This window comes from Punica granatum, chromosome 5 (genome assembly GCF_007655135.1).
Source record: "Punica granatum isolate Tunisia-2019 chromosome 5, ASM765513v2, whole genome shotgun sequence".
Lineage (NCBI taxonomy): Eukaryota > Viridiplantae > Streptophyta > Magnoliopsida > Myrtales > Lythraceae > Punica > Punica granatum.
The window spans coordinates 29,209,378-29,353,556 of NC_045131.1; the positions used below are offsets into that span (position 1 = coordinate 29,209,378).

General features: G+C 36.4%; 10 protein-coding genes and 2 long non-coding RNA genes across 27 annotated transcripts; 4 read left to right on the forward strand and 8 right to left on the reverse strand.

The window, feature by feature from the left end:
• Nucleotides 1-10,632: 10,632 nt before the first annotated feature.
• LOC116208694 (UDP-glycosyltransferase 72E1-like) lies at nucleotides 10,633-12,352 on the reverse strand. Its single transcript, XM_031542238.1, has one exon. The coding sequence runs from the start codon at nucleotides 12,269-12,271 to the stop codon at nucleotides 10,796-10,798; it is 1,476 nt and encodes a 491-aa protein (XP_031398098.1). The 5' UTR covers nucleotides 12,272-12,352; the 3' UTR covers nucleotides 10,633-10,795.
• A 12,199-nt stretch (nucleotides 12,353-24,551) lies between these two features.
• LOC116209713 lies at nucleotides 24,552-30,147 on the reverse strand. 10 transcript variants are annotated; one of them, XR_004157312.1, is made up of 7 exons: nucleotides 29,724-30,147; nucleotides 28,004-29,404; nucleotides 27,747-27,910; nucleotides 26,293-26,367; nucleotides 26,055-26,138; nucleotides 24,860-25,410; nucleotides 24,552-24,660 (listed from the first exon to the last, which is right to left on the reverse strand). It is a non-coding gene; the product is annotated as an uncharacterized LOC116209713 (long non-coding RNA). The 10 variants fall into 10 exon arrangements; XR_004157310.1 differs by having other exon boundaries at nucleotides 24,860-25,256; nucleotides 25,334-25,410; nucleotides 26,055-26,367; XR_004157311.1 differs by having other exon boundaries at nucleotides 24,860-25,256; nucleotides 25,334-25,419; nucleotides 26,055-26,367.
• Nucleotides 30,148-37,341: 7,194 nt separating this feature from the next.
• On the forward strand, nucleotides 37,342-40,905 carry LOC116208160 (pyruvate, phosphate dikinase regulatory protein 2-like). 3 transcript variants are annotated; one of them, XM_031541427.1, is made up of 4 exons: nucleotides 37,342-37,881; nucleotides 38,453-39,092; nucleotides 39,264-39,413; nucleotides 40,352-40,905. In XM_031541427.1, exons 1-3 carry the CDS (start codon nucleotides 37,405-37,407, stop codon nucleotides 39,365-39,367), a joined length of 1,221 nt encoding a protein of 406 aa, XP_031397287.1. In that variant the 5' UTR covers nucleotides 37,342-37,404; the 3' UTR covers nucleotides 39,368-39,413; nucleotides 40,352-40,905. The 3 variants fall into 3 exon arrangements, with proteins under 3 accessions (XP_031397287.1, XP_031397288.1, XP_031397286.1); XM_031541428.1 differs by lacking the exon at nucleotides 40,352-40,905 and adding an exon at nucleotides 39,817-40,217; XM_031541426.1 differs by lacking the exon at nucleotides 40,352-40,905 and having other exon boundaries at nucleotides 37,343-37,881; nucleotides 39,264-39,802.
• Nucleotides 39,917-43,172, reverse strand: LOC116208162. Of its 2 annotated transcripts, XM_031541430.1 has the most exons (6): nucleotides 42,904-43,172; nucleotides 42,641-42,781; nucleotides 41,780-41,950; nucleotides 41,453-41,573; nucleotides 40,531-40,735; nucleotides 39,917-40,433 (listed from the first exon to the last, which is right to left on the reverse strand). In XM_031541430.1, exons 3-6 carry the CDS (start codon nucleotides 41,912-41,914, stop codon nucleotides 40,340-40,342), a joined length of 555 nt encoding a protein of 184 aa, XP_031397290.1. In that variant the 5' UTR covers nucleotides 41,915-41,950; nucleotides 42,641-42,781; nucleotides 42,904-43,172; the 3' UTR covers nucleotides 39,917-40,339. The 2 variants fall into 2 exon arrangements, with proteins under 2 accessions (XP_031397290.1, XP_031397289.1); XM_031541429.1 differs by lacking the exons at nucleotides 42,641-42,781; nucleotides 42,904-43,172 and adding an exon at nucleotides 42,069-42,568.
• Nucleotides 43,173-63,061: 19,889 nt separating this feature from the next.
• On the reverse strand, nucleotides 63,062-65,029 carry LOC116207013 (probable UDP-3-O-acylglucosamine N-acyltransferase 2, mitochondrial). Its single transcript, XM_031539860.1, has 5 exons — nucleotides 64,992-65,029; nucleotides 64,732-64,871; nucleotides 64,203-64,408; nucleotides 64,021-64,098; nucleotides 63,062-63,787 (listed from the first exon to the last, which is right to left on the reverse strand). The coding sequence occupies exons 2-5, from the start codon at nucleotides 64,840-64,842 to the stop codon at nucleotides 63,721-63,723; spliced, it is 462 nt and encodes a 153-aa protein (XP_031395720.1). The 5' UTR covers nucleotides 64,843-64,871; nucleotides 64,992-65,029; the 3' UTR covers nucleotides 63,062-63,720.
• A 468-nt stretch (nucleotides 65,030-65,497) lies between these two features.
• Nucleotides 65,498-69,849, forward strand: LOC116209146. The gene is made up of 8 exons (XM_031542702.1): nucleotides 65,498-65,521; nucleotides 66,004-66,992; nucleotides 67,125-67,279; nucleotides 67,451-67,828; nucleotides 67,937-68,223; nucleotides 68,338-68,594; nucleotides 68,905-69,233; nucleotides 69,395-69,849. Exons 1-8 carry the CDS (start codon nucleotides 65,498-65,500, stop codon nucleotides 69,847-69,849), a joined length of 2,874 nt encoding a protein of 957 aa, XP_031398562.1.
• A 3,046-nt stretch (nucleotides 69,850-72,895) lies between these two features.
• Nucleotides 72,896-75,564, reverse strand: LOC116209579 (putative receptor-like protein kinase At4g00960). The gene is made up of 7 exons (XM_031543255.1): nucleotides 74,819-75,564; nucleotides 74,602-74,739; nucleotides 74,368-74,489; nucleotides 74,076-74,286; nucleotides 73,743-73,980; nucleotides 73,494-73,644; nucleotides 72,896-73,374 (listed from the first exon to the last, which is right to left on the reverse strand). Exons 1-7 carry the CDS (start codon nucleotides 75,540-75,542, stop codon nucleotides 73,066-73,068), a joined length of 1,893 nt encoding a protein of 630 aa, XP_031399115.1. The 5' UTR covers nucleotides 75,543-75,564; the 3' UTR covers nucleotides 72,896-73,065.
• A 7,155-nt stretch (nucleotides 75,565-82,719) lies between these two features.
• LOC116209580 (cysteine-rich receptor-like protein kinase 10) lies at nucleotides 82,720-85,652 on the reverse strand. 4 transcript variants are annotated; one of them, XM_031543258.1, is made up of 9 exons: nucleotides 85,440-85,646; nucleotides 85,248-85,315; nucleotides 84,994-85,164; nucleotides 84,501-84,641; nucleotides 84,295-84,416; nucleotides 83,992-84,202; nucleotides 83,660-83,897; nucleotides 83,410-83,560; nucleotides 82,720-83,290 (listed from the first exon to the last, which is right to left on the reverse strand). In XM_031543258.1, exons 3-9 carry the CDS (start codon nucleotides 85,046-85,048, stop codon nucleotides 82,949-82,951), a joined length of 1,260 nt encoding a protein of 419 aa, XP_031399118.1. In that variant the 5' UTR covers nucleotides 85,049-85,164; nucleotides 85,248-85,315; nucleotides 85,440-85,646; the 3' UTR covers nucleotides 82,720-82,948. The 4 variants fall into 4 exon arrangements, with proteins under 4 accessions (XP_031399118.1, XP_031399117.1, XP_031399119.1 ...); XM_031543257.1 differs by having other exon boundaries at nucleotides 85,248-85,345; XM_031543259.1 differs by having other exon boundaries at nucleotides 84,501-84,599; nucleotides 84,994-85,345; nucleotides 85,440-85,652.
• Nucleotides 85,653-89,931: 4,279 nt separating this feature from the next.
• Nucleotides 89,932-90,666, reverse strand: LOC116209147 (cysteine-rich repeat secretory protein 1-like). The gene has a single exon (XM_031542703.1). It carries the CDS (start codon nucleotides 90,664-90,666, stop codon nucleotides 90,043-90,045), a length of 624 nt encoding a protein of 207 aa, XP_031398563.1. The 3' UTR covers nucleotides 89,932-90,042.
• A 2,834-nt stretch (nucleotides 90,667-93,500) lies between these two features.
• Nucleotides 93,501-94,389, reverse strand: LOC116207003 (protein NDR1-like). The gene has a single exon (XM_031539852.1). The coding sequence runs from the start codon at nucleotides 94,318-94,320 to the stop codon at nucleotides 93,640-93,642; it is 681 nt and encodes a 226-aa protein (XP_031395712.1). The 5' UTR covers nucleotides 94,321-94,389; the 3' UTR covers nucleotides 93,501-93,639.
• Nucleotides 94,390-102,182: 7,793 nt separating this feature from the next.
• LOC116206621 lies at nucleotides 102,183-104,241 on the forward strand. Its single transcript, XR_004156750.1, has 2 exons — nucleotides 102,183-103,719; nucleotides 103,952-104,241. It is a non-coding gene; the product is annotated as an uncharacterized LOC116206621 (long non-coding RNA).
• A 23,873-nt stretch (nucleotides 104,242-128,114) lies between these two features.
• On the forward strand, nucleotides 128,115-131,372 carry LOC116209365 (tryptophan synthase beta chain 1-like). Its single transcript, XM_031542982.1, has 5 exons — nucleotides 128,115-128,591; nucleotides 129,536-129,892; nucleotides 130,118-130,551; nucleotides 130,660-130,754; nucleotides 130,883-131,372. The coding sequence occupies exons 1-5, from the start codon at nucleotides 128,241-128,243 to the stop codon at nucleotides 131,062-131,064; spliced, it is 1,419 nt and encodes a 472-aa protein (XP_031398842.1). The 5' UTR covers nucleotides 128,115-128,240; the 3' UTR covers nucleotides 131,065-131,372.
• Nucleotides 131,373-144,179: the final 12,807 nt, after the last annotated feature.

Sequence of the window (144,179 nt, forward strand, 5' to 3'; positions counted from 1 at the left end):
CTGATGCGACTTGTCAGTTTTCATAAAGGTATGAGGTCCATTGATTATTGTCCCTCTGAATTGTCTGAACCATCTTTATAGTGTTATTTTCAATTGGTGGACACTCTAGAATTTTTGTTTAACAGATTTCATTAATCTATTTCTCTTTGTATTAATTCATAACTCTGCCGTGATTGTGAGAATCCCAATGGTGTCGCTCTATCCTGTAGTGCATTTTCATTAGTCGAAAAACTTAATATGCGTAACCATTTTTAGTCAATCATTGAAGAATAACAATTTTGAAAGTCAATTTTCAATTTAGGATAAGGAATTATTAGTCGATTGCCTACTGCCACTCTTCTTCTGACTGGCCAACCAAATGGAGCTCTTCTATTAGTCTCACCAGTCCCTCCCAAGCCAGGTCTCGGTCACTGCACCAAAAGGTAATTAAAATTATATTACCCCCAGATTGCTTGTTTGAAATGTCAAGAAACTAGTCTTGTCCTTTCTTTTGTTGTGCTTGCTCCCTTCCACTCTCTCACTCAGCAATTCTAATCTAATTCGCAATTGGACAGAAAACAAACTCTGTATGGTGAGTCTTCAAATTTCCATGATGATGTACCCTAATCGGACGTGTGAATATGGCTCAAAGATGTTAATGTTAACGCCTATAATTAATGATACTTCGAATTGGGTTGAGTAATTAAGTTTGATTTCGAGCGAGTTTTGCTTTCTTGATTGGAGAAAAATGAGAAACTAACATGGGTGTGGTATTTCACATGTAGTGATGGTATCCTAACAGATGACTAAAATGTCATCGTATCTAGGGAAAGCCAAACACGAATTTCGGCAAGTTCAGATTGGTCATGAAGGTACTCGTCGTGAACTTCTGAAGGAACTCTTTTCAGTATAAAGACAATATCATAAAGTGAATTTTTTAAGTTGAGAGAGGGACCGTTGTTAAGCAGGTTCATGGTATACATCAGAATATTAAAGTGATTCTTGACCATATATATGATCATCTTGTGTAGTATGATGAAAAAAAATCTTTTTCTTTTATTATTATTTTTCCATCCGAAATGGTAATTCCGTGGTTGATAGTCAAATCTCTCATACCTATTGGTGGAGGACTTCGCCAGCTGATCCTATCCATATTGATTTCAACCCCTTCTTTTGTCCAAATCCATTCGATCCTCTTAAATCTGCGTGGATAAGTTTAAAGATTAGTATTATCACATTCATTCTCGAGAGAACAAAGAGACTTTTGCATTTCTAACTTTATTTCTTACGTAAAAAACTACGTATTGAAGAATAATTTTGATGTAATAGGAAATAGGCAATAATTAATGACATTTTTTTGGGTACATAAATATGTAGATTAGACGTAATTGAGAAATGCCTCAAATACACACGAAAATTGATAGTCAAGCCTTTTCTAGAACTTTATCTTTCCTCTAAGAGCTGGTATATGGAGCAACTACGGTAATTTAACTTTTTTTTTTTTTTGCTAATCCCGGGCGTCGAAGCTTCGCTTGACTAATTCTAGGACTTTGTGAACCCCCGGCGGCGCACAAAGCGGATAATCACGTCAAAGGCACTCCGCCAAGAGAATTTGAATCCGGGATCGGGTGCAAACTTAGGTGCACCTTAACCACTAGACCAAATCCCTTGAAATTACTACAGTAATTTAACTTTTTTTTTTTACTATATGTCTGTAAAAGAGTTCGTGATTATGGACAAGTTTCTTCAACAAGTGATGAATTGCTTCTATGTTTCAATTGAAGGTACAAAAGTAGCATTAGAAAGCCAATTTTCTTTATGTTCATTGTATTGTCATCTTTAAGCATTGTGATTCATCCACCCTATGAAATATTTGGTTCAATTCATGCCAAAAATGTATAATATGGTATAGTTGTTACACTTTATGAGGCAGAGTTTAAGTTTGTAGCATATTCAAAACTATTCAAGCTATGCTCTTTCATGATATAACACATACACACACACTCACATACACATATCTAATTTGCGGATTACAGTATATGCTATATTGTTTTCTCAAGAATATTGCATTTATATAGAGAATGCACTCAGTATTTCATATAATGAGTAATTACATGCTTTAAAATGGTTGATACTGCGCCTCTTACTACAATTTGTAAGGAAGATGATCGCCATTGCATTTTATAAGAAATTTAGTAGATGGAGTCGATTGAAGTAGGATAGAATATACATGAGACTTCACTTAAAGATAATAATAATTAATGCATACTTCAAAAAAGAATTTAAATTAGTACTGATATTATAGAAAGATATATAGTGGTACGCGTGCAACACACCGATATACCAACTAGTACTTATAAAAGATATAATAATAGTAAATTAATAGAATTATAATTACTATAAATAATAACAAAGGCTTACTCAAAAACTTGTTAGGATAAATATAATTGATTCATGCAAGTGTACGTACCGAACAAGTAATAAAGAGTGAGTAGAATATCGTTTCCACGAGAATTGATCTAAACTTTCACTAAGTACTATGATTAGAACAATAAGCTTTTAGTAAGACGATCAATTTTTCAATGGTTCAACTAACTAAATTAAAGCAAAAATAAAAATAATAATCCAATAGTGATAAGATACCTAGAGCAACAACTTTCCCTATAGCTATTCCTAATCCGATCACTTACTTCTCTTGCTATTAATTATTGATTCTATTGTTAATCTATGATTTTATATATTCTCGCGTGTCTTCCGATAGCTACGAGAACATATCCCAATATATCAAATCGACTACACTATTCCGAGGCAACCGACTAGTGAGGACACATTAATGTCAAACCCTAATTGGCTATCTAAGGCGATTAATTATTCCTAATCCTCTCACAAATTAATCATGTTTCCAACTCGAATTTATCTTAGGCTATCCTATCTCGCGTCTAAGCTTAGAATCCATTTCATAAGTTCATCTTAGTTGCTAGAACAATCTAACTGATGATCATGCAATCAGAAGCATTAAGAACAAAATATGATAAACATGATCAATCAATTAAAAGAAAAGCAAGTAAAATTACGAATTAAGAATAAACCCTAAGTTCCATTGAAGCCCTAGGAAACAAAATTAACTCATAGTCATTGAGTACAACAACTAAGAAATTAAAGAAAACACAATCAAACAACAAAAGAGTAAGAGAAGAATCGATATAAACTTGCTGGTCTCGGCTCAAATCATCTTCGTCTTCTCCTTCGTCTCCCATTGCTCTCCCAAGTTATCCAATTCTTCCTTAATGTTGACTCACCTCTTACGTTCAACTAAATTCTAAATAAATAGGAGAGAACTCTTAAAAATTCTCTAGAAGTCTAAGATTCTAATTACCTAAAAATAAGAGTTCAACTTCCCAATTTGAATCAAAAGAAATTGCAACATAATATCTTCTTCGAATGTATATTCTCAATCTCTTCCTATCCTATCTTCCGTTCCAATAAAGTCTCCAGCATGTGTAGTTGCTCGAAATAAGCCAAAGTAGCTCGAAATTCATTGAGAAGCTCATATGCAAAGTATGCTACAATACAGTTAGAGTGTGCCTACGCACAATTTTACAGAATTAAATTGGTCGAATAAGATCTTTTGTGCAGAGGCATACTTGAAAGTGCGCCTAGGCATCATTTAGCTTAGGCTCAATCTTGACTTCCTTGATGATTCCAAAGCCTCCATCATGATCCTTGGACTTCTCCATGCTTCCAAAATTGTCCCTAAAACGATATACTCAAGATTAATAACAGGAAGTCCATGGGAAGCTCGAAAAATAAACTAGAAAAGATTCAAAAGTGAATAAACCTATAAAAGCCGAACTCAAACTAAAATTAAACAAAAACTAACCTAAAACAATAAAACCTCTATTCCTAGCAACCAATTCTTGCCCAAAATGTGATCTTTAAACTTGAGTTTCACGAAGTTATCAACTAACTTTGAATAAATTATAAATGTATATAAAGAATTAATGAATGAATTTTACTTCTAAATGATAAAAATTTCACAAAATGAATTATAAATGTACTTTTTTTTTCCTATCTTGTGAATTCTCATTACATTGCTCATGGATATTTTTCCTTAATTTGAAAATTTTATCATGTATATCAGATATTCGTTATTTTACTCTCATTTATTGCAATTTCGTTTAAGTATATTAGCACGGAAATTACATTTTTTAGAGCAATGCTCGAAGAAGTAGTTTTTAAGGAGGGAATATTTAATTAAATAAACTTCCATCGCAAAAATCCGATGAGAATCACGGTTTAGAAATTAATTAAAATTTCCAGTTATGTATTGGAGCTTATAGGCTTAGTAAAGTAAAATTGAAAGCGAAATAAAAATGTACGAAAATCTCACTGGTGAGAATCGAACTCGAAACTCTTAATTTAGAATCAGGTACTTACGCCACTGCACCAAATTCCCTACTTAAACTCAATAAAATTTAGGTAGGAGCAATCACACATTAAAATATTTGTTTATTCATTCCTATCCATTTAAGGTTTGGTGTGGGGAGACACGAGCGAGGCTGCTACGAATTTTGGCATTTAATTCAGCAAAAGGTCATCCTTCTGCTCATATGAAGGGCCAAGCATAACCTTTTCATGCTCAAAATTTACGTGGATGTGCCTATCGTTTTATTTAAATTGATTGATAATTGATTGCTGGGATTAATCGTGTGAAAGGGTTCAACATTTGAATTCATTTCAAACTAATTCCAGCATTTGAATTGTAATTGAAGAAAAGTTTATATAGTTTCAAATCTTTGCTAATATGGAACCGTTGGTGAATTCTTATCTTCATATGCTTTTTTTTTTGGATATGTATCTTCATATGCTTTTATTAATATAAATCTTTCAAGATCGGGAATTTAAAAGTCATAGCGGCTCGAAGTTGATCGCCCACCGACTTTTTGTAAAGTCGCTGTTCACTTCTATAGTCTCTGGCGATTTTATCATAGATCTTGTTAGACAATAGTGAGCCAACGGGCAGCTCTTTTTATTCGTTACGATAGTCGCCGCAGGCGTTTTATTTGCAATAATCCAAACATTGGGATGGATTTGAAATTGACTGCAAAATATTGCGTCCTTTATGCTATTACCCCACTGTTGGTGTGTGTGACCCAAAAATAGAAATATAACTGATGGGTAAGCCGGCTGCAGCCCACCTTGCGAGACCAGGCCCAGTAATACTATTCGGTACTTATGAATATCATGGATTTGGGCCCATTAGGGCCACCTCCCCCAAATTTCTCCACAGCTTAGAACACTGAATAACAGCCACAGAGCACTCATAAAGAAAATAACAACCCGTTAACGCCCCTGCGCTATCCATATCGTAAATCTATGTGCATTGTACATAAGAACTTGTCTCTTAATGAGAATATATATAAAAAATAATTAAAATAATAGTACAGTTGCATAGTAAATAGAATTGCAATGTTGTAATACATCGACAAAGAAGGGGCGAACCTACATTTTAATTAAATTGTGAAAACAAAGTTACCATGTTATCCAAATTTAAAAATATATATAATTTCACTTTAGTCCAATTGTTGCCTAAAAAATTACAAATAAAATTGTGTTGTGACTATAAAAGATAAGTTAAAAATTGGGAGCAATGTGAAGAAGAATCCCATAAATCTCTATCTCTGATATGACTATTGTAAATTATTTCATTATGTTCAGGTTTTTGTGATTGAGATTTTAACTTATTATTTACGATAACTAGTATAATTGTAAAATTATAGATTATCGAGATGATATTTCATAAGACAAAAATAGATCGTAACTTGCACTCATTAGCTCTATGGTCATAAATCCGCTATCGACAGAAACCAAATATGTAATATCAAAAGTGATTTATATAAGTTTGAGTACAAAAAAAATTTCTAACAAATTCTAAAGCAATTTAAAAGAATGTACGTTTACAAAAAAAAATCAATAAATACATAATGAAAATAAGTTTGGAAGTGCACAATTTGACCTCTTATAAGAGATTAAGTATGTTGACTAATCATTAAAGAGAAAAAAAGCACCAAATTCTAATTTAAAAATAATTGTAAAATTTTGAAAGAAATGTTGGTACATGTTTCGCTTATGACATAAAAGTAAGTATTTTTTTTTTATGTAAGTCATCAATATTTCATTAATAGAGTATATCTTACAAAAAGAAGATCACAAAAGATTCACAAGAAAGATCAAAACAACCATAAACATAAGGGGATGGTTAAAAAAATGACAGAAAACAACTACTACAGCCAAGCAATGAAATCAGTTATATCAACGCCCGATTTGGATAAACAGTCCACAAAACTATTGGATTCTCTGAAAGAGTGCTGATACCGAATCAAAGCAAAGTGCATAGCAGGCAACTAAATGCCCAAGAGTATGTTTCGATATTTCCATGGTGAGCTAGTAGTTTTGGTCATCCAGGACAATGCAATTGTGGAATCTGACTCAATGATGAGATAAGAACCAAGGAAGGTGGAGTTCGAAGCAGATATTTGCGTGGCACGTCTAATCGCAAGCAACTCAGCAAGATTTGAATCTATAATGCTAGAAAAAGATGAGAAGAGACAGATAATAAATCCTTTTTCGGATCCCTGGGAGCACATTCTATATATACCAGTGGGACTATGTATATATAATAATACTTTAAAAGAAAAAAATAAATTTAAAACGTGAATAATCTGTTCTTCATATTTTTCATTAAAATGCAAATATATCATTTTTGCAGACATTCTAGAGAATTTTGGTAATCTGACGATAAATACTCTCATTACGATAAAAAATTAACTTACAAGTTAGACATGACTGAAAAATTATTCAACTCAATCCAAAAAATGATTGCTTTATTGGAAGTGTTACAGCTGTTGGCACCCAAAACAACCACTGCGATTATTTTATTCTTGGCCGTTAGATCCTGTTACTTAAAATGCTGACTGTACACGTGCTTTAAATTTTTTTGTTTTTACATTCATCTCTCATAGTTTGATTAGCCATATTTTCAGCTACGCATCTTCTTGTCGACTCTCGGTTTTGCTCGTGAACGAGAGTCGGATTCGTTTCGAATTGCACCAGTCAACCAAATAAAAATAAAAATTAATTCCTTTAGAAAAAAAGCCAGGCTATACTGTACAATGTCAATTTGTCTTCCTCTTTCTCCATCGAACAAGAGACAATTGAACCCAACATACAAGCAGTCAAATACATGGATCCTGTTAGATTGGATTAGCGTTTACTTTCTATTCGTTAACCATGAAAATTGCTAGATATAGTTGCCTAGCGATTCTGCCATACTTTGATGGATTAAGGAATCAAATTGATTGTCAATTGATTCTATTGTTGACGATTGATTTCATTGATCGATATGACCAAAGTTTATTTGTTCTTGTCCACTCGGTCGAGGACGCTGGGTGAAGGAATCAATCTTGTTTTAATTAAATATATTTAAAGCCATATTTATATCAATTTCATCAAGATCAAGATTTTAGGGCATTCCTTCTTGACCAATTGGATTTATCTTGAGTTTCAATTGCTTCTTTACAGTGATTTGCTTGACCAATTTGGGGGCTTGCGATTTTCAATCTTGGAGATTGATTTTGGGTTTAACTCTAATTGAGGAAATCAAATAAAATGGCCGAATGTGGTATCCTTGATCACCGATTGATGTTGGGACTAATTTCCAGTTTAATTTCGAATCTAGTTCGACTTGTTTCGGTTGCGAGCATTTTCGGAAAGATCTGTGGTTGAAGGTATAACAAAGAAAAATATGGGTAAGGAATCTTTGAGCTACATAAATATGAATATGTGTACAGTTCATATATTACCTAATAAAATCTAATGGCTAAAAAAAAAAAAAACGTGATGGTTGTTTTTCCTACCAACCATGATAGCATCAACTTGTTTTACTTGCTTATTTTTGTTATCTCTTTTAGTTAAAACTTACGTTGAGATAGGATGAACATAAATAATGCATATTCAGTACATTTTACGTCGAATTGGAATTTATGGAAATTGATATGCATATCAATTAATGTAATGTACACATCCGACTAAAAATTGAAAACTTGGAGAAAAGGGTTGTAGTGCAGTGGCTAACACCCTCACCTGGTAACCTAGAGGTTTCAGGTTCGATTCTCATCAGTGAGATTACCCGTACCCCTTTATTTAGATTTCATTTCCATTTCCTTGTATTATGCCGTGAGCCACATATTGTAACCGAAAAAAAAAATTGAAAACTTGAAAAATGATAAATATTTTCTTTTACGACTCATCTGAAATTTTAATTAAGAAAATATGTAGAGAATAATAAATAGATCAAGGATCTCACAGGTTACACACAACAACAAAAGTTAACAGGAAGCAATTACGATGAAAAAAAATTAGCACTACATCCAAGCAACAAAATCCGAAACTCTATTGACTCCTGATTTAGCTAATCAATCCACGAAGGTGTTCGATTCCCTGGGAAAATGTTGGTATCGAAATTGAGCAAAGTGAAGGGAGAACAGGCGAATGTCTATGAAGAAGCTCTGATATCTCCACGAGAAACCCGATGACTTATTAATCCAAGAAACCACGTTCTTAGAGTCAGATTCGGTGATGAGAGAAGAGCTGAAGAGTGAAGGATTCGATGGAGAAACTTGAAGAACTTTCCTTATTGTCATAAGCTCTACTTGATTTGAATCAATTATGCTCTAAGAGGAAGAGAATATGCACATAATGCAACCATCAGACTTCCTAAGAACACCTCCGATACTGAAGGGATTGGATTTGTCAAGAGAATATACAAAATTGAGGATTTACGTTTTCAGCTTACGTGGCAAATTCTGATTATTGTTTCGACTCTTATAAATAATAAACAGATTTTTGACGAAATTTTTCTCGGAAAATGATTATTATTATTATTCAAAATCATCTAAGGATATTTTTGATAGACCCTAAAAACAATTTCTATGTTCTAAATTTTCCGAAGGAATTTCGTCCGAAATCTGTCAGCTGGTGGGGAAATTTCTAAAATCGCCAAAATCCCTGTAGAGTTAGACATCTATCGTAACGTGAAAGATGACATATAACAAACGGAGGACGAAATTGGACATCCCATTAAAGGTGAAGGACTGAATGTTACTTATCCCTTACTAATCAATTCAATTATTACATATAAAGATATTTCTGTAATTTCGAAATTTTATATTCTTATGACACTTTAGATTTAGTGAAAATTTTCAAATGAGAAAGGGGTCTCAGTCAAATACAAGACGTCGATTCGAAATCAAAAAGTTTTAAATTCGATCATTACTAGTAGAATTTATGTGCCCTATATTCACTTTGTTTTCTATTCTTGTATTAGAATTATGTGCTTATCTTATCTTTAAAAAAAAAAGTAAGTAAAAGTTTTCAAGCTGCTTTGACATCTTCGCAATATCTCCTTAGTTTAAGATAACCAAGAGGAGGCTAAGTATAAAACCACGGGAAGATAACATAACTTTGGGCCAGAATGCCTCGTCATCCCTTTTATTAGTTGCAAGTTGCATGAGGTCATTTCATCAATTGGGTATAAGAATCTATTAATCGTCTCAAAATGGCTAATATGATTTGTCTTTACTTTCTTAAGTTTGTCTCCATCTGTGGCTAAAAATTCTTATACACCTGGATGAGAATTATGCATGTACTGATCATTCATAGCGAAATAATAATAAAAATAAACTAAAATTGTTGTTAAAGAAGGTGTAGCTTCGTGATGCACCCTTCGCTTGGTAATCAAGTGATTCGGGATTGATATTCCTTATGGAATTATTTGTACCCCTTTATTAGCTATAGTATGATTTATATTTCATTATACTAAGCTCATGGTCCTCTCTTGCAATTGAGGGGGAAAAAAACTAAAATTGTTGTGAAAAGTTGAAAAAAAAGGACAATATTATGGGGCATATCATCAAAGAGATATATATGTCTATGAATAATTTGAAACTAAGATAAGCTCTGGATTAAAATTATCATTCAGTAACCATAGTCGTAAAACTGGTACATCGCATGGAAAGGAAACTATATTCATAACATGTATTTGGAGTGAAATAATTCTTAATTGATAGATTAGTTCTATAATATATTTTACCTACAAAAGTCAGACCTTCACTGTTACCCCAAATTTTTATGCGTTTCAGCAGTTGTAGAAAACCGAAGGACAATTTAAGGTGTTTGTGGGCGGCGAAAAAAACTTATATATATATATATCATGATGTTTCGCCAATGGTTATGTTGGGCAAATGTCCACTGGAATAACCATGGCTTAAAATTTCCTCGGGCAGACAATAAGAAATTATTCTTACAACTCTGTGAGTTCCTCTGGATTGGATGCAGATGGCCTGTGTTGAGAATTTGATGTATCATGTCCGGATAAACTGAAAGAAAAACCAGGGCTGTTAAAAGGATTCGGGTTATCAACTCGATCATATTTTTTATGTTGGGTTAGAAATAGGTTGTAACTGCTCATATGTCTAGTGAAAATTTGATATGGCATCAAAATAAAATTTATGCGTCTGTGTGGGGTCACATCATGAAAGTCAATGTTAAGGATGGCATTCAAGGTTGCATGTTTGACTCGTAAAAGTCCAGGAGTTAGTGTAAATAGTACATGTAACTTTTTAGAGTAATTTAAGCTCATGCGTTTAATTGACACGTGAGGGCGAGTAATAGAAATTGTACATGAATTTGTGAAAGAAATACAGGAGATGACTGCTAAGACAATATACTACACAACCAAAAAAAAAAAAACCATTAGTTAAGCTCCTCGAGCTCTTTGCTTTAGTCCCACCAAGCCGATTTTGCATTCTTGGGCCACTTGTGAAAGCGCCGCGTAGGACGAGCCGCCCTCGGCAACGGCCAACAATGCAGTGCGCTTTAGGTCCTGAGATCGTGCCCTAATGGTTTCGCCTTTTGCATCCTCCTTGTTCATCACAGTCCTCACCATCTTCTCTATCTCATGCCTCCCGAGGACCCCATTTGGCATCAACTCTCTCGATCTAGCAGCTATGCCTAGTTGATCGGTCAACATGGTTGCATTCATGGTTTGCTCGGCGTACAAGGGCCAGGCTATCAGCGGCACGCCGTTGATGAGGCTCTCTAGGGTTGAGTTCCATCCACAGTGCGATAAGAACCCTCCGATCGACGGATGCGCGAGGATCTCCCTCTGTGGGGCCCACATGGGTACTACTAATCCCAACTTTTGGGTCCTCGTCACAAACCCGTCTGGCAAGTACTCTGGGGTACCATCGGCTCTCTTGGCTTGCTCGAAATATGCCCCGCACGCACTATTTTCTTGTGGAGGCCTAACCACCCAAATGAATCTGTGCTGACTTTGCTCCAAGCCCCAAGCTAGTTCGGTCAGTTGATCGGCTGATAGCGTTCCGCCACTCCCAAACGAGACATAAAGAACTGATTCAGTGGGTTGATCGTCCAGCCATTGCAGTATGTCGTCTTTCGGTTGGGACGAACCAAATGACTGGAATCCAGAGACCAATGGACCAATTGGAAGGATACGTACCTGAGAGAAACGGCCAAAGGCCTTGGGATCCCTCAATGCTTGTAATGTCTTTGGCTCCAATGACTCCCACGTGTTAATCAATATACCATCTGCCTCAGCCAACCGGCGTCCGATCCTCACATAATCATCATGCAACAATTTGTCGTTACGGTCTGTGTACACATCAACTGTATCTTCGTACAATATTGATGCACAACCAGGAATGTGCAGTGGCATGTGACGGAGAATGTGGTCGTCTTCATGTTCTCTATCAACATGTGGAGCGTATAAGGTGAGTGCGAGAAACCATGCATTAGTTGTGAAGAACTCGTACTTCAGCATGTGAAACTCATCAGCAATGGCAAAGGCTTCGGTACCAAATAGGTCAACGATGAGAGCGGTTGGTCGACTCTTCATAGAGGCAATTGCGGACCTAAGATCTGGCAGGGACTGCCGCACGATAAGCACGAGTTGCGATAGGATGGCCAATGGTTTATTCGTGAGGCTGGTGAGGTCAACTGGAGGCAGCAGGACTACATTGAGGAGGTTTTTGTACGAGGACTGCTGTTTCAGCTGGGACTCGGCAGTTGCCGCATCGGTCACCACCACGAAGACAGTGACAACAAAGTTGTGGCGAGACACAAACCGCTCGCCCAGCTGTAGGACAGGGATCAGGTGCCCGATGCCTGGACTAGCAAATAGGGCCACATGAGGTTTGGTGCTAACTTGTGCCATGGATTATAAAATGCTACTTAGCTAACTTGGAAGGTTGACGAGAATTTCTATGGGGGAAAGGTTATGGTATTGATGAATAAGGGGTAAAAGGATATGTGCCTACCCATTGTGAGGGCTTCTCCAATTTATAACCACATATATAAATATTTTATCTATACAAAGCAAGTGGGTTAATATGTAGGAAGGCCATGAGCTTGCGTAAAGAAACGCATGACTCCTATCTATACATGTATACATATATAGACACACTGGGGTTGAAATCGGTGCTATGCTGGTGAAGATAATAATTTTTATTTTTCGGTTATAAGGGAGGTGCCTGGACGTAGTACAATGAAACATAAATTATAATAGTTAATAAAGATGTACAGATAGTTTCATCGAGTATCCAACCTGAATTTTCTTGGTGACTAGGTGAGAGCTTGCGTCGACATTACGCTAAACTCTTTTTTGATAATATTAACTTTTTTTTAAATGTGCAAATAATTATCATGTCTAGTTAGATTATATATAGTTCATAGCTTAGTAAGATTACTGACATATATAAATATACCATGGCTTCTCTGGTGAATATATTTATTTTCACATTTTGCATTGCTCGATGCACACAGATTAACTGTAAATTGTGAAGATCAAAGATAGTGGCTCACAAAAAAAAATAAAAAAATCTTGGTACAGTGGTATAAGGCGTTACTCAAATCAAGAAGTAGAGGGTTCGATCCTTAATATGAAATTAATGTACCTCTTCATTTAGATTTATTTCATATCTTAGTACTAAATAGTGACCCGCCCCTAACTTAACTAAAGAAATTCTAAATTTAGTTCTTGTAACCCATTATAACCCGTTCTTTTTATTTTTCAATCCTTATTATCCGGCAAGTCCAATGACCCTGATCAAGTTCTAGTTGGGTTAGCTGTGAAAGGGCAAAACTCAATCTGGATTTTTCTTTATTCACAAGATTCGAATTCAAAATCTCAGGTTCGAATCTTGTGAATAGAGAAAATTCATATTATGAGAGTTTTATCTCTTATTAGGCTGACCTAATTCGACTAGATTAGTCGGAGGTCCATTGGGCTTCCGGATATCAGGATCTATACAGAATCAGAGATCTTATTTAATAGGAAAAAAAATACCCAATTGTATGAACCAACCATGTTGGTTTGTTCTCCGTTTAGTTATCACTATGTGTATATATATATACATCCATTATAACGACGGAAGAATAAAGTATCAAATGCAGTTATTAATTATACTAGGAAAAATGCCAGCGGCAATGCCGTGGGTTGGAAGAAGGCCATTGGATGAATTATACGGTTATGAAAATGCCTATGGCAATGCCGCGAGTTGGGAAAAAATCATTTTTTATGAGTAGAAAAAACATCGTTTTGGGAATAGTAAGAAATGTCAATTTTAATCATTATTTTCACAAATATATTGGACTCTAAAACAATGTGATATGTTAGTGGATTTAAAAGATTATTCAACAACAAATATATTTTGATTTAAAACATGATCTTCAGTGATGAGGTCCTACACATATGATTTGCATCTATTCAAATAATTTATCTTAAAATTTCTGATATATATTGAATTTATTCTCTTAATCATATCATAGTCGTATTTAAAACAAAAAATGCAAGAAAAAAGAAAACACATACTTGTATCTTTTTATGCTGCTCTTATACTACTTACTCGTCCTTTCCATTTCCATCTTCCTCATTTTCCATTCCTTCATTAAAGTCTTTTTGGTGTTAATCCTAATTTGATTTTTAAAAGAAGAAATACCCATGAAAATGTTTATTTGATTTGAGATTTTGAAACTGTATTTTAGGTCATATCATTAGATAATATTTATATTTTATTTGAGACACGCACTTAATTTATGTTTAGTTTAAAAGTCAGATGTTATATTATTCTTATTTGATTGGTATTAATCATATATCGATCAGATGTAGATTAAAATCCAAAAAATTATACTCAACATATATATATATATATATCATAAATTCACTAAACTAGGGTTGATGTGAAATAAAATCCCTTCTATTGCCATCATAGGGAATTAGAATTTGTAGAGAATAACTCATTTATATACAATGTTTTATTAAGAAGAACATATGCATGATTTTACTATTATAAATATTACTTTGAAAGTAATATATAATATAAAGATTCACATTTTCTCAAGCTATATTGTTTGGGTTTTCGTTGATTAGTTTATCAAATTATATCAGACCCAATTACTAAATTTCATCAATGCTCTTCATATTTTCAAGCATTGTTTATAAGTTTATTCCTATAAATTTTAGAATTTTTTTCTTTAAAATTAAAAAAGTTTAAAAAAAATATGAAGAAAAATAAAAGTAGAGATTTGGGGCAATAGAGGCTCGATCCTGAGCATACTGGGCAAAGCAAACAGCACAATATCACCTGACCAAGAGAAAATATTAGGTAAGTAATACACAATCACTTGATTGCGTAAAACTTCATTCTTGAATAACACGTATACATTAAATAAGAGAGAGTTATATAGTGAGACACTTGTCATTCAATAATAGAATTTTACATAAGTGATTATGGATTACTCACCCAATATTTTTAGCCTCACCGGACTCTTTTTCCATGTCTCCCATGCTTCAAATAACTTCAATAATCTATATTTTAAAACAAAAGCTGGAAAATAATGGAAGAGGGTGGCCCCATGGGCGCAGCAAACGGCGATAGGACCAGCGCAACCAAATTGCTCCGGTTATTTTGCCTCTTCACGCTTATATATAAGAAAACATATTTCTGGGACACGTGGCAGATTATTATGCACTCGGATCCCTTTATATAGCTTACTATAATCCTTGCCAAATAATTAGATGTAAAGTTATTTTATACACACATACAACTAACTTGTATTTTTCGTTTTTGGGTGTAAGTAACTAATTTGTATTATAGAAAATTAACTCTTTGGTCCCTCAAATTTGAGCGAGCCATCACTTGAGTACCTCAATTTTTTGCCCCAACAATTAGGTCCAAAATCACTAGTTTTGTTATACAATTTGGTCCACCCGTCGATACGCGAGATGGAAATCTGACCTGGTGGCTGAGTTGGCAATAATGACGTTAACATCACACCACGAAGCAAGGCAAGCGATGTTGTCTCCACACTAAGGATCAAAACTACATCGTTTTTGTAAATTTGGACATTCAAAAATAAAAAATAAAAAATAAATAAGAAATTAAATAAGAAGTCTCACTCGGGAAACTTTTACACATAACCTTTAGGCTAGAGGCATATACCACTTCCTTTTACCTCATTTTTCCAAAGGACTACTATTTTGGTGATAATGCACAACCCTTCCTCTAAGTAATGGACTCTGCACCAACGTGGATTGGTTTTAGTCAGCTCAACAACGTTTTTACTTAAATAAAGTCTCGAGTTTGACTTTTGTAATTGGAGTAAAATTTATGATTGAGAGAGCTAAACCCTATATTGTCGGTTGTCGTACATGAATTTGGATTTGTCATATGACTCATTAGACTTACAGAGACGAGGTGGTACATGGCAAAAAATAGTATGCTTTGCAACTCGAGTGATAATGCAAGTTACCAAAATAACAAACAATGATATTTTTTTTTCGGTTACATAAGGAGACCAATGAAGCTAACTACAATGAAAGAAATATCCTAATAGCTAATAAGGTACACGTGTCTTCCCCAAAGGGTATTGAATCTGGAACTCTTAGTCACCAAGTGAAAGTGTGCGTCTCTTAATGACAAATATTGATACTTTAAATATGTAATCACAATGTCATGTATTCAGGTAATTTAAATGGTTCCATGTGTTGTCTTACCGAACATGACTTGAAAAAAGAAGAAAAATGACATAAGATTTGTGATTTTTGTGAGGATGGTGTATAATATAATAGATGAATGTTTATTACGATCGAGATGTTTGTTTATGATTGCATATATGAGAGAAAAGAAGAGAGTTCATTTCTAAGGTTAAAGAGAAAACTCGATCAAGGGGACCACCCATGTGATAATACTTCATTTAAAAATGACAGGAAATAATCAATCACCTAACTAATAAATAAATATACTTCTATTCATATTATGAAAGGGTTCACAATTATATTTGCCAAAAAAGATTTCAAATAAATGGGGTCACGCTACAGGAATAGTGACTTATAGCGTCATGTGGTCTCACAAGTACGTCTCCGATGGGTAGGCAATATGGTGACACCCATTTCATTTGAAACTATGACGGTCCCATTTGATAAAAATAAAATAAAATAAAATCGAATGAAATGAGTATTCCATCATTTCACTCCAATTTTTTTTTAATTGCATTACTTTTGCCAGTGAAAAAGAGTATTCTATTTAGAGAACATTTTCCCTTCAACGTTTTTTTTGCCACTTCCCTTCAACTAATAGAATGACTATTTCTTCAAAAAAGTTAAATAATGCTCATCCCACCATTTCTGTTAAGTTTTTTTTTATAAGTATCATTTCTACTAAATTTATATGTCATATAATTTCTTATATCTGATATACAATGATATTTTGATAAGTAAGTCCGTTTGTTTAAATATACTCATATCTATATATATTATCAAATTGAACATAAAAATCAATATTTGTCTCTCATGCAATAATATTTCTTTTTTTTGTATATAAAATTGTGGAAGATGTTACTCTTGCAATTCCGAAAGATTTAGACTTAAAGGTTATTCTCCCTCTCAATAAGTGTGCTTTTCCGGGCTTGAATTTGCCTCCTCTTCCTTACGGGGGTTGAAGTCGCTCATCACTCAACCAACATTGTTGGTTACTCAAACAATAATTTTTCAGTATATGAAATTGGTCTGTTTCATTCCTTTCCATGTCATTCCCTTCCCATCTACCAAATTATTCTCATCAACAAAAATTTTTGTAGCCATTTATTTTCTTCATTTTCTCCTTCTTAAACCCATGGGCCTTCATCTGCAGTTGAAGCAAATAAATTCACATAATTAATTTTCTTCTTTTCATTAAGGAATTGTATGGTTTTTATGATTAGTTTGGATGAATAAAAATTGACTCCTATCTATATTAATCTGCGTATTTTGGATATGATATTTATGTAGATAGAAAAGAAGCTAAGAATATGCTAAATAGACAAGAAGGCATATTCAAACTCGATAACAGATCTTGACGAATTATGATGGATTAGGCAAAAAATGTCATAGAAATCCGTCACATGTCCATCACTAATCTTGTAAAAAATTCGCCAAAAAATTTCTTTCTGGTCCATTAGTAATCTGACAAAAACTGTCACAATTTGTGAATTAGAAAATTTGTTCTTATCAATAGATTTTATGAAGGATTTGTTATAAAAATCTGTGACTGACTCATTCGTCACTAAAGAGCATCATCGAGCATTAGCCATGAGGTTTTCAATGATGGATGTTTTGACAGAATTTCCATCAATGATACTCTTCCGTGACGAATGTTCAGGCTTCTGTACGGATTGTTCCGTCACTGATGACAATGATTCTAGTGGTAGAGATGCAATTAAATTTTCTTCATCATATTATTGTGAGGTGCAACTGATCAAAATTTTCTTCATCCAAACAAGTCCTCTCATTTTTCCCCTGGCCCCTTCATATTCCTCATCATAGGTTTCGTTCTGGGACCTCCCTTCCTCTCGAGATATCCCTCCATTGATTTAATATTACAATCAATCAAGAGTGGCCATAAGTTGTCTGCTCTTTCCAATGACGACTGAATTGATGAATATAGAATAATTACTTGTAGTCAATATATCGATATTTGGATGTATGTATTGGGTTAACCGGCCTACTTAATTACAACGTTAAATTAACCTATACGTAAGGCTATTAACAAACCTATATGCTTGTTGAGATGCAGAATGCTTATGTTAGAATAGAAGATATTACTAAACTATGCCATCTTTTGGTTATTCTCATGCAGCGCAACTATTTAATTAGCGGAAGGGCACAACATGCTAAACCATTGACATGTGAAAATTAGAAAAAGAAAAAATTAACGGCTCTCTGTCATACTGAAATTCGTGTCCTTAATTGACCAATCAGGGACAAGTAGCTAGCCAAGGGAGCGTTGATAGGGTGTTTAAGTAATGGCTATTATTTTTCGGTGTAAATCCCGGTATCCGGAAGTTCAATTGGATTCTGACTAATCCAGTCAAGCCAGGTCGATCCACTAAAGGGTAAAACTCTCATAGCGTAGATTTTTCTGCATTCACAAGAATTCGAACTCAAATCCTAAATAATGTTATTACAATATGCATTAAGTCAATAATATATATATATATATATCTTTTTATATAAATCTATATATATAACAACAGTATTATATATATAATTATATTTACAAAAATCTACGTATATATATATATATATATATATATATATCTGGCAATATATATATATATACACACAAATATATATTTTCTTTTGGAAACGGTCAAAGAAGTCCAAAGGTCCTCTTGTTATTTTTCTTTTACCTTTTTTTATTTTAATTTTAACTTTTCATTTTCATAATTTGATACCTACAGTTTTTATATTATTTGATTATTTCATATCCCCTAACATTGCATTTTGAATCTATTTTGGATGGATTTTCTTCCTTAACGAATCATAAATGGCTAGTCAAGTGTGTACAATAAACTCCGTATCGATCAATTCTTCTCTTTTTTATTTTCAAATGTACTAAACATAAAAGGAAAATAAACCCAAGGGAAAGTAGATTTACACAGCTAGTACAATAAATAACTTTCACAAAAAAAAAGGTACCTTTCATGAATGACAATGATATGCTTTTAATAAATTACTTATACAAGCATTTTATGTTTATATGTTTTCTTCAAATTTTTTTATTGCAATATTGCTTTTTTTTAAGTCATTTCCAAATTATTGTTGCTTTTAGATATATATATATATTTTATCAGCTCACCATCATTTTATCCAAAATAAGCGGCATAATATAGTTCACAAATTTGATTATTTGAATTATCATATAGCTGAATTCTGACATATAAAACTAGGGGTGACAATTTGTGTCGTGTCGTGTTTATATGTGTCGTGTCTAAACGGATTCGTATCATCGAAGTCATAATCCTTACACGACACGATTATTAAACGGGTCAGGTTTTGGAAACCAATACACGACACGTTTATATCCGTGTCAATCCGTTTAGACACGTTTAAACCCGTTTATCGAAACGTGTCATAATAGGTACACATATATACGACACGATTACAAACGTTATCCGGACACGTTAACACAACTTGTTTATCTGATCAACTCAGTTACCCGAATACATTAACAGGACATGTTTATCCTATTAACTCGTTTACCCGAACACGTTAACACGAAGATTGAGATGGAGGGAAGGGGGATGTGGACGGGGAAGAGGCGGGAGCCGCATCCGAGGGAGGCAGCGACGGCAAGGATGAGATCGAGCCATGAGGCGCATTGGCTGGAGCCGGAGCCAGCGAAGCGGTGGGCTTCGAAGGGGAGATGGTGGGAGTGAAGTCGGTGGCGAGCTTGGGAGCAGGGGAGGACGAGATCTGAGGCGGATCTGCGAACAATGCGAGGTGCACGGAGAGAAGAGCAATGAGAGCGAAGAAGCAGAACTTTGCCATTGATGGATGAAAATAAGGAAATCAAATCGTAGATGAGATCTGAAGGAGGGTAGTAGAGAAGTAGAAGTAGAAGTGGAAATGCGTTTGTGCTGTGTTGGATTGGGTGAAAGAAAGAAAAAGAAATTAGGTTAGGGACTTAGGAAGTTAGGATTACATAAGGATATCTTGGTCAATCCAAATACATAAACGAGTTACATGATTATAGTAATACGATTAAACATGTCTAAATAAACAGGTTTAATTGTGTATAATAGGATTATACAGGTTCAATCCGGTAAGACACGCTTATTAACCGTGTTTAAACGGGTTGGACCCGTTTAGACCGATTATCAAAAATGTCCAACCCAAACCCATTTAACTTCGTATCATATTATCGTATCGTGTGAAATATTGTCAGCCCTATATAAAACTGATTTGAAAAGTTTTCAGTATATATGTTTTGTATGTCCTATTATCTACATACATAGACACATATAGAGGTGATGACCGATATGACACAGGGACTTTCCTCCTCCATATTGAGTAACATTTTTGTGCCCCACTGATTTATATAAATAGCAATTGTCCGAGGATCCGGAGCTGCAACATCAGTCATCATATAGGGTTCCAAACAGCTTTTGATAGTCGAGAGGTTTTTAAGAGGATTCATAGATATTGTTTATACCTTAATCAAAACTAAGTTATGTTTATGAATCATATATAAAAATATACTATTAAGTGTTATCTAAGTAATTTAGACTGTAATAGGTTAATCTATAAGTTATTAAAATATATATCAGATTGAAGAAACAAAGTTTTATCAGTCAATCTCTTTCGGAAGGATACGAAATGAAATAATTTTGGGATTTTAGTTAATAAACATGATTACAATTTAATTTCAGAGAATAATAGTAGAAGATGAACAAGACAATCATTTAGATAGTAATTAGACATTTTGTTTCTCATATCATACTCTCTAGCTATTTGTTCATAAAGCTATTTGGAGGGCGACGGCGTAGATGACTGTGACTTAATTAAAAAGTTAGTGGAAAGTAATGTTTATGTTATATAAATCCAACATACTGAGGGCTGCTCTCATTTAATTTTCCCAGTTCTTTTTACTCCTTTGCACATATAAAACATCAAGTTTTATGCTTTATGCCTCCATAATAAAAAATTCATTTTATATAAACTAGGAGAAATAAAAGATGTAACTCTACGGAGAAACGGAGTGTAGTGCAGTGGCACAAGATAGTTTCAGGTTCAACTTTCGCCAATGAAACTAAATATTTATTTATTTTTATTTTTATTTTCTTGTATTAAATTCATCTGTGTGCTTTTTAAAAAGAGAAAAAGAAAAAGAAATATTTTAGTTCGATTGTCGTCAAATAGAAGCCTCTGCCTATTTTATCTTCATTTCTTTTATCTAAACCGTTCCGATAGGCCTTTTTTATAACAATACAGAGAAAACAGATGTCTTTACGAGGAGTTACGCACTTTACTTCAGTTAAACTCTCAATTTCACCCTTCTCCAATTGTATACCTACAAAATTATTTTATTTATTATCATAATGAAGAAATTCAATTAATTAATAATGTTCCGCCCTCTTCATTGTAGTCATAGTCATACACGTATATCTCTTTTCATGTGTGCAAATTGATATGATCAGTAATAGTGATAATATAATTAAAAGTAGAGGTTGTAATTGCATTTCGATTGAATTGAATATAATATAGCAAATACTAAATGCAAAATTACTGCATAGAAAACGGCTTAGCTAGTAAATAAGTCTGTCAGTTGACTTTTTATTAGTTAATTATCTAATTTATTCTGTACTTTATTTTTCCCGTTAAAAAAGTTATTATTTGGAGCTCAACACGGAACATTTTGAGATTCCAGAAGGTCTATTAGAATTGATGATCTTGAAGGGGGAAGACCAATAGGCACGGTAAGATAGCTTTTGTGATATAAGTAATGAATTTGCATGTGGAAGCCGATTAATTGTACTAATTTCGAGGTCAACTTGTACGAAAATATTATTCTTATCATCATCGTCGTCATCGTCATCGTCATCGTCATCATCGCCGTCTATCGTTGGAGATGGTTCAATTGATTGGCAACATGTGTCCACGTTGTCAGTTTACTTTCTAGAGTTCCCAGTTTTAAAGCAGATTATGATTATGATATGCTAGGATAGATCATGAGGAAGCGGCCATCTTACTTAGTGAAAATGAGAGGTACTGACTCACGCAAGTTACCCACCAAAAAAAAATAAAAGAAAACCCACTTAATAAAAAGAAAAACTCACTAAAATTATAATCAGCCAATTAGTTCCTCCTAGTATCTATATATGGACCATTTGTGTTAATATTGCTTAAGTGATATCGAAGAAAAGGATTCATTGGAGTGAATTATAACCTCCGTAATTTGAAAGAAACATCTTTTACTTTCTAAATTTGACTATCATTATTGAATACGAAAATGCCTCACTTATTTTCTATTCTCTATCCCTACAAGAATCATGCTCAGTGACTATAGCATCTGTGATTTGGAAGAAACATTTTTCGCTTTCTGAATTTGATTCGCATTATTGAATACCTTCGTGCCCCACTTATTTTCTGTTCTCTATCCCTACAAGAATCATGCGCTTTCCTTATATAAAATTATTTATGTCATGTCGGCCTTTTAATTACACGTATTATACTGATAAAAGAAAATTTACACGATCATGCATGCATTATTGTGAAGCGATATTAAATGGAGGTCAACTGTATTATTTAACTTACAATAATAAAACTAATTTTCGTAATATACGATAGGTCGTGCCTATAAAACACTATGTGTCCAACCGGACTGGAAGCAGATGTAATCTATATATATATATATATACATATATATATATATAGATAAAAAAATGTGTCAGAAATATCTATGTACATAAAATGAAATATATAAGAATTTAACTTTTCAAGGAGATGCTCCCATGGGCCAGGCTCAAGTTTAATGTTGATTTGGGCTTAAGTTATTTTGAATGAAACTAGGCATAGCGTTCAGGGAGAGGAGTTGCAAAGAGGACTGCGAGGGGGAGCAACCACCTAACCTGGAGGTCGGTGGCAGCCGCAAAGGCCGCTAGCAACCTCGCTGGGGTGGGTGGTGGCCGGCCGAGAGGTGGTGCATGCAAAGGGTTACACAGCATACATGTCACGTATGACTTTTCTGTCGATCCCGATTGAAAGTGTATCAATAACAATAGATAAGGGAGGATCTCTTCGCATCATAGTTGAGCAGATGATATGTGTTTGAAAAAATAATTTATGCTGTCAAATATGTCTGAAAAGTGTTACTCGTCCATAGTTTAGAGTGGAAAATATATTTTGTCCAGATGTCTTGATTCTTTTTCAGTCCCACAGAATAAATACTACATTGAGGAAATTTGAGATTCAACTAAATGTCTTTTTGAGAATTTTATATGAATCATATATATATATATACACGTATCTGTATATGTATATATGATATATGTTTAAGATGGAGGAATGAATTTCATTACCCATTTCATATTTAGATAAGGTAAAATAAAAATTATATAAAATGAAGGGATCGATGATAAGATAATTTGTGCACAGGGTAGGGCCGACTATTCTATTTTTATATTAGACTTGGCAATATTTTGTTCATCCTAAATTGGAATTCATCGTAACCAACATAAGTTGATTCTAACAGTTCAGTCCTTATTTCTCTTGAATAAGATCTCGACTTTAACCTTGCGAAAGAATTCATGATTGGGAGAGTTGTTTTACTTCTTAGTCAGCTGACTGGTTCCAACTAGAGAGTCAGAACCTATTGTGTTTACTTTCTCATTATAATCGTCTCCATCTTCACTTATATATGTAAAACTAGGTTTTCTTGCCAATATATTTCTATTTACATAATTTAAACTTAATTTTTATTTATATTTTAAAAATTTCATGAAAAAATATTTCTTTTTTTTGTAGTATAAATATCTAATAAGTATATCCAATTATCTTTGGAAATTATGATTAAGTCATATATATTACTACTATATTAGAGAAGCAGAAGGAAAGTAGTGGTGTAACTTTTTCAAAATTATCATATTTCTAATTTGATCGGAAATTAGTAACTATAAGTTTTTAGAATAATTTTGTAATTATCACATTTATGCATAAATTTTGAAGTGTAAATATATTTATATATAATTAACATGTTTATGTATAAATTTTGAGGATAAATTAAAATTAAAATTAAAATATCTCATGTCAAATATATATATATATATATTCAAATTATTAGCAGTTTTATATATAAATTCTTAATTTATATGCAATTACTAATTTTATATTTATATGTTGATCAAGTTATACATAAGTTTCGATGATATATTAAAATTAAAATATTCCGTGTTCAAATATATTTATACATATATTAAAATTACTGAGCAATTTTATTTATAAATTACTAATACTAGTCTAATGCCACGCACGTTACACGTGGTTTGCATCTCCATGAATTGTCAATGTTTATGATTTTCTTTAAAAATAATAATTTTATATAAATTTATTCACACTAAAAGTAACCACCAAAGATTAAAACACACAAAACGCTTTGAGTATCTAAGGTCTTGTTTGGTCTTTCGATTTAGTAGGAAGGCATCTTGAGGGTGCATGACACTGACCTTTTACACCAAAGAACTCTCACAATCTTCACACGAACATGTAACAAAACATCCAACTTTGTCCTTCAAGGGGCAAAAGAAAAAATAAGGACCTCCTGGATTCATGTTAAGCTCATTGCAAAATTATAGCTAATATTTGCCTAAAGATTGAGTTTTGAATTGCAATTAAATGAAAGTAGCTGAGATGATATCTGAAGCAAATTACGAGGGGAAAAAGAAACGCACATGAGCAGAATGAGCCTTTTTAAGAACAAAAAATCACCTATGATTTTGGTTGTGGCATTGGTTCTTACGACACTTGCATCCATTTTCTAGCTTGGCCGAAGATGGAATTTTCCAGTTCTAGCACTCTAAATAGTAACTGAAGCTATCATAAACAATACGGCAAGAAAGATCTTCTCATAGATAAATTTGAATGACTGCAGGTGCATAATAGAACCTGGATTATAAGAGGGTTCACTTGGAACCTGGATTATTAACCAATCATAAGATCTGCAAAAGATATATATTGAAAAATTATATCGGCATAGAGAAAGAAGACGAGATCATGGGCATCGATATTTTCTCTCTAAGAATTTATCAAATTGTATGAACTTTGCATAGAGACACGTCCAAAATTAGTTCTCTCGAAGAATTATCTCAAAATCCAAGAGATACACCTGATGTGAAAAAGAATACGAATTAAAAGTTATAAATGAGAATACATATTTCATATATCTGATCATAATTCTCTTACTCTTCTAAGCAATTTAGACTTCCGGCACAAGCAGGATTGGAAGTAGTCGTTCTAACTTTGCATCCAGTATCTTCCTCCTGATTAGGCTTACAAAGAATTCAATCAGATTAGATAACTAAGACTGGATATGAACCTTCTTATACAAATATACTACTATAGATAAATGTGCAGCACCTCTACTATGGTCAAAGACCTCAATTACTTCCCTTAACATTTAAAGGTTCAGTTGTTTAGCCTATGTCACCGTAACATATCTTAAATGAAAAGAATTTCACAAAGTACATCTATCACTGTCCCTTATAAAAGAACACTCCCTTATAGCATAGGCAGAATAAACTGATCATTCAACCAGAAAGAATTTATTCTCGTTAGTTCAGGCTCATGCAAAGTTAAAAGTAAAAAAGGGTATAATAACCGCCCAATTCTCTAATTTTGCTTGATTATGTATTTCTACTCATTAAGACCTATGAATTGGTGCCATTGAACTGTCCTGGCGTTGAGAGGAAACTGGTTGATATCTAGGAATGACAGAGTGACACATGCATCCAACATTGATATACAAAGGAACACTTACATGACTTATCGACATTAACAGTCCTTATACAGTTAGCCTTCACAACAAACTGGTTATGATCTTTACCTTCATAAAGGGATGATACAACATGATCGATATAGGCTAATGAGCTGATCAATGTAGACCAAAGAGGCAGATTGAGATTACCCTTTCAATGACTTGATGCAAAAATGGTACTCTTGCGGTCTCCAAAGAAAAAAGTTCATTGGCGTTCAATTATAAAGCAGAATCCTACAATTATTACAAAAGAAAAGGGTTCCTGTAATCATACAGAAACTAATCGAAATCGGCTTTATCATCCCTTTATCATACAAGGATGATTCGACCTGATCAATGCAGGCCAATGAGCTGATCAATGTAGACCAATGAGGGAGATCGAGATTACCCTTTCAATGGCTTGGTGTGCTCTTGCAGACTCCAAAGGAAAGAGTTCATTGGCGTTCAATTGTAAAGCATAATCCTACAATTATTACAAAAGAAAAGGGTTCCTATAGTCATATAGAAAATAATCGAAATTGGCTTTGCTTAATTACTTAAATTTGGCAGATGGACATCACTAATATATATGTACAAGTATGAAACATAGAAAAGAAAGAAACAAAATCACCTAGTATCTCTGCTTTTAGTGGGTTATAGAAGATACTTAGTTACAAAAGGATTTGGGAGAATTTGCAATTATTACAAAAAATATTTAACCAACAAGCAAATCTTTTCTCCTCTAGTATATATCACAAGTCAAAATTATAATGTTGTGATCAAGCATGTAATTAAATATTGATTTCTTTCATCAACCAAATTCTAACTAAAATTCCACCAAAATTCATTTTCCTCACTCCAAAATACTGAAATTGATGCTTGTTGCCATAATTTATTTGTAGATTCCCTTAGATTTGCATTCCCCTTCCATTGAGTACACAACTAAAGTTGCACGTAGTTTGCATCTCCATGTGTTGTCCAACTTTGCAATTTCCTTTAAAAATAGGCTTAAAATAATTATTTCTACTTCGGTATTTTTTAGCTTTTGAAAAATATAGTTCACTTGAATAGTACATTTGGTAAGTAAGCATGGGCCAAATTAACTCATACGCAGCACTGCAGTTTGAAGAGCATGAAATAAAAGTTGTGCAAACAAAAACTATTGCAGGTACAAATATATAGGGCGGATGCAAGTCTATTAGTTGGGCAAGTCTGGCTGCGGAAAGAGATTTGTTGTTATAGAACAAACGTGTTGGTGATTAATGAGCTATGTTGTACATTGTGCATTTACATAATGTTAGCACAACACAGACACGTTTTGTACTACATTTGGTTGCATTAATGAAATCGACTTAAATGTTAATTCTATTCACACTCATTCCTATTGCAACATGTACTCATATAATTTACGAAATAAAGAGAACCTTCTCTGTAAATTGAAGAAATACTTGGAATAGATTTGTAAGCAAACCAATATCTGGTTTCACTTCTATGAATTCATACTATTACAAATAGCCACCTATAGGAACTGTCTTCCAAACATGTTGACGTAATTTAGATAGCAAAAAAGTCCGTTGTATCTTTTCAAGTAGAGAGTTTTCTTTTTTTTTTGATACGCAAGGTTGATTTTATTATGAGATAGAATTATTATTACAAAGAGAGGGTGGGAGGGATAAAAATGCAATGAAAAAATCTCCTATATCATCCCAACAATAACTCAAAGCTATTGTAAAGGAAAGCACATCAACCCGCAAAAAACTACCCCAGCCACAAGTAAATAAACGCAGGGATAAAAAGTTCAGACATACTTTTGTAACAAATGTCATCAACGAGCAAAATGATTGAAGAGGAGAGAAACCTGACATCTCAATCTAGAGAACCGATCCATGCGATGAACTCAGTTTTCCTGCTCGTTCCTTGCTTAGCGAGTGCGTCCACGATGTTGTTCACCTCACAAAAATTATGAACAATTCCAACTCAGCAAACAGACCTTTCTGGTGCGATATGGTGTTGAAATCTGAAGTCATCTGCCAAACAAGTGTTTAAATTGAGTAGTTAGGTTGTCATTGTAATATTGAAAGTAAGATAAAACATATGTCCAATCTCTAAATTAGAATTACCTTTCTTTATTATAGATGATACCTTGCCTTAGTAATTACAAGAAAAACGATTAAATAAGATCTATCTCTCGCATTCCTGCACACAAGACAATCCCCTTCAAAGTGCAAATAAAGGTGCCAGAAGGTGGTTTATATCTTAAATTATTATACTTGAAAGAAAAGGAAAATAACACGAAGAAGATGAGGGATGCACTAAAATTATTTCCACTGTAAATAATGGAGAAGCAAACCAATAAGCTTAAACTAACTTTTAAAAGTGGCATCACCGTAGAATGTGGAAGAATTAACAAAGCAATACACTTTAAATTAATCAATAAGTAAACTAATGCTAAACAATATGTAGAAGCTATTGAAAAATAAGAACATTTAAGGATAAGAATAAACATGCAGATGGAGATCATTTACTATCCATAGTGCTATGATCTTTCTCCTAAAGCAAAAAGTATCCATTCTATCCAACTTTGAACAAAGCAAAATTGTAACATAATACGCAATCATGAGTAAAAATACCATTTTAAACTGTGAATTTATTTTATTGATAAATGTCCTTATGGAGCATTTCCATTATTGCTCATAACCATTCTCTTTTAAACTAGACCTGGAAACCAGAAACCAAATATACCAATATATGGATTCTAAGATTTAACCTAAATTTAAATGGTAAAACTTGACTTCTAAAATCATTAAAAAAAGATTGAATAAATCAGAGATAAGAAAACAATTTCAAAAAGGTCAAATTGACAAATTTAAGTAAAAAGTATAAGAATTAGAGTAAAAGAGCAGGCAGTCATTGTACAGCAAAGCATGAGAAGTCCTAAGAAATTGCATAGTTATGAACATTACATGTAAAGTTTTAAGCAATATATTTATAAGCAAGGAGACTTAGAGCTCTCACCATAAGCAGTTGAAAAGGAGAAATGTGAATACTGCTGGAGTCATAAGGATATGATATGAGGGCAAAAAGAGAGCGAGAAAAAATGGTGGGGGGGGGGGCACTGATGCATATTTTGCTCCACAATTTTTTTTCTCCTCTTAATTAGATTCTACTCGTCCAGCTCAAACAAATAAACATCATGAACTGCTCATAATTTGCAAAATCAATCCTCCCCTTAAATTGATTCCAGCCATCGTTAACTTTTAGTTCTGATATAGACCACCGAACAAATAAACAGCATAATCTGATCACATTGTGCACAACCATTTCTCCTCTTGATTAGATTCATGCAATGTATTAATTTTCTTTCCAACACACACCATTAGTATAATGTTTAAAAACCCGTATTTTTTAAAGAGGTCATATTATAGCAGTTTGATTAACCACTAACCAAGTTAAGTTAAAACTCCATGGTACTCAATTGGACATGCTTGTCATCATAGCATATTTTATGCATAGATTCAAACCTGAAAATGCAAAGGCGACGTTGTCATGGGCACTGTACAATACATTGAAACTGAATGGTAATAAAGACAAACAAGTAACAACAAAGTAATATAAGCGGGGATAATATGGACAACATTCTGAAGGCGAAAAGAGATCAGAAGGTAGAAATTCTAAACAGGCAGTCAATGCAAGCAATCTGTCGAACATGTAATGTGCACATACCAGGATTCAGCGGACAGAACAACAATTTATGCATTGATCGCAGGACAACTGACAAGGGAAATTAGATTGGGCATTTCTGTGCAGACGGGGGACCAGAGGGTAGCGCCAATAATTTACCTGTAAATATATGCGGTTGGGAGTATCAGTTTCCAGGAAAACAGGGTGCTGATGCGGGGCGTGCAACCTTAAATTGGAGCACTAGTGCATAGCCGGCTGTCCGTTGCAGCAAGTAGACCAGGGGCGACAGTCCTTGTGAGAAGTTGGCACAAGAGAGGGTCAGAACGAGCGCGCTGTTGTTAAAAGCAGAATGAGATGGTGGAATCGGTGAGTGAAAGATGAGAGAAGGAGGAGCGGTGGTAGTGAATCGGTGATGGGAGACAGTGGGAAAGGGGAGAGCGTTTGAGGCGAGCATCGTTGGCGGGAAGCAGAAAAGATGATAGGCGATAACGGACTGAAGGATCCCCAAGCGAAAGAGCATAATCGGTGGCCTTGTGTGCGAAAACATGTAAAGCAGTGTCTCTTCGTGTGAAAACACTTCACATTTTTTATTAGAGGTATAATAGATGTATGCATTTACTAATTTAGTACCATTTAATTATAATTTTATAATATTATCAATTATGCCATTATTTATTTCACTATATATATATATATATATTATATATTTTTTATATTTATTATTTTAACCATATGGTATTTTAATATTTACCTTTCTAACCCAATCTAATGTGTGGGGTACAACTTTATATATATTGAGTATCTTTCTTTATAAATTCTTAATTTATATGCATTTACTAATTTAGTCCCGTTATTTATAAATTCTAATTGTATAATATTTACAATTATACCATTATTTATTGCACTATATATATAATTTATATGTTTATCGTTTTAATCCTATAGTACGTTGACATTCACCTTTCTAACCCTAGCCTTCTTTCAGCCCTGAGTTGCACGAGTAATTTTTTTTACAGAGATTTGTTTAGCGTTTTGCTTTAGATGTGATTATGTTTATTTTTTCCGGTGAAGATTTTTTTATGTTTTTCAAATTTAATTATAAAGCCTATAATTTTTTTATAGAGATTTGTTGAACGTTTTGCTTTAGATGTGATAATACATATCTTTTTCAAGTGGAGATTTTTTATGCTTTTCAAATTTAAATATAAACCCTATCGTATTTGACATTCACCTTTCTAACCCTAGGCTTCTTTTAGCTGTGCGCTGCACGGTTCATTTTTCTACAGAGATTTGTTGAACGTTTTGTTTAGATGTGATTATGTTTAATTTTTTTGGGCGGAGATTTTTTTTATGTTTTTGAAATTTAGTTATAGTTTCATTTTGAATAAAATAGTTTCTATAAATTATGCAAGATTCAATGTACGTATAATTATTTTGTAGTTTAATTTGCATAAAATAATTAATTTATTATATATAATATAAATTTTATTGATATAATAAATTTTTCAACATAAATTTAAAATTGTAGCATATTTGTATTGCAATATTCTAATAATATATTGAACTTTGTACTTATAGATTTTAGTTCGTTTATAGACTGTACAGTTAGCCTTTCAATTGAAAATTGATTTTTTACAAATAAAATTTTTTGGAATGAGTGCAAAAATACCTACACAAATTAATTCAAGTAAAGTTTATGTTCTAATTTTGTTATTTTAAAATAAAATAACAAAATTAGATGAAGAAGTAAATATTATTTGTTCGACTACAATGGATGCACATGGACCTAGCACAATGAAATGGAAATATTAAATATCTAATAAAGGGGCATGGGAAATTCCACACGAGTATTGAACATGAGACCTCTTACTCGCCAAAAGAGGGCGTGCCACATTGCGTTGCACCATCTTTGATAGCAAATATTATTTAGATATATAAATAATTGTTATTTAGATATTGACCTTTCTAACCCTACTTCAATAAACATTTACTTTTTTAATCCTATTTATTGCATAAACATTGACATTTCTAATTCTATATCAATAAACATTTACCTCTCTAACCCTATTTATTACATGGGATACAACTTTTTATGTATATAGATAGATTGTTATCCATAATTTATATTTGTATATATAAGTAAAATTAACTCTCAAAAGCAATCAATAGGGTTATATTTGTTAGGGTTAGAATCGTCAATTTGCTTTATGAATAAATAATTTTTGTAGAACTTTCTAATGTCATTATAAAATTTGAGAAAAATTCAGAAAAGTTCATATTTCATTATTTTAGCCACTATATTTGAAATAATAAACGTTCGAGATATAATATATAATTTTAAATAACTTATATTATTACAAATTTATATATTAATTATAGTGTACATATGTCCACATTCCGTATATAGTAAAATATACTATTTAATGTATATAAGAGCAAGCTCTTTCAAACTAATATAATTTTAAAAATTATTAATAGATGATAATAAATATGGAAATCTATTCTAGGTAGAATATTATATCTAGATATATATAATTAGCTAAAAATCGATTTATATAAATGACAATATAATTTCATAAATATAACAAATTTCAATTAATGTTGTTCAAATTATCAACAAAAAATTAACTTAATGACTTTAAAGCAAGTTTGCTTTTCAAAGATTTAAATAAATTATATGACTTTGTGATAATGATAGGGTACATTGCAATAGATAGCACGCTAAAAGAAATAAAAATTGATTATATATGTAATTTTAAAAGAAAAATAATTTATTGCAAGCCACTAATTTAAAGATATTAAGGTCATTTAAAGATAGAATAAATCATAAATTTTTATGAATTTATGATTCATAAAATTAAAGGAATATAACTAATATGTGAAAATGAAAGCCCACATAACAATGTTTTTAGAGCAAAAATAGAATTGCAAATTAGTAAATGCTTGAACGGATTATCCACAATAAATCATTGTGATATATTAATGATTTAATAGATGTATAACTCATATATATTCAATAAGACAATTAGTTTCAACATTATTATTGGTTTATATATGCTTAGTCTAATGTTATTGAAAATTATTATTTTGAATTCCAATTAATCATTATTTTTATTAATAAGAAATAATTTATTAAAACTGTGAGTAATTTCCATAAAAAATGGTAATAGATATGCGATAATGAACCCGTGCAACGCACGGGATAAAAGACTAGTACATAATGTAAAAGTGAATTTGTACATCTATGGTGTATTATTGATGATGATAAAAAACTAATTGATCAGCCCAAAAAGTTTTAGCTCATTAGTTCGTAAAGCCTACCCAAAGAATTTAAATAGGCGGCCAATTGTGAAATTCACTTCCAGCCCAAATAAATGGAAAGCCCAGCTCTTTTATTCTGGTGATTAATTTCATTAAAAATCAACATTAATTAGTAGCAATTAAAGTCTTTTTTGGTTTCCACCATTAACAGCGATGACCTAAATGAGACTGAACGGCAGTCGCCCCTTCCCCATCCTCTTCCCTATTTATTGATCATATTCACTGATCAGTAGCCGCTCTTCACCTTTAATTCTTAGGAAAAAGACAAAAATCTCATTATCGTTTGGAATCGAGACAAATTGTACCATATTTTTTTGTTTGGGACAATTAGCCCCCCTGTGGTTTGCTCCGTTAGACATAGGGGGTTACCACATTAATTTTTTTCTATTTCCAGTCCTCAATCTTTAACCTTTTAATCATTTTGGTTCTTAATCTTTTTCTTTTATCATTCATATCCTCAACTTTTCATTTTGTTTTATTTTAGTCTTATAAAGAAAAATCGAAGGGGGAGAGGGTCGGGGCTGCCAATCGGCGACCCCGACCCCTCCACCGAAGGCGCCGACATCCATAGAGGACGCTGGCGCCCTCGGTGGAGGATTCGGGGTCGCCGATTGGTAGCCCCGACCCCCTCCCTTTTTTATTTTTCTTTATAGGATTAAAATAAAATAAAATGAAAAGTTGATGATAAGAATGATAAAAGAAAAAATTTAGGACTACAATGATTAAAAGGTTAAAGATTAAGGACTGAAAATGGAAGAAAATTAACACCGTAACCCCTTATGTCTGACGAAGCAAACCACAGGGGACTAATTGTCTCAAATAAAAGAACATGGTGCGATTTGTCCCGACTCCAAATCACAATGAGAGTTTTTGTTTTTTTCTCTAAATAAAACCTCAAGAAAACAGCAATAAGAAAGGATATTTCGTTGTACAAATTTCAAGAATAACAGCACAACTATATTAATAGGGATTTTAATACCACATATCCCATGATTTTAAGCATTTCTCTCTATTCTATAGGTTGAAAATTACCTAAAAAGGCCCAACTTTTATACCTTATTTCAAATCTATCACGTTGTTTATACCTCGATCTAAATCTATCCAGCAGTTATTATTTTTGTCAAAAATCGACAGAAAAACTGACGATACCGATTACGGAGTAACGGTGCTATTTAAAAATACCTAAAAATTCTCATATTTTAAAGTTGATCTTAAATCTCTCTCCCTCTCTCCTATTTCCTCCTCCCTCTTTGCTTCTTCTTCTTCCGGGCGCAGGGTGAACAACTCTGGAGGGCACAACAACAATGGCATCGCTGGAGGATGGCGGTGGGTGTTGAGTATTGAAGGTGGAGAACGCAGAGTCGGCGTACATCAACCTAACACAAGGTGGTGGTGTCGTCGAGTCCAGGTAGCAGGGCGTGCCGAAGGAGGGTCGTGGTAGTGGTTCTGCTCCCGTACTGACACTTATTTGTGTGTGTGGAGTGCGACCGAGTTGCCCCCGTCCCCATCATGTTCGTGCCCGTGAAGAAGAAGAGGGAGGAGGAAGAAGGAGAGAGGGAGAGAGATTTGGGTTCAAATTTAAAATATGAAAAATTTTGAGATATTTTTGAATAGCGAGTAGGCCCAGGGATATATGTGTCATCATTTTATTGGCTAGTTCACAAATGATATGGCACTGTTACCCCTTAACCGACCACGTCAGCTTTTCCATCAATTTTTGATGAAAATAGTAACACTGGGATAAATTTGAAGCAATGTATAAATGGCGAGATAATTTTGGAACATAATAAAAACACTGAACTTTTTACGTAAATCTCAAACAATATGATAGATTTGAGAAAAAAGTAAAATCGTAAAATATATGGTGTTGAAATCCCATATTAATATAAATCTCAAAAGAGTTTTATAACATTAAATTTCACCAATAGCATAAAGAATAAGATGTTCCTTATTTAAAGAAAAAGAAGCGGTAGATACTCTGATATTTAGTTTCTGCCAATAAAAAAATGATCATTAGCACAAATGTTGACGGTTTAGGTGTGATGGAAGGAGCCACTTTATCGTTTACAACAAGAATTTAAGTAGGCTCAAAATAATTTAAAATCAAAACTATACTACTTCTTGAAAAAAAAAATCTACTAGTACAAATGGGAGAAAGCCCATTTTGGTCTAATATTCACTTTTCAAAATTCTTCCTTCGATTTCAGGAAAATATAATAATCCTTAGATTTAAGGATAATTTTATAAATTTGTCTATCCAATTCCCTATTTCCCCTCAAAACTCTCTCCCACTATTCTTCTTGTCCTAAATCTAGTTTTATTCTCAATATTTTTCCTTTTTTTCCATTTTAGTTCGAACGTCTACTTTTTCACTAATAAAAGCTGAGTTGATGTGATTTTTTTTTGGTGAAAAGTTGATCTGAATTTTAAGGCCAATAAGATCATGTCATATATATATATATTGTTTTTTGAAATATTCGTCTTCCAATAAATAAGTATTCTCAAAATAATTAAATTGCAAAAAAGAAAAACAAGCAAGCTCAAAATAGAACCATATGGATAGAAAGAAAGGGGCAGTGAGGGATTCGCGAGCAACCACCACGGCCTGAGGAAAGTCGCTGACGAGTAATGAAGCCGTCAGCTACCTCGTAGTGGGGGGTGGTTACCTCTAGTCAGGTAAAGTAAGGTCACCGACAACCTTAATGGTCATTGTTAGCCTTCTACTAGGGGTGGTGACCACTAGTAAGGCCCTACTTCAGGAAATCGAGATTCGTCATTGAGATGACAATGCGGTGATTGGTTCTCGATTTCTTGAGGAGTGAGGATCACTAACAGCCTAAGTGGTCATCATCAACCTTGTTTGGGCAATGGTCGCCACCGATGAGGCTACCATTGGTCTTCTTCCTCCCTCAATTCTATTTTTGGAATTTTTCTTTCCTTTCTTTTTATTTTTTTTAGTTTTGAAAAAAATTTATTTGTTAAAAAGTGAATTTTTTGAAAAATAATGACAAATGTTGTGCTCTTATTGGCTTCATAATCCACATCACTCTTAAGTGGCATTTGGTACGAGGGAATCTACGAGAATTTTCAAAGAAAGTTGTTTTAAATTTCTTGGGTGCATAGGATTCCCATGTTTGGTTACTAGTCGGGAAGTGGCAATCCATAATTCCACTCTCAATTTCTCACTCAAATGGTAACGTAGATTACTATGAAGGGGGTGGAAATGTGGATTCCCACCTTGATGAGAATGTGTATTACTAGTGATTTAATTGCTGAGAACTCATCAAACGCGTGAAAATGTTTACATAGGACAAAACGTTGGCTTAAAAGTGTAAGATTAAGGATAGAATGATAAAAAATAAAAGTTAAAGGTTGGGAATTAAAATTGTTTTTTTTCCTCAAATTAGAACAACGTTCAATTTTACCCATGTTTATAATTTAAACTAAGGCGATGGTCCGTGCTACGCACCATTATTAATGATGTTATTGTGAAATTTTTTTAATCGTGCCATTTAAGCTAATATATGATTGTTAATGGGGAAATATTATGTGAGATTAATCATTTTTAAAGTAATAGGATAATTAATGTTCTGTAGTCCGTGAAAATTAAATTGAAACAATTAATGAATTTAGTAATTATTTTCCTTGAATAACGTCAGAGTCACTACGTGCTTGGTAAGCAGTAAAAAACAAATACATTTTGTAATTTATTAAAAATAATTTGAAATTTATACGTTACTTAATTTTCAACTAACTAAATGTGATAAAATCAATTAAAGTTTATTTTTTTCAGTAAAATATATAAAAAAAAATGTAAGTGTGGATAGTAGGAATTCGTATGTACCCATACTACCTTAAATCCTAAAAGACTATGTCATAATAGATCCAAATATTTTTTCTAGAAGGGTATAATGGGGTTCGTTGTACACGAGAAAATCACTCGCTTGATCAAGTATGCTATCAATCATTTTCACAATCAATTTCATGAAAACTAATTTATTGTAAAACTTATAGAAAAATAAACATGCATATTAATATTATTTATTCATTAAGTAAACATATATATATTAATATATTATTTTATAATATTATTATTTACTTTAGTATTAAATTACATATTTATTAATATATTACTTTATAATTTTCTTATTTATTTTATTTGTAATAATTTATTTACTTAATAAGACGAAATAGTAATGTGAATGCACTTATTATTTTTGTTCGTTTATTCTTCGAAATCGAATATAATATATTATAATAAAAATAAAAGAAAATGAATCACAGTTGCGAGACTACGGAATTCGAATTGCACTATCCCAGCGTACTCCAAAAACAATCAAGTTTGTATATATATATATATATATAGATGAAAATTCCATTTTTTTTTTGTAATTTCTGAAAAATTCTGAAATTTATATTACACACTTATAAAATCCCATTATAATAAAAATAAAAGACTAAAAATTAAAAGATTCTTGTAAGGACCTCATTCCCAGATTCAGGAAAGAGAGAAAATCAAATGGCTTTCCCCGCCGCCGCCATGAGCCTCCCGAACCTCCGCCAAGCACCGACAGCCGCCGGTGCCCCCGAACCTAAGCCCGCCTCGCCGAACCAGGTCTCTCTCCCATCCGACTCCGAGCAGCCCCAGCAAACTTCTCGCAAGTCCAGGGGCAGCCCCCAGCTGAACCGCTGGTCCATGGCCCGAGCGATCCGGTCCGGCCGCAAGCTGGACCGTGGCGTCCAGAAGGCCCAATCGACGGAGCTCGAGCCGGAGCCCGCACCGGTCGGGTCGCCGGACAGTAACGCCAACAACCACGCGTGGCTCGGCAATAGCGGCAACGACTACTTCATGGAGGTAACGACGGGGAAGCAGATATACATGGTGTCGGACGGCACCGGGTGGACGGCGGAGCACTCCGTGAACGCCGCGCTGGGGCAGTTCGAGCACTGCCTCGTGGATCGAGGGTGTCCCGTAAATACCCATCTGTTTTCAGGGGTAATAATGTCCTTTCGATCTTAAAAATATCCTTTGCTTTAGGGGTAATTGGTTTTCTTGTTAATTACACTTGCTACAATTATTCAACAATATAAATAATGTTCGCTTTATTCCCATTTTTAGCATTCAATTATTGGGAAATGAGTTCTCTTCCACTAGGATGATTGATAATTCATCTTGTTAGAATAATTAATCATTTGATATATACATATATATTATTTTGCTATTCCACTAGTCGTGCCATATGATCGGTTCGAGGTTTAGAGTCTTTCTGGGAGTGTGGTAGGAGGTTTGATATGTACCTTATTCAATATCTAAGCAGAAGCAGCATATGATAAATTTTTGTAAAGAATTTGGACTATATATGTGGTTGACAGATTATTTATAGAATTATAAATCGAAGTTTATTTTAATCTCAACATATTTTACCTTAATATTGAAATCAGCAACTATTTTTTAATAATTTTGTTTCGGTACCTATAAAAAAAAAATCGTCCGACTATATGTCATAAATTATTTTGTTTTGGCATAATAAACTGGACTGATTTTTGTACAATGGAATTGCATTTAGATTGATGATGTTGAGAGATTATTGGAGATCATAAAGCAAGCGGCCAAAGAAGGTGCTATGCTTGTCTACACCCTGGCTGACCCTTCGATGGCCGAGTCAGCTCGACAAGCCTGCAGCCTATGGGGAGTCCCATCCACGGATGTCCTCGGCCCTATTACTGAGGCAGTCGCTTCTCACCTTGGAGTCTCCCCTTCTGGCCTTCCCCGGGGTGCCCCGGGGAGGAACTTCGCACTCACGGATGAATACTTCCGGCGGATTGAGTCTGTGGAGTTCACCATCAAGCAGGATGATGGGGCCCTCCCTCAGAACCTCCACAAGGCTGACATTATCCTTGCTGGTGTTTCCCGAACTGGGAAGACGCCACTGTCGATCTATCTCGCCCAGAAGGGTTATAAAGTCGCTAATGTCCCAATCGTTATGGGCGTTCAGTTGCCCAAGACTCTATTTCAGGTGGATCCTGAGAAGGTGTTCGGGTTGACAATCAATCCTGTCGTGTTGCAGACTATAAGGAGGGTGAGGGCAAAGAGTCTCGGGTTCGGCACTGAGGCGAGAAGTAATTATTCAGAGATGGACTACGTGAGGGAGGAGCTGGAGTTTGCAGGGAAGATTTTCGCACAGAACCCGGGTTGGCCCGTGATTGGTGAGTATATGTGCGAGCATATAGCTGTGAATTGTCAATTTCTGCAACAACCGCGACCAACTGTTCTGAAAGTTTAAGCTTGATCAATGAATTCACGGTATATGGTTTAATTATTCTGTTGATTCTTTAAACACATTTAACCGAAATTTCATGTGTTGTGGTCGTATGCAGAGGTGACAGGGAAGGCGATTGAGGAAACCGCAGCAGTTGTGCTGAGGCTTTACCACGACCGGAAGCAAAGATGCTCCATGCCAAGAATCTCAAAGCGATACTAGAAAGTTCCGGGGATATGTCTGAACTTCACATTGCAGATAATACCAAGTACGTTACGTCAGTCTTACGAAACAGACTCTCAATTCCCCTATGATCATCCGAGCAGTATACGATTCTCATTTCTCATACTCGTGATATGCCACCCTTGCATTCTGAATTCTGTTTTCCTTAAGCTTACTGACGAAAATACAGCCCGCAGTTCAGTGGTGTGATCAGAGAATGTAATGATATGCTGATCGTATCTTCCTTTTTTCTTTTTTTTGGGGGTTTCTCTTTCGTGTCAAAGGTGAAAAACCTATAGTATAGTGGTTGGAGTCGATGTATGATAGGGCGGTGGGTCGGTGTTGATGGCACTACGAGAACTTGCAGATGTCTTTTGTTTTCGGAAAATGAATTCAAGTGGGACGATATGCTGTCTCAGCAATCATCTTTCTTCCTTTCCGTGCCCCAGCCGGTGTACCGTCCCGCCCACCATGGCAGAATGTTTCGATAACACGCATGCTTGCAAGCACATGAGTCACACAGAGAAAGGAGGAGAAGAGAAGTTGGCGAAAAGGGAAAACCTTTTTCGTATCATTCATTGCATTAGGCTTAGCTGTGCTTTACAGACACCAAACATCGCGAAAGAAGATGAAAATCCCACCAGAAAAACACAATCATGTGTTGTCAGATCTCTCTCTCTCTCTCTCCATCCCCACATCCCCCCACTACAACATATAAAATTGAAGATTCCTCTCCTTTGTCATATTGTACTCTGTCCTTGTCTCTATCTAAACACACTTTCTCGGAAAACAGTTCCCTTTTTGAGCAGCATGGAACCATTTCAATGGAAGGCTGTCATCAGCTTCTTTAGGTCTTCTTTCTCTTATGTCCTACCCCACCTCTCTCTGTAATTCTTAACTCGGGCATGGATTGAAGTCTCATAATTCCTCTGGTTCCAAATGCGACTGACCCTCACAATTAGCTCGTTCCCATCATTGCTGCAGGTCGAGATCGACCCCGTTCGCATTGTTTGGCTTCCCAATCGAGAGCGTGAAGTATATCAACATGATCGTCCCGATGCTCGACCTGTCCCCAGAAAACAGAGAAACCCGTCATACAAAATAACCTATGGCGTTGTCTGACTGATGGCAGAATCAGATGGTACAGTACTAAGGCTACTTACAGTGTGGCGAAAATAAAGAGAATCTTCTTTGGGTCGAGAATCCACCAAGGAGACATTGAGGCCCGTCGAAAGCTGTTTCTACGGACACATCTGCTCTCACCTGGAGTGCCGATGTTTGCAGCAGTGATCGTGATCTGATGGTGGATTTGTGGGCTGCTGCTGTGGTCTATCGGGCCAGCAGCGAGTCTCTCAGGCCCACTAGCAGCTGCATCAGATATATATGACATCAGGCTATACATATTTGATGGAATAGATTGACTTTTGCCGTGTAAATTAATTTGGCTTAACAAAAACAGCTAATACGTTCACCTGTCCCACTTGTCTTCCTTACCGGAAAAGAAGAAAAGCAACCAAGAACAGAGAAGTATTACCGAATTTCTTATCTAATCTGCTTAATAATTGAAATAACAGTTAGTTCTAATCCCCCTTTCCAACGCCTCACTTTACTAATTTTCGCACATTGTTTTGATGGCCAAGGCACACGACTCCGATATTTCCATTCTCGAATCCCCAACTAAGCCTTGAGGCCCTTAACCAATGAACCCCAAGAAAAAAATCCGATCTTGACCCAGGAAAGACTAAACCAGAGTACATGCCCCCGTTGCTGCCAACGCTGTCAAATAATCGGATACCGGATACAAACCAGGCAAAGAGACATGAAGCAATAAATTGGGACAGGCTGGTTATGGAATATTTACAATATCTTTTGGACTCTTTCACCATATTATGTTGTTTGCTAGCATTGCTCGACGTCCTCGATTCAATGTTTCGCTTTCAGAATGGGACCGGATGGGATACTCCACTTGCAAAAAACAGATGTTTCCGATTACATGCCTTGCGCTATCTCACAAATTCCCAGTTGGCCACCACATCAAGAAAGCAGCAATGACTGAAACTCTTATGGAAGGAAAAACAGGATTACCTCTCGGCGAAGGAGAAGGGAGAGCAGAATCCTTCTCGTTCCTTTCGATGTTATTCGCGTGGCTGTTGGGAATTGTCTTCTCTTCACTGCCCCGGTGAGACCATTTCCGGGAAAGGTTTCTCTAGATGTAAAGGAATTCACAATTACTGACAGATCAACACATGATCAAGAAGAACAAAAATAGCTTCAAATTTCAATCAACGGAGACAATTTCAATCGAGTATTTGCACAATGTCCCTTCACTTACCACGGACATTTCAAGAACGGACCGAGAAAATTCAAAAAACAAGCAAAGATTGGACTGATGAAGTGAGTGTTAGAACTCACACTGATCCTGGGATTTGAAGGAACATCTCTTCCGGTGAAGCTGTCCATGTCGATGACGAATTTATCGGATTTATTGCCACCGGCGTACTGCAACCCGTTGACGTGATCGGAAACCGAGATTTTCTGAGTACCCATCTGGCCGCTGGCAACCTTCTCCTCTAATCCGTGAACCTGAACAAGAGTTTCAAGAATCGCCGGAATTTCAATAGAACAGTCGCCGGAGACAGAAAGGAGGGATTTTTCCGAACAAGTTTCAAGATTTAAAAGGACCCATAATGGCGATGCTCACCAACTTTGGATTTTCCGCCGCTTCCATCATTTTCTCGAGAAAACTAAGGAAAGAAAGAAGGAAGCAAGAAACCTCCCAAGAGAGAGAAAGAGAGAGAAATCATACAGAATTGACGCACCGAATGGGGCAATATATATATATATGAATAGACTAGCCTCCACCTGATTTGATTGGAAGACATGGATGACGGAAGAGAAAAAAAGAAAATAACCCAAGAAAAAAAAACAGACAGAGAAGATGAAGAAACAAGACAAACACACCACCTCTAGCCCACCCCAGTTGTTTTTTTACACATGAACCGATTTCTTTTCTTTCCCTTTTCTTTTTCTTTTTTAATTTTTAAATTCCAAGAAACAACGACACCTCTACCATGAATAAACTAATAGATGTGGGAACAAATCTCGTGAAACGTGAGCAGGGGTGTAAATTATTTTTTCCTTTTTGCTCCTTTTCAAGATGAAGCAAAGACTCCACCTTTGATTTTTTCTTTTTTTCCCGAGTGTGCTGATTGGTGGAAGATAAGAGGCAGAAATGGAATGGAAGAAATTGACTTCCTTCTCAATTCATCTCACCTTAAAATGCACGAAATTGGGGCAGACACCGAGCGTGAGAGAGAGAGAGAGAGAGAGAGAGAGAGAGAGAGAGGAGTGGTTGTGTTCTCTCTGTTTCTTTCTTGTCCTCCTCCTCCTCCTTTCTTCTTCTTCCTGCAGTATCTGTAACAAACAGCACGAGAGCAAACAGTCCTCATTGACCCAACAGGACAGAGTTTATTTTAAATATAAATAAATATATGTATTTGAATGTTCAATCACGTGTGGTGTGCAAACGAACATACGGACTCAATTCGTCGTCTGTTGTGCTGTATTCTGAGGGTTTTCTGACAGGTTTTTGTTTCTGTGTTCTGCTGAAAAGCACAGCAGGAAAGGGGACAGGACAAGTAAGATTTCCCCAGTGGAAAGCTCTGAGGGATGGATCGATCGGTGTTTGTGTCGTTGAGTTGAGTTTTGGGGCAGACACAGAGAGAGTTGAGTTTTGGGGCAGACACAGAGAGAGAGAGAGAGAGAGAGAGAGAGAGAGAGCGGGATCAGACTGTCACTGCGGCTGAATGTGTTGTCTAAGTGTGTGTGCATGTGTGGATTAGCTCATTTTAAGGTAGTCTTTAGAGAGATTGTCAGAAAAAGTAAAAAAAATTTACGAATTTATAAAAAAATTGAATATCATAATTTATTAACTTGACCATTTAAATTGGAGATGAGTCTAATTATTTATAAATTTAGTGAAATTTTACATAGTACTAGAGTATATTAGGCTTCTATGTATTCTTGTGGGGACTCACACTATAGTGTAGAACTCGTGACTAGTAAAGTCCTAGTATGAAAATGGAAGCCCGACTCGTAGTTGCTTTAACCCCCTACTTGAGTGTGGAAGAGCGTGGAAGAGGAAGCCCATGTCGAGGTAGTTAAAACCCCAAGTCTGGAAAAGATGAGACTCGGCTTGGAGTAAGTTATTGAGTGCGGATGTTAAAGTATTCACGTGGTATGTGAAGGTAAAGAGTGAGAAAGATCACACGGTACCACGTGCAGGTGTTTAGAGAGATTGTCTTACACAGAAAAATTTAAGAGAAATCACCAATTAATAAGGAATCGGATATCACAACTTACTGACTCGAGTTTTTGGGTTGAAAATGGATTTAATTGCTTCTAAGTCCATTGAAATTTTACAGTCTTGCACACACACGTGTGTGTAGACACTAGGGAACTGAATTGGAGTTGAAGATAAAGACTATACTCGAGGGTCATCGATCTTGCTTGCGTGGATGATACTAATCTTGTCCGGTTGAGTTAACCCGGAGTGAATTAGTCGGTTGTAATAGTTGAATGCCCTTAGCGTTTTACAAAGAGTGGTACCGTGAATTAAGAGCTATGATACACCCATACTAGTTAGGTAATCTAGATGGAAAAAATTACGAACTGTAAAAATCTAGTTTTATGCATGGGACCCATCACCTTACTAGATGCGTTTTGCAAACGGCACTTTTTTACACCATTTCTAATAGAAAGATATCTGATAATTTATTTCATAGCGCGTGAAAAATATGTTTATACATATACATATATATATATATATATATATATATTGGTCAACCACGTTTTGATTTACATATTTTGGAATATGGTAAGGATTTGATGTAAAAGATATATCTAGATCCATATGACAAGGCATCCGAATTAATTATGCAGCCTACTGGAATAATTTGAAAGCATCAGTTTCTGCTATCAGTATGCGAAAGGATAACAATGAGAGCTGAACTTCATTATCCCAATAAATAAATGAATAAATAAAATAAAGTGTGAGCTGAACTTTTTAAGCAATTACATAAATTTGGTTAAACATATCATGAACATTTTTTCTAACCTTGGCAATATGTGTCTAAAGAGTATCCCCAATTAATTAATTAATTAATTTTGATAGATCCCTTTCACTTGAAACTTAAATTTTGGACATCAAAACATGACGTGTTCTTATAAAAAATGGGGGGAGAAGCAAATGAGAGAAATATTGCTGAGAAGTTGGTAAAGTACAAATGCAATGATAATACAAAAATAATTAAGGGAATGAAATTAATAGGCAAAATGAAAACCTAACATGACGATTATAATAATTGAAAGGATGAAAGAACTAGAAAACTGAATTATTAATAATTAAAAGTGATACATAAAGACTAATCCATAGATGTTCCGTGTGTTATACATAAAGTCTTTCCTTCTCGAATGTTGCTTAATCGACAAGAACGACATTTATCCACCTAATAAATATAGCATTATCCATTTTCACCCAAAAAAGCGGTATCCATTTATTTTTGGTAATACTAGTCCATTATATTACCAAATTGATCAGATTTTCTTGGTTTTTTTTTCCTTATTTTGCAGAATATTTATGAGAAATTTTGATGAAACAGATATTTTGAGCAAGAAATAGGTTGGATTTTTCAATCAGCGCTTCTCACACACACACACACACACACATATATATATATATATATCATTTTGCAAAAGATTTACTCAGAAAAAAGAATTTCACAGAAGATTTATAACGTTAGATTTTCCATATATATCTTTTTTTTAACCGTTCTACTCTTGTTTAGTAAACATCATGTTACTGAAAGAAGGTGCACCACAATGGTGCATACATTGACCTAATAACCTAGAGGTCTCATGTCCGATACTCGTTATGGCACTACCCGTGCACGGTTGTGCCCCTTATTTTTGGTGTGTATTCTGATACTCGGAAGCCGAATGTGCCCCGACTAATCCAGTTTGAGTCAGGTCGGTCAACTAAAGGGGTTAAACTTTTCCGGCATGAATTTTTTTCATTCATAAGATTCGAATATGAGATCTTACTTAAAGAACCAACTCATGCTTTGTCTGTGCCTTTTTATTAGTTGCTAGGATTTTTATTTCATTGTATTAGACTCATGGAGCTCCTTTTATGAAACAAAGCAAACCCTCGATCATCGAGGCTCATCCATTATTTATGCATGTCATATTTGTCGCCTCCTATCCTTTTTTTATTATCGTAGTAGAGCCTTTTCCCACTAGTATCACGAGAACAACAGTATAATCATCTGTGGGTTGGCACTGCAGGACAACACTCTCGCTACCTCTTAAGAACTCACTTTCTCCACATTGTGCACCCATAGAATGTTATCTATAGGCATCCCTAGGTATAACTTAATCTCCGTTCGTCTAAGCCTTTTATTTTATCATTTTTCCCATTAAAAAATTTATACTCATCTTGACAGTAAATTGATTTGATGATTTTAGTATACCATCGAGCCATGTGGTATTAGATTAGAGACAGAGAGGCTACGTACCATGAACACACATCAGAATACAATCTGCAGATATTTCATGCTACTTGGACTTTCAACCCCTCAAATTATTTATATAGATGGCAAAACATTTAAATCAATCAATGCAAGAAGTCAAATGCTAAAAACAAAGTATATATAGAGAGTAAATATATATATATATATATATAATATTAAAGAAAGAATGTTAGAACATGAGAAAGCACATGGCGAAGGAATTTCGGTGTATAAATTATATGTAGGGGCAATAATTTACTAATTATTTGAATTAATTGATCTTCTTCTCTTCATCTACCGTAAAGCGCACGGGGTCCGTGGCCCATTATTTTCTCCAATTCTTATATTATTATAAGCATTAAATCGTAAAGTTGTGTAATAATATCTTTTGTCTTGCTTAATAAACAACTATATATATTTTTATTTTGGTTACAAACGACGTTCCTAAACCTGTAAAATTAAACCAAGGAGCCCAAGAAAATAAGTAAACTAGCTTAGAACTTCTAGATTTTTAACTGAAAATGTGTATATTACTGCATCATAATTTTTTTTTGCCCCACTAATCTAGCTTGAGCCAACTCTGTCCAATCAAAGGATAAAACTCTATTAGTCATGAATTTTCTCCATTCACAAAATTTGATTAATGAAACTTATACAACTTCGGAAATAGGGTAACCTTCAAGCAACATATAAAAATAATCCTTTCAAAATCTATATGAAAACAAATTGTCCTAGATATCATGCACTTTTTTTTTGGTTCAATGAAAATACTTCATTAGACTGTTATCGGAATAAAATAATTTTCAGAGTCTCGCTACATGGCATAATCAGGTCATTAAACGCGTCAGGACATTTCTTTAAATTACAAAAGTCGGGGGCTATCGGCGTAATATTGGTGGAACCCAGAAGAACGGCGTCACTTTTGACACAATAAGTAGATTTAGATTCTTAGCCTTTGAATAGATACAATCTAGACGTAACTATGCATAGTATTGCATGACTCAGATTCTGGGACTAACTGGCTTCTAGAATCTGAACGATGATGACATTGTATTCGAATCATAATTGCCTTAGAATCTGAGCAGTCGCGAATATTGTCTCAGAGTTACGATTACAGGGCAGTTACAGATTGAGAAGATAAAACTTATCTCAGGTGGATTGGTTCAAAGTTTTGGATAATTATCACATAGGGATGAGATTACGTTTAAAATCAGTTGGATAATGAGAGCCCACATTCTCGAAGGATTAGAGAGAAGATTTGTAGACGCCAAGATGGGAGGAAAATCTATATATACCAGAAGATCCCGTAGGATTAAGGGACCAACAACTTATTCAATAGACAAAATCTCTACAGTTTCTTAGCTCAGATGATCTTTTATTCTTAGGAGTAGGAGTAGGAGTACTTTAGATATCCAGTTCGACAGGGTGATCCCCTCTACAATTCAAGTTCACAAATCTGTAGCGGCATGATCATATCCTCAACAACGTAGTCATGATTCCATCAGCTTGTCGACAGAAGGTCTCGCCCTCATCCCACGGCCATTGCTTAGAGCGTCTCAACGTGGTTGCATTCCTTCTACTTCATTTACATGCGACCTCACACTTGAGTCCAAAGCCTAAACTCCCTGTCTCAATGGAATGTAGAGTAGGCCATACTCTATAATTTTGGTTTAGGTTGTTTATATGTCTTTCTTTTCATTATAGTTCCATTAGTGTATCTTTCATCTTCAATTAATGAAGTACTTTTTCTCATTGATAGTCTGCTTTCATTAAGTGAATCTCTTTAATACACATAGTCATTCTACGAAAGGCATTATCAAAAGAATCTACTTAGGATTTGAAAGGAAAAGAGGTTTTCTAGTTTTATCTCCTTATAGAGAGATTAGAAACCACCTTTCTCCCTTCGCCAAAATTCGACAACAATTTATGGGCGACCATAGTGGGAAGTAACTCTTTAAATTATTAAAGAGATGCCACCTAGAAAGCATTCTCGCAATCCTAATCAAGGTGAAGGTTTCATAGATTCCCTATACTTGATACTCCCCACGACAATATGTAATAGAATTAGAGAGGTGATCCTCCCATGGACTTAGTCATCCAACAACAAACTGAGGTTGTAGGCGACCAACCTCAGACCCGTGAGGCAATTGAGACCTTGATTGTTGGTGAACTCTCTTCTCAGAAAGATGCTAGCAAGTCTCTAGTTGAAAAGCTAGAGATTTTGAGGAATTGATTAGTCGAATGAAAACTAATGGAGACACTCAGACTGAACTTGTTAATGTTTTGTAAAGATATAGGAAAGTTTTTAATAGTTCTGTGCTAAACAATGTTGCTTCTAGCCATAATATGCAGGAAGAAATTCAAAACATGTTTAGACAACTTGATGAGAATATAAGAACTAATTGAAAGGATTGTGTATGATCTAAATCAAACCTTATCTGAACACATGGAAGAATTAACTAGGCAAGTGGCCAATTGGGCCACTGCAAATGCCGCAAATAGAAACATAAGACTATCTTCCTCAAAAGGAAAGGAACTTATGGTTGATCCTGACCCTATCCGCTTGCTAGGTTAGTTGGAAGAATTACTCAAAGTCCTATTAGGATTGAATCCCACATGGTTCATGTATTTGAATCACCTAGATATGCCCATACTATGTCATATCTTGCAGGATATGACTGGAGTATTAGAGGACGTACATATGAGGACCCTCCTCGTAGAACCTCTAGACAAAGAGGAAGCTTTGACAGGGATCATTACCCCGAAGGGCCTTATTCTGGTAGAAATAATCCAGCTTACGAGCCAAGAATTCCCAATCAGAGGGAAGAGCCTAGGCAACATATAAATATGCAAAACTATATGGGTACATATGTCATTTCTATTGAGAATGAACACCTTAGAGTACAACTCCCTCGTCCTCCTTACCCTGAGTGGGTAGATGATGAGCCATTTCCTGTATGTTTCCAAATTCCAGACTTCACTAGATTCTCTAATGCGAATGACATGTCTACAGTAGAGCATTTGACAAGGTTTTCCTGTCAATGCAAGGAAGCCTCTAATAATGGACCTTTAAAACTAAAGTTGTTTCTACTGTCCTTGACAGGGGCTGCTTCTACTTGGTCTACCTTTCTCCTAGTTGGTTATATCCATACTTGGGATGACATGCAAATTAAGTTTGCTTCTCATCTCTCCAAAAACTGACCCTAGAGTGTCTATTGGAGGCCTGTATGCTATTAAACAAAAGTCAGACGAATCTATTGAAAATTACATCAATAGGTTTAGAAAGGCAAAAATGAGATGCAAAGTTTCTGTAAAAGAAGAGCACTTTGTATCTATGGCACACCAAGGCTTACATATGGAGTTACGAAAGAATTTCAAGGAATGAAATTCTGTGACATATTTGAATTAGCATTTAGAGCTTCTGAATATGAGAAATTATTGAAAGAAGAAAAGCGTTCATCTCATAATGTTTATTATCAAGAATGTGTTACTGATGATTCTGACTATGAATATGATGATAAGTATGATGTGGATGTTTCTAAATGGGAGGCCCTATTGTATGTGATGTTCTGGCTCATAAAGATATAAAAGCTCAAAAGTCTTTCTGGTACAATATTGAAAAAAAAAATACTCTTTTGATATTAATAAAGCAAATCAGATTTTTTTACTGGCTTAGGTCTCACGGTAAGATTAAAATTAAAGGTAAAAATAAAGTTATGATTAACTAGGAAATCAAAGGTAGGGAGTATTGTAAATGACATGATACTTTTGCTCATTCTATGTAAGTGTCTGCAGTTTAGGAGTCTAATTCAAGACAAAATTGAATCTCAAGAGTTAAGGTTCCCTAAAAGAAAGTCAGATATGGGTGTAGATAAAGACCCTTTTCCTTCGCCAATGAACGAAGAGGTGAATGTAGTTACTGTTATTGGTTCGAATTCTTTCACTAATGTTGATATTGATGCTTGGTAGGAAGATGACAACAAGACCATGCTTGCTACTGAGCTATTGGATGCTATTGTGTCTGCAAGAATGCTCCAGGTCCCTATAGTTACAGGCATTGAAGCAGAAGATCGGGCAAAGTTCTGCAGGTGGCACCATAATGACAGTCACACTTCTGACAAGTGCATCGTATTCAAGAATGTGGTGAAAAACAAACTGAAGACTCGCGCTTTCACTATCACTCTAGAATAGACAGTTGCTCTCGACCTGTTGAATGTGTTGGTTGAAGCATTGTCCACGCCAGTTGAGAACTTATGGCAGAATCTGATGAAACAGGATTCCCTTTGTCCAGTTTCCAGTGGACCACATAAAGGTTGCCATGACTCACATGGCAAATGTCTGGAGATGCACACTTGTAGTTGGATATTAGAGTGACCTCTTCTCCGTACGAAAAGCAGTTGACTAAAGTTGCTAAATCGTCCATTGTGATTTATAGAAATCCACTAGAAAGCATAACAGAGTTTGAGGTCACATCCCAAAAGCTCATTAATGTTGTCATTAAGGAGTTATCGAAATAAAATCTACAAGAGACTACATTAATTAGCTCGTAAATCTCGAAGGTATGTCATTTCTTTGTTATTCCTGGCCTAGCCAATAAAGAACGCAACACCTCTTCAAAATCAGGGTCAGGACTAAGCCAAACATGTATTGGGAATCTGTTGGTACCACTCCACCTATGAAACCCTTGAATTCTTGCTAGGTCAAGGAAGATTGGTTTGTTCGAGTTTCTTGGAAACCTCGATATTAGCTCTCTGACGTAATCTAACTGTTGGTTTATCAAATCAGTAGGCATCTTAGCAGGAGATAGGACGCAAGCTCCTATCTTTTCACATTGTAGCCCTCTTCATCACTAGAAACAAGGGTTTCAAACTAGGAAGCAAGTCTACTAGGTGATTGTGATCGTTGGTGAATTGCTGGTCCTTTGACATCGCTCTAGAACTTTTATGAACCTTCACCTACTGACGACGAGACATTGCTGCTGCTTATCTGGGGATTATCATTTTTGAGAAAGTGAAGTGCAGTGCGAAGGTTGTGGAATCGTAAGCGTAATGGTTTAGGAGTGGAGAAAGGAATGATGGCAAAATGTCCTGAATCTTTGTGTGAAAATGCTATCAATTTTCTCGCTTGCCGGGTGCATCTGTTACCAGAATAAAATAATTTTCAGAGCCTCGCCATTTGGCCCAATCAGGTCATTAAACGTATTGCGGATATTTCTATAAATTTAAAAAGTCTGGGCATATCAACGGAATATTGGTGGAAACCCAGAAAAACGGTGTCGCTTTTGACACAATAAGTAGATTTAGATTTTGAGCTTGTGAATAGACAGAATTTGGACATAACTGCGCATGGCGCTGCATGACTTAGATTCTGGGATTGATTGACGTCTAGTATCTAAATGATAACGAGTAAGGCCTTGATTTTTTTTAAAAAAAAATTGTAAAGCTTTGATTGTTAATTAATTTTTGGATTCTTTTTATAATTAGTAAATATAATAATTAATAATATTATCACAAACCTAAAAATTAGGGGCATAATATTTGTGGGACCTAAGGCCATTGCCTTCCTTGCCAAATAGAACTATTTAATTAGGACCTATATATCTTGATATGTGTGAATATACCTTAATAACCCAGTCAATTTCAGGCTCTTTGTTATGGTAACAATCACATAAGATCATAATAATCATTAGATATTGTTCCTTGACAATGTAAAAACTAAAGAAGTTTGTATATAAAAGAGGGTATACAGTATATTGTCGTGGCATTTACAATAGTATTGCATGCATCCATCCAAAATGTAAAGTGAAGTACGATAAGAAACGGAGATCCACTACTTGTCTCTATGGACCATAACCTCGAATGCAAATCTGTAACCTTATTTTGTAGTGTGAGGCCTCCTATTGCAGTATTGCCCTTTTTTTTTAGTTATTATGCTACATATTTCTTGATTTTATCATTTTCTCAAATCTATCACATGTTTTAAAAATTACCTAAAAAAGTCTATGATTTATATCTTGTTCCAAATCAATCACGTCGTCAATTTGTTCGTTAATGAAACCTAAGTGGTTCTCCAAACCTATCTCACGGTTTTAATTTTTTCTCAAATTTATCCCATAATTTTAATTTTTTTTCAAATATATCCCGAATATAGAGTCTCAGTAGCAAGAATGGGCACACTCACATTTCACGTCAGCAACACCATTAATTGTTGATGGAGAAATTGACACTAGGATAGATTTGAAACTAGGTGTAAACCATGTGCTTTTCTGAGTAACTTTTAAACCAAGGAATGAATTTGAGAAACGAGTAATACAATGAGATATTTGGCGTACTAACTATTTTTTTTTTTGGACAGATCCACATGTTTGTTGTACGTGCAAATGCTCATATATAATCCTCAAATAGGGCAAAAGATTCAGAAGGTCAATATCGCAGACCCCATCGCAAGTGGACCAGCATTGGCACATTGCAATGGGAAGTTGTCGCGTCGAATTTATTTGTTTTGTTTTATACAAAAACACAAATTCCAAGAAAATATTTTCTTTTCAAATATTTTTTTTCCTTCGTTTGATAGTTCTTGGAAACACAAAAGTTTTCGCTTGTTTGATTTCGAAATAGGATTTTAAAATTTTATTTTAATTTAATTCTACTTATAATAAAACAAAATAATTAATACAAAATCAAAAAATGAACCCCATTTATATTACTATTTTAAAATCAAAATCTAATTTTAAAATCTTACTTGGAAACCAAACGGAACATAAAATCCTTCTCAAAACTCAGCTTAAAATTCCTTTTAACACTCATATTTGTCAAAATATTGTTAATGTTGTAAAATTACAATTCTTAGGAGAATTAAGAATTTAGTAAAATAATACGTATGACTTTGATTGATATTCGGAGGTTATTTTTTCCGATGTGGCATCGGCTCCTCAGTCGTCCAGCTGTCATTCGGAGAACCGGTGTGTGACCGTCTGCCTTTGTAGAACTTGATGTTCCATGAGGTAACGGAGTTGGTTCGGTCTGTACAAGGCCGCCGATGGCCATTGATAGAACCGTTTGGAGGCTTGCTAAGTCTATGCTGCAATAGTAAGGTAGGTCTAGGACGTCTCGACGACCGTGAGAGGTGGCAGCTGATCGAGACAGTCAGGATTGAAACAATTTTCATATGGCAGGCCGAAGAAAGGGCGCCTCAAATGTCATTGTCAATGCATTGATGACCATTTAGAGAGGCTATTAATGTTTCCTTGCATTGCTAATTCATAGGAATATGGCTGCGCCAAAAACAGTATATATATTGCACGAGTGAAGGGGAATCGGAATATATGTATTTGCAGCACGCGCGCAGCCCTATAAAGAGCCACCATATATAAATATACGTACCACTTGTTACCTCCTCGACCACTCTAGGACGTTCCTATCCGAAGTGGACTGTGTCAAAGTTTTGGATAATTATCATGTTGAGATAATATTATAATTAAAAACAGTTGGATAACAAGGAGCCCATATTCTCAATGGATCAGAGATGAGATTTGTAACCGTCAAGGTGGGAGAAAAATCTATAAATATGAGAAGATCCCACTGAATTGAGGGACTAACAACTTATCCAACATAAAAAATATCTGCAGATTTCTCAGCTTATACGAGTTTTTTGCCTTAGGAACAGGAGTAATTTAGATACCCCGAACTTGTAGCGGCATGGTGATCCCCTCAACGATTCAAGTTGACAAGTCTGTGGCGGTAGGATCATATCCTCAACAACACAATCACGATTTCACCAGCTTGTCGACAGAAGGTCTTGTCCCTATCCCATGGCTATTCGCTCAGAGCATCTCAGCATAATTGCATTCCTTCTACTTTGTCTAAATGCAACCTCACACCTGAGTTCATACCCTAAACTACCTCTCTCGATGGAAAGCAGAGTAGGCCATCCTCTATAATTTTGGTTTGGGTTGTTTAATTTAACAGTAAAACCACTCCTTTTACAAGAGTAAAATTTGAGTGTTAAAACATTTATTGGAAATGGGTAGCTTGAGATAATTAAGGATATGAACTTTTTAGGGAAGGAGATTAAATTTGCAAACGCAGTTGGAGATATTAAAGGAGAGAAAAAAAAGGAAGAGCTAATAAAAGCAATTAAGTAAATAATTAAATATGGAGGTTATGGTTTATCAATTAATTAGTAAGAGAGAAAGTTTGGAAGTACTTGAGGAGTAATTTAGATAATGTTGACTAATTTAATATGAGTAAGGCCTTGATATTTTTTTTAAAAAAATTTGTAAAGCTTTGATTGTTAATTAATTTTTGGATTCTTTTTATAATTAGTAAATATAATAATTAATAGTATTATCACAAACCTAAAAATTAGGGGCCTAATATTTGTGGGACCTAAGGCCATTGCCTTCCTTGCCAAATAGTACTATTTAATTAGGACCTATATATCTTGATATGTGTGAATATACCTTATAATAACCTGTCAGTTTCATGCTCTTTGTTATGGTAACAATCGCATAAGATCATAATAATCATTAGATATTGTTCCTTGACAATGTAAAAACTAGAGAAGTTTGTATATAAAAGAGGGTATACAATATATTGTCGTGGCATTTACAATAGTATTGCATGCATCCATCCAAAATGTAAAATGAAGTACGATAAGAAACGGAGATCCACTACTTGTCTCTATGGACCATAACCTCGAATGCAAATCTGTAACCTTATTTTGTAGTGTGAGGCCTCCTATTGGAGTATGGCCCTTATTTGTTTTAGTTATTATGCTATTTATCCCATAATTTTATTATTTTCTCAAATCTATCACATGTTTTAAAAATTATCCAAAAAAAGCTACGGTTTATATCTTGTTCCAAATCTATCACGTCGTCAATTTTTCCGTTAATGAAACATAATTTGTGCTCCAAACCTATCTCATGGTTTTAATTTTTTCTCAAATTTATCCCATGATTTTAATTTTTTTTCAAATATATCCCGAATATAAAGCTTCAGTGGCAAGAATGAACTCACTCACATTCCACGTTAGCAACACCATTAATTTTTTATGGAGAAATTAACACCATGATAGATTTTAGGGTAACTTTTAAACCATGATGTAAACCATGTGCCTTTTTGGGTAACTTTTAAGTCATAGAATGAATTTGAGAAACGAATAATATCATGAGATATTTGGCGTAATAAATTTTTTTTTTGACAAATCCACTTGTTTGTTGGACGACAACAAATGCTCATATATAATCCTCAAATAGGGCAAAAGATTCAGAAGGTCAATATCGCAGACCCCATCGCAAATGGACCAGCATTGGCACATTGCAATGGGAAGTTGTCGCGTCGAATTTATTTGTTTTGTTTTATACAAAAACTTCAATTCCAAGAAAACATTTTTTTTTCCTTCGTTTGATCGTTGGAAACCCAAAAGTCTAAAATCCTTCTCAAAACTCTGCTTAAAATTCCTTTTAACACTCATATCTTTCAAAATATTGTTAATGTTGTAAAATTACATTTCTTAGGAGAATTAAGAATTTAGTAAAATAATACATATGACTTTGATTGATATTCGTAGGTTCTTTTTTCCGATGTGGCATCGGCTCCTCAGTCGTCCAGCTATCATTCGGAGAACCGGTGTGTGACCTTCTGCCTTTGTAGAACTTGACGTTCCATGAGGTAACGGAGTTGGTTCGGTCTCTACAAGGCCGCCGATGGCCATTGATAGAACCGTTTGGAGGCACGCTAAGTCTATGCTGCAATAGTAAGATAGGTCTAGGACGTCTCAACGACCGTGAGAGGTGGCAGCTGATCGAGACAGTCAGGATTGAAACAATTTTCATATGGCAGGCCGAACAAAGGGCGCCTCAAATGTCATTGTTAGTGCATTGATGACCATTTAGAGAGGCTATTAATGTTTCCTTGCATTGCTAATTCATAGGAATGTGGCTGCGCCAAAAACAGTATATATATTGCACGAGTGAAGGGGAATCGGAATATATGTATTTGCAGCACGCGCGCAGCCCTACAAAGAGCCACCATATATAAATATACGTACCACTTGTTAGCTCCTCGACCACTCTAGCTGTTCCTATTCTATTAAGCCACTTTTTAGGAAGAGGGATGTATATGATTCCATGAAATTGAACACGAAGGAATCGACATCATCAATAGAGAGGGCATAGATTAATTAATTAGAATCTATCTAGGCTCATGTCGATACGGCATATTAATCTTTTGAATATATCTTGTTTCCCGCAGTAATCAAGGCCAAGCCACGCCAAAAGCGGTCTTTTGAATCTAATCGAGACGTCATTCTTTAGAATTTATGTCGATTGTTGCATATTAATTGGTGCATTCCGCTACAACTGTGTATCCGAAAAGATATATATGTATCGAGCTATCGGGAACAAAAATACTTAGATTTTATGTGAAAAAATTCGAGATATTGGAGAGGATGGTGCGTGTGGCTGGGCTTACTCTGAGTTTCTAATGTCCTTCTGATAAGGGTCCATAAGTTTTTCATCACCTACCGTTGATTTATTCAGGTGATTAGGTATCTCTTTTTTCCTAAGTAAGATCTCAATTCGAGTATTGTAAATGGATAAAATATACAAGTGGAATGGTTTTATATCTCAGTGGATGAACTTGGATTATTGATGTCATCCGATTTTTGTATATTAGATTATGTACAATTGTACACCCTAGAAGAGGTTGAGTCGCCCAGATTATCTCGGGTGTGCAGCAATCGATTATTCAATGGGAAGGAAAGGGCTGATGGCGCGTATTGGAAGAATCTGTATGTTCCAGAGTCATTTAATGGGAACAACGAGAACATCTTTGAATACTCAAAGCTTGTGTGTGCACCGTTTCCTTACAGTTGATTATCTTGAATCACACATAGATTATTTTCGCCTATGTTAAAATACGATCACATCGAAAACACGTTGGTTGATTATCCTCCAAGAAAAGAGGGAGACAATTAAAGGAAATGGAAGTATTTTATTAATGCATAGATAGATATGTTATAAATAATAGAAATGAATAACAGATCGATGTTGAAACATATATTATAAAAAAGTGAAAACTTCACAAATATGGGAATAGATTTTAACGATCGGTTTGATTTCGCAATCTGATTTTAAAATTTTAACTTTAATTTTAACTCTACTCACTATATAACAAAAGTTAACAACACAATTATTACTTTTAATTTTTAATTTTAATTTTTTAACCATTCAATTTAATTTTTAATAATAAATTATTTGAATTATTCATTACTTTTTTCACAATTCAACAATACAATCATTACTTTTTTTCAACTATTTATTACTTTTCAATTATTTTTTTCATAATTTAACATCACAATTATTACAAATCAATTAAAATCAAAACTCAATTCAACTCTAAAACCAAATACATTATTCAGAAAGTGACACAAATAGAAACTATTCTGTTCGTTGTTGTGCGGGTTGTGCCCATCAACAAATGCATGATTGCGGAATTGATTACGAAATTCCACTATATTTTATGTATCACCAGACATTTGTATGCAATCACAACACAACAGATCATCATCATCTGGAATGATCCACCTAATCTTATGCGTCCTGAATTATATATAACGTCGTCATCCTCTCATCATGACATGGTGGATGGTTTCGAGTACAGATTAGATGATGATGATAATCATACGGAATTAATCTCGAACCGCTCTGTCTTCTCAAATAAAAAGGAGATCCATACTTGGATTGAATGATATGAAAAATCTTCTCAATGACTCGACAAAGAATGAACTGATAAATGTTCAAGCACGTTATTATTAACTAAAATGATAACCTAATAATCATGTATCTGGTAAGTGGATTTAAGTATTTCTTACGTTACGTGGTGAATTAAGTAAGAATTTGTTCCCTAATATGCGATACATCTATAATACTTTCTCCATGGAAAGGCACGTGTTCTTTTGGGTCAAATCCCCAAGATCATATCAAATTCCTGAATATTGTGATATCATCGAGTCTCTTCAATACAGTCTATCTCAAAGTATTGCCGAAGGAAGAGTTATATGAACCATTGATAACGTCATATCTCATAATGAGGACTCACAATTATAGAAAGTCAACTTCCGAATATAAGAGAGGCATGTGGAGCTATTAAAGAATGGAATAAGGCCAAGAATTCAAAAGGATACGGAAGTTGTCCACCGAAAAAAAAAAGACACGAGTTTACTAATAAAAGTAGAATCTAAAACCTATTAGTTTCGAATTCAAAGTGAGCATATCATCGTATTACTTTTTTTTAATCAGTTGTGAATTGAGTAGATTAGAAATTCTTCATTTTGCAAAGTGGGTGTATATATGATAATATTTTTATATTTCATGTCGAGTGCTGATTGGCCCAAAACTCTTCCCCACCAAAATGGGGTAGATGATGAACACATGATGATAATTCATTGATTGCTAGCGGAGTAAACACACTAACTTAAAACTAATATTTATCTCTGATATCGAAAATCAGAGAAAATCTTAATATACAACAATTTTTGTCCCCACGTGGTCAAATTCAAATGGGTTGACTTTTTCTTTTGGCGATCGATGCATCAACTAAAATAGATCTACTTTCATCGTTGGTTAATCCACATATTCTTGAGATGATGTGAGGGGTTCCACTACATCGTGCATGTGGTACTTGGTCCAGCTGCATTTTTACTCCATCCTATATCAGAATCACAATATTGCTTGTCATCCTATTTTGACTTTCGGAGTTTTTAAACCAACATCCATTCAGCTTTTATTTTTATTTTTATTTTTATTTTTATCTTCTATGTTGAGCAGCACCTGTTCATTTCTTCATCGCAATCTTCTTAATGCTTATGGTATGTGCCAATATAGGATTACCATTTTTTTTTACTCGTGAACCTTGAGGATTCATTCATAACATGTAACAATTACATGACAAGAGTACAAGGTGAAAATGCTCAAGAACAAAGATTACAAGATCAAATTTAATCAAATCATCCTAGACATACTATACCGAAGAAACTGAGGTGAAAAGTAAGGGTAATAGTTATCCAAAATTCCAATAAAAAACCCTATGCCATCACACATGGACCCCGGTAAACCAAGGACGGGTCCTCGAGCCATATATCCATATATAATTCAGCCATTTGTTACTAAGGTTTCGTAGAGACCTCAATATCAAAGCAAAACAAGGAAGGCCTTAAGCTGTACTCGTGTGCCAGGAACCCTTCACAGAACATTATCGACATGTAGAATCATATCCAAGGCTGGAGAGGGCTGTCAACCAATCCGGCAAGTTGGGGAAGACACCAGGCTGGTGACCAATCCGGCGGGCCGGAGAAGGCAGTCGACCAAGTCTGTAGGGTCAAACCAAAACCTGTTAAGAGATCTCGATCAGTTCAAGGCTGTAACCATGTCAGTAGACAAACCGAGAATAGCTTGGTAGTCTCGGGCGATGTAGACTAGTGATCGTGCCAAGGAAGACGCCAAGTTGCTAGTCAAACCTGTCTCTGCCACTCCACTCTGTAAACAAGATAGACAAAACAACCGAGGTAGGCTTAAGGAACCCCGAGCTAACACCCTAGTAAACAAAAGCAGTACGATTAGTCGAGCAAAAAAATGTAGCAACGGTCAAAATCTAATTGAGGGAACAATTCCTTAACGCAAATGGGGGGAGAGGCATTGGTGGTGCAATGGTAAGCCGGAGACGAAGAAGTCACCCCATTTTTATTAATGTCAGAAGTACTAATAGCTAAAGTTGGCATTCGAGCAGGGAAGAGAGGAAAGGGCAGTCGGACAGAGAGGACCTGCAAGGGGTAGGCCGAGGTGGTCAAGTCTAGTCGGGTCAGTTGGGGCCAATGCAGCAGGTCAGGGGATAGTGAAGCCACAGCTGTTGTGGTCGCCAATGATCGAGGATGATAAGGCCGTCTTTGCTCTTCAGTATGGGGCTGCTCGGAGAGGGAGAGGGTGCGACCCTGGGAGAGAACATGAGACTTCTTCATTTGGGGGACACTTCTACGCACCATCGTAAACATGGTTGTCAGAATCGTGATTCGAATTGTAGAATCGTACGATTCTACGATTCATTGGGGGTCACCGATTCCGATTGTAGGGGGTGAGTCGGAATTTGTGGAATCGGGCCTGAATTGCGAGCTGAACCGTAGAATCGCGAAATCAGGCCGATTCTGCGATTCTACGGTTAGGCCCGAGTCAGCCCAAGCCCGGGCTTAGAAGGGGCCGAAGCCCAGGCCCAAAGCCTTTTCTTCCTCCCGCCCTCCTCTCTCTCCCCTCCCACCCGCCCTTTCTGTCCTTCTTTCCAAGAACGAACCCTAATTTCTCTTCTTTCCAGTTGAAATCTTCCATCCACCTGCTTCTCCGAGGTTCGATTAACGGTGCAGTTGGTTCTTCTTCCGACAAGCTAGCTTGTCCGAGCTCCATCCATCTTCTCCAGGTTACAGAGCGGCGGATACGTTCTCGGGTCGCGTTGCTACTCCAAGCTTCGACCGGGGGCAGGGCAGGTACAATCTTCGATTCTGACCTCTCATTCTCCCTTCCTCAAACTCATGCCTGCTCGATTGAGTCGATTATGTATAGATTGAATCGATTGAGTCAATTATGACAGTCAGTTTTTCGCAACTTGGTCTATTTGGTTATGAAGCGGATGATGTGTTGTATGGAGATCACGGGGTTGTCTGTGAACTCGTTGAGAATCAATCTGTTACTTTCGTATTGAATCTCGGAACCTGCGAAAAACATGTCCAGAGGTTGGTTTCCGGGCGTTTGCTTCCACAATTAAACATAACCTGCACTCTGAACTTCCATCAGGTTTGTCTTTTTACAAATACGTCTATGAGTATGTTAATTGCAGAATTTTATCAGCTCGGTTTTATTGTAGGGGCTTCAGCGGATATGTGCTAACTACTCATTTTGAGTTCCATTGGGGTTCTTTAGCTGTAATGGCCCTGTTAATCTGCTTAAGTGTCAAATTATTCTTTTTCTATGTCGAGTATAGGCGGATGAAGGATGTGCACTCAGATGCTTCTTTTGTAGTCTGCCACTCATAGAACCAGTTATTCTTATATTGTGCGGGGTCATACATAGCTTTTCAGGAAAATTAGAATACAGGATACCACATTTGGGTCTGTTTTTCTTACATATTCATCTCTCATGTTTGTACCTGATTTTGGAGGCAATGCTATTTGTCTGTGCAGACTTCACCAGCATTACTAGCTGACAAAGATATTGTCATTGCAGCGATTCTAAGGAAGTGGGTAAACTTCAAATTTTCACAGAACAGATAGTTTATTTTTTTAGCCTTCAAACGGTTGACAAATTTGGTTGTGGTGATGGTTTTAGGTTTGAAACTAAGCAAGGGCAGTACATATTTGACATAACGATTGTGGCAAATAGCATTGGCATCACAGCTGCAGAATCGAGCCATTTGTTGAGACCAACACGAGGATGAGTCCCAGAGAAGCATTCTTTGCGAGGAAAAGGAAAGTGAGCATCGCGGAGTGCATAGGGAGAATATCCGCGGAGCTTATATGTCCGTATCCTCCAAGGATCCCGGTAACTATCCCCGGGGAGATCATCACTGAGAGAGGATTGAATTATTTGCTCAACGCTAAGAGGAATGGTGCAGCCTTCAGTGGAGCTTCTGATTCCGAACTCTCTACCATATTTAAATTTAATTATTGTAGTCCTAGTAAAAATTGTACTTAACATATCATAATTTACATATTTTTTTATGACTGATTTGTTGGTTTGTGGTCTTTATTTGAATGTACAATGATTGATTTTTTTTGCTTAAGAAAGTATGCTATATATATATATATTTTATTTTTTTAATTACGGGTAGAATCTTACGATTCATGATTCGAATCGCGATTTACGATTCTACGACCCCTGACCGATTCTAGGTAGAATCGCGATTCTGACAATCTTGATCGTAAACGAGGAGGAGGAGGAGGAGGGCCGCTGCAACCCTGGGACACCATCAGCCACCATCTCCACCTCAAGTCTGCAAGTGGGGTTGACGAAGACAGTCTTTGGCTCCCTTGGTCGCCAGCAGTGAGCTGCTTGCGAGGCTTAGCCCTGTCTAGACCGAGTCTGATGTCAGCCACATACCGCAAGATAGATGCACTGTTCAGTCACGCCATGACCGAGGCAGCTGAGCCTACCCGATGTAGAGGTCCTTTGCGGGAATAGAGACTACTGGTAGGTAGAGCAGGACCCGAGCTTTCCGATCCAGGTGGCCTATGCTAACCTCGATCATTCATGTATTTTTAAGATTGCCTAATTAAAGCCTTTAACTACGAACATTTGAATACTACACGTTATTTTCGAATTCAATAAATTGAACCATATATTTTCCTATGCTCATGAATTATGACCAATATCTTGTGTTCGAGGTATCAAAAGTCAAAAGAATCTTTTAAGCCTAATGTTAGTCCAGCGGTCTCATCGAAGATTGCAATAGGTTATGCAATGGATGGTAGAAATCTGTCTCACTCAGAAGTCAAGGATAACTCTTTAACTGCAACGAGATTTTGATAGCCATTTTCCACAACGGCTTCTTGTTGTTTAGTTTGAGGATAGATCAAAGAAACGCATCCCCTGAATTCCACGAGCATGCCCATGAGACAAAGATTACCCACACGCCCCCCACCCCCCCCCCCCCCCCCCCAAAAGAAAAGAAAAAGAAAGGACTAATCTCTTTTAGGGTGTGCAATTGTACATAATCTAATACAGGAAAACCCGATGACCTCAATAATCCAAGTTCATCCATTGAGATATAAAACTATTTTAGTTGTAAATTTTATCCATTCACAGGACTTGAATTGAGATCTTACTTAGGAAAAAAGAGATACTTAATCAATTGAATAAATCAACGTTAGTTGATGAAAAAATTATGGACCCTTATCACAAGGACATTAGAAACTCGGAGTAAGCCCAGCCGCACGCACCATCCTCTCCAACATCTCGGTTTTTTTCACATAAAATCTAAGTATTTATGTTCCCGATAGCTCGATACATAGATATCTTTTCGGATACACAGTGGTAGCGGAATGCAACAATCAACATAAATTCTAAAGAATGACGTCTCGATTAGATTCAAAAGACCGCTTTTGGCGTGGCTTGGCCTTGATTACTGCAGGAAACAAGATATATTCAAAAGATTAATCTGCCGTATCGACATGAGCCTAGATAGATTCTAATTAATAAATCTATGACCACTCTATTGATGATGTTGATTCCTTCGTGTTCAATTTCAAGGAATCATGTACATCCCTCTTCCTAAAAAGTGGCTTAATAGACTAGGAACAACTAGAGTGGTCGAGGAGCTGACAATTGGTACGTATATTTATATATGGTGGCTCTTTGTGGGGCTGCGCGCGTGCTGCAAATACATATATTCCGATTCCCCTTCACTCGTGCAATATATGTACTGTTTTTGGCGCAGCCATATTCCTATGAATTAGCAATGCAAGGAAACAATAGTAGCCTCTCTAAATGGCCATCAATGCATTGATAATGACATTTGAGGCGCCCTTTCTTTGGCCTGCCTAAGAAAAATTTTTCAATCCTGACAGTCTCGATCAGCCGCCACCTCTCACTCTCGTCGAGACGTCCTAGACCTACCTTACCAGCGCAGCATAGACTTAATGCAGCCTCCAAACGGTTCTAGCAATGGCCATTAGCGGCCTTGTAGAGACTGAACCAACTCCATTACCTCATGAAAAGTCAAGTTCTACAAAGGCAGACAGTCACACACCAGTTCTCCGAACGATAGCTGGACGATTGAGGAGCTGATGCCACATCGGAAAAGAGAACCTATGAATATCAATCAAAGTCATATGTATTATTTTATGAATATCAATCAAAGTCACATTTTTCATATATTAATATGAGAAAGTTGTAATTCCTTCAGGGTCAATCAGAGTATACTGAATTACGCAGCAGATTACATAAAAGTTATGCATAAAAATCATAAAACTAACAAATCTAAACTTAAATTGATATTCAGGGTTAATGAAGCGAAAATAGAGAAAACAGTCAAGTCTTACCATCTTGACCGATGTATGATCCATTGTGGATTATGCATTGACTCACCAATTCTGCAATTACTTAGTGAAACATTATACCTGAAAAGCATATCATTATCTCAGCAGAAGAGAATTGCTTCAAGCCTTAAAATATATAACATGATTACAAAGTCAAGTATTATCCTCCAAATGAAGATTAATACCCAATTTTTGTAGAATGACCAATAGTAACAGAAGGTCCAACAACAGCTCCTGACCCCACATGAACATTCTCACCCTCCACACCATTTGAATGAACAACAGCACCAATCTCAATCAGTTTCGAATCAATCTGTGCCCAATGGATGGACTCGACCCCCACCATTGTGCCATTTCCAGAACTCTTGGCAATTTGTTTCAGCATCGTCCCCTAACCTTTCAATTTTATACAGCTAATTAGAGACAAGAAACATCCTTAAACAACCCTGCAATCTAGAAATCAAGCTCTTTGCCTCCCATAAAAAATAATGAGAACTTTCTTGTTTGTCTCCAAATTTCTAGACGATTTCACCCACAAACGTGAATTACTCATTCAGTAAGACGGTGAACTCGCTTAATTTGGACCAACTAAGCTGGCAGGAAACTTATGTAAGACATATGAGATTTCTGAGCGGCATTTTCACAAACTCCTGAGCTGCTCACTGAGCCATCTGAATCAGTCTGGTCAAGAGAGCACATCGAGAAACTACGCACAGTGCTGCTTTCCAACGGAGACGGGAAACAGAATCCCCACGGGCAAGTACTCTCAAACAGGCGGCCGGTTGAGGAGCCTAGCAATTGCAGCTTCTTGAGATGAATTGCCATCCCAAAATCCCACCGAACAATCGGCAATGCTACAAGTGATATGGTGAAAAATGAGAAATCTCGATGATGGGTTTGTGCGGGGAAAGTGAAAGGGGAAAGCTATGGCAGGAAGACGAAGAAGATGAAGAAGACAAAGTAAAGGAAGCTACGTCTGTCTTGTTCCGGTCCTCCGTTGTCCGACCAAGAACAGGCAGTTGACCGAAGATGAAGCATTTTCCAGTTATAAACTTTTAACCGTCAAGCCCTCCACTTTATGTTTGAGGATACTAGTCCTTAAACTTTCTGGTTATTTTCCATTTTGCTCCTTTTTTCCAACTAACACCGTTATGCTTTAGATGGCAGTTGGATTAAGCAACTGAGTATCACGATGTAAAATTTCAATTGAGCAATTGGGCCCATTTCAAATCTAAAAACTTGAGTGGATAGATAACAATATTCAATATCTTATAAACTCATGAACTTTTTAATCTATTTCCCGATGTAAAACAACTAACCCTCGATCCTCGACCTCATGTGGTAATATGTGGTTTTAGTACCTCATCTAATACATGCAACGTGGACTTGAATACCCACCTTCAAGAACTAACTACGAGCTGGACCCATTTCTATCCTTGAGATATAACCACGATATGTCTTTTCTTCTTCCACACTGAGGATGAGGAAAGCTTTTGACTACGAGGTACGCTTTCTCTTTGCACTTGCGACTTACCGGATAATGACAGCCATGAGATGGTCTTTTCCTCTTTTGTGCTTGGGCGAAAACTAACCAAAAGTTTGACCCTCATACTGGACTAAGATGAAGCACACTTTGTTTGCCTTGGAACTGGATGCTTGGTGTGTAAATCGACATGAGCTCATGGATGGATATCGGCTCTGATACCATGTAAAATTTTTCCCAAGATCTATAAATGGTTGAGGCCAAAGCAAACAAAAATATTCAAGCCGGTAGATTATGGTATCAAAATTTCTTAAAATTCATGGATTTCCGAATTATTTTGTAATGTTGGATAAAAAAAAAAAACTCTCTAATTTTTTTGGCGGGAAGCTCGTCTCCGATCTTCTCTTCCTGATCGGATTCTTGAGCATCTCTGCTGGAAATCATCAATCTGCATCAAGATCGATTGAGTTTTCTTAATCCAGATCTTGCAAAAGGTTGATTAGGGAGTAGTTGCTGTTGATTCAAGGTGGAAACGAGCCCTGCAAGTTGCTGAAAGCAGTCAGGGGACGGAGATGATCAATATTCCAGTCAATGCACCTAGTGTCAAGGTTGAACCTGAAAATCACTGCTCTCAGATTGCAAATGCAGGACCGGAAAATAATTGGGCGCGGAAGCTGTTTGGTGGTGCAGAGCAAGAAGTGAAACATCATTGGCCACAGATTATCGAAGGAAGGAAGTTCGTCAAACCGCCGAAAGCAGTTTTTGAAGCTGGTGCTACCAGATGGAGGAATGCTCTTGTTGGCCAGATTGTGGGTAAGAAGATTCAACTCAGTCAGATATATTCCACTGTCAATTACTTGTGGGGTCAGAGGGATGGAGTGAAGGTGTTTGAGCTTGAGAATGGTCTGATCCTCTTCGATTTTACTAATACCGCACAAAGGGATTGGGTTTTGCATTGTGGTCCTTGGCAGATTCATCATTGTCCTTTAATTCTTAGGCCATGGAAGAAGGATTTTCCAATGTGGGTGACATTTTCCAAAGTTCCTCTAGAATTGATGACTCATCAGGGCTTATGCTATGTTGCTAGTGCAGTTGGTCGACCTCTGAGTTTAGGGAACTCAGAGGTTAAAATGTCTGTTGCTAATTCAACCGTGGTGTGTGTGGAAGTAGATGTTCAGGAGGAGCTCCATGCTCGGGTTGAAGTCATGATGCATGATGAGCAGTCAGTGAAGATTCATGTTGAGTACCCACGCATAAAAGAGGGCTCTGATTTGAGGAGGCCTGCAACTAAGAAATGGATCAGGAAGGAGATGTCTAATTCTGGTGAAAGGAATGAAGGAAATAATCGGAAGACGAAACAAAATGCTGAGGACGATATGGATAAGAGTCCTGTTAAAATTCTAACTTCAGTGTATCCTGTGCATAAGCAGTTTTCTGTTGTTGATAATAATGTGGCATGTCCTAAGAACGTCAAGTCCCCCGAAAAAAGGAGGTGTTGAGAGATCAATTTCCATCCCTAGAACTGATAAAGCTATACAATCAGAGTCAGGTCCTGACAAAGCTATGATATCTGAGGCTGGTTCTAGTATCAAGACAACAAATGTATTCTCTGTGCTGGATGAAGGGATAGGCAGGAGTCAAGTTCAGAAGGATATTTTGCCCCCAAGGAAGCAAGGCCTGCAGTTCCAGGCTTTAATGAGGTAACGCAGAACATCAAGCGAGGGCAGAGGAGGGGGAAGAAAGTCGATGGTGTGGCTAAGGGTCAAGCAACTGGCCCAGGTCCATCCCATGGTTAAGATTTTAACATGGAATATGAGGGGCTTTAATAAGCCCTATAAGCAGCAAGAAGTCAAGCGTATTGCTGCTGCTTCAAAAGTAAACATAATCTGTATTTTGGAGACTGGAGTTGAGGAACGAAAGTTTATAGTATTAAAGACTTTCTTATTCCAGATTGGGTCCTGATTCATAACTACAGCCAACATGCCTTGGGGAGAATATGGATTCTGGCTGATATTTCTATTAATGTGTCTGTGGTTAAAAGGACAGAACAATGTATTCACTGTGGCATCCATTCAAAGGTCTCATCTGCTCGTTTTTGGCTAATAGTGGTGTATGCTGCTAATACTATTGCTCCCCGTGAAGCTCTTTGGTCCTCGAGAAAAGGAATGTCGAACCTGGTAGTTAGTTCCTCTTGGATAGTAGTTGGAGACTTCAATGTGGTTAAAGAGACAACTGAAGCTAGCAACTCTGATGACAGTGATTTGTCTGGAATGCTGAGTTTTTGGAAGATGTTGGAAGATACTGACCTGCATGACCATAAGTGGTTAGGTAATTTCTATACCTGGAGTAATAAAAGAACAGATGGATTCATAGCAAGGAAGCTTGATAGGGTCCTTAATAATGATCAATGGCTTAATGATTGTCCTGGATCTACAGTTGAGTTCTTGGCCCCCCTTCTCGCAGATCATAGTCCAGGTCTAACAACAGTGTTACTTCAGAAGCCTGAGACTCGACGCTCCTTCAAGTTTTTTAATTTCTGGACTGAGCATCCCAAGAATGAGGAGTTGGTTGGTAAGTGTTGGACTGTGAGAGTGCAAGGCAATCCCATGTTTGTTCTTTATAAGAAACTCAAGCTGCTGAGGATGGTGCTCAAAGGTTTTAACAAGCAGTATTACTGGGATAATTCTAAAAGAGTAATTGATGCTCGAATCCAGCTCGAAGAAGTGCAGCACAAGCTTTTAAAGCATAATGGAGATCCCTTACTTATATGTGAGGAGCAGGCTCTTGCTCAAAACTATACAGAGCTTAAAAGTGCTGAGGAAAGTTTTTTTTAACAGAAGGCTCGTATAGAGTGGCTCTCTTTAGGAGACAGCAACATTGGTCTTTTCCATAAGGCTGTCAAGATCATAAGCGCAAGAAATACACTGAAGCAAATGGTCACTGAGGATGGGAGGCTACTCACGGATGTAAGGGACATTGCTTCTGATGCTGTGACGTTTTATCAGAAGTTGCTGGGATCTAAGGACTTCTCAGTTGACAGCTCAGTAGAGGAACTCAGAACATTTCTTAGTTACAGATTGAATGAAGCACACAAGTAAATGCTTTCAAGAGCAGTCACTGAGGATGAAATTAAAGATGTTCTTTGGAGCATGGAGGGAGATAGAGCACTTGGTCCAGATGGATTTGGTGTACACTTCTTTAAAGCTTCATAGAGCACTGTGAGTCAAGACTTTATCAAAGCTGTTAAGAATTTTTTTTAATAGTGGTAAGCTGCTGAAGGAAGTTAACCACACCTTTATTACACTTGTTCCCAAGGTTCCTAACCCTACTAGGATGACGGCGTTTAGACCTATATCTTGTTGTAACATGCTCTATAAATGCATTACCAAGATACTTTCTAACAGGTTGCAGTGCGTCCTCCCTGATTTTATTGTTCCCGATCAAAGTGCTTTTGTCAAAAGAAGGTGCGTTGGGGACAACATACTAATGGCTCATGAGCTTGTGAAAGGTTATCAAAGAGAGGGAATATCTCCAAGATGTGCTATAAAGGCTGATGTTATGGAAGCGTTTGGCTCAGTTAATTGGGATTTTGTTAGAAATATCTTCAAGGTGATTGAGGTCCCAGATAAATTTTCTAGTTGGGTCATGGAGTGCATTTCAGGAGCTTACTTCTCTGTCAACGTTAATGGGGGCATGGAGGGGTACTTCAAAGGCTTCAAAGGATTGAGACAAGGTGATCCTCTTTCTCCATATATTTTTGTATTGACAGTTGAGATACTATCTAGACTCCTGGATAGTGCTGCTGAAGAGGGAAGAATAGCTTATCATTCTTCATGTAGGAAGATCAAGGTTACCCATCTTGGGTTAGCTGATGATCTTTTGATTTTTCTTAAGGTGAGCCTGACTCTTTGAAGTCCATTATGGAGATTTTTGACAGGTTTTATAAGATGTCAGGTCTTAAGTTTAATCCTGCAAAATCTGAAATTTTATGTGGAGGCATTAAAAGGGAGGTGGTTCAGAAAATGCTGCAGATCAGTCAGTTTAAGTTGGGAACCCTACCTGTGCAATATTTGGGTGTGCCATTAATCCCTAGAAGACTCACATACAATGATTGTAGGCCACTCATTGAAAAGATAACCCAAAGAATTGATAATTGGGCATCTAAGAAGCTCTCATATGCAGGAAGACTCCAATTAATACAATCCGTTGTTCACTCCCTTGTGAAGTTTTGGTGCAGTGCCTTCATTTTGCCCAAGAAAGTCATAAGGGCTGTGGAGCAAAAATGTAAGGCATATCTGTGGAGAGGGAAGGATGGGTATGCAAGGGGGTCAAATGTGAAGGGGGACTGAGTATGTTTACCAAGGAAAGAAGGTCGTTCGGGCATAAAGGAATTGAGTTCTTGGAATTCTGCTTGCAACCTTAAGCTGATATGGCTTTTATTGAGTGGATCGAGTTCCATTTGGATTGCCTGGATTAATGAGTATGTGTTGAAAGGGAGAAGTTTCTGGGACCTCGAAGTCTCAAGTGCCAATTCTTATGCATGGAGGAAAATCCTGAAGTTGCGGGACCAATCATATCCTCTTATCAAGTATGATCTGGGAGATGGGAGGTGGATTGAATTTTGGTTTGATAACTGGTGTCCAAATTGTCCCCTCATAAAGTGCACAAATGGGAGAAGATTTGGCATCCCACTCTATTCAACAGTGGCTAAGGTGCTAAGTGAAGGCAGATGGATGAGGAGGCAATGCAGGGATGTGTACAGGCAGCAAGTTCTGCATTCCATCACAGGTTGCAAATTAACTAATGATAATAAGGCCGATAAGGTTGTGGGGATGGCAGATAAGAGGGGGAAATTCACGGTTACCAGTGCATGGAATGCCTTGAGACATAAAGAAGAACATGTGAGTTGGCATAAATTGGTTTGGAGGACACCCAACATCCCAAGGCAAAGTTTTATTAGTTGGCTAGCTATAGGGATGGCAATATTTCACACGACACGGAGTTAAACAGATTTGGGTTGGACATTTTTTATAATCGGTCTAAACGGGTCCAACCCGTTTAAACACGATTAATAAGCGTGTCTTATCGGGTTGAACTCGTGTAACCCGATTATACACGATTAAACCTATTTATTTAAACATGTTTAATCGTGTTTGTTGGATAAATTTTTAAATTAAAATGGGCCTAATTCGGACTCGATCCCATATGCCAACCCAAAAGCTTAAGCCAATGGGTTACTAGACTTTTGTCTTTTATAAACTTCCTCATTTTTTTCTTTTCAACCGATGTGGGATATGTGGGATATTGTCGTCTTATACGAGCCATGTGACCTAAACCAATTGACAGGACCACACGACTTAATCACACCCGCCCTCACTTCGATGTCCCGACATCGGACACAACGGGTGCCTGCTCGAGGCAGCACGTTACGCTTGCACTCGAGCCTACGGGTCACACGGACCCGCGCATACATGCGCACCTCACGGCACGAAGCCGCCCTACACACCCAGGATTATAACCATGGGCTTTGATACCAGTTGGATAAATTTTTAAATTAAAATGGGCCTAATTCGGACTCGAGCCCATATGTAACCCAAAAGCTTAAGTCAATGGGTTACTGGGCTTTTGTCTTTTATAAACTTTCCCATTTTTTTCTTTTCAACCGATGTGGGACATTGTGTCCTCTCACATCACCACTTTTTCTCCAACAGTGTTACTATAATCATGTAACCCGTTAACTTGTTTATGTATTTGGATTTATCAAAATATCATCATGTAATTCTAACTTCCTAAGTCCCTAACCTAATTTCTTTTCCTTTCTTTCACCCAATCCAACACATGTCGTGTTAACGTGTAAACATGTCGTGTTAACGTGTTCGGATAAACGAGTTAATCGGATAAACATGTCGTGTTAATGTATCCGGGTAACTGAGTTGATCGGATAAACAAGTTGTGTTAACGTGTCCTGATAAAGTTTATAATCGTGTCGTATATACGTGTACTTATTATGACACGTTTCGATAAACGAGTTTTAACGTGTCTAAACGGGTTGACACGGATATAAACGTGTCAGTATGGATTTCCAAAACCTAACCCGTTTAATAATCGTGTCGTGTACGGGTTATGACTTCGATGACACGAACCCGTTTAGACATGACACGTATAAACACGACACGACACGAAGTGCTACCCCTAGCTAGCTATAAGAATTAAGCTGGTCACTTTAGACAGGATCGCAGCATGGAATATGGGAAGTGCAAAGACTTGTCATCTCTGCAACGTAGAGGATGAGAGCAGGGATCATTTGTTCTTTGCTTGTAGCTTCTCCAAAAGTGTTTGGTTAAGAGTGTTGCACGAAAGCGGTGTTAAAGAGTAGGTGGGGGGATGGTCTGCAGAATTGGAGTGGGGCATTAGATACATCAGAGGGAAATCTTGCAGAGCTTCTCTTCTAAGGCTTGCCTGGAATGCACATATCTATTTTGTATGGAGAGCTAGGAATTTGAAGATTTTTGAGGGAGAAGATCCTTCTATTGAGAGGACTTGGGTGGCCGATCCGCAGTGCAGTACGGGCAAGAGTCCTTGGATGCAGGGGTTTGCTTTAGAAGTTAAGCCAAAATCAGCATAAAGATCTGTTTGAAAGATGGGGTGTCATTGATAGCTGAGAGGCTGGTTTCGGTTTTTCCATTCTTTGTTATTCTGAGTAGGAATGGGCTTATAATTTTGTAATGGGACTGTGAGCCCTAGGCTTAGTGTTGCCATATTTGGGTGGACCTGATCTGTATGACTTTGAGCCTTTCTTAGGTCTTGTAATCGTTTTATGGTATCAATGAAGAGTAAACACAGGAGTTCATCCAAAAACAACTCAAGACAGTACACTAGTTTTTGTTGTATTGCTGAGTAATTGAAATCCAACGTCCATCTCGATAAGATCAAAATTTCGGTATTGCTAATCTGTAATCTCAATAAAATATGCACCGCATATATATATATATATATATATATATAAATTTTTTATTAAAGAGGAACTAAAAGTCCATCAAAGAATATCAAACTCAGAAGTTGTTTAAGACCAAGAACGAGCCCTAATACTACACTGAACACTCTTATCAAATGTTGTATAATGTCATTATTCCCCACTATCTAAAGCAAGATTAAACAGAATATATGGGAAATCCAAACCCTTATATATATGCCCTTCTTTTTGGGGCCCATGATGCTTTTGCAAATGCAAGTGACTTCAATTGTGCTTAATGACACTTCACCTTTGTGATTTTAAGTTGATGGCAATGTGGTTGACTTCTTATCTTATTCATTTTGGAAGTCATGACAGAAAAAGTAATGGGAATTCGAGAAAATTTCGTCAGCTAAATTAAAACTTTGAATCGGACGGGCGTATTAAGGTACATAATTCTGTGAAACTTAATAATATCATGTATCGAGTTCACTTACTAGTGGTGGCAATATATTTTGAGACACTATCCTATCCTAACCTTTATTACATGCAAAACTTGTTTCCAAGGGCACAATGACCTGAAACCCAAGGAAACCACTGAAAGAGTGTTTAGCTAGCGTGGCACGAGTTCAGTATGCAGAGCTTCATTTTCTGTGGCTTGTTCAAGGTTCGAGTTCGGCAGCGGTTGCTTATGCTTTCTGCTAGGGAAGAAGAATGAGGGTCGTTGAGGCAATGGTAGGCTAGTGGACTCACTGTTGAGCATGCGAATGACTGAGTCCACTGTGGGACGGTCATCTGGGTCGTCTTGAACACAAAGCAAGCCGATATGGATGCATCTAATTACTTCGTTTGCTGAGTAAGAGTTGCCTAGGGCTGGGTCGACCAGTTTCAAGGGGATCCCTTCACTCCAATGTTTCCAAACCTTAAAAATCAATCAAGAAATCCCAAATTCAGGAGCAACACAGAGATAAATTTCAAATGGTCGAGCACAGATTTTCTCAGAACAGCCAATAATTTCTTAAAACATTAATTCATACTCACATATCCCAGAAGGCCTTCATCGAAGTTTTGCGGGTGGAAACCGCTATTCTTCTTGCCAGTTATGATCTCAAGGACCAACACTCCGAAGCTGAAGACGTCTGATTTTGTCGAGAAGTGCCCAAACATTATGTACTCAGGAGACATGTAACCACTGCAAAGAAAAACAGATACAAACATTACTGCTGTGAAAAAAACCGGATCTACTATAGAACCTGTAGTATGATTCACTAGTCGGTGCTAAAAGCATACTATGTCCCGACGATTCTGTTTGTGCTGGCTTCAATCTGGTCAGCACCGAATATCCTGGCCATACCGAAATCAGAAATCTTCGCATTCATTTCTGCATCTAATAAGATGTTGCTGGCTTTGAGATCCCGGTGAATGATTCTGAGCCGAGAATCTTCATGAAGGTAGAGAAGCCCACGTGCAACACCAACCGTAATCTTGTACCTCCTTGACCAATCCAATATCCCGCTAATCTTTGGATCTGAATATCGACCAAAATCAATAATCGATTATGGCGATGCAATAGTCTTTAGAAATGTGAAGTGATGCAGATAGAGATCACGTCAAGAGACTAACCAAACAAGGAGTGGTCGAGGCTTCCTTTTGGGACATATTCATAGATAAGGATTGTCTCTTCCCTTTCCAAGGAGAAACCCAACAGCCTCACGAGATTCCTGTGTTGAAGCTTCGCAACGAGTTCGATCTCGTTCTCGAACTCTTGCACGCCTTGTCCTGAGGCCTGTGACAGCCTCTTTGCAGCTATTTCTGACCCGCATGGAAGTTTCCCCTGAAAGTTCAGCACGACAAGCACTTGATCACTCTATGTTCAAAATGGCAGTTTACTGCTTCTGCTCAATGAACTCCATACCTTGTAAACAGGACCGAATCCTCCTTCCCCTAATTTGTTGTTGCTTGAGAAACTGTTCGTGGCCGCTTCGATGCTACACAGTGGGAATTGCAGGGCATGTAGTTCCGAAATTCCAGTCCCAACTAATTAGAGCGTATAATTTCACGGATCAGTAAAATCCAAGCGCTAAAACAATTGGTAGAAACCAAACAAAAGAAACAAAAGAACAATCACTTGCTGCGTCAAACATCTTACCAATTGGATCTTCTTCAATGTGATCTTTCGCCTTCCTGCCTTTCCTTTGCATCAGAAGGCAGCCCATGAGACATGTCATCATGAACGCTACTGCTGCAGCTATAACCAAAACGACAGTCGTTGAAAATTCCTTCGTCCCTGCACATTATGGTGAACTTTGAGTACATGAACGCGAACATTAATTAACACTATAACGAACTTTTGCAATCTGATTTACCTTTTGAATTGATCCCATAAAATTCGTAGATCTCGAACCTCACAAAACAAGAAGGAAGTAGAACTCTTCCTCCAATTTTCTCCTTGTCAATGGTCTGGAGTTTATGGTCAGCAGTCTCAAGACAATTCATACAACCGGTCTTGTTTATGTCAGGCGTGCACTGGGCCATAGTGTAAAGAGTCTGCTTCGCATTAATCTTCACATCCTTCGTCACGTACTTCTTAACTCTTGAATACTTAGCCCCCAATTTGTTCACAAGCTGCCCCATTGTTTTCTCTAACACAGCCATGAACTGCTCAGGCCCGACCACGGGCTCCTTATTGTACTCATCCAAAGAAGGCTCTCTCTCCATGGACGAGAAGAAGTTGTGATCAGAGTACCGGAGCATGCACTGGTCGAACCACAGAATAGCCCATTCAGACCCGTGGCAAAGTCTAACAGCCATCTCCGTTGCGTTCACCACGCATTCCTCGCACGCATCCGGGTTGAGGTCTCCCCTGCACAGGATACTGCCATAGACGGCGCCAGAACTTGTGTTACTGTACCCGGTTTGAGTTTTTGAGTTGGAGGAAAGGGAGTGAAGGACGAGGTCACGGTCTGCCTTAAAAGATGTGGATGTCGTGTTCGAGTTTGAGCATCGGTATCTGCTTAATCTGGGGGTGTTCGATTCAGCTCCGAGGGCGAGGAAGGTGAGGATGAGAAGACAGAGAGAAATGCCCCTCATGTTTGCTAATCTTTTGGTCGGACAATATTTCTTCAAAATGTCTTAAATCTTAATATAGTAGAGGACTAAAGAAGACTTACCAACATGGACCGGATCAGGTGGTTCGACGCCTATTCCCTTTAAATAAGGTACTGAATTCGAGTTATTGTGAATGTCAAAAATTCTCAATTTGAAGGATTTTACTTACTAGTAGGCCGACCCAAATCTAACCTAGATCAGTTGGGCCCACTGAGATACTAGGTAGTGCACTCCGAAAAGAAAAGGACTAGAGACCACCTACGAAGAAGTGTGTGTCTTCCTTCAGCGAGGCTTCCCAGTGTAGAAGAGGCATAAGCCGAAATTTGGCTTTGCGGACCGTTTCAAGGTGAGAAATTATTACGTGAATCTGACCCACCATGTTAGTAGACCGAGCTGATTACTTTTTTTCGATGAATCAGTGGTACCCTTATTCATATCATTGAAAAGAGATGCATAGAACAAGTACATGGGGGTTGGGGGAGGGGGCGCTGGGCTTAAGCTAAACAAGCTGAAAAGACCAAAAGAAAAGCAGAACCTGCAACAATAAGGATTACAAAATTACAATATTAACAACCACTATGATGCCTCAATTCTCCGGGGTATTTCTTTGTCGATTAAGCTAATGCACAGTTCACTTCCCCGCACAAGTCCTTAATGCCCGTAATTCTGCATTTAACAGCAGATTTGATGCAGTATATGGTCTAGTCTTTAGAAGGAGGGTTCTCAGAATGGATCAGTTCATTACGAGCTTTCTGGACGAAATAGATATGAGTGTGTTAGGCTATCTTCCCCGAGAAACATTTGAATAAACTTACCCCCGTAGTTTCCTAGTTTTTTTGCATCGCAGTCTAACTCATTGGTCCAGCTCCCCAGACATGTCGCTTCCACATTCATATGCAAAATCCTCTCTATAAAATGGTCCCATCTTCGATTATAAGAAAACACCCTTTTGGAAGAGTTATTAGTTTTTAATCCCCTTTGGCCCGAGCAGCCCCGCAAAACGTCCATTTTGCCCTTTTACGGGCTTCCATTTCTGCTCTTTCCTTCGACTTCAATTACCAGTATGAAAAAGAATCGACCGTTGCGGATGTCCTCAAAATTTAGCCTTGATCAGCTTGCTCGTGGAGTTGCAACTTCGATTCCCATTTAAAAAGTACCAATATGTTACGGGCATGCCCCAAATCCAGATCCGGCTATTGCTAGTAACAACTGCTGCAAGAACTCCTTCATACAACGTTAGATCATGTCCGAGAAACGCGGCGGAGTTTTGATTCATTGAGAGAGATGAAACCCAATTAGGCAGCAAAATCAAGTTGGGGGCTACAATTAAGACTTTTGGGGCAAACTCGCTTTATTGGTTTAGTAGTGGAAACATGAAACACATGGAGGATAGGAATGCTTTGTCAATGGGGAAGGAAACTGCATGCAGACTGCTCCAACTTTTTGGAATCATTAGGATAAATGAATCCTAGAAAACAACAAACTAAAATCAATTTGACATTAATTTTGTCAAATTTAAAAAAGAAAATGCAAACATATATTAGGACTTAGGAGATCAAGAAATTAATTTGATTGGTCCATTAATTAATTCATGATAAAGAACGATAAAAGTTTTTCCATCTGAGTCTTTGGATAGAACATAGGCCAAAGCTCTAATAAAGTTTGTGTACATTAACAAAGGAGATGTCGTGTAATCACCATCATGCACATTCTCTCCAGAAACTAATAGATTTCGTGTTTGATTTTTATTGGGGGACTTCCCTTCCGCATTTATTTTCTTTTCACCTACACGCTTCCATTGTAATATAAAAATTTAAAAAAAAAAAAACGGATTGTCCATATTTCCTCGAAATTCTGATTCGTGGCCCCATATCATTGATCCGGTTGTGTTGGAAAATATAAGGGTTAATGACTCAAAAAAGTATAAACTTTAACTCATTTTTTAATTTTGGCATGAAATAGTTTTGGTAAAAAATGCACAATCTTTGATTTTTCTTGTCACGTTAGGTATTTATATTATTTTCCATCAATTTTGCTGACTCAATCTCGATCACCATCCCCAATTAGGGTCGTCGACGCCCTCTGAGGTCACCAACAACCCCAATCGAGGTTGCAGTGGCTAGTTGAGACCCTCATCGTTTATCTGATCAAAGCCTTTTTATCTCTTTTTCTTTAAATTTTGTTATTTTTGGTGACATGGCGTGACACCGTTTGCCATGTAAGCACCGGTTTCCGCCACGTCAGAAAAATTGATGGAAAATGATACAAATGCTTAATTTAATAAGAAAATCAAAGTTCGTGTCAAAATTGTAAAAGGGAACAAAGTTCATACTTTTTTGGGTCATTAACCCAAAAGATAATATCCAAAAATACCACCGGAAAATTCACCCAAAAAAAATACCACCGGGAAAAAAATAATAATATTCCATATTCATGCATTTTTGGAATTTTTTTTTGTTAGTTCCATTTTAGGATTTTAAATCCTCTTGAATCAAGTACAATGTGGCGGGGCATCTAGCGCTCGTTCAATCTGTGCTCTTGGCCATCCCACTGTATACTATGCAAATAATGCGCTTTCCGCTAAGCATATGCAAGGCTATTGAGAAACTCTGCAGGGATTTCATTTGGGGGCATTCCGCCAACCGTCGTAAGGCTCATTTTGTTGGGTGGAGCACAATGACTAGGCCGAGGAACCTTGGAGGTTTGGGTTTTTGGCGGATCCAGAACTTCAGTACAACACTTCTTGGTAAGCTGGGGTGGAACTTCACAACACGTCTTCTTCTCTGTGGGTTCAAGTTTTGAGGAGTAGGTATACCGATAGGGAAGCCCTAGATCTATTCCCGATCATGTGGAATATAAGAGGGTCGAGACCCTAGCATACCACATTCGGCGAGAATGCCAAGTGCATATTTCCTCTGACATAGAAAGAGGCTTGAATTAGTACGAGTCATCTCAATTCCCAAAAAATACTTCAATGGACCAAGGTCCTTAATTTGGAAGCACTGATGAAGGTACTTCTTAAAAGAAGCACAGTGACCAGGGTTGTTACCGACCACTATGAGATCATCCACGTAGACAAGAACCCCCCAAAAAAAATCTCCTCTTGAATAAATGAATAAAGAATGATTGGTAACTCATTGCTGCAATCCATATCCTCGCAAAGCATCAGCAAACTTAGAGTACCAGTTGTGGGAAGCCTGTCGAAGACCATAAAGAGACTTTCAGAGATGATAAACTGCCCCTCCTCTACACGAAGAGAAACCTAGTGCCGGTTTCATATATACTTCCTCATCTAGATTTCCATGTAGAAAAGTATTTTGCACATCCCTCTGATGCATCTCCTACCCTCTTGCCATTGCTACAGTCAGTAGACATCTCACAGTGACTAATTTCGCTACGGGAGCAAAAGTCTCGTGAAAACCAATGCCTTTTACCTGAGTAAATCCCTTGACAACCAAACGTGCCTTATAGTGCTCGACACTCCCATCTGCTCGTCATTTTTTATTGAACACCCATTTACAGTCTATAGGTCGCTTGCCAGGAGGCAAAATCTCCAATGTCCAAGTTTGGTTCAACTCCAAGGCTTGTATTTCTTTCGCCATTGCTTTTCTCCATCTAGAATCACGAACCGCCTCCTGATATGTCTTAGGTTCGACATCCAAACCGATAGCAGCCAGATAAGATAAATCAAAATTGAAAGAACCAGCATGAGCTAGATATGTTTCAATAGGATACGGCGTACCTGATGATTTCGGTGGAATGAGTGAACAAGGGGGTAATGGGAGACAACATGAGTAACAAATTCTTTATTTTTATGATCAACAAAATCCCTGAGATGCCTTGGCATCAAAATCTCCCTGCCCGTTCTTCGTGAAACCACAGCTCCCCCGTCCCTAGCAATCTGTAATTTTATTTGCTAGAAATTTTCTGTTGTCTTCTTTGTCTGTGTTCCCCATAATGCCACTCCAAAAAGAAAACCGAAAAACTTTACCAAAAGCATAAAGATCATAAATATTTGGGCAAATTACAAAAAAAAACCCAAATTTTGTAAAATATCTCAGTTTTGTCTTAAATTTTGTTTTGTAACAAAAAAAACCATAAGTTTTCTAAAATGTCTCAAAAATGACCTCCGTTATAACTTCCGTCAATTTTTGCCTACGTGTGACCTACGTGGACTGTTAAAGGGACCCACCATCAGCAGCAAAAATTGACGGAAGTTATAACGGAGGTCATTTTTGAGACATTTTAGAAAACTTATGGTTTTTTTTGTTACAAAACAAAATTTAGGACAAAATTGAGACATTTTACAAAACTTGAGTTTTTTTTTGTAATTTACCCTAAATTTTTTTAAAAAATAATTAGTAAAGTTAGTAAAGTATAGTGATACATATTTCACTTAAGATAAAGAGTTTTCATATTCGAATTTCGTCAGTGAAATTTTTAGTGCCCCTTTATTGTCAAGACATAAAGAAACAAATTAAAATGCAATAGCAAAGTTAAGATCAGATTTGACAATTGCAATTTCTTTTACTTTATATGAGTAGACTTTGCCCTAGTGGCTCTCTAGTACATGTTCTTGTGTTAAGGAATGAGTTCCAACTCCACCCACACAAATTAACAAATATATAGTGAATAACTAAATGACCCAATGTGCAGGGAACAAAAGAATTAACATAATTGCGTATGAGAAAGGGGATTTAGTCGGTGCCATTCACTTAACTAATGTGTGCATGTATGTCAAACTCTAGGTTTGACCATGTCGATTAATTTTTTCTATAATTAAAGGTGTTGAAAATTTTCATTATTTTATTTTTATGAACGATAGTTAAGTGGTGGGCTAGCTGACATGCACCTCGACTAATCCATTATATCGGGTGAGTTACAGGCGTCAATCTAGAAGTTTTGCAAAGATAAATTGCTGCAATCTGATTATAAGAATATTATATTTTGTTACACATGGATGTAATGGATTTTGTTGAGCGGAATATATAATCATGATGGGAGAAAAATGATGTTTTTTTATTAAACTTTACATAGGTGTGCATTTCAAAAGATGGACTTATTTATTTTTTTATTTTTCCGTGTGAATTCTAATATATAAAAAAACAATTGTGATCCCACTAATCCAGTTGAGCCAGGTCAACTCATTAAGGAGTAAAACTCTCATATTATGATTTCTGCATTTACAACGATTCGAACCTGAGACCTTGTATAAAAGGAATAAGCGCCGAACCATTTAAACAAGTCATAGACCTATTTACGGCGACCGAAGATGGAGCATTTTATAATTATAAACTTTAACCATCGATCCCTCCACTTTATGTTTAAAGATTCTAAACCTTAAACTTTATTACAATTTTTCCTTTTTTCCCTTTTTCCCAAGTAACTCCGTAATGCTATTGATGGCATGCAGTTCAAATAACGCAAACAGGCTAAAGAAATTGATTACCAGTACGCTAGCTTTAGTAGTATTGCAGAGTAACTGAAATTTCTCCTTATCGATTAAAAAAAAATTGAACGTCTATCTCGATAAAATTAAAACTTCGGTATTGCCAATTTATACTACTCCCAATAAGAGATGAACTGCATATATTTCTTTTCCCCGATTAAAGGATACGAAAAACTGCACTAATGACAATCAAACTCAAAAATTATTCCAGGCCGAGAAAGAATCCCTCTAGCTAAACAATCTTTATCATATGTTGCATGTCAATGTTTATTATTCCCCACTATCTAAAGCTTTGAACAATTTATGGGGAATCCAAACCCTTTCTTGTATGTGTGCATATGCCCCTCCATAACCAATGCCTTGCAAGTGGCTTCAATTGTGCCAAATAGGCCCTTCATTTTTGTGCTTTCAAGTTAACTAGATCACATCCCGCTCGATGCTGCGGATCTAAAATAATTCTATTGATAATAAAATTATAAATGCATATACTAATTTATATAAATCTCAATTTTCTGATGAAGGTAATTTTCATAAAAATTGTGAATTCTCAAATTTTCATAAATTCATGGACTTCATATAAAAATATATTTTCATATGAGAGTAAGTCAATTTTTTTCTCATAATTTACAATTGCTTAGCTTTTAAGTCTATTTATTAAATCATTAATTTCTGTCCTTCAATCCGTTTTCATCATTCTTATTATGCATTTTTTTAGTGTATTTATCTATTTATATCTAGCAGAAATTTTGCTCTATAGCCATGTCTTACCTAATATATGATTTTTGTGTCGTATATATGATACATATGAAAGAAGTTGTCTTGTTATTAGAATATTAGGTGTATTTGTATAATGGATGTGTTGGCAAAACTTTTAATTGTAACGGTAGCTTATATATATATATAACAATTAAGAATGAGTATAGCAATACTGCTAATGAGAATACAATGAGCTAAAATCAATATCTTTCTTTTTTGGGATAATTGCGCCATATAACCTAACGTTTGAAGGAATTTTTAATTTTAGCCCAAACTTGATTTTTACCTGAGATATCCCAACGTTGACATGTTGGTTTCACATCTATCCGACGCTAATTTCCCGTCCAAAATTGATGGAATTGCACACGTGACACGTTAATTTTGTAACAAGTGTCGGGATAGATGTAAAATTAACGTGCCACGTGTGCAATTCCGTCAATTTTGAACGGAAAATTAGTGTCGGGATAGATGTGAAACCAACACGTCAACATTGGAATATCTCAGGTAAAAAATCAAGTTTGGGTTAGAACTAAGAATTCCTTCAAACGTTAGGCTATATGGCGCAATTAACCCATATTTTTTTTTCCTTGGTCAATATCTTTCTTTTATTTATGAAAGAAATAAGACATAGTATTTTTGAAATTGTTAGGACATAATTAAAAGTAATTTAGAAAGAAGAAATAAAGTAATTGAAATAGGGTTGAGAAAAATAAGGAACAATTAGAAAATGGCTAACACCTTGCATATTCATGGGCACACAAATTAGATTTGAAGTAAGAATAGCTAATTTAAATAAAGAAATATTAAAAAGAAAAGAGAGGAAATGGAAAAATAAGAAAAATGAAGAATTGACATGTGGATTTCTAAACAAGAGTTTTAGTTTATCAAGATTATATTGGCAATTTGATTGACTTCTTATCATTTTCACTTCTGAATTCAAGAGAAAATGTAGTATATAGGAACTCGAGAAATATTCGTCGGTCATATTTAAACTCCGAACTAACAGTGTACTAAGCTACATAGTTTTGTGGAACTTAACTTTGGTCATTTGTCGAGTTAGCTCCCTAATCGTGGCAATGTGTGCTGAGACACAATTCCACCTTTAATCTTCATTACATGCAAAACTTTTTTCCAAAGGCACAATGACCTGAAACCCAAGGAAACAACTGAAGGAGTCCAATGTTTAAATTTGCCACCGAGGCCTGGGTTCAGTATGGACTGCTTCTTCATTTGCTGACCAAGAGGTCAATTTTTCTGTGGATTGGAGGAGGTTCAAGCTCAGCGGCGTTTGCTTATGCTTTCTGCTTGGGAAGAAGAATGAGGGTCGTTGAGGCAATGGTAGGCTAGTGGACTCGCTGCTGAGCATGAGAATGACCGAGTCCATTGTGGGGCGGTCTTCTGGGTCGTCTTGTACACAAAGCAAGCCAATATGAAAACATTTAATTACTTTGTTTGTGGCATAAGAGTTGCCTAGGGCCGGGTCGACCAGTTTCAAGGAAATCCCTTCGCTCCAGTGTTTCCAAACCTTATAAATCAAGCAAGAAATCCCAAATTTAGATGGAAAACCATGATAAATTTCAAATGGTCGTGCACAGATTTTCTCAGAACAGCCAATAATTTCTTAGAACATTAATTCATACTCACATATCCCAAAAGGCCTTCATCAGAGTTTTGCGGGTCGAAGCTGCTATTCTTCTTGCCAGTTATGATCTCAAGTACCAACACTCCGAAGCTGAAGACGTCTGATTTTGTTGAGAAGTGCCCAAACATTATGTACTCGGGAGACATGTAATCACTGCAGGGAAAGAAGAGCACATAAAAATAGAACTGCGAATGAAAGAGATCTAGCTATAAAACCTATGATACGATTGGCTTAGTCGAAACTAAACCGTACTATGTTCCAACGATTCTGTTTGTGCTAGCTTCAATCTGGTCTGCACCGAACATCCTGGCCATGCCAAAATCAGAAATCTTCGGGTTCATATCTGCATCTAATAAGATGTTGCTGGCTTTGAGATCCCGGTGAATGATTCTAAGCCGAGAATCTTCATGAAGGTAGAGAAGCCCACGTGCAACACCCACTGTGATCTTATATCGCCTTGACCAATCCAGTCTCCCGCTAATCTTCGAATCTGAAAATTGACCAAAATCAATCCTTAGTTTTGATGATCCAATCGTCTTTAGAAAAGTGAAATTGATGCAGAGAGGTCATGTTAAGTGGCAAACCGAATAAGATGTGGTCGAGACTTCCATTTGGGACATATTCATAGACAAGGATTGTCTCTTCCCTTTCCAAGGAGAAACCCAACAGCCTCACGAGATTCCTGTGTTGAAGCTTCGCAACGAGTTCGATCTCGTTCTTGAACTCTTGTACACCTTGTCCCGAGCCACGTGACAGCCTCTTTGCAGCTATTTCTTGCCCGCTAGGAAGTTTCCCCTGAAAGTTTAGCAGAACAAGCACTTCATGACTCTTTGTTTGGAATACATTTCAGCCACCTTACTACTTCTGCTCCTCGATGAACTACATACCTTGTACACAGGACCGAATCCTCCTTCCCCTAGTTTGTTGTCGCTTGAGAAACTGTTTGTGGTCACTTCGATAGTACACAGGGGAAATTGCAGGGCATGTAGTTCTGAAATCCTGCTCTTGACTGATTCGAACATATAATTTCACCGATTAGAGAAAATACGAGAGCAAAATAAATTGGGAAAGAAAAATCAATTAATCGTGTTACCGATCGGATCTTCTTGTATGTGATTCTTGCTCTTCCTGCCTCTCCTTTGCATCAGAAAGCAGCCCACGACTGAAGTTATCACGGACGCAACTGCTGCAGCTACAACCAGAACGACCATTCTTGTCGGAAATCTCTTTGTCCCTGTGTATTACGGTGAAGTTGAATACATCAACACGAACATTAGTCATCACTATTACGAACTTCTGCAGTGATCCCTCTCTCTAATTTACCTTTAGAAGTGATCCCATAAAACGGGTAAATCTCGAACCTTACAAAACAAGAAGGAAGTAGAACCCTTCCTCCAATTTTCCCCTTCTCAGTTGTCCGGAGTTTCAGGTCAGCAAACTCAAGACAATTCATACACCCTATTATGGAAAGATATTCTTCCCAATTGTATTTCATGTATATATCTTTGTATACCGAACTTAGGGCAATCTGTTTTAGACATAGATACTCTTTTCCTTTTATTGAACAAATCGGATTGTATACATACCGATGAAGATGAATGAGAAAGACAAGTTCTTCTGCTCAATTTCGTTTCTTGACATGGTATCAGAGCATCGGTCTTGAGGGCAATCAAGCTCTGCTCAACGCCGGCCTATTTTTCTTGGTCGAACTTCCGTCTTGCTAGTCTCTGAACTGAGCGTCACTCATCATATCGTTTCTGCCAGATTGAGCTGAGCGTCATTTTGTCATCTTTTACCTTCTTGATTCGTTAAAATGTCAAAAAGTGCAGAGAACAGCAACTCTGGTGCAGGGATCCCTCCAGCGTATATTCTCTCTCCCTCAGATCGACCTGGGACTCAACTTATTTCCTGCAAACTCAACGGCAGGAACTATAACACCTGATCACAGGCAATGCAGACAGCTCTTCAGGCCAAGAACAAACTCAGCTTCATCGAAGGAAAAGTGCAACAGCCAGCAGAGGGAGAAGCTTACCGTGAATAGTGGGTAATATGTAATTCCATGCTTGTCTCCTGGATTTTTAACCACTTAGAAGAAGAATTGCAGAACTCGGTAGCTGGGGCCAGGAACGCCAAAGTTCTCTGGGACGATCTCAAGGAACGTTTCTCGCAAGGCAATGAAACGAAAATTCATCAACTCAAAACCGAAATTTGCTTACTCAAACAGGAGAAGAAGTCGGTCTCTGAGTATTACTCAAAATTGAAGAGTCTTTGGGACGAATTGGATATGTACCTTGATTTACCAGTCTGTACTTGCGATGCTGGGGTTCACCTCACCGCCCACAAGGAGAAAGGGAAGGTTCACCAATTTCTTATCGGACTCAACCCCGAATTCTCTACCATTCGGTCGCAAATATTGGGCATGGATCCTCTGCCAAACGTCAATAGAGCGCACTCCATGGCTGCACATGATGAAGCGCAACGATTCATCACTCAAGGAAGGGACTCCAGCTCCGAAGTGATGGGATTTGCGGCCAAAATCGCGAATGAGTTCAGCGGAGGAAACCCTAATTTTGGCTCGAACAGAGGTGATTTCAAGCCTCGGGGACGACCCTTCTGCGACTATTGCGGACGAAATGGGCACCATCGAGCCACCTACTACCAGCTCATGGATATCCAACCTCTGATCAACCGAATCAACGCGGTTCGAAAGCCAATTCGACGGGGCAGTCTCGGCCTAGAGGAAAATTTGGGGCTTCCTCTTCCTCTGTTCCACAACAGCGTTCAAGCAATGAGGGATTCGGTTTCGGATATGGGCAATCGGGACAATCTGGAAGCTTCCACCCGGGCGGCCCATCTCAGACACGTTTGGCCCAGCCTGCTCGTGGGCAATGGAGGCCCAATCAGTTAGCCCAACACTTCAAGTCTCACAATCCAGCAGGTCACATGGCGGCCCAAGCTCGGACCCATGGAGACCAGCCCGCAGATCTCAGCATATTAGCCCATCTTTCTGAGGCTCAATTGCAACAACTCATGTCAATGGTCTCACGTGATGATGGTGAGATTAATCGACTAAGCGGTGAGAATTTCGTGCCCATTACTTGAAAACTTGATTGGATCATTGATTCGGGAGCCTCACGACATATGACTGGTAGTTTGGATAATCTTTTTGACATCACTCCCATTGATAATGGACCGATTATTCATGTTCCGAATGGAACAATGAAAGCCACTTTTATTGGGAAAGTCTCATTTGGAGCTAATATGGTTCTTCATAATGTTCTTTACGTGCCGGATTTTAATTGCAACTTGTTATCCGTGGCCCAATTATTTCGGGAACTTGATTGTAGTGTCCACTACATCTCTGGTCTATGTTTAATTCAGGACTGCACCTCGGGGAGTACGGTTGGAATGGGTGAACTTCACGGGGGGGTCTGGCTTCTACAACGAGTGTCTTCATCATTTCAGGGAACATAGGCAATGAAAGCATCGACTGAAGACATTTGGCACAAGCGGTTGAGACATCCCTCTTATCGCATTCAGTTTGAGAATAATTCTGTTTTCATGCGTCGTCCAGACATTAATGTGCCCTGCGATGTATGTTGCCGAGCAAAACAGACACGCTCCAGTTTTCAAATGAGTTCCAATAAAGCTGTTTTTCCATTCCAACTAGTACACTGTGACATATGGGGACCATATAAGGTTTCATCTATCTCGGGTGCCCGGTATTTCTTATCACTTGTCGATGACTATAGCCGCGGTGTGTGGGTTTACCTTCTACGTGACAAGTCAGAAGCACAAGGTTTCTTGATCAATTTTCTGCAAGATGATTAAGAATCAATTTGATCGAACAGTGAAAACAGTGCGCAGTGATAATGGAACAGAATTCATAAGTAGAGTTGTTCAAGATTATTTTTCTGATAATGGGATCATCCATCAAACTTCATGCATCGACACGCCTCAACAAAACGGTCGAGTCGAACGCAATCATCATCACATCCTCAATGTAGCTAGGGCCTTAATGTTTCAAGCCTATCTTCCTATTGAATTTTGGGGGGAGTGTATTTCTACTGCGGCGCATCTCATTAATATCACACCCTCGAGCATCTTATCAGGCAAGACGCCGTTTGAACTACTTTTCCGCAAGAAACCGGATTATCAGCATATCCGTGTTTTTGGGTGTCTTTGTTATGCACACCTCAACCCTCGTATCAAGGATAAATTTGGGCCACGTTCAAGAAAGTGCATTTTTATTGGATATCCTTTTGGGAAGAAAGGTTGGCGAGTTTATGATTTAGAGGATCGTGAGGTTTTAATTTCCCGGGATGTCCACTTTTATGAGGACGATTTTCCATTCATAAGGGAGCGATCTGTTAATCCAATTAATGCTGGAATTCGGTTCTTAGATACCTCGGGCCCTGCAATTCAGGGGGAGATACCATTCGGCTCGAGTTCAGCCCAAGACAGTGGGCTTCGTCCAGACAGTGAGTTACGTCTGGACAATGGGCTTCGTCCGGCCCAATTCTCCTCAGCCGAGCCCAGTCAGTCTTTCCTGCTCGCTCCGCCCGGTCCCTTTGCTGCTCCGCCTGACCCGGCTATAACTGGGCCTCCTCCAGCCCAGCCCGTTTCCTCTTCTACTGAATCCAACTATTCTCATTCTTCAGATCCGGCTACTAATTCTGCCGACCCGATTACTTCTCTTGCGCCTCCAGCAGACAGCATCGCTCGTTCGAAGGCTTCTCGGAATATTCGTACCCTGAGTTGGCTCAATGATTATGTCTCACACACTGCTCGTTGTTCAGGACCTTCCCCCCTCATCATCTCACCCACTCCATCAACCTCTCCAGGTACGTCTCATCCTCTAGAGCATTATCTTAATTATTCAAATATTGATGCCACACAACTGTTGTTCCTTGCTGCTATTGATTCTGACACGGAGCCAAGGACATACTCAGAAGTCGCTAAGGATCTACGATGGCGACTTGCTATGGCAGATGAGATTCGTGCTCTTGAGGATAATGGCACTTGGGCAGCTCTGTCTCTTCCACCTGGAAAGAAACCCATTGGATGTAAATGGGTTTTCAAGATTAAAAGACGGGCTGATGGTACTATAGAATGTTATAAAGCTTGTCTCGTGGCCAAAGGATTCACTCAGATTGAAGGAGTCGATTTTCATGAGACATTTGCCCCAGTCGCCAAATTAGTCACGGTACGTTACTTATTGACCATTGCTGTTGCTAAGAAATGGGAGATGCATAAGCTTGATGTCAACAATGCATTTCTTCATGGGGATCTAAATGAAGAAGTTTACCTGTCCCTTCCTCCTAGTTTTCGTTCGGCCACTACTAGTCAAGTCTGTCGGTTGCGGAAATCTTTATATGGTCTCCGTCAAGCCTCCCGCAATTGGTACTCTAAATTCGCCACGACTATCATCCACTATGGTTTTTGACAATCAGAAGCCGATCACTCTCTATTCACATTTTCTCATGATGGTGTATTTATTGCCGTACTCGTTTATGTGAATGATATGATTCTAGTGACTAATGATTCTGACTCCTGTGCTCATTTCAAGAATTATCTTCATCAGTGTTTCCGCATCAAGGACCTTGGACCATTATCATACTTCTTGGGGATCGAGATTATCCGAAGGGATTCAAGCCTTTTTCTCAATCAACGAAAGTACACTTTGGACATTCTTACTGAGACTGGAATGTTGGGTTCTCGGCCTGCTTATTTCCCCATGGAACAACAACATCGGTTATCTCAGGACAGTGGCGATCCAATTCCTGATCCAGGACAATATCGTCGTCTTGTTGGTCGTTTGTTGTATCTAACCATCACCAAGCCAGAACTCAGTTATCTTATTCATATTTTATCTCAATTTTTACAGGACCCTCGCCAGGGCCACTGGGACGCTGTCATTCGAGTACTTCGATATCTCAAGCAATCTCAGGGGCAAGGGATTTTTCTTCGGCCAGCCTCTCTATCTTTAACAGCTTATTGTGATGCGGATTGGACTAGTTGCCCTATGATCAGACAATCCTTAATTGGATATTTCGTTACTTTGGGCGATAGTCCAATCTCTTGGAAGACCAAAAAGCAAACGACGGTCTCCAAATCCTCCGCTGAAGCCGAATATCGAGCCATGGCCGCAGCTGTTAGTGAACTCTTATGGCTTCGCTCTCTCCTCAGATCCTTTGGCATTCATCATGATGGTCCCATGCGCTTGCTTTGTGATAATCAAGCGGCTCTTCATATTGCATCTAATCTAGTTTTCCATGAGCGCACCAAGCACATTGTAATAGATTACCATTTCATTAGGCAACATCTACACTCTGGAGCTGTTGAAACATGCCATGTGTCTATGCGTTTTCAGTTGGCCGATATATTTACTAAGGCACTTGGACGTGATCAATTTCGATTTCTGCTCAGCAAGTTGGGAATTCAGAATCCTCATTCTCCAACTTGAGGGGGAGTATTATGGAAAGATATTCTTCCCAATTGTATTTCATGTATATATCTTTGTATACCGAACTTAGGGCAATCTGTTTTAGCCATAGATACTCTTTTCCTTTTATTGAACAAATCGGATTGTATACATACCGATGAAGATGAATGAGAAAGACAAGTTCTTCTGCTCAATTTTGTTTCTTGACACACCCAGTCACGTTTATGTCGGGCGTGCACTGGGCCATAGTCTGAAGAGTTTCCTTCGCATTAATCTTCACCTCCTTCGTTGCATACTTCTTCTCAACTCTCAAATACTTAGCCGCCAATTTGTTCGCAAGCTCCCCCATTGTTTTCTCTAACACAGCCATGAACTGCTTGGGCTCGGCCGTAGACTCGCCATTGTACCCATCCAAATGAGGGTCTGTCTCCATGGAGGAGAAGAAGTTGCGATTGGAGTAACGAACCATGCACTGATCGAACCACAGAAATGCCCATTCTGACCTGGGGCAAAGTCTAACGATCGTCTTAGTTGCATTCTTAGCACAGTCCTCGCACTCGCCGGGGCTAAGGTCTCCCCTGCATAGGAAACTCCCATAGACAGCATTAGAACTCGTGTTGTAGTACCCCAACGGGACTCTCGAGTTGGAGGAGAGGGAGTTGAGGATGAGGTCAAGGTCTGCCTTGTAAGATGTCAACGTTGTGTTCGGGTAGCTCGAGTTCGAGCATCTGTATAAGCTTAATGTGAGGGTGGATTCAGCTTTGAGGGTGAGGAAGGTGAGGAGGATGACGAGGCAGAGAGAAATGTCTGTCATGTTTGTGGAAATCATTTGGTTGGACAACATTAATTTCCTCAAAATGTCTTAATGGAGCCTTAGGCTCCATTTGTTTTCAGGGTTTGATTTTAAGATTTTAACTATAACTTTATATCTACTCACTACACAACAAAAATCAACTCTTCAAAATAAAAAAAGTGAGCCTCATACATAAACCCACATACAACTCAATTAAACTCAATTCAATTTTTAATATTAAATTCTCCAAACTATTCATTACTTTTTCTCATAATTCAACACCACAATCATTAAAACCCAATTAAAATCAAAATCAACCAATTAAAATCAAAATCCAACTCCCAAAACAAACGCAGCATAAATGACTAAAGAAGACCCGCGAAAAGAAAAGGAAGAGAAAGGAAGCCCTGTCTTGCTTCAAGGTGGCTTCCTAGTGTAGAAGAGGCATCGGCCGGAATTTGGTTTTGCGGGCCCTTTCAGGAAGAGAAATTATTATGTGAACTTAGTTAAATGTGTTAGAGACTGAGCAAATTGTTGGCAGACAAATAACATATTAAACGGTCCCATCTTCGGTTACAAAAGATATCCTTTTGAGAGAGTTAGTTTTTACTCCTCCTGATCCGAGCAGCCTCGGAGAATGTCCATTTCCCCCTTTCACCGGCTTTGGTTTCTTCCTCTTTCTTCATCAGTCGCCAGTAAGCAAATGCATCGATCGTGCTAATGTCCTCAAATCCCGATTCCTATCTCCAACTATTGCCGGTAAACAACTGCCGCAGCAACTACTGCGTACACCAACTACTGTGTTCAAGAAACATGGTAAAATTTTGATTCATTGAAAGAGAGATGAAATCTTTAAGCAGCAAAATCAAGCCTGGGGCTAAAATTATAATTAAGATTTTTTGAGCAAAGTTGCTTTATTACATTTGGTGGAAACGTGAATTACATTTGGTGGAAACGTGAAACACATGGAGGAAAGCTGCGCCAATGGGAAGGAAACTGCATGTATACAGTAGACTGCTCCAACTTTTAGGAAGGTAAATGCATCCCAGACACGACAAATTATAATCAAGTGGAAATTAATATTTTCAAATTAAAAAAAATGTAACCATATATTATAATATCACCAATTGATTAATCCATTAATTAATTCATGATAAACAATGCTAAAATTTCATCTTTTTCCTTTGGTTAGATTATAGGCCCCAAACTCTAAGGTTGCATTTGGGTGACCGGACAGGAAAAGATATGAGGGGATGACAAGAGAGTTAAAATTCAAGGATAAATAATATTCTAATAAAATACTCGGTACATATTAAGGTTTGGGATTAGAATAAGCAAGTCAAATGCCAAGAGTGTTCTCAAAAGTTATGATTTCCAGAAAGAATAATTTTTGAAATTAATTTGAAAATTAGAAAAAAAAAAGAAATAAAAAGGAAATACTGGCCACCACCCTTTCGGCGAGGTGGCCAAGGCCTCAAAGATTGACGGCGGTGGCAGCTAAAATCCGGCCTTCACCACCCCCCATTTGTCCACCCATCTGATCATATAGAGAGAGGATGGAGAGAGGACCAGATGTGGCCCAAGCTCTGCCCAATCAAAGTTGCTGGTGATCATTGATGGTACCAACGGCCTTGATTTGGACCATGGTGGCCAATGTTTGGACACTGCTTCTCCTCTCCCTCTTATTATATAAAGACGGACAAATCAAGAGCGATGGAGGCCTAACAATAGCCATCATGGCCCAGGTGAGTTCACCGTAGAGGTGGTGGCCGGAGCGGGCCCTTTCACTCCTCCATTCGTAATCTTTAAGCTGTATAGGTATAGTTCTCCAAAAAAAAAAATCTACAAGTGTAAACATATTGAAATCCGTAAATAAAATAGATGAGAAAGGGCAGTTTCGTCATAGACTAAATATTATCCCAATCCTCCTCAACTACTATGTCCAATCTTACCCTTTATTCCATCCCGAACAGCACCAAACGCAAGACAACATTTGAGAAATCCATTTCCGGCCTCAAATCCGGTCTACCAAATTACGAAGCCTAATTAACAAAGTTGTTGTAAAAAGAGATATAGTGCATTCACTTACAAGAAATCAATAAGTTTTTAGTTCGATTCTTATATCGTAGGGGCTTTCTTTATTTGTTTCATGTTCACCTACCATCTCCATTGTAATAAAGGAACTTTTAAAAAAATGTTTACCTATATTTGCTTTAAATTTTTTTACTTGAAGTTCTGATTTGTGGCCCCATATTAAAGTAAAATATTATCAGAAAATTCCACCTAAAAAATAATATTCCAAAAAAGAAATTCCATTTTAGGATTTTTAATCAAGTATATTATAAGATTTTCTCCCCAACAACGGAAATTTTCGACCTTATTATTTGAGATTTTTCCACCGAAGTGTACGCAATGGTCTTGGGTCCCCAAACTAAAGTCCAGCCTGATCCCTTCTCAAATCGATCCATGCATACAATCTTCCTATGATTCAGTGTATTATCATAAAAATCAGTTGACTGTAGATTCCACATCTCGGTCAATTTTGACCAGCAAATGTCTTTATTTTCTGTGTCCATGGTACGCGGCCCCACTAAGCTCTTATCTCAATCACGGCATTAATGTCTCGTATCTGTTCAGATTGTTTTATGATCTAGAAAAGTACAAGGTCCCTTGCCTGATAAGACATATAGCTCTATGATTTCTCAATCCATACTAATGGATGAACTGTGTTCATATATGGTTTATCAAAATATATATATATATATATATATATAAAGAGCTGTGTTTATATATGACGTGTGTATATATATTATAAGAACAAACATACTTATCATGGGAACAAGAGACATGGGAGATGATATAAAATTATCTATCCAAATTATAAGAGAATCGATGCTCGAAAACTTTATCGGTAAATATTGAGTGGTTGGGAGATATCTAAGCATATAATATTTACATCAGTAAGACTTTATCTTTGCGTGTGTGTCTATTGAGCTAATCCAGCTTTATTCTCCTCCACTTTTTGTTGGAACAATGGTGTAGCTTGATCTTCTTCTTCTTGCCTCGCATTTTCCCGTCCGAACCAACCGGTATCAGACCTTGCACCCTCAAGTCATGATGCTTACTCTTCTTGCCCCATGTTTTGTACTGGATCCGAGTCACCAAGGTCACCTTCAGCTCGGCTTTGGCCATCGAAAATTCTCCCGAATGAGCCCTCATGACCCCAAGATCGGCATTCACATTATCGTTTACCTTTTTGGTCTTGCCCATCCCTTGGTAGAATGCAGGCATAGTTGTCTCACTGACTTTGTCGTTGCCCACATAGATCGTCACTGCAATATCATCGTAGTAAATCCCAGAGTCTTTGTTAGGATTCTCGATTTCCAGAGCATAAGTGATGGTGTCGTTGCTGTTTCCACCCTCTGCACTGGTCACAGAAGTGCCGTTGATCTCGAGGTGCAGGGCGGTTGCCGGTATCGAGAGAGCCGATACTGCAGCGTTAGGTTTCTTTGGGATTGAAGCTAGCCACGCAGACAGTACAATTAGTCCCGAGAGAGCCAGCGCTTTGAGAACCCACAGAAGAACTTGGCAGGCTGTATCATCTGGCGAGAAAGAAAATGGACATTTCATTTTGCAAGTGAAGGCCATTATTAAATGATGTCGGAGAAGGGTCATAGAAAAGAAAAAGAATGGTGAAGTTTCAGCAGATGATATGATTCTTAGTGTGAGCTATACAAGTTTCAAGGACAATAGAGGAATATGCCTTCCTTCAATGTCCGGGTGTAGCCATCTAGAAAGAACACGGCATGCAAGGTGCCCTCAGCCTATTGCATGAGACTAAACCCGATTTAGATGTCATTTGGTTTTGGTCACACGGTACTTTTAGTGAGTTTCGAGCCCTTGCTCAAGTAAAGTCTCCTTACGATGATACACAGTTTGCCAACTGTATCACAACACATTATTTATTCTTCATAGTAAACTTAAATAAGAGGACACTTTCACAAGAAATATTTTTTTGTCAATATTACAAGAAATTGGAGCATACTTATGACATTTGGGGAATCCTCTCGACCTCAGCTTTCTTCTCCCACAGATTCCACGTCAATGATACTTGCCTCTTCTGCTTCAATGAACAAGAAACACGAGACCATCTGCTCTTGCATTGTCCTTTTGCCATTATTGTAGGGTCTCATTTGAAGTGGCCTGTCAACTTTGCTTCTTTGCCTCATATTAATGTTGCCGAATGGATTCGAACGTTATTTGGAATTGACAGAATTCTGCAGATTCAAATCGAAATTCAGCAGTCTTCTACTCCAAACAGTGGTCACATTCGATTACTTATGGCAGCTCCGAAATGAAAACAGAGAAAAAATGGAGTTTCTTGATCCGATTAAGGCAGCCATGGAAATCACAAGGAGACACTCGGCCTAAGAGAGGGCCTGGGAGACGCGGAACTTCGAGCTCTCACAATCCGCAAAATCTGGTTTCCCGGGACTCAAATTCAACTCCGATGCTGCATTCAAGGAAGGGAAAGCATGGTTAGGGATTCTATGCACCAACTCTTTTGGCTCACTGATCTCTGCATGGTCCTTCGACTCTGCAACGACAGCATCTCCAATGCAAGGGGAACTGGACGGTTTCATCAAAGCAGTGGAAATCGCACTGGACATGAATATCCAGCAGTTTCATCTCTCAAGCGATGCCAAGGACTTGATCGATATCACCCAATCGAAGACCTTCGATAATCAACCCCAACTTGCTGAGTCGTTGTATCTACTTCTGAGCTTTCTCTCCATTTTCGACTCTTAATGTAGCTAAATGGGCAAGCTTTTGTATGCATAGTGGTCCAATTCGCATCTCCAATCTACCCTCTCGACTTCTGTGGCGGGAGATGAAGATGTGATTTGGCCCGCTTGTTCTACCCTTTCAGTTTACATATGAATGAATTACCTTTCCAAGCAACCCAAAAAAAAAAAGACATTGAGGAAGATAACCAAGCACTAAATTCTACATATATATCGTAATTTTCAGTGTGTTTAGAAAACTCACATGGATTAAACCCTCAGAAAGAATACTTTTGTCAAGAATTTTTTTTGCCATTTTGTGTGATCATCACAGACAGTGTTGTGAACAATAACATGCCACACAACCAAAGATATTTGAACCCGTCTAGATACATGTACTAAAATTGCCCGATCTGCCAATAAAAAAAAAGAAAAAAAGATGCCTACAAAAGAAATTAATGCGACAAAAAGTATTTAAATGTTGATTAGGATTTCAATATTATGAATAACTCCTATATATTAACACTAGTTGAATGACCCGTGCTGTGCATGAATTTTATTTTTGAGTACTAAATCTGACAATATTTTTAAAGCAATATCTTAACTTAATCATTTTGGCCTTTTATATTTTTATTTTTTATTATCCTATTAATTTTTATATGTATAAAACATAAACTTATTTCAAAATAATTATAAGAATATCTAATATTTCAATCCCGATAAAAATATTATTTTATTTTTTTCAATTTGTCTTTCATTATATAGTAGTAATTTTTTAAGTAAATTGGTTCACAAACTTTTGGATTTTTATTTAGTAAAGTGTTGTATTTGGATAAATAAAATAAAACTACTTATGAGTTATAAACTTTGAAGATTATTAATTATTATTCTTTGAATCACCAATACCGGTTATAATATTCTATTCTATTTTCATTCTAACTGTAATATCTATATAACTTCTAAGTATATAATTCTTTACAATTTCATCATTTCTATTAATTCACATTATTAATGCCCAAATTTACTCAAAGTGGTTGGTGTTTGATGATTTTTATTTTGGTCAGATTTGAAATTTTGTTAAAATATTATCAACATTAACAAATTCTAATTGAAAGAATTTATGTTATGATATAATCGTATTTTGGGAACTCAAATAATGAATGAAATATACCTTTGTGAGAAAAATATAATTAAATTCTTTTACCAAGTGATTTATTTTATGAATATTTGTATTTTCAATTTGAATCAAATATATTTTCATGAGTAAGCCATATCATTTTAAAAATCTCATATTAATAATTTTTATGTTGTATAAAAATATGAAAATAGATTTATTTCATTTTTTAAACATAAAAACTAAAATGTTAAAATATAGTAGACAGTACTTCTTCATTAGTATATCATCCATGTTATATATATACATATACTTAATTACTGCAATTATAATATAAGAACAAAAAGCTTATCTACGAAATTTATCTAAAATATCTTTTAGTTATTACATGGTAGAAAAGTTATAAGATCTTTTATTTAAAGTATTTTCTTGAAAATAAAATTAAAATTGATTAAAAACTTTTAGAAACTAAAATTAATTAGTTGCACAAAAATATTTAATGCATCATAAATGTATCAATCCTCTTTTATTATATGTACTTATAGATTTAAGGCAAATATATTAAATATAGTTATAGCACTTTTTTAACCCGAAATATTATTTAGATATAAAAAAGTGCATGATATTTTGGTAGCATATGAAGTTGAATAGATAAAACAATTATAGAATTTTTTATAAATTCATATTATAATACAATACTTCTTTGCTAATAATGACTAAAAATAATTAATAAATTCTATTAAATGCATTTAATGAAAGAATTTTACTTTTTTTTCTCCTATAAATAATATTTAACCATAAATCTTATTTTGATATTTACATTTATGATCCTATATAATATTGACAATTTACTTTTCTAACTATATTTATTGTATGGGATACAACTTTATATATATAGATTATTATATAAAACAACATGCATTGAGCTAATCAATACCAATATACAATTTTTTTTATTTTGTAATATATCTAAAATAAAAAACAAAGATAAAAGGAGAAAAAAATTATTCTGTCATGGTTTAACATATCACACATAAGGGATTAATACTAATGAAGTAATTGAACATTATTAAAGTCTTTTTTTCGGTGTGAACTTCAATTGCGTCCAGTCTAATCCAGCTGAATCGGGTCGGCTCACAAAGCGGTAAAACTCTCTTAGCATGGATTTTCTGCATCCACAAGGACTCAAGCCCGAGACCTTGCTTAAGGAGAGCAGGCGCTTAACTATTTGAACCAACCCATGTTAGTAACATTATTAAAGTCTTCATTTTATTAAAATCAGCATGATATTTTAATTATAGAATACAAAACTTGCAAAATTAATTATTTAATTCATAGAAGTACCAAAATTCATGATTCTAAAAAATAATGCAACAAATTAAAAAAAAAGTATATCAAGAAAATTTCAAGGCCCTGTTCATCAGCTTCTGGGGAATAAAGGAACTTCAATTAACCAAAGAATTTGTGTTAAAGTTTTTCTTAATGTCATTTTGACTTGAAATTATTAATAGTAATAAGCTAGTAGCAGTAGTAGTAAATATCATAATATTACTAAAAATCAAAATTACTGAATAATTTTAGGTTCAGCATGTCTAATTCTTAATTCTCATATCTAATCGTCTCTTTTAAATTAGGAAAAAGACATTTTTGGTCTTATAAGTTTAGTCTTAGGTCAATTTTGATCTTCTAAGTTTTAAAAGTATCGAATTAGTCCTATACGTTTAATTCTTAAGGCAATTTTGGTCAATTTCATAATTTATAAGACCAAAAATGTCTTTCTTTTTCAAAATTTATATGATCAAATTTAATTGAAAGGCAACTTATATGACCAAAAATGTCCTTTTCAAAACTTATAGGACCGAAATTGTCTTATGGAGAAAACATCTAGGACTAATTCAGTAATTTTAAATCTTATATGATCAAAATTGACTGCATGCTAAACTTATAGGACCAAAATATCTTTTTCCCCTTTTAAATTATACAAATAGCCAAGTTCATGTTGAGGAAAGAAAATAAAACCGTTCAACGTACTACTGGATATATGACTAGTTATCAACTGAAATCAAACTTTTTCTTGAGTATATCGAACCATTTATATGTTGTATCCAATTGGCTAATCTATCTATGTTATATAGAAAAACTAACAACGTTTTTCAATAAATATCTTCAATAAATGCAACTAATAATTTAAATTTATTATTATTATTATTATTATAAATTATATGATGTATATCTATATATCTATATATAATAAAATTGACTTCCAAAAACATAAATGTGCTTTAGTTATTGCGATTGAAAAATTATAGAAAAATGAATAATATTGAAACAAGTCTGTGCAATGCACAGGAAGTAGACTAGTTAATAAAGGTAAAGAAAATTCTAAGTGGCCAAGGGAATAATATGCAGTTATTCCTAATAAATAAAAGCCCAAGAAGAAAAAAGATGGAAATTAGCAAAAGGGATGATTCTTATTTCAATATAGAAAGAATTGATTTAACAATTGATTTCGGAAAGAAGATAACTTAAGAGAATGACATTTTTTTAAAATGATTTATGTATACTGTTTTTTTTTTGTTATATAGAAAAATTCATGACCTAATACAATGAAATAGAACTTATTATAACTAATAAAGGGGCACGATATTAAACTTGAAACCTATTGGTTACCAAACGAGAGTATGTGTCACTGCGCTACACCTTTTATATATATATATATATACACATATACATATCTACCTTTCAAGAAGGCCAATCGTTTGAGTTTTCAGTGATTCCGTCAACCATGGCCATGAATGGCCCCAAAGGACTATTCTTTGGGGGGAAAAGCATCCTAATGAAAAGATTGCTTAATTTAAAGAAAGGGCTATCGATTTCGAATCTAATTTTATGCAGTCGATTTTTCTATAATCTTCTTTGTCTATATTCCCTAAACTTTACGGAAAGCATAAAGATGTTATAGCAAAGTAAAATAATAAAAAGAGTGTAGTATAGCGATACATATTCTTACAAGAAACAAAAAGTTTTCATATTCGAATCTCGTCCATGGAACTTTTAGTGCCCTTTATTATACTTCTCTTATTTTTCTTTAATAAAGAAACAATCAAAAAATAAAGAAACAAAATGAGATAGCAAAGTAGAGAACGCATTGGAAGATTGCTACGATTCTTTGCTCTTGCGCTAAGGAATGAGTTCCAACTAATGGAATGAGTCCATGTGAAGAGGACAAAAAAATTTAACATAAATGCATCAAAGAAAGGCAATTCAGTCGGAATGCCATACACTTAAACTAATGTGAGCATATGTCATGTCAAACTCTAGATTTGACTATATGTAGATAAATTTCTTATCATTTAAGGTGTTGAAAGGTTTCATTTCTTTTTCCTGCCAGCTCACCTGATTGTAAACCTAGGAATTTCGCAAAGATAAATTCATGCTGTCTGATTGTAGGGTCAAGTTTGCTACACATGAAATAAAATAAGGAAAATTCTAGAATGAGATATTGAATAAAGTCCAATGGCGGGATGCTTATTTTTTTTTATTACATATAAGTCCTTTAAGTATTAAAAATACATTTTAATCTATAAATGTGTCAATTACGTCACAAATTAATTGGGTCGCATTTGAAACCCATAAAATTTTTAGGATTGATGACGTGTCTTCATGAAAAGTAGCCACGTGTCCTAAAAGCTTACCCAGTTTAATAGTGAACCGACCAGGAAATTTTAAAAAATCCCCTAAAGAAACAGATTAAGAAAGGAACGAAGAAGATGAGGGGAGGGGAGTGGTGGCCGGTGGCCGCAGCACCACCGCCCGGATCTCCCCCACTTGAGCGAGAGTGGGGGAGATATGCGCCACCATCTCCCAAACGAGGTTGACGGCAGCCTCTGGTGTTGGCATCTTGTTGCCACTACTTCCACCTCCAACACCAGCACCAACAGCCTCAGTACTCTCTCCAACCATTCTGATAACCTGCCATAACAAGATGCAATGCAACCATGTCACTCATAGTACAACACAGCCAGGTCACACATGGGGTCTCCGTTTGTGTTTAAGGAAGGTACGCTTGCCTGTGTGCGAATATCGCCAGGGTCAATACCCAATTGCTCAAGAACAGGAGCTGCTAACCCTTCACCCTCTTGAAGCAATCCAAGAAGCAAGTGCGCAGTTCCAAAATAATTATGGCCTTCAATACATATGGATGAAATGTTTTTCTCAGCCAAAAAATAACTTCAACCAAGACAACAATAAAAAATGCATTAGTGACAGTGAAGATTAAGGTAAGAAGATCAAGTAAAGACATTGCAACCACAATGGCGGAAAGCGAACTTTTCCAAGCTCATTTTGGGCAACATTATTTGCTTCATTTAACAGACAGGCCATTCAAAACTCTTGGAAATCAATTACTTTATTCCATTGAATTGAAGTTGGATTGAAAATCTACTAACCGATTAGCTCTATGATTCTGATTTGCGCTCTAACTAAAAAGTAAGAACTGCGCGTAGCAAGATATGCAAATCAGGCTAAAAAGCCAAAAACTTAAAAGGCAAGTACTTGAAGAGAAGAAGAATGCGTCTTCGCCGTTGACATGCTTTTTCCACTGACAGCTGCAAAACAAGCTTCGTCATTGGAGTAAATGGAATATCGTCCACAGCAACAAGCCTACTCCCCTTCCAATTATTTTCTCTACCTCAACACGTGCATCTTTAAGATTGATCCCCATCGACTTGAGAACTCTGGTAGCTACACCAGTGCCTTCCTTGATAAGACCGAGTAGGATATGCTCTGTCCCAGCGAAATTGTGACCCAGTCTCCGTGCTTCCTCCTGGGCAAGCATGACTGCGTTAATTGCCCTTTCGGTAAATCCCTCAAACATGGCTCTAGCTACACAACGACTGGCCTTTCCCCGGGGGAAGGAGATTGAGCTTCACACTTTAGCATTAAAATCAAGGCCAAGGCCAAGGCCAGTCTTAACTAAATTGTCAAGAGCATTCATCCCTCGCAAGCCAAAAAAGGCTCTCATAGCGAGAGGGTGCTTGAAGAGCAGACATCATTTTCACATAGAAACCTCCCATAGCGAGAGAGGGTGCTTGAAGAGCAAACATCATTTCACAGATTTTGTAGCCCTTCCAGACTTGCAGCTCGAGCTGCTATGCCTCTGACTAGCAACCACAGCAGGGACATTACTTACTCGAGCAAGGACCCCCGCCATGACCAAATCTGGTAGCCTGGACCTACAGATTAGATTTCACATGTTAGCATTAGAGGTAATTTAGAATCACCAAAAGGGATTCCATCTAAGTGGACGAATCAGGGAAAACAGAATTAATAACAGGAGAAGCTCGGAAATGTGCAGCAGCTTGCATTGGTTATAAAAGCTTTATCAACCTTTTTATGGCCACCAAAAGGGTGAAAGCTACAACAGGCAGGAACATCGACGCCACAGTAATGCATGCCGCACGAGGAAGGAGTAGCATCATAAAAAAAAAAAAAAGGCAACCTAAAAAACATCTCAAATAACAGACAGAGGTGGAGAAGGTAGGGAGCACGAGAAGAGCAAACTAGAAGTAGTAGAAGATAGCCATAACTATGGTATATGGGGTGGGTGCAAGTATAATTGTAAAGAGAGACAAAAATGTATAAGTCCAGTAAGGAAGTATTAGAATATATTTCGAAATCTCTGAAATCTACTTGCCGTATAGTTGATACTGTATCAGGACACCTCGATTGTATCTATGTGTATCTATAAATACAATATACCATGACCCAATTGGATCACCTCCTCAATTATCTACATGATATCAGAGCCTAGGTTACAATTTCTCCCCCCACAAACTCTAACCTTCCAGCCATTCTCCCACCCTTTTGCCGGTCAAAAATGGCGTCCGCATCTCAAGCCTTCAGCAGTGACAATAGCCAAACAAATCCAACCCTTGATACCTTTGCTGATATTCCCCTCAATACCTCTACGGATGTTCCCACCAATGCCCCCATTGAGGCTCTGCCTTCTCCCTCACTAGCCCAGCATACTCTTCCTGCTGCTACCATACCCACCGGAACTATAATAGCTCCCAACATATCGAACCTCGTCCACATCTCGCTTAAGGATTCTAACTACATGGTTTGGAAGACATTGTTTTCTACTTTTCTCAGGTCTCATGATCTTCTTGGGTTCGTGGATGGAAGCCGTCCTTGTCCTCCTGTCACCGACCCTCTCTTTGCTTCCCGGTACCAGATAGATGACAACATAAGTTTGTTGCTCTTCTCCAACCTCTCGGAGCAAATTTTGGAAGAAGTTCATGACCTACCCACGGCTCAGTAGATTTGGGAGGGATTACACAATCGGTTCGTTGAACTCTCCTGTTCTCGTGCTCTTGACATGAAGGTGGAGCTGACTCGCATCAAACTGAAGGACTTCAAGAATGTGGAGTTGTATGTTCACCATTGCAAACAACTAGCGCATCAACTCAAAGAGATTGGTCGGGTTATCGATGACAAAGAACTCATCACCTATGCCCTCACTGGACTCGCTCCTTAATACAAGTCTTTCATTACTTCCTTGAATAATGATCGGGATCCTCTCTCCTTTGGTTCCCTTCGTAATAGTTTAATGTTCCACGAGAATAGTCTCCGACGGATATAGTGGCCGGGGAGGAGGAGGTCACTACAGTACTACGGGTCATCACTCAATCAGGTGGCTGGGGAGGACGAGGTCGTGCTGGGCGGTGGTCGCAGCAATGGTCGCTTGAACCAAGGGGTGATCGCCTAGGAGGTCGCTACAACAACAATGGCACTAGTCGTGGGTACCATCAGCAGCAAGGTGCCCCAGTCACTCACCTGGATGCGGGAATGGTGGTCGCGGATATGGAAACAATCGTGGCAGTCATGCCAGGATTGTGTATGGTCGTGGGCAATCATCCACCTCACAATATTTGGTAAGGTCCTCTAACAGCTTTTCTCCGGTCTATGGGGGTATACTGGGCCATGGACCTATAATCGTTATTTGTCAATTGTGCAACACAGTTGGATAGACCGCTCTTCAATGTCTCGATTATTACTCCCAAAATCGGTCTTAATCTTACCCAAAGTCTTTTGTTGCGCTGAACCTCAATGACATGCCGCCACCTGACACTTACCTGGACTCTGGTGCATCCTCCCACATAATTCAAAATGAAGGTATTTTTACGTAACCTTACCCCTTATGCTGGTTCTAACTCAGTGGTTACTGCTAATGGTTCTTTATTGTCTATAAGTAACATTTGTTCCTTAGCCATTGCTACCTCTTCCAAACCACTTCATCTTAATGGGGTTCTTCATGTTCCATCATTTTGATTTGGTTTCCATGCATCGGCTATGTAACGATAACAATTGTCATGTGATATTCACTAATTCTGGTTTTCTGGTTAAGGACAATATTTCGAGGAAGATACTACTCAGCTGCCCCTCTAGTGAGCATCTCTATCCAATCCAATTATCTCAATCGAGGGCTCTTTTTGCCACAACCTCTGCAGCTTCAGTATGGCACAATCGTCTAGGTCATCCCAATAAGTCGGTCTTGGAAGCCCTTACATCTAGAAAATTAATTCCGCATTTTTCTCTCGATAAAGATATTTGTGTTTCTTGCAATTTGGGCAAGTCCTCTATGTTGGCTTTTTCTTATGTGAACCATAATATAAAGTTCCCTTTGGAATTAATACATGCTGATGTGTGGCATTCTCTACATCTCTCTCATTTAGGATGCAAATATTATGTCATCTTTGTTGATGATTTTTTCCAATTTACCTGGCTTTTTCCTCTAAGGCTAAAGTCGGACGTTTTTGATAATTTCAAATCCTTTCGGGTCAAAATGGAAAATTTACTAAATAGAAAGATAAAGACTCTCCAATGTGATGGTAGGTTGGAATTCAATAATTCATGATTTAGGGAATTATTTACACAATCGAGAATTAATCTTCAAATTTCCTGTCCTCACACTCCGCAACAAAAGGGTGTGGCCGAAAGGAAACATCGTCACATTTTGGATGTGGTTCTTACTTTTCTTGTTCAAAGCAATCTCCCACAAAAATTCTGGGTTGTTGCATCACTTGCTGCGGTTTTTACAATAAATCGTCTTCCTTTTCCAACTTTAAAAATGAAGTCGCCTTTTGAAAAACTATTTGGCAAAATTCCGGATTACAATTTTCTTCATGCATCACTTGTTTTCCCAACTTGTCCCCTTATATCTCGAATAAACTTTTGCCTTGACCAAAACCTTGTATGTTTATTGGCTACACTAGTGAATATAAAGGCTATAAGTGTTTTAATGTGTCCAAAAATCGTTGACGAGTCTTCTTTCCCATTTATTCAACCTTGTACAGCCACTGCCATGGCTTCTCCTCCAAATCATGTAACCTCCTTCCCCATTATTATTCTCAATTTCGGCCCTCCTTGTATTCAGCCTACACAACAGACGAGCTCGGCAGCCCAATGAGGGAGATCCACCAGCCCAGTCTGAGAGATCCAATGGTCCCCTGCTTCAGTCCATTCTGCCAATCCAGTCCAATCCCCCAGTTCAGTCCAGTCAAGGCCAGTTCGACAGCCCAGTCCAATAGTCCAGTCCGAGAGATCCACTGGTCTCCCGCTTCAGTCCGATCTGCTAGTCGGCCCGGTCTCCTCCAGCCCACCTCATCCGTAGCCCACTGCCAGCTCTCCCTCCCGGCCTGTTACCAACCCTGTTATCTCTCCAGATCCGGCAGCCATTCAGCCCAGCCCAATTCCTGCTTTCAATCTGGCCTAGTCCCTGTCTCCTGATGTACATTCCACCGAGTCCACTGCTGACCCGATTCCTCCCCCAATTTTTTGTCCTTCCATTCCTACTAACATACACTCCATGGTTCCTCGTGGAAAATCGGGCATAGTAAAACCTAATCCTAAATTTGCTTCCTTGAGTAGCTACTCTTCACAATCAACGTTGGAACCTACTTGTTACTCACAGGCAATAAAGGACCTGAATTGGCGGAAAGCCATGGCAGATGAATTTAATGCTCTACTTCAGAACGGTGCTTGGAGTTTGGTTCTTCCAAAATCAAATGTAATGTGGTAGGTAGCACCATTGACCAATACAAGGCTCGGTTAGTGGCTCAGGGGTTTCGGCAATAACCAGGTATTGATTATCATGAAACTTTTAGTCAAGTTGTTAAACCTTCCACTATTCGTCTCATTCTTTCCTTTGCTCACTCTAACTCTTGGGATATTTGACGATTGGATGTTAAAAATGCGTTTCTACATGGTCACTTAAAGGAAGAGGTTTACATGAAATAACCTCTTGGTTTCGTCCATCCTTCTTTTCCTAATCACATATATTGTCTTCATAAATCGTTGTATGGTCTTAAGCAGACTCCTAGGGCTTGGTTCACTCGTTTTAGCTCCTTTCTTGTCTCTCTTCGATTTGTCTCCACTCCAATTGACTTATCTTTATTCATCTATCGTAATGGCACTAATATTATATTATTATTTCTTTATGTTGATGTTATAGTTTGTACTAGCAGTTCTCATTCCCTCTTTTATCGCTTTGTCCAAATTCTCTCAAATGAGTTTGCCATGAAAGACTTGGGTCCTCTACACTATTTTCTTGGTGTTCAAGTACACCGGTCTACATATACCCTCTTCCTTTCCCAACAAAAGTATATATCTGATGTCTTGGCTAGGTTCGGACTTGATAAATCGCAGTAATCTATCATTGACCAATGGAGAGTTGTTAGCAGACTCTACTGAATATAGGAGTATGGTTGGTGCATTATAATACATAACAATCACTAGTCCTGACATTTGCTTTGTTGTGAATCTTGTTAGTCAGTTTATGCATGCGCCACGTATAAGTCACTTGCAGGCTGCGAAGCGTTTTCTGCGATATCTACATGGGACTATCTCTCATGGTCTTACACTCCACCGCTCCTCAGATCTACAGATCACAGCCTATACTGATGTTGATTGGACTGGTTGCCAGGGCACCCGACGTTCCACCACTGGTTACGCGGTTTTTGTTGGGCATAATCTTATTTCCTAGCGTTCCAAGAAGCAGTCCAGTGGGTCCAAAAGCTCAACTGAGGCCGAATATCGTGCGCTTGCCTATGCCATTGCAAAGACAATCTGGCTTCAACAACTCATTCAAGACATTGATATTCATTCACTAAGCCCCATCTGTTGCGATAACATCAATGAGACATATTTGGCAACAAATCCACTTCAGCATAGGCAATCAAAGCACATTGCGGTAGATTATCATTTTGTTCATGAGAGGCTATAATGTGGGGATCTACTTGTTCGTTATATTCCGACTTCCAATCAATTAGCAGATATTCTCACTAAAAATTTATCGATGTCCCTATTTCAGTCTCACTGTCGTAATCTGTCAGTGTCTGCAGCCCCAACAAATTGAGGGGTATATTATAATATATTTCGGAATCTCTGAAAACATGCCTTGTATATTTGATAATGTATCAGGACAACTCGATTATATCTATGTGTATCTATAAATACAATATCTCATGACCCAATTGGGTCACCACCTCAATTATCTACGGGAAGTATCAGCAAGCAACCACAGGACACAGACAGACACACAAGCGAGCCCTGATTGATACTGTTAAGAAGTTAGGATGAGCTTCCCCAAAGCCGAGCCGAGCCAAGAAATATTGTTCAGGTTATCTAGAATCCTTAAACCCTTAAACATTCCCCCATGACACTCCCCAAACAGAAACGACCAGGAAGTAGGACAAACGATTACGAGTGGGAGCAAGTCAGCTCAGCTAAGGTCAGGTCAGGCCAGGTCGGACTCTATGGGTATATATATATATATATATATATATTACATATAATGAAAAGAGAAGGGAGGCGGAGCAATCAAATGACGAGAAAAGAGAAATGGAGAGAGAACTAGAAGGGATCGAGAATAGGCAAGGCAGGCTTACCGAAAAGTAAGCAGGCGAGATGAAGAAATTTAGGACTGACAGGAGGGGAGAAAAGGAAGGCGCTGTGTGGCAAAGCAGTTAGAGACGTAGGGGCGGGAGAGATCGCTGAGGCGGGTGAACCGTGAAAACTTATATAATATAATATATATGTATATATATGCATATAAAACTAGGCTTTTAGTGCATTGCACGAATTTTACAAATAAAAATTCATAACATATAGAAATTTAAGTATATATTCTTATAAAATTAGATATTAAATTCAATAATAATAATGGTTAATATGGACTATGTATAAAATATACTACATATATTTTTTTTTACTCTATTGATTTTAGGGAAGATAACGTCATGTGTCATAATATTTACATGTTATCTTAGTTTTATCCCAAAATTGATTTTTTTTAAGATATCCTAACGTTATTTGTTTGGCTTTAAATATATCCCACCATAAAAATTCCGTCCATTTTTTTACAGAAATGTTGATGTTGTCCGTTAATTGCTTGACAGAGCTAACGTGGAGAGTGTGTAGGTCCCGATGTAAGGGAAATATTATACCATATATCCCAACATTTTTATTTTTTTTCAGTTTTATCCTATCATTTTGATGCTTTCTCAATTTTATCCCAACATTGTGATAGTTTCTCAGTTTTATCCCAATCTTTTACTATTTTCTCAATATTATCCCAATAGATTAGGATAAATTTGAGAAATTATGAAAATATTAGGATAAATTTGAGAAAAAACAAAAAGGTTGGGATAAAATTGAGAAAATATTAAAAGGTTGTAATACATAGTGTTATTTTTTTCCTTGTATTGGGACCAACACACTTTCCACGTCAACACCGTTAAGCAATTAATATGTCACATCAGCATTTCTATTAAAAATGGACGAAATGTTTACAGTGGAATAGATTTAACACATACCATTAACATTAGGATACTTCAGAAAAAAAAATCGACACTGGGATAAAACTTAAAAAACATTTATAGGTTTGGATATATGATACAATTTTTTCTTAATTTTAATATTACAAATTTCAAACTTTTAACGACAGAAGATTACTCGGGAGACACAAAACTATTCATTAATATTGTACTGTGAATAAATTTATAATATTTTAAATATTTTTAGTGAGAAGTTGTGGAAAAATAAAATTCATAAAGTTAAGAGAAATTACACGATTCAAATAGTTGCTTGGAACCCTTGATTTGTAATGTACTTGATAAATTGCTTCATCCAATGTATACTCTCATGGAATATGCCAGTGGAAATTATAATTAAAAAATTAAAAAGAAGCAAGATTATAATTAGAATATGAAAGAAATAATTTGTCACATGAATTTTGCCCAATAAATAAGAATACTCAAGTCAAGAAATCATATTAAATGTTGGCAAAATAGCCTCTTAACATGTCTATGGACAATGAGTACATGATGTGTAGATTTTCATGCAATTAAAACAATTTTGAATTTAATGATCATAATGGATACCATTAATTTTAGTTGTTACCAAATTTATTATTATTTTTATTGACTGCATTGATAATAAAATTTATGTTGGACTAATATTGATGGGAAGATAATATTTATGTATAATATATTGCAGGAAATTTTAGAAATTTTTGAATCACAATGATAATTAAATTGAAATTGATCTGATTTCTAATTTAATTTTTAGTATATCAAAATATCAATATTCTAAATTTTAAATGATCAGAATTTTTACATCTATTAATACCAACTGTTTTATATATGTATAATATTTTTTTTATCTTATATGATGAATTTTTGTTTAAAAAAGATTCAAGATTTTTTTATTTACATTTTGTTTTGTTGCATACGACAATATTTTTTTTGTTTTATCAATTTTTTATTTCTGCTTTTGTTTTTTTTAAATTTCTGCTTTTTGTTTTTTGAATAAAGAATTTTTATTTCTCTCGAGATTTTACAAGTGAGTTATACAACTAGAAGGAAGTGATGAACCTTTTCTCTCTTGTTTGCAACTTCTATTTCCATAGATTGGAATCAAACTAGTCATGCTAGATGAAGGACCCAAGTTACCCCTCAAGTCGACAACGTACCTGGATGCATGTCGGTTGGCATTGACTTATTTTTCCACTGAGACTAAAAGAAAGAGTGACTGAAATTACTAATCAAGTAGACAATCTTTCAGAAAATGCAAACTTTTTACAATTGCTCCATAGCACTATTTTTCAATGATGATCATCGTGGGTACGAAGAATTTCAACCATTACTATCTCTTCATGACAAAAAAGGTAAATCAACCATTGTTAAGGAAATTTCAGGCACAAGTTACTAGATGATGCACAAAAATAATTCTCTCATACATAGCTGCCCACACTTTGGAGATCGACATTGGAATAGGACACGAACTTCATGAATATTATTATAGATGAATTGAATTACATATGACGTGTTAATTCTATATTGTTCTAGAAATGTTCATATTAAAGTTGAGTCTTATGTAAAGTTCTGCATTTGAATATGTTGCAAGCTCTATTAAAAAAATATAATAAATAAAGAAAATAAAAATATTTCTCATATGCTCTTAACATTTGCTACAACTCCATTAATGATATTAGCTATTATGTTTTATATATGCATAATTAATTAATATTAACAGAGAATACGGTTGTTCCCAATAACTCTAGCATGTGCATATGAACGGGCCCGTCGTCTAGTTTATATTGAGATCATTACATAGGTTATACTATATTATGTATAGGCCTATAAAATTTTATGCTAAACGTTACATAAATGATATGATGTTGGTAACAGGTGAATACCGAATAACTTTTATGCTAATTCATCATTTAAGAGAAGTGATATTTTTCACCATTTTTTTATCATGATTCTTATCTAAGATATATATATATATATTGATTATAACCAAAATTTAAATATGTAAAAATTATGCCTCATATAAATTAATAGTATACGTATATTTTATATTTCTAATTTATTTATTAATTATTTTTAATTAATTCAAATTCTTTCATAAGTGGACCATAATATACATCTATGATTCTACGCCGATTATTAGATAAGAAGTTTTTTTATATATATATATATTAAGTTATTTATTATTGAAAGATTATATAAGAAAATAATGCTTACTTGAATTAATTGCATAGAAATTTACTGTTTTACCCCTATTTATTATAGCATAGTCAAGTTTGCATAATATATAAGAAGTTCACATATATTATATAAGAAGTTAATAGCTATATATATATATATACATATTAAATTAGAATTGCCACAAATAAGGAAAATAACTGAATATATATATAGCTGTATATATTCACTCCAACCTATACAACAATGTATATTCACTCTAACCTAAAGGTAAATATTTGTTGATAAAGGATTTGAAAAGTCAATATCTAAATAAAATTTACTTTTTTTTATCTAATTTAGATTAAATTTAAGTTATAAAAATTAAAATTTGAAAAGAAACTTTACTTGAATTGATTTACTTTCTTTTTGTAGTGATTCTTTAAAAAGAATATGCTACAAATAAAAGTAAAATTTATGGTATGTAAAATATAGTTTAAAAATAACACAGATAGAAAAGAAATTTACTTGCATTAATTTTCTTTATTTTTTTAGTGGAATTTTTTTTAAAAATAATTTGGTATTAAAAAAATTAGAGTGTATAATATGTAATTTTTGGATATTGCTAACACTCATTCTATAATTAATAAGACCCATTCAATTGATATAGTTATAACATACTTTGCATAGAAGAAATGATTCTATAAGTTAAGAATAATATACATCTAATAAGAAAATTAAACTTAGAACTGTTCAATATTTGACCGTATAAAAATTAATTTTGTTTAATTAACCCATGCAAAACACAAACAAACAACTAGTAGGAGTATATAAGAAGAATCATCATTATCTTATTTGCCAGTGTTGCACTAATACTTAATATGATACTGGGAATCTAAAAATAATTTAATTTGTTATTGGATTTTTCTTCCGAAAATTTCATCCATAGAAAATGATATTAAAGATATTTAATTTTTTAGTCTAATAATTACTTCCATAATGTAGTTTCTTGGATGCAATAATTTTATGAAAAATATTCTTTTAACAAAATATAGTAGTGGTAATATGTCGAGAATACGTTATGAAATTAAGTTTTGATGATGAATGGCGTCAGTGATGTTGATCTTCAGAATACAATATCTAAATAGTCAATGAACTATCTTGGACAATTTTTTTTCAATTATTTGATTTCCTTAGATAATTATATTTGATTAGTTTGTTTTGTAATTGATAGTTAAGTAATATATTTTATATTTTATATGGCTGAAAAAAAGAAAATTTTATAATTTTATATTGATAATACAAAATACTCAAAATACAAAATTTCTTTTTTTAGTTTTTATTAATTGAAAATCGGCTAAATTGTACAATATAATATACTTTCAATTATTAAAATAGATAAAAATAAAAAAATAAAAAGAAGCTGTGAGAGTATGATAAATTGTCACCAACATTGGTTGGTTCAAGAAGTTCGGGTTTTGTCTAAGGAAAGTCACGGGTTCAAATCCTTGTGAATGCAGGAAATCCACGCTATGATAATTTTATCCCTTGATGGGTCCCGACTCAATTAGATTAGTCGAAATCCAATTGGACTTCCAGATACTATGATTCACACCGAAAAAAAGAGAGTACGATAAGTTCTCCTACGGCATATGATAGATGATAGATATGGTGTACACCTTCACAGCCTTCATTTTCCCACGCATGATTCATTTTTTCCTTGGGCCAAATAATACAGATTTGCATTTTGTTTAATTAATCAAAACTAAAATTACATTTCAGGATAATATGAGGTCCTTTTGTTTTTTGTTTTTTTTCTTTATGAACTCTGGTATCCAGAAGTCTAATTGGGCCACCAACTAATCCAGTGGAGCCGAGTTGGACCACTAAAGGGTAAAGTTCTTCCAACATGAATTTTATGTATTCATAAGGATTCAAATCTGAGATATTACTTAAGAGAAACAAATTTCGAACCATTTGAATTAACCCACGTTGGTTAGTTTCTTTTTGTTAACAGCGGGGCATGCCAAGTTTTTCATTAATGAGTATTGACTTCGAAATTCTTTGTTCTAAACTGCCAAATCAAGGATGACTCTTTGTTGTTACGTTGTACTGAAAGATTCATGCTCCCAGCATATTTTAAAAGCCCAGCCATACACGGCCCTAGTTTACACTTGGAGGGGCCACGAAAGAAGCTGGTCCCGACGCTAGATGTATTAGGTTTTAGAGTTAAGTAAATTGAGTTTTGATTTAAATTTGGTTATAATAATTGTATTATTGAATTATGAGAAAAAGTATGAAAAATTAATGAATAGTTAAGAGAAAGTAATGATTGTGTTGTTATTGTAGAAAAAAGTAATTAATAGTTGAGAAAATTTAGTATTAAGAATTGAATTGAATGGTTAAAAAATTGAAGAAAAAATGAAAAAGTAATAATTATGTTATTGATTTTTGTTGTGTAGTGAGTAGAGATAAAGTTAAAATTAAAATTTTGATTGTAAAACCAAACGGGGTAGTCCAACAAGGCAATCTTTGAATGTACGTGCGTTTTCTCCTTTTCTTTCAACACCATTTATCAATAGGAAATTCTATATTGTCGCAATGGATACAACACGGTCTAGCCAGTCAGGTCTCTCTCAATGCTCAACTAGATAAAAGGAAATTGGGGAATCTGATGGTGCTGATGCGGGTACCGTAAGATGGCTGGGGTCCATATGGTCCACGTCAAGATGCATGGCGGCATACATTTTCAGGACTCTTACAGATGTCAGGTATGTGTCTGACCTAAGGAAGAACCGCATCTCCTTTGCAAGATAAGAAAATAAGATAATTAAATGGAATATTAGATATACATAGTAAAACCCATAATGAGATCATCAGATCATCACCTATTCAGGTGGGTAAATATTCTCTCAAATTGGCCCCGATGACTCCCAAAGACTTTGCGGTCCCTAGGCAATTTTTTCACTGTATAAGACCTTTATATATAGACCCTCAAAATAAATTCTCTAATATCCTCAATAGATATCAGGATATCTCTCTGTGAAATATATTTACACAAAATTCTAAAAATATGGAAACAATATTTTTTTTCCGATTTCATATTCCCTGCCTGGATCTCCAAGTGCTTTGGCTTAATAAGCGACATCCTCAATAAAATTATCATCGAATCTAATGGCATAAGAATTTCCCTCCTTATCTTATCTTAATAAAGGGAACGAAGACCAACAATTTATTCTTAATTTCTTCGATGCTCGACTACCACCCAATACTCAGCAGCAATTTCATTCTCTTTGGAGGAATCCGATTCGACAAAATTATGGCATAAGCGCTTGGGGTACATGGGTGAGAAGGGCATCTCCAATCTCCTTTGACCGCGGTCAAAACTCACCCGTTTTATCGTTGACTGCCCGTTGACAGCGGTTACCACCAGCCACCTGTGGTCAGTGACATGCTGTGTTCAAGGCTCGCTGCCTTGTGTGACATCCTCTCGCCCTCAGGCCTCTAGGAACGCAATCTACGCCCCATGATCCTAGTCTCATCCCTCGAAACATCTCCTTGGCTTCCTTCGGATGTCTCCAGCTTGTTTCCTTCGAGTCATTAGGTCTTCGGATCTCCGGTTGAATACGAGACACCTCAACATGCACTAATGAGCTGAGGTACTTGTCATGTGGTTTTACGGAGGGGAATCATTGCTATCAATTCGGACAATAATCAAGAACAGCTAAGAGGCCCAATGGACAACCATGGATGATACCAGGAAGATATATATATATATATATATATACACACACACTAATTTCTAGCCATTAATTACCAACTTTCCAACTGAAGACCGGTTTTTAAAAAAACCCTCAAAGCTGAGGGATGGACTTAGCTAAGGGTGCGGCCGTCTCCCCCCTAAAATTTTGACGTTTTAAAAAATATTTACTTATTTTAATTTAATTTTTTTAATGAAATTTCATATATTTTCTTTCCTTGGAAAGATTACCAATCTTATTCGTCATCCTCTCAAAGAGCTCGCCCTACTAGGTCCAATCTTGCATTCGTCCCGGTGGTAACTTGAACATCTTTTTTCCAACCCCTAGAGAGAGTAGTCGCTTCGGATATGCACAGGCCACAAAAGATATGCCCTTTAGAATATAACACCTAACCAAGCTACCCATATGTAATAATGTTCGCGATTTGTCGTGTTGTTCATCTTTCAAAATTATATATATATGAATATGATATACAACTGCACAACCTTCATTTTCCAACATGTGCTTTTTTTCCTTGGGCTAAATAATACAGAAAAAGTAAGATTGTATTTCGTTATAAGCTAAAATCCTTTTGTTATTTTCGTTGCGTTAATAAAGCAGCGTTGATGAGTATTCGATTTTTTTTTCTAAACTCCAAGTCGAGAATGAGTCTTATTGTAACCTTTACTGATATTGAGGGGTAAAATGAGATAAATCTCACATCGGAACAGAAAAGAAAAATTCATGGGTTAATATATGGTTTGGATATCACCACTCATTAGCTTGAGTTTTTAAGTGGATATGGACCCGAGCCCGTATAAGCCGAATGGAAATTTAATATGGTATCAGAGCCTAGATTACGCTTATGCGTGCTTATGAGCGTGTATGCACCCACACCACGCCAGGCTCAGTATGTCGAGTGCAGCCAAGAGTGCGTCTCATGTTAGTGTCCCCCTTTGCCCGAGCACCGAAAATGAGCCCGACTCGAGGTCAATTGTTGAGGCAAGTGTTTAAGGGCATGTGACAACGTGTAAACAGAAATAGACCACACATTACACGTGAGGGCAAGTGTTTCATTTCATTGCAAATTTTAGCAGTCACATCCACCGCCCCAGCCTATCCCTAGAGGCCACGAAAGAAAATTTTAGCAGTCACATCCACCGCCCCAGCCTATCCCTAGAGGCCACGAAAGAAAATTTTAGCAATCACATCCACCGTCCCAGCCTATCCCTAGAGGCCACGAAAGAAAATTTTAGCAGTCACATCCACCGTCCCAGCCTATCCCTAGAGGCCAGAAAGAAACTGGTCCCAACACACTAAAGATGGTCCAACAATTAATAGGCAGTCTTTGTTTCTCGTTGTCTTTTGACAGCTTTTCATTAATCCATGTTACCATTACGGTATAGTATTTGCGCCGTCTAGTGAGGACTCTCTCAGTGCTGAACAGATAAAAAGCCCATTCATGGGGAATCCGATGGTCCTGATGCCAGTGTCGTACCTCAGGAACATCGTATATAGAAAGCTTGTTTTTGTTAATATCGTTGTCAGGTGATGAAAACGTCACGTCCACGCCAACCGTACAATGTGTCCTAGGTTGGATTAGAATTCGAATGGCTATAAACCTCCACTTTCATTATTTTCGTCGTTATTCCTCGATTCCTTTTTGTTTTCCAACCACGTGAATGTGTTTTACATTTATTTTGTACCAAAGTGTGGCGACAGATAATCTCTGATTGGATTGCTGTCCTTCTTAGCCATTCTACATCAAACATGACAGCTCAAAATGCATTGCTTTCTTAGTAATTACTATATCGTTTGATGTTAAGTTTCAATTTGGGTAACAATTGAGCAAATGAATGTAATCAAATTTGGCTTGCAGTTTTACGGAACAACCCAATTCATACTGCCCTAGCAATGCCCTTCTGTAGTTCACTTCACTTGAATTGTTTACGGACTACCTTTATTTCGTTTGTTGTTTAAGGACTGTTTTATTTTGGACCCGAAGAAGATTACGAATAAGTTACAAGATATCCCCGAGGATTTTGATGTAGATTGTCACCATGCATTAACGGCATTTTTCTAATTATTTTCATCTAATTTCTTAGAAAAGGACCTTAAGAGATTTCTAATTAACTTTCGGACCAACATAATGGAAATACAAAAAGTTGAGGACGAAGGTCGCAAAAAAAGGTGTAGGATGAAAATGGAAAAAAGACCAAAGATTGAGAACCAAAAGAGTTTATATATATATATATATATATATTTTAATATTTTAGCTTGAACGAAATTGTGACTATTAGTAATTATTTAAAATAAAACACAAATAAGAATGAAAGTTTTGTACAAAGATGAGAGATTTCACTGATTCGCAAACAGGCATTAAAATTTCTTCAAAAGAGATACAAAGTATTCTTGAGAAATAATTTCACGATAAATGTTTGACAATTATATATTATTATTTCGTACAGGCCATGCAACACGATGGATAAAGACTTGTACCTAATGAAAATAGTAGCAATTAAGTTCATACTACTAAAAAATGACATGATGACCTTTTCTAAATCCTTCTACTTAATTTAAATATTGTCAATCGAGAATAGGTGCAAAATAATTGGTTCCTTTTGAAGTTGATCGCATAAATATTTTCATGTGGTGAATAATCTATCTTCAGCTATTTATATATATATATATATTATTTTGTTACAATGAAGGTTAACACACCTAATACAGTAAAATAAAAATTCTAATAATTATTAAAGGAGTACAAGTAATCCCACAATGAGTAACAAACTTGAGATCTCTTGATTTTTAGACGAACGTGTGCGTCACAGCACTACACCCTTTTTAATTTTTTTAATATATTAATAGAGAAGCACGTGCGTTGCACAAGCCAAGTAACCATCTATTTTGTTTAGGCATATGGCCAATTTAATAATTCGTTGATTGAATTGAATGATTGTTATTTCTTTTATTTATTTTTCTTTAGTAACGAGATTATAAAGATACATAAATAAAATATGCTACCAAAAGCAATGTTATTTATCTTCCTCGTACGCACTTTTATTTCCATACGTAATTATATGATCGGAATTTTCTTTTGCAATACCCTAAAATTAAACCTTATAAAAAGCAAACTAAAATAACGATTCTTCTAAAAGAACACTGATAAAAATTAAATAGTCATGCATACAGGAGGAAAAGAATATCGATGCGCAAATTATTCATATGACCACAATATACAAATGGCCACCTGAGTAGAACGCGGAAAACATAAGAAACTGCATCTCACTAATAAGTTTTTTTCTTCTATTGGAAGAAGGGTTAGTTTTAACCTCACGCATATTTGGCAAAGAAACATGCCCAACTTTGTAGCCATAGATAAGCTAACTATTTTATAATGAATATTTGGCAAAGTGGCTAAACTCTCCCTTGCAATATCTATGTGAAAGTCCTTAAATTCCTCTCCTATCAAACCCAGCAAACATGATATATATAAACAGTTTCAAAATAATGACATCAAGACTTTCCCCTTTTAAAGAGATTATCCTCAAATTTTCCCCAACTCCAATCAAACTCATTACTGAAAAAGTCCAGCCTGCCCATTATAATAAGCCAAACACTCCTAATCGATTGATATATATATATATATATATGTATGTATTTATACATACCCCAAACTAAATGCTCAGCAGTCATGATAAAAGTAGTTGAACTTAATTACATGAACATGCATTCTAGCTAGCCTCTCGTTATTAGAAGCTTGAAAGTTGAAAAACCTACTGAAATGATCAACATGTTCTTCATCAAATGAATGTTCGAGGCCCCATATAATGATAGAAGGTACATAAAATATTCAAGACGTAACATATCCCACTTCTAATATTATTCGCATAAAAGCATTTATTATTGAAAAATTCCCAGTAGAAAGTGCAACGAGAATTGATCGAGAAGTCACACTACCAAATTGATGCCTTAATAAAAATTATCCATGCTCTTCAAGAATATATGATAGTATTTATAACGTCTATAATAATAATGATCCGGAGAATGCATGCTTTCTATAAAAACTCGATACATATATAACATCACCTTATTCAAATTAAGAGATTTGAGGAGAGTAGCCTTACGACTCTGCTTTGATATACTTTGACCACGACTTTCCATGTCTATTAGTAGAGTGATGTCGTGCCTTGGTTCATATTGGTAATCCAATCTTCTATAATGACAAACGATGATCAAAATGATTAAAAATGATATCAGAGAATCAATAATAGGGCACTGAGAGAGATTTCATGGAAAGATAGATCACTTTTTCTTCTGTTCTTGGAGTAATTAAAATAGATAGCACATATTACTCAAGTGGCAAAAAAATGCATCTATTCGAAACCAGTCAAGAGTCCTACGCCATGGATTGGTAATGGTACACTATGAAAAAACAATTTCTAGTCACCTATATTTGCTTAATTAGCAGAAGCATGCAACACACAGAAAAAATAATAAGATTGATCAATCTTATAATAGCCACCAAAGCCATTTAATTATGAGATATATGTTGAACGAAAAACAACCCACCTATGGAACGATTAAAAAGGAAAAAAAAAAAAAAAGAACCTATTGATGCCTCTACCAACCTTTTCTATTTTTCTAAGTGATCCAATTATTATCATACAAAAATTGATAATCAGTAAAATATGAACATGAAGACTATCAACCGGACAACAATACGCATGTTCATGTTTGGCGTTGAACTAATAAAGCTTTGTAAGTGAAGGAGGCTGGAAACCCACTTAGATACCAACAAAAGTCGTTTTTTTTTTTTCCTTTTTAGGTATGTACTCTGTTGACAGGGAAATCCACAAACAAAGGAAAACGAAAAAAGAAAACCCGAATTCAGAGCATACATTCACCTTTGCATTCTATCTAACATATATGGTAGGCGTAGAATCAAGGAGGCTATTCACGAATAATTTACATATATTTAGGGCCAATGAGCCTTAAACATTTTTACTTGAAAAAGAAATGAGACTAAAGGCCATCAAACAAGAAGCAAATTAACAGAAACAAGAGCATATGTTGTCCAATCGAGTATGGCAAATGCATGCCAAAACCGTTTCAATGGAACACAGGAAATAGGCCAGAAGAAGAAGGCAGACGAGCGCATGAATGGATTGGAAATCGGACAATAGAGAGATACATGAAAGCGCAGGGACCAATAGAAGAGGAGAGCAATGGAGCTGTGAATAAAATCTCGCAAAGAAAAAAAAAAAGAAAACTGTTAATGTCTAAGATTTGCACTAAAGCAAAAAAAACTGTTAAAGATATCATGGCAGGCCAAGGTGGAAAAATCATTTGTTGTCGGCAGTTAGATGAGAAAAAAAAATCAAAGAGACACGTTGGTTGAGTTTTAGGAGGGGAGACGGGCGAAAATGAATGACGCGACCGTTGCCGCAGAAGAGTGAACAGGTAGATAGGCGTAAAAGAAGCAACAGAAATACATATCCTTCAACTTTCTAGTATAATTTTTTTTTTTTAAATCGAGAAGGTACCGTTGAATTTCTTACTATGTCAAAACACACAAGGTGAAAAGATATGAAAGAGCTTCTCCATTTTTTGAGATAGAGTATAGATTTCTTTTTTCCCTTTAATCGCCCATTACAAGAAAAGAAAAGAAGGAAAAGGAATTCCTTTTTTCTCTTTTCAAAACATTGAGAACCTGTCATGGTTCTTGTAACTTATAAGGGCTCGATCTGGTCGAACATAAATTAGGCAATAGTCACTTTACCGGCATAATATATTTTCTTCTATTAAAAGATAAGCATCTGGTTATGGGTCTAGTAAATAAAAAGTAAAAATTAAATAAAAAAGCACAAAGTGTTTCACAAATTAAAATTAAATCAAGAATCTCTACATATTATGGACGATAGCGTTTGCCCATATACACTTTTTTATTTTTTGGTTGCATACGCACGCCCTCTTTTTCTATTAATAGAATATATAACAAATTGTTTATGCCCTCTTGAATGTGGGCGGAATAAGAACAGGAATTATATTGCACGTAATCAACCGACTTTTGAAAGAAAGAAATCGATTTTTTGACCCAAAAATGATCAAAACAAAGCTTACAGTAATCGACTCGAGATGACGACTACAAATCTGATATTAAGCAGTGTCTAAATGTGGTTAACCCTTACTATGGATTTTATTTTGAATCGAGAAAATTCATATCGGGAAAGGTTTATCCCTTTAATGGGTCAATCCAACTCTAATTGAATTAGTCAGAACCCTTTGAATTTATGTGTATTCCAGGATAAACACCGAAAAAGATATGCTTAATTTTTTTTATTTTTTTTGTTCCTTTTCTTTTAATACTTGTTATGTGTTGAGATATGTTATCACACAAGGAAAAATTGAAAAAGAAACTACAAGCTTATATGAGGCTTAGCTCCATTGACCTATCAGCTTAAGCCTTTGGATTACAGATGAGTTCAAATCCGTGTAGGTCCAAGTGAAAATTTTATATGATATCAGAATAGATTATGCTATCGCGCACACGTGTGGGCTCACATCACGCCAGATTCAATTTCGAGGCAGCCAAGAGCACGTTTCATGTTAGTCAGGCCTGAGAGTGACCGATCCAGTTCCGAGGTAGCTAAAAGGTGCACTTCTAGGTAAGCCCGAGTATGAAGCTCGATGCTAGTTTAGTGTTTGTCCCCCCCGTCTGAGCACGGAAAAGCATGTCCGACAAGTGGTCAATTATTAAGGTCGGGTATTTAAGGTCACGTGCCATGTGCTAGACCACGCCCTACCACGTGAATGCGGATGATGGGATAAGTTGTCCCACACAGAACTCGGGATACTTCATTGATATATCCAAATGAAGATAAGACTGAAAAAGGCACAAGTAAGGGCATTACAATTGTAGTAAGCCATCATGAAACTAAGAAATCTCGATCAACCACCTTCCTGCAACAATTCAATGGACCCCAGCGGAAACCAGGAAGGGAAATCCTCAAAAAGGCACAAGTAAGGGCACTACAATTATAGTAAGCTATCCTAAAACCAAGAATCCCACGGATCCCAACGAAAACTAAGAAGGTGAATCCTCAGTCCAGTTCATTAATCCGTGGTGAATTTTTATCTCCCTTGCATGAGATAGAGAAGAAAGGAAGAATCCTGATCAACCATCTTTCTACAACAATTCAACCATGGACCCTAGTGAAAACTGCGAAGGAAATCCTCAGTCCAGTCCATTATCCGTGGTTTGTGTGTGTGTGTTTCTACAACAATTCAACCATGGACCCTAGTGAAAATCGCGAAAGAGATCCTCAGTCCAGTCTATTATCCGTGGTTTTTGTGTGTGTGTGTTATTACTCGACCCATTTTCATCCAAGTATATGAATGTGTTTTTTGTTTAGTTTGTTTGCCAAATGTCTCATTCTACATCAAACGTCAAAGCTCAAAATGCACTATTTTCTTAATTTATATTTTTTATGTTGATTTTCAATCTGGGTAATAACGAGAAAATAAATGTAAACAAGGTTTACAATTTACGGTATACCCCAACTCACACCCCATTCCATGCGTTTGTGATATTTTGTAATAGTACAACTGTGTGCTTTAAAAGATTTATATTTTCGTGCGGTTTTATTATTTACTACTCAATATTTTCCCAAAAAGAAAGAAATGGATCCTCAATTTGTCAATTATCATAACAAGGCATAAAATCCTCGACCACTGATGACCGATATAATATGTAACAGTGGCCATAGAAAGAGAAGGATTTAGCGGAATAAGAAGGAAATTTCCAGCCATACCGTGAAATAATACTTGCCCAAAAACTTTAAAACTGCAAAAGACGGTATAGCATAACCAAAGAAAGTGTAGTACGCTGTGTCATACGCTCTCACTAATAATCAAGAGGTTTTGGATTCAATACTCTATGTACTACTAGTGTCCATTTATTAGTTATTAAGAATTCTAATTTATTGTACTAAATCAATGAGCCTCCTTTATAATTTAAAAAAAAATGTAGCGAAGTATTATGTGTATTAGATATACAACGTGACGGACTCTATTTTGTCAACAATACTTTTTTGTTCCAAATATGGAAACTGATAAATATTGGCGAAATCTTATTAGCTTGTGACATTCCAACTGATATACCTATTATATATAAGACTTTCTCGTAACTACACGTTTTAACCTGATAACTAAGAGGTTACAGGTTCAACACTCGTTTTGGGACCGCTTGTGCCCTATTATTAACTATTATAATATATATTTCATTGTACTAAACTCATAATATTCCTCTATAACCGAAAAAAAAAAATTAATTGGACAACCATGATTGATACCGGTATCTATATTGAACAACCATGACTTTTCCGGAATCTATGTTCACTTGAGAATCTCAATAGATTGAGTCTAGTACAACTTATTGTACACGACAATGTTTGGAACGCATTAGTGTGCTTCAATGGCACCTTTTCCATATCATGACACTTACATAACTTATCTAATGAAACGTTCTAATTCTTAGTATTCAAGTGATTGAATTTTTCAACATTTTCCCTGTGGAGGAATCGATTACTTATAAATATTTTAGGGGCTTGTATCATGATATACTGATCGTATTAACCTTATTTTGATCATTCACCATGAATTTCGATTCACTAACAATCTTGATTTTCCTCGAGTCCCAATTCACCTTTGAATTTTGATTCACCTTGATCGATTAATCTTGAATCTCGATGTTAAATACGTTCAGTTTGTCGAACACCTACTTAATTCGTTACCTAGATTTACAAGTCATCCACTTAGGTTTGGCACTTCCCAAGTTCCGAATCCCTACAAGTCATAACTTCACCATGATGCTGCGGATTACCTTACACTTTCAGTCCAATGGGAACCTTCCTTTACACGGAATTCCTATTTCACGCAACAACAGATGCTTGGGAGTTTGAACATCCTTGATGCCATGATAACTTCGTCACTAAGATGTTTGTCGGTTCGATCCCCAATCACATCTTCAGATTCCACTTCATTCGTTTTTATTAAGTCGTTCGAAAACTTGTTTTTTACGGACTCTACTTTCCTTGTTTCAGCTATTATATTGGACACCAAATCCAAAATCCAATAAACCCTATAGTCTTGGAAATATCTCAAAAGACACCTTTAAAGAGTATTGATCCTTAACTTGATCATTCCTTTATCGTAAACTCAATAATAGGCCAAACGCCCTTACACTTGTGAAATATTTCCAAATCAAGTTTCTACATTGCCATAACTCATATGAAAGATATTTTGATAATTATGGACGGTATCCATTTATAAATGTGACACATAGTCAACAAGATTGAATAGCCATATCCACCAAGGTATATGGTCTTTCATTTCCGCTAACACTTTTTGTTACGAGCGCACTAAGGGTCCTGTTTGGATTGAAAGACACTTAATTTTAACTTTAACTTTAATTTTAACTCAACACATTACACAACAAAAACACACATTTTCCAAGTTAAAAATTTTAACTTTAACTTTAACTCAACACACTACACAACAAAAACACACGTTTCCCAAGTCAAATTTATAATCACATCTCATTTGTCATTTTCCATAATCAAAATCAAAATCAAAATTAAAGTTACTTTAACTCTGAATTCAAACGCACCCTAAAGTACTACGCCAATTTCTTCACACAAGAAACAAATTCGGCAGAAAACAACCACTACTTTTATCTCACAAATTTTCAATTTTGGTTTTAGATAATTTTATTATTTAAAACCTCATTATATTTCTCACGGATACAATGAATGTTGTGTTTTCCTTTGGTACGAAATTAGAGTGACACAAAAAATTGTCTTTAGAATTTGGACATATCCCCCGAATGAAAAGGCAGAAAAGCAATCGTCTTTTCTATATATATATATATATATATATATATATATATTGTATATATAAACATATATAAAAGAGTATACAACGAGAATGGGTGTTAAGAGGAACTGCAACGGCTCCTTTCAAAAATAACCACCCCTCATACATCCTATTGCCTCAAACCCGATTCTACCTTGACCCCTTTATAGACCCAGCAAGTTTCCAATCTTCATTAAACACAATTTGTTCCTCGTTTTCGAAAAAAAAACAATCACAATACACCGAGTAACTCGTTAAACAAACCCCATAATTTGTTTAAAATCTCATATCGTTTTCCACAAGATACACACAAATCAATGTAGAGAAATTTTCATTAAAGTGATAAAACGCCAACTTTCGCCTCTTACGAGACTTCAGTTATTTTACAAAAGATTTAGTGAAATTATTTTTCAAACTTATAAAATTCTTTCACACTTAGAAAAGAATTCGATATGATTTTTCATTGAATATAAATGCACACTTATCCTGAAGATTATTATCATTTATAATAATGCAATCGCTCATTTGTATATATGAAACAAACTTAGACTTGAATGTGCAAATCTCGCAAATCTCAAAGAGAACACAAATCAACGATCTAAGCCAGTGAACAACATTTAATGGTTTCATTACCCACCTGGAATGCAACGTTAGCCTCCGTAACAATCAACAATAAGTCTTTTTAGTTATTGGGGATTTGTACTTGGGACGGATGGTTTAGAGACGAAGGCGAACCAAACTCGAGGTCTGACAAACTTTGGAAGACGATCGAAGAAAACGATATTGATCATGAACTCGGAGTCGAAAAAGATGACAGAAACAATCTTCGATGTTGAATAATTGCTTCGAGACACGGGTCAACGCTTTTCGAAAAGAGCTATTCGCCCCTCATATGAAGTTGCTATTAGATTTCTGACGAGTCTCTTCGAGGATACAACTAAGCCTTCATGTGTTCTACGATTAGCAAACTCGTAGAACACCCTATTTTCACTCAATATTCTGGAATTATTTCGATTAATCTCAAAATTGACTATTGGGCGTTGGAGCCTCTATTTATTTCTCTCAATGGCACCATTGGGGAGAATAGACATATATTTTATTTGGGACATGTCTCACAAAGAAAATTTTTTATTAATTAATTTTTTTATTTATTTATAATTTCAGTCAAATGATTGTTTGCCCCAAAATTACTTCCGCTTGTGTCCCTCACAATCGTTAGTACTATTTCGCATAAGGTAAAGGAACAAAGGACATGACCCTTACATGTGCATGTATATATATATTAAATTTAAATTTTTGATTTCGTTCACTACGTATACGATTACACGAATAATTAATCAAAAAAACAACTCATTGAATTTACAATCTAATTTCTCAACATTGACATCCAGTCTTTTGCCATCAATATACACATACAAAATAACAATTTAAGCATCTTGGTTTGAGGTCGAAAAATAACTGTTCACTTGATGTTTCTTGCCTTTAGAAGTCAAATAATTTGGCTTGAGCTTTTGTGGTTTCATGGATCAGAATATTGACCTGAGTTTTCTAACTTCCGAGATCATTTATCACCGTCTTTACGTTAGCAATGGCATGATTGTCTTGCTCTAATACCATGAAGAAGTTAAATATAAGATAAGGAGTAGAGGAGTTAGAGATATTGGAACGTGCAGCCAAGACGGGGGAGTAGATTATTTGGACTAACTCATTGAATAGCACAAAACTCGCCTATTACAGGCTATAAATCTTGATACAAATATTTATAGTTGTACAGTAATAACGAAATCAAATCTAAAATATCTTAAGGATATAAAGTAATCTTATTGAGCAATAATATCTTATTTCAAATATACTAATTTCTAAAACATCAAGATAATATTTTTTTTAGGGTGAATTTGGGACCGAAACCCGAATATCGAGATAATATTTCACCAAAAAAAATCGAAATAATATCCCTAACGGGATTCCCATGAATACATATGCAAGTGTTATGAGGAAATATTTCAAAGATGCAAGCAGTTGATTCTTCGATTTTTCGGAAAATTAAATTACAACACATGTGAAATTTAAAATTATTATTCCAACCCAGCTAGTGACCTTGGTTGGGAGGGTTGGACGCGGGAGGCGGAGACGCCCTTACCCCCTCTCCTTTTTCTTTTTTAGTTACAAAACAAAGCCTCAAAGATCTAATATAATGGAGTAAAAATTTAAAATATCTAATGAAGGAATACGAGTAATTCCACTTTACTATCGAACTTAGAACTTTTTTATTATCAGGTAAGACTGTGTGTCACTATAACATACTCTCCAAATTTCAGAAAAATTATTTCTCCTACTATTTTAAAAAATGCCATGTCCACTTCGTGAATAGAAAATCTGACGGCGGATCAAAATAGTAAAAATGCAAAAAGTTAGGGGCAAGATGATAAAAAAATAAAGGCTTTGATGAAAGCGACTGAAAAACGTTTTAAGGTTTCCATGTGCAGCGTTCCATACCGATGTTAGCATAAGGACATTTGTGTCTGGCTTCATGTCCTGTAAGATTGGAATCAATTGAAAATTCAAATGAGGAGTACAGATAATTTCACTTGAATATCGAATTTATAATTTTTTTATTATTAAATAAGAATATGCGTCATTATAATATATTTTTCTTTGAAATTTTAAATTTCGAAAAAATTATTTCCCCTCCTATTTTAAAAAATGTTATGTCAGCTTCGTGAATAGAAAATTTGACGGCGATTCAAAATAGTAAAAATGCAAAAAGTTGAGTGCAAGATGATAAAAAATAAAGGCTGCGATGAAAGTGACTGAAAAATAGTTGAGGACAACTGTTCATGGCATCGTGTCCTGTGCGAATTGGGATTAATGAAAATTCAGATGAGGGAAATAATCAAGTTGGACGTACGCCACGTGGAACAGATGCTTAAAGGAAATTCCTGACAAGCGGTTCAACAAAAAACGTACACAAAAAGAACAAGGGAAAAAAAACACGTGAGTAATTGTAGTGATTTATCTTATCGCAAAATTAAAAGGAAAATAGAAAAGGTCACAGTACCATGAGGATAACGCATTTTCGTCCACAATTCTTCCACCAGCTCCACGGTGTTCACGTGGATTACTGTAGGGTTATTATTTGTTTTGATCCGTAATTGATTATGCATCTCCGTCCACAATACTCCCCCCGGGCCCACGGTGTTCACGCGGATTACTCTTGGGTTACTATTTGTTTGGATCCGTAATTGATTATCGGACTGTTGAATATCCTTCTTTGGGAATGAAATACGACTCCGAAATCGGATCACATCTCATTATATTTTCACTGTATTCCTCGTTCCGTAACTTTTTTTCCGAATCTCCATTGATATAGAGTATCATTGTGAAAACCGACATTGCACCGGCTCGCAATCTTTTCTCGTTAAACTGACTGTAACACCAACAATATTTTCACCGAAAAAGAAACAAAAATTCCAGGGAGAAGAAGATAACACACTAACAATATTTCCTTGGTGATCAAATTTGATACTTTCTTCATGTATGAAAAGCTTAGATGTGCATAATGTCAACATTATAAACCTTATATATATGACCTGACCCACAAAAATAGATCATTGTCTCGTCAAGAAAATGATCACGCAACGCCATAATTAGTGGAATCATAAAGGAAAGCAGACAAAAGGAAAAAGCATAAAAGAAATACGGCCTCGTGATAGTCGTTTATATCATTGATGGCACTCAAGTCCCAATTAAGAAATATGATCCCAGGTCCCAATCGATATTAATATCAATATATATAACGTGGAGTTGATGTGTGTGTGTGTGTGTGTGTGTGTACCTAAATGACTCGCATATTGTCACTTTCACAGGTGAACTCTATTTAAAGATCACGTCTTTAGGGTGCACTCCAGCAAACCAAAAGAAGTTCTCAAATATCAGCCTTTTCTCTTCTTCTCTCTTAACTTAGAAAAAGAAAATTTTGAGTTCTCACCAAAATACAAATATATATTTAATCATGACTTGCAATGTTCAGAACTATGTTTTGCTCACGAATAAAATATATACTAAAAGAACACAGGCTTCCAATCCCGAGAGATCAAGATCATTACCATCAGCTAGTAGTTTTCGGGTCGTCTGTGCTGTGGAAGAGCAAACGTCAACGTCGACGAGTATCGCTCTGAACAGGATCAGTATGCCTTTGGACATGGAAATTAGTGAGGAGAAGAAGAAGAAGAAGAGTTTGGGAGAAGTGGGAGGAGGTAAGTTTGGGAGGTACGGGGGGAAGTATGTGCCCGAAACTCTCATCACTTGCCTCGCCAAGCTTGAAGCTGAGTTCAATTTGGTTCTTCATGATCCCGACTTTCAGGTAATAACAACTACTTATTTTCATTACTTATGCAGGGGATGATACCCGAGTATTGTTTTTATATGATCAATGTCATCGAGCAGCGTATCCGGCCCGTCCCCATGAATATATGTCCGATACCGCCAGAGGAAAAACAATTGTTACTAGATCAGACATGTCGGTCATGGGAAAGGGGGTTCAGTTCGGTGTGCCCTGCGGGATAGTAGAAGGTCCCCTCCTATACATATATTATGTATGTACAGTTGAGCAATAATGCTCATCAAGTACGACTAGGAGCTCGCACAATTTATTATCTAGCGGCTGGAGATAAATATAATGGCACGTATGTTCGGCATCAACTGAGTCACATAAATTCTAATTCTTTTTTTTTTCGGTGGATACATGAATTCTAATATTCTTCTGAAGAAAAAAAATATTTTTTGTCCTATTTCTATAATTAGATTTCTTTTCCCTATTTGGAAGAAAACATATATGAATATCCGTGCCCAAAAAACCTTGGTTACCAACAAAAGTGTTGGTTGAGTGGTAAGCAGTTCACCCCGTAAGGAGGAGAACACAAGTTCGAACCCCGGGAAGCGCACTTGTTGAGAGGGAGAATAACTTTTAATACTCGATCTCCCGACTGAATTAGTCAGAACCCATTGGGTTTCTGGATACCAGGGTACACACCGAAAAAAAAAAAAACTTGGTTACAAATAAGAACAATATGTCGATATTCGCATTATATTCAGAACAAAGTTTCGATGTTGTACTACTCTATGTTTTACTCTAAAACTTTTTATTAATTAAAACTTTCAATGAGTTATCAAAAAAAATTCAGAATAAAGTACATGCATGAAGTTGATGGATCCTTAGTTGGTTTAATTAACAGGAACTACTGATTTCAACAAGGTAGTTTCATCCGATATACATCAGCATTGATAAATGAGTGGTTATGGATGTAGGCTGAGCTCACGATGGCATTGAGAGACTACGTGGGGCGGGAGACGCCCTTATACTTCGCTAAGCGGCTCACCAATCACTACAAGGACGAGTATGGGGAAGGGCCCGAGATATATATTAAGAGAGAGGATCTAAACCACGGTGGGTCCCACAAGATGAATAACGCCATCGCACAGGCGATGATAGCAAAGCGGATGGGGCGGACGAGCGTGATGGCATCCACTGGGGCCGGCCAGCATGGTGTGGCCACCGCTGCCGCTTGCGCAAAGCTTTCTCTGAAGTGTACGGTCTTCATGGGAACCACTGATATGGAGAAACAATCTTCTAATGTGCTCTTAATGAATCTTCTAGGAGCTGAGGTAAACTACCCTTTGTTCAGTTCTTAACACCTACTCTATCGGATGACTTGTTTTCTTTCATTTTTTCGCTATTTTGATATTATGATGTGCCTCTTCAAAGTTTTAAGTAGGCATGATCAATGATACTTATTGCGGTTGTTCTCGTCCTCTAAAAGAAAAATATATATATATTTGATTCTCTCATTAGTAAGATTCTCATGACGCGAATTCTGATATGTGTGACAGGTAAAACCCGTCAAAGGAAACTTCAAGGATGCAAGTTCACAGGCCATAAGGGAATGGGTTGGGAGCTTGGAGACAAGCTACTACCTAACCGGAACGGTGGTGGGCCCTCATCCATGCCCTAGCATGGTCAGGGAGTTCCAGTCAGTGATAGGAAAGGAGACGAGAACGCAGGCGATGGAGAAGTGGGGAGGGAAGCCCGATGTGCTTGTGGCCTGTGTGGGGAGCGGCTCAAACGCCCTAGGGTTCTTCCACGAGTTCGTCGAGGACCAAGATGTTAGGCTGATTGGGGTGGAAGCAGCCGGGTTTGGGCTCGACAGCGGAAAGCATGCCGCAACCCTAGCAAGAGGAGAGGTGGGCGTGTACCATGGAGCCATGAGCTACTTGTTGCAAGACAGCGAGGGCCAAATACAACGGCCTCACTCCGTCGGAGTAGGGTAAGTACAAACAGTAAATCGAAGTAACCACTTGTGTCTCAACATTCGAATGTTCCTCCCTCGCACATTGGTTCGATTTTAATTTTACCATACTAATTTGAAAATCAGGCTAGAGTATCCAGGGGTTAGCCCAGAGCTTAGCTTTCTCAAGGACAATGGACGAGCCGAATTTTACACTGCCACTGATAAGGAAGCCATAGAGGGTATGCTCTTATTCCTCCTCCCTCTTTGTAATCTCTCGTGAGTTAGTTAAATGCATGGGACAGTCTATTCGAATATGAAATATATATCCGGTTCACTAAGAACTAACTCTTTCCTACTTGATCGACAGCATACGAACGGTTGTGCAGGCTAGAAGGGATATTCCCGGCTCTAGAGGCAGCCCATGCATTTGCGTATCTGGAGAAACTTTGTCCAACACTTCCCAATGGCACCAGGGTAGTTGTGAATTGCAGCGGTCGCGGATATAAGGATGCTGCCAGAGTCTTCGACATCCTAGGCCACCCTAGCTAAATCACGAATCTTAATCCCTGATCTAAGCTTCCAAACCGAAAATATGCTAACTGATGCGATCAGTTGAAGTTCCAGAAGATGATCTAACTAGACAAAGGGAGGCCACTTCTAAAGTAGATAAATTTCGATCGTTTAATAAGCACTCAATTGTCGATGGGACTTAACGTATGATTAATAGTGAACGCTAGTAGGCCCCGTATAAGAAAAGGTGAAGACTAGTTTGTACACATAGACAGATATGTCGGTATTCATGTGTGTATTGCAAAAATATTTAGAAAAAAAAAATGAAAGATTGGATTCTATTCTCATCTCAGCTTCCCTTTATTTCTTCTTCCATTGCTGGCATTTTTTTTTTCACTGTGTACCCTTGTATATCTAGAAACCCAACAAATCCCAACTATTTAAGTTCAAGCTATACTGGCACCTATTAGGTCCATGAGAATTACGTGTCTTTCTTGTGATATCTATAACTATTATAAAAGTGCGGAACTCATTAGTGTGTTCCTCGATATCATTCTTATGTCCACCTATTTCATTTTAAAAGTCGAAGGGCTAACCATTAATTTCTATATACTCTCTTAGAGACTCTAAAGTTCGTAGAATGAGAAGGTGGTGAGAATTGAGAGGATTGTAGAGCTTTTCGTAATTGAGTCTTGTAATGAGAGTTGGGAAACATGAGTGTGATATCGATGTCGATGATATAATCTCCAGTTTATCAATCTAATGGAATATCTCTGTATTATCCATGAGTATTTCTTCTATTTGAAAGTTTTACCCCATATATGTTATCGTTGTTTCTTCTCTCTTCTCATTCTAAATTTCCAAATTGGCTCCTTCACTCTCCTCTCTTTCACTCTCCTCTCCTTTCCTTCCCCATCTCCTTCTCCTTCCCTCCCAAAAAAACTCCCAAGCACACCGTTCAATTTGGTTTAACGAGCACAAATGTCACTTCATAAATGGTTGTAGACTTTCCCACCGACCACTTTGTTTTCATCAAGTTTCTTCGGAATCTTGGAATATCATAGGACACTAGTTATTTAGTACATATATCTCTTGGAAAAACTCCGATTTCTTCAAATTTATTTTTATATTTTTAACTATTTTCTCCATATTATGATTATGTATTTTAATCTCCTCCTATTCAGTCGGTTGGTATGTGCCTAAAATCGAATTCGGGGGTTCTATTACGTGTGGGCATATATCCCACACGCCCTTTCGGTACTCTACCTTGTCTAGGCTTGTCATTTTAATTTAATTACCGCTTAGTTAAGTTTCGCTCATCTTATGCGTTTTGACACCGTAAATTCGAAGAAACACTCTGACCGTCCACTCTCCGACCGGTATTTTACATGAATGTATGTATAATATAAAACCTCACATTGTTCTCTCAAATAAATAAATAAAAGACAAGGTACAATGACTAAATCCCGGTCGGTTCGCATTCGGCCATGATTTCACTCATGCTCACCGTATATTTTTTTTGAAAAAGACCGAAAATTAAATTAAATGCGCACTCAGTGTATGGGAATTAGATCCCGTAATCTACGATTGGGGTGTTGAACCCCATGTGAATCGTATCCTAAAGGATCAGGCTCGACTCGCATAACAAAAAAAATGTAACAAGTAAGCGCAGATAAACAAACAATGAGATTTTGTTATTGCCGAATTTACGTGAGTTAATCAATTATTATCCAGGATATTTTGGCATACAAATCCTACCCTAAAACAAACAAAAGGAATGATGAATAGGGTATGTGGCATTCGGCGTTATTTTAACGAACTCGACAGACATGATGTTTGTAGTCAAGTCTCGAATGAGTGGGTTATTTTTATATTATTCTGTATCGCGACAATATGGCTTTTACAGATTAAGAGTATTTTCACCTAAAACCCAAAAGACATAACCCTTTATTTGACTATTACCCGTATTTGGTTTAAGCCGAGTTTGAAATTAATCCGTTTTTTTCATGTTTTAACCCGTTCTAAACACAAACCTACACTAGAGTGACAGCAGGACAAGAACCGGTAATCATGCCCTTGAATCGGTAAATATGTGTGTGCATGAAAATCAAGATTACGTTGTACGTATCTCGGTGCTTTTGAAATTGTGAATTTTGAAAAGGGCATGACTAACAGTTCTTGAACTGTCGACGCTATTACAGATTATTAATCGGTTCGTACAATTCATTTAAAGAGTCAAGTGATTTAATTTAGCCAAATTTAACGTCCCGATTATCCCGTATGTAGAATTTTAGGTTAATTAGAAATTTGCCGAATGCTTTAGTCTACGGATTTCGAGCCGTCGAGATAATCATTAATTGACCGCTCGATAAACTCTAATTTCCGACATGATCACATATTACAAAAAAGTAAAATATTTAAATGGGACACATACATTGTCGGTGGGTGATCCAAGTAGGAAAGGGTCGGATATTTTAGAAAATGTCCAGGGGACTGAATTGAACGATTTTAAAAGAGCAGGGACTGATTTGAAAATTCTGAAATAATTGGGGACTGATTTGAAAATTCTAAAAAATGAGGACTGTGTAAAGAATTACTGAAAATGTCCTAGGACTTATTTGAAATGGATTTGAAAATCGGGACTGATCTGAAAATAAAACAAATGGCCCCAGGACTAAACTGAAACAACTTGGAAAGTTCTTTGGGATTCTTGAAAAATTCTGGGAATTCCAGGACTGATTAGAAAATAATAAAATGACTGAGACTTTATTGAAAATAATTTTAGAAATTCGGGGCAAATCTGAAAAATGTGAAAAATGGCCCCGGGACTAAACTGAAACAACTTGAAAAGTTATTTGTGATGCAAAAAAAAATTCTGAAAAATTCGAGGACTGATTGGCAAATAGTAAAATGATTGGGAATTGATTGAAAATAATTTTAGGGTTCGGGGAAGATCTGAAAAAATAAAATGCGTCCTCTGGACTGAAATGTGACAAAATGGAAAGTTCACAAAATCGAGTTCGGGACAAATCCGATCACCCACGCGACCCAAGAACACTCATTTCATATTATATCCATCAAAAAAGTAATAATATTCATGAAAGGAACCCTAATCATGCCACTAAGTCGAGAATTTACCTAGTTTGGAAAGTTGAGGGGCTTCTCTGTAAAAAGGAAAAAAAAATCGCCGGATGAAATTGGGTCGGGTCGGATCGGATCGCCCGCCCGAAGGAGAACTCGGCCGGAAGATCGCTGGGTCGGACTGTAGCGCGTTGGGCCTGGCTGGGCTTGGGCTGGGCTTGCGAAAAAAAAAGGAACTGGGCCGAGGCCAGTTAACCGGAGGCTGTCGGGATCGGGGGGCAGCGGCGGCGACGGTGCCGCGAGAGGCGGTTCTCGCCCCTGGACGCCGTGGTGAGGGCCGGAATGGACGCCGGTGACGGTTCTGGACACCGCCGACGCTTCGCCGAGGTCGATACGGGCCTCACCGGAGTTAAAACGGTCGGGATCGGGGAGAATTTTTGGGTTTTCCGGCGAGGGTTTTCCAGCTCAATCGATCTTCAAATCCGCCGAAACGAGAGCAAATTGTTCGATTCCTTTCACTGGGTCGTGTTCATCCCCTCCCGAATTAACTTTATGTTCATTTAATCTCAATTTCATCCCATTTTCCGTTAAGATTTCGGCCGATTTGGCCGAAAATCGCGGAAATCCGATTCGGGGCTTCCTGGGCTGGCGGGGATCGCGGGCGGCCGGCAAGCGCTGCCCGGCCTGCCCGAATCTCTCTTTTTTTTTTTTTTAATTAAATGGCCGGCGGGTCACGGGCAGCCGGTCAACGCTGCCCGGCCCCTGCCCGGCCTGCCCGGGATTTGAATTTTTGAAATTTTTTTTTATATGATATATATATATATATGTATAATTTATATGATAATATATATATATATAATTAATTAAATTAATTAATTAATTAATTAAATTAATTTTTTTTTCTCTTTTTTTTAGAAAAGGTAATAAATTGGAAAAATGACGATTTTGCCCCCTGGAGCCGTGGACCGAAATGGGGTGCTGACAGTAGACTTTCCCACCGACCACTTTGTTTTCATCAAGTTTCTTCGGAATCTTGGAATATCATAGGACACTAGTTATTTAGTACATATATCTCTTGGAAAAACTCCGATTTCTTCAAATTTATTTTTATATTTTTAACTATTTTCTCCATATTATGATTATGTATTTTAATCTCCTCCTATTCAGTCGGTTGGTATGTGCCTAAAATCGATACAATGGAGAAGAGCCATTGCCAATTAATGGAAATTAATTCAAATAGATACAATTCTTTTTGAACATCTAACTGAATCATCTCCTCAATGATCAAATGAATTCTTCATTTCCGATTCATATATAGTAATCACCCGGTAGTTGAAATAGGTAACCTGTCTTTCATTTGTCCGTAGTCTTTGTGATTTAGATTCACGAAGAATATGAGATAATAAGCATCCTACATATAGCTCCTTTTATTTCGAAAATGAGATTGATTAGTAATAATAATATAGATATATAGAAGAAATAGAACTATAGTTATAGATCGATTGGGATAAAAAATCAATTCATTCTCCTAAAAGGCTTGAGTTTTCTTCTTTTTTAAAAAAATTTTTGTTGGGTACACTACAAAAAAATTGGTTTTTGCCGATCTTTTTGTCTCAACACAATCACAAATGTCGGGAAAAATTAGCCGAAATTGTTCTATCAAAACGTAGGGATTGACCACCTTTTAGCAAACATTTTGGAAAACGTCGGCTTTTCCTAACTCTATGCAGACATTTTTAGGTTTATCCTGATGCACAAAAAAATGTTGCCTTTTGTTTAACTTATTCTGACGCTTGTAGAACTTTTCTGACGTTTCAAACATTAGCCTTTGTCATGGATGTTATTAAAGCCTATCAATTTCGCCACTGGATGATGTCAAAAGTGTTATCAAAGTGCAAACGTGTAAGAAAAACATGTTGTCGCCTTATTATACAATATGTTTTGCCAATATTCGTGGCTAATAATTGAAAAGGTAATGTTTTATTTCCTTATGAAAATACTAAATTGTTGAACCCGTGTATTGCACTGATTTTATTCAAAAAATATGAAAATTTTTAGGCAATAATAATTTATATGTATTAGAGAGTTTGAATAGGACAAATTTTATATTACAATGATAAATATTACAATAAAAACTTGTTACATGTCTACTCTGACCGAGATGATTCAAGACATAAGTCAACACCTTGATGCTCTTTCATGTTTAATTACATGAAAGAAGAAAATTAATTCACATGAATTTGAAAAGTATGAAGTTAATTGAAGTCAATCATCAATGATGAACTTGAATTGTAAGAGACTTGTTTTTCCCAAAATTGACTAGATCACACCCAAAATTAAAACACACCAAGGTGATTGACCGCATTTGGATCATACAACACTTTTAAATTTCTCATGGTATAAATTTCCAGAAAATCAAAATGAAAAACATCTCCGAGGAGCATTACCACATATTACATAGCTCAGGCAGTCTTCATTGTAGTCTCCATATCTTTTGATAAGAGCTGGTCAAAATTTGAATTGAGAGCAATACTTTGCAGCTTGTCGAAGCAATATCCAATCCCCAAAATTAAAGTCTCCTTGAGAAATTAGATCTCTTATTTTGGATATTTCTTGTTTTCTTTCTCATTTTTCGAATTGGAATTGTTCTTGGATTTCAAGAAAAGATAATCTTCATCCCACGACTTGGGCCACTTTGGTTTTGTGTCAATTATCGAGGTTATCCTTGTACTTTGAACTCTTAGTTGCTTATTAATGCATGAACTTTTGTTTACTTATAAAAAAAAATTAAAAAAATAACTATAGGTTTATAAAAGCGATTGAAACCAGTCGAACTTATTACTTCTAAGTAGCACAAATCCAAACAAATATTAGTTAATGTTAGGTTAACAAACTTAAACTTCAACGAGAACCTCAAGAAAAATAAATTGATGTTAAATTTATGAGTTATAATAAGGTGCTATAATGGTCTTGGGCAATAAGTTGTCACCTTACACAATATGTTGCCACTATTATTCGTGCATCATAGTAGATGAGGCAACATGTTATCTCCCTAGAAGACAACACATTGTCACTTGAGATCGACAAGGGCCAACGTTTAAAGCGTCGACACAAGACTATTTGGGCTGACATTTTTTAAAACGTCAACTAAAACTATTAAAGCCAACATTTCATAAACGCCGGTCATTGTATTAAAAAAAATCAAAGGTTCAGCCGGAAAGTTCCCGCCCAACTCTTGAAATTTGATTGCCTCATTCCTTCCCTTTTTCTCTATCCCTATGTAAAGCTTCTCTCCATCCCATCTCACCATCCCCTCCCCTCCCCACCCCAATTGCCCATATGATCTCCCTCCCTTTCTTTCTCTACCCCTTTTTTCAAAAGCTACATATTTTTCTTCTTATTTCCCATTCTCTTCCACACGCCACCATCATCTCAAGGAAGAGACGGACATCATCCTCGCGCTCGTGGCCCCTTCCTTCAATCTTCTCCTCAACATCATAGCCCGACTAGACTTTTACCGCTCGAAACTCTCGAAGTTGTTGCTTGTGGTGGTGGCTCTTCCTTGACCTCCCGAAACTGCTATTGTTGTTGATAGTACCTCTTTCTTGACCTCTCGAAATTGTTGTTGGTGCCTCTTCCTTCACCTCCCAGAGTTGTTGCTAGTGGACATCCCTCCTCGATCTCCTGAAACTACTACAGTTCTTCCTTCCTTCTCAAAGCTGCTGCTGGTTGTAGTGTTAGCTCTTTCTCGATCTCCCGTAGATGCTACTACTGGTTGTGGCTCTTCCTCGACTTACCGAAGTTGTTACCACTAGTGGACATCCCTTCTCGATCTCCTAAAGTTGTCTGCTACTTGCCCTTCCTTGATCTCCCAAAATAATTAGTTATTTCTTGCTTAAATTGTACCTCTATATACATGTTATATAATCGGGAATTATTCTTGGAATGAATCGTGAATTTTCTTGTCTTGATGCTATATTATTAGTGTTTGATCGAAATTTCTAGAATTTGACAACAAATTGTCTACAAATTTACAACATGTTATCACTAGCTTACCAGTGACAACATGTTGTAAATTTGTAAATATTGTCTATTTTTTAAATTAAATTGACCTAAGTCGACGCTTTAAGCATCTTCTAAGGCCCTTTACAAAAAAAGGCTTAGGCCGACGTCTTCTGCATTAGCTAGGCATGGTTTGTGCCGACGCAACAAAAGTTGGCTTAGGCACAACCTTAGTTAGCACAAAAAACGTCGGCATAGGCTTGGATTGGGCCAACGTGGTAAATGTCAAGCTAGGCTTCGTTTTTGCCAACGTTTGAAGCATTGGCCTAAACTTGGTTTTTAGCCGACGTTTCTATAACGTCAGTCTAGGGTGTTTTTGTTCAAGAATGAAATATTATTGAAACTGTTCATATCTAGTTCATGCTTCGGAACCATATCATATCCCGAATCTGATGAAATAGCAACTATGTCAATCACGATGTTTTTGGAAATGTCGGGAGGGTCTAGGCTAACATTTTTTGCCTCGGCAAAAGTCAAAGAAAACGTCGGCCTAGCCCCCTTTTCTATAAATATTTCTTCTGTTGAAGCCAGGAATTTTGTAAAATTGCACTTTTGCCCCAGATTATATAAAAATATTGTAACCCAACACCCTACCAAGACTCTTGCACAATTAATATGGGAGACTTCCGAAGTGCAGCCCCGACAAATCCAACCATAAGCATGAACAAGGAGGCTATATCCATCGCTAATTTGGGCGAGCATCAATTCCTTTTTCAGGATAAATTACATTGTACTATAAGGTTTTTTTTATATTTTGATGAGGCAGTACATTTTGTTTTAATTACTCCAAACAATACGAAAATTTTAATTTTCTTCACCATATATAAGACAGTGTCAAATTTTCAGGGTACTCAACCAAACATATACACATGTAGCATCCACCTTATTATCAGAAGTCATTCGATACTTGGACAGATCATACGGTCGACCTAAATGGAAGAATATTGAAAGTCATCCCATGTGTTTTACATATCCCCTATCATCATTTCGCGGTACCCAAATCAAAGTACTGGAGTCAATTTTGATTGTACCTAACGTCTAGTTTTCCTTCACATTTTATATGGTGAAAAAATTAAATTTTGTGTCCTTTAGCGAAATTGAAGCGAAATATATTATCTTATAAAAAAAGTGAAAATTTTATTATACTGTATAATTTACATTTCTTTTTTAGCTTTTAGTTTGCAATGATCTTCCCATCCCATCGACGTTTGAGAAAGGACCAAGACATAGTGCTTTATAGCATTTACCATGCAAGTGCTTCCTTTGGGTGTTAAAAGAGCCCTACTGAGTGCCACATTGGTATCACTTTAAAAAGTACTGGGTGTGTTTGGCTTCAAAACTTTTTTTAACTCAACTCAACTCAACTCCACTTATCTTCAATTCAACATCACAATCATTACTTTTTTCCCTTTTTTTAAAATATTTTGAACCATTCAATTCAATTTTTAATATTAAATTTACTCAACTATTCATTACTTTTTCACAATTCAACAACACAATCATTACTTAATCATTATTTTCTCTCAATTATTTATTACTTTTTTACACTTTTTCTCATAATTCAACAATACAATCATTACAAACCAATTAAAACCAAAACTCAACTCAACTCTCAATCCAAACACACACTAAAGCATCATCCATGAAAGCAACCATTTAGAATTCCAACTCCAATGCAAGGCACTCAGTTTGGACCAATGCAAAGCAACTCTCTCTCTCTCTCCCTCTCTCTCTCTCTCTCTCTCTATCTCTTCCTTCGACCATTTAAAAAAAAAAATCAGAGCAGGTCGCATGGGCCCCCGAGCAGGCTGCACTCCCCACTCGCTCCGGGGGCTAGTCCCCCCCCCCCCCCCCCAATGCACTCGAGTGCCGGGACAGGGGCCGCCGGAGCGCCACGTGGCACAAGGCACTTGCTCCAGGCATTGCGGTGGAGTTGCTCTGAACTTCAAGGCTGGAGACAGGCTTTGTCCTTGTCCTTCTTCTACGATTTCTTGGGCTAATTGAATGCCCTGCACTTTTATGGTTTGTCTAACATAACCTGATATCATTTTGACAGGAATTCTTATGCATAATCATTAAAAATGGCGGTAGGATATGTTCAAGTACTTATAAATTAAATAAAATTTCCTAACAGTTTATGTAATTTATTAACAATTTAAGTAAAAAAAAAGGAAATATTCTTCAAAATCTACATAAATTGCTTATGTAAGTATTTTATTAAAAGTCTAATTAATTTATTTCAACTGATTTTTCAAAATACTTATTCGAAAAACGTATAATTTACTTAAAATTAAATAATTTTATTATAATTTTAAATGACTTATTTGCATACATGGTACAATTACTTTCAGAATGATGCACCTTTAGATATGCTCCTTTTTGACACCCTTTTGCATTTTGTGGTTGACTGGCTATTGCTAATAATTTTTTTTTTCTAATATACGGATTTTAAAATAAAAAAATAAAGTAAAATAATTAACAAAATGGTAATGCGAGAGGGAGAAGAGGGCTAGGCCTGTCATACGACAGAGACCAATGCCCTGTTCAAGGCTGTCAGTGATCGAATGAGAGTTGATGGTCACCGGCGACAGCCCCATCCTCCCTAGATCGGTCAACATTTCAAGTTGAGATTGCCTAACGAGATTTATAGGGGCTAGGACCGTCCCCAGCTTCGAAGTCCCTTTGCCATTGCCATGCATATGCACTCAGTATATGTTTTCTTGTAAAATTAATTAATCGTTATAGAAGCCACATAAATATTCAACAGTGTCAAGTCAGCAAAGTTCATCTATACTGTAATTTTATAAATGCGACCCAAATTTATTGAGTCGACGTACGCCATGTGTCCACTTTAATTAAAAAGTTCGGTAGAAAATTTCCACCGAAAAAAAATCAGTAGAAAATATAAAATAATACCGAAACCTGCTCCGCATTAAGGATGAAACGAATACCTACGACTGATAACACTCTTTTATTGGATAAGAAACGACACTTGTGAAGATTTCTTTTTTATTTTTTCCGGTAGAGCAAAATTCCTTTTTCTAATTATAAGAGACAGCCATGAATTCAATGATTCTATTTTTTTAGGGTTATTAGCCTAAAAAATCATAAATTTTCCCAAAATTCCTAGATCTACCAACATTTTATTTTTTGACCTTTAAATTCACAGAATTTCGTTTCGTTATCACATCTATCAAAACTTCAATTCCTTCGTTGAAAAGTTGACGTTGACGATAACAGTGCTGACGTGGCAAACAGAATATAAGATGGCATTTTTTTGTTTCCATAAAATTATAAAGTTTAAAAATTTTTCCAAGTCTACCAACTTTTTTGTTTCTATAAATCACAAACTTTAAGTTTTTTCCAAGTCTACCAATTTTGTTTTTATTTTTCATTATTTAATAAATAAACCAATTTCTGCTTTCAATAATAAGATTTTTTTAATTCTTAGGTATATTTGCTTCTAGGTGTATTTATCAATCAGTGGTACATGAAATTAAAAAATTGTTTTAAGTCGGTTTTATAAGTATTCAATCCTTAAATCATTTAAACTTTCAAAAGGTTTTGTATGGTACCGTATATGACGGTCCTTAATTGCTAGAAGGAGTTTGCATTGCTTAGCAGGGGGCATGTCAATATAATGCAATGATGGGAAGCGGCTGCCCTAGCTACTAGTAAAAAAAATTCCCAATTCCTGCTTCCTATTTAAAAAAATAAAAATTTAGGTCAGATGGAGCATGCCTTACTTAGTAAAGTGCAGGTCCATCTATTCCACTGGTGAGAATCACTCTGAACTCAACTATCGATAGAGTTTTTCCTAAATTCTAATTCCCACATAAATAAAAAGAAATAATTCAAGTGAGTCGGCATGCTTTTTATTTAATTATGTGATACTATTACTATATTTCATTCTAGTATAGTGCAATTATAAGAGTTTCCTACACTATTTTGCATCCTATTGTAGGTCATTTTCATACTTAAGAAAAAGGAAAAATACATTTTTGATCCTATAAGTTTGGACTTCAATCAATTTTGGTCTTATAAATTTCAAAAATATTGAATCAGTCACATATGTTTGCTCCGTAAAACACTTTTGGTATGTTCCATAGTCGGTCATAACGGCACTGCTGATGTGGACTTGATGCCTTTAATTTTGTCCACATGTCAATTCTTTATTGGCTAAAAAAATAAAAATTTAAAAGAAAAATAAATAAATAAATCATAAATAATTTTAAAAAAGATAAAAGTGAAGGGGACCGGATCGGAACTCCCCTTCCGCCCACCCATCCCTTTCAGAAACCTCGCCAGCAACTTTGCAAGGTAAAACAGAGCAAATGATAGGAAGGGAACCCCGATCGAGGGGGCCTCCCCCTTCCAGCCACCCCTCTTTCCGAGCGACTTCGCCGGTGAGATCGACGAGAGTGAGGTGTGGCTTGAGGGGGAGCCCCCGATCTAGTTCCCTTACTTTTTTAAAAAATTATTATTATTATTATTATTATTATTATTATTATCGTTATTATCGTTATTATTGTTGTTGTTGTTATTTATTCATTTTTTTTATTTTTTTTCTTTTAAATTTTTAATTTTTTAACCAATCAAAAATTAACATGCGGACAAAATTAACAGCGTTAAGTCCAAGTCAGCAGCTCTGTTATAACCGGTTACGAAATGGACTAAAAGTGTCTTACGGAGGAAACACATAAAACCACTTCCGACTATATAGACCAAAAAATGTCTTTTTGCCTCTTAAGAAAATAAAAGGAGAATTCAACAAGCTAAAAGGTCAGTTGACAAGAGCTACTTCCAACCGTTATGTTAGACTGACCTGTCCCCTAATAAGCAAGGCAAACTTCCCATTTACTCGAATTTCTTTTTTGTTTACATGAAAAGCAAGAACTGGGAAAAAAATTCTACTTGATAGTTAGGGTACTAGAACTACTTCTCACTTTTGGACCAGATTGACCTGCACCTGATGCTCCATCCCACTTACTTGAGAAGTAGAAAATAGGAAAAAAGAAATTTTAGTGATAGCTAGAGTACCAGAGTTACCTCCCACCACTGGATTAGATTGACTTGCCCCTAGTAAGCAGGGCATGCTCTAAACAGCGATTAGGGATTGTCAATTACAGTATGATGTGATAGAATATAAACTTTCGTGAACTAGGTAGTTCATAATCTTTCATGGAGTACATGTTGAAATCAAACCCTATATGTACTTATAATTGCATGGCTAAATAGATATTTAATATATATATATATATGGTTAATTGTTACGACACAAATTCAGGGCATAATTGGGCATACACAGTGATGTTATTATTTCAAATAAGTCTACCTAATAAATACATTTAGAAACAAATACACCTAAAAATTTAAAAATCACATCATAAAAAGAGAACAATATTTTTGAAATAATTAAAGGAGCTAAAATTTTATGATTTTACAAAAAATTTAAAATAAATGGTAGAGCTGACAATAAATTAAAAGTTTGTAATTGTATGAAAACAAAATCACTTATCTAAAAAAATCAAAAAAGAATACCAGATCAGATTCTCTTTGTCACGTAGCACCATTATCGTCCACGTTACTATTTTTAATAGATACTTTTTGGTATATGGGGTCAGAACAAAAAATTTTGTAAATTTGCAGGTCAAAAAATAAAAATAAAAAAATGATAGATCTGAAAATTTTAGGAAAGTTGATATTTTTAGGCTAATAACCGTGTTTTTATTAAAGTGAAAAAAAAATTATGTCTCTTGCAAGTGAAAATGATCTCATTTATAATGGCATAATTATTTGTATCTTGGAATAGATAATAACTGATGCTAGCAACAAAAGAATTTCCTGCTAGGATCTACCGTTTCTTTTCATAATTTCAATGACAATACATTCCCCTCCGTACACCCTCTTATATTTATTTGAAAAAATAACACCACGCAGCACAAAATTTTCCGAAAATCACATTACAGCACAAATAAAATCATTTTACGAGACAGCACATAAATTTTTAA

What these genes read in the sequence shown, in the direction of transcription:
- LOC116207013 (XM_031539860.1), bottom strand. Translation starts at nt 64,842, where the DNA reads ATGGCAATTCATCTCAAGAAGCTGCAATTGCTAGGCTCCTCAACCGGC. An exon ending in CTCCGTTGGAAAGCAGCACT is followed by an intron (nt 64,409 to 64,731) that starts GTGCGTAGTTTC and finishes TTGAAAGGTTAG; the next exon opens with GGGACGATGCTGAAACAAAT. An exon ending in ATCATACATCGGTCAAGATG is followed by an intron (nt 63,788 to 64,020) that starts GTAAGACTTGAC and finishes TGATATTCATAG; the next exon opens with GTTCTCTTTTCCGATGTGGC.
- LOC116209579 (XM_031543255.1), bottom strand. Translation starts at nt 75,542, where the DNA reads ATGAGGGGCATTTCTCTCTGTCTTCTCATCCTCACCTTCCTCGCCCTC. An exon ending in TTATGGGATCAATTCAAAAG is followed by an intron (nt 74,740 to 74,818) that starts GTAAATCAGATT and finishes CATAATGTGCAG; the next exon opens with GGACGAAGGAATTTTCAACG. An exon ending in GATTCGGTCCTGTTTACAAG is followed by an intron (nt 74,287 to 74,367) that starts GTATGGAGTTCA and finishes CTGAACTTTCAG; the next exon opens with GGGAAACTTCCATGCGGGTC.
- LOC116208162 (XM_031541429.1), bottom strand. Translation starts at nt 42,098, where the DNA reads ATGATGGAAGCGGCGGAAAATCCAAAGTTG. An exon ending in CTTCAAATCCCAGGATCAGT is followed by an intron (nt 41,574 to 41,779) that starts GTGAGTTCTAAC and finishes CTTTACATCTAG; the next exon opens with AGAAACCTTTCCCGGAAATG. An exon ending in CTCTTTATTTTCGCCACACT is followed by an intron (nt 40,434 to 40,530) that starts GTAAGTAGCCTT and finishes TTCTGGGGACAG; the next exon opens with GTCGAGCATCGGGACGATCA.
- LOC116209580 (XM_031543258.1), bottom strand. Translation starts at nt 85,048, where the DNA reads ATGTCAAGAAACGAAATTGAGCAGAAGAACTTGTCTTTCTCATTCATC. An exon ending in GATTCGGTCCTGTGTACAAG is followed by an intron (nt 84,203 to 84,294) that starts GTATGTAGTTCA and finishes CTAAACTTTCAG; the next exon opens with GGGAAACTTCCTAGCGGGCA. An exon ending in ATGAAGGCCTTTTGGGATAT is followed by an intron (nt 83,291 to 83,409) that starts GTGAGTATGAAT and finishes TTGATTTATAAG; the next exon opens with GTTTGGAAACACTGGAGCGA.
- LOC116209147 (XM_031542703.1), bottom strand. Translation starts at nt 90,666, where the DNA reads ATGACAGACATTTCTCTCTGCCTCGTCATCCTCCTCACCTTCCTCACC.
- LOC116209146 (XM_031542702.1), top strand. Translation starts at nt 65,498, where the DNA reads ATGAGGAAAGCTTTTGACTACGAG. An exon ending in CTCGAATCCAGCTCGAAGAA is followed by an intron (nt 68,224 to 68,337) that starts GTGCAGCACAAG and finishes TTTTTTTAACAG; the next exon opens with AAGGCTCGTATAGAGTGGCT. An exon ending in CTTCAAAGGATTGAGACAAG is followed by an intron (nt 69,234 to 69,394) that starts GTGATCCTCTTT and finishes ATTTTTCTTAAG; the next exon opens with GTGAGCCTGACTCTTTGAAG.
- LOC116208160 (XM_031541427.1), top strand. Translation starts at nt 37,405, where the DNA reads ATGGCTTTCCCCGCCGCCGCCATGAGCCTCCCGAACCTCCGCCAAGCA. An exon ending in ATACCCATCTGTTTTCAGGG is followed by an intron (nt 37,882 to 38,452) that starts GTAATAATGTCC and finishes AATTGCATTTAG; the next exon opens with ATTGATGATGTTGAGAGATT. An exon ending in CCCGGGTTGGCCCGTGATTG is followed by an intron (nt 39,093 to 39,263) that starts GTGAGTATATGT and finishes GGTCGTATGCAG; the next exon opens with AGGTGACAGGGAAGGCGATT.
- LOC116208694 (XM_031542238.1), bottom strand. Translation starts at nt 12,271, where the DNA reads ATGGCACAAGTTAGCACCAAACCTCATGTGGCCCTATTTGCTAGTCCA.
- LOC116207003 (XM_031539852.1), bottom strand. Translation starts at nt 94,320, where the DNA reads ATGACCCTTCTCCGACATCATTTAATAATGGCCTTCACTTGCAAAATG.
- LOC116209365 (XM_031542982.1), top strand. Translation starts at nt 128,241, where the DNA reads ATGACTTGCAATGTTCAGAACTATGTTTTGCTCACGAATAAAATATAT. An exon ending in TGAATCTTCTAGGAGCTGAG is followed by an intron (nt 129,893 to 130,117) that starts GTAAACTACCCT and finishes TATGTGTGACAG; the next exon opens with GTAAAACCCGTCAAAGGAAA. An exon ending in CCTCACTCCGTCGGAGTAGG is followed by an intron (nt 130,552 to 130,659) that starts GTAAGTACAAAC and finishes TTTGAAAATCAG; the next exon opens with GCTAGAGTATCCAGGGGTTA.